Raw genomic sequence first — 144179 nt, 5'->3', positions numbered from 1 at the left:
AGCTGTAAAACTAGATCTGCAGAGATGGGAAAACATGAATTTCCCACTATTATCTAAAATTGTAATAGTTAAAATGAATATTCTTCTGAAACTTCTATACCAGCTCAATGCCACTAATATTACAATCTGTAAATTGTTTTTCAAAAAAGTAAATAACGACCTATCCAAATTTATTTGGTATCTAAAAACAACCAGAATTAGTTATACAAAATTAATACTACCAACCGATAAAGGAGGCATGGGGTTGCCGGATTTTAAACTGTACTATAAAATAATATGTTCCAACAGAATTATCCAGATTGCTGAATATAACCCACTGAGCAATGATTGGTTCCCACTGTGGATTAAATTATGGCATAATCACATTAAAGAATACAGACTTAACTCCAAAGCCATCCCCTTCATGGACATTTCAAACTTAAAAAAAAAAATTAATGTACATAATGTACTTAATCATAGAATTCTCATGTTCCAAGAACTTTTTGAATTTCTAAGCCTTTCACATATTCGAAAGCTATTACAACCAATTAATTTAAACCCTAACTTAACAATAGAGACTAAGATGTTAACTCTAGCCCAGTATCCATTAATCAAAAACTTCATCATTTGCGACTTCTACAAACTTAAAAATAAAACCACTGATAACATTAGTGAAAGCTTCAACTTAAGCAAAAGATATATTATTATCATGAGACAGATCATGGAACTCATTGCAACTTTCAAAAACATACCAAAAGATGTGCAACAGATGTTAATACTTCATTAACAATTCTGAGATGTTTATTGTATAAAAAGAAAATGCTTTATACTGTGTACAAATTAATTACAATAATAAAATATCAAGCCTGTACCCTATTCTCTAAATATTGGAATGGAATAGACAGTAAAATTACCATGGGACAAGTTTCACATGCTATAGAAACTACTGTTAAATTATCTCCTTTTAGAAATCTACTATATACACAATTAATGATCAATAGTAACGCTTATTTCACACCAAATAGACTGAACGCTTCCCCTTTCTGTCCTTTCTGCCCGAAGATGCATGCAGACCTACTTTACATACTTTGGTATTGCAAATTTGCTCAAAATCTATGGGGTTCATTAAGAGTCAGGCTAGAAAAGATGGGATATGGGAAAACTACTATTTCATGGGAATTTGCAATCCTTCATATTGCCACAGACAGAATACCCACACAGAAATTGCACATTCTTATCACTATTTTCAAGTTAATGAAACCTTATAACACTCAAAACTGGTTAGAAAGATCCAAATTAAAATGAGAGGGATACAGAAACATGGCACTCAAATACATCACCTCCCATAAAATGATAACAAGAAATAATAAAAAACATTCCTACTACCAGAAGTGTTGCGGTTTTCTCATTGACCACATTCTTAAGGAATAATACCCTTTGTAGATATTAGACATTAGCTTATAATAATCACTACCTTCTGTCCTCTGAATACTTAATAATATAATAAGGGTAAATTCCACAGTTTTGCATTAACTGTATAGAACATACTCTTTGCTCTATGAGATTTCTGATCATAGCAGTTGTAAATATTGTATATAGTTGTGGGTTAACTAAAGGTAAAAAATCTTTATATCAAGTCATACTACTATTTTTTTTAATGCAAACTTATCAACAGTACTGTTGCTTATGTGCCATTTCCTTGTTTATTGTAACCTTGTTGGTAAATTACCTATATGGTCTTACACTCAATACGGTTGTATTCTTTGTTTGTATGTACCCACTTTGTACATTGAACTGTTGTAACTTTGTTAGAGAATTATCTCTGAAATAAATAAAACAGATTTCTGAGATAAGAAGAAGATGAGAAGTGTTTATACTTGGATGTTTTCTGGGAGACAAATTATAACAAAGACCTAATCTAATAAGTCAACCATTGGGTTAAGGGCAATACAAAACAGTGGCTGTGGCAAAGGATCACTCTGGAATATTCCCCTTTAAATGTTTTTCCCTGGGATAATAATTTTCCCTTTGTCATGACTTAATTGCAAAGTGGTTTGCCACTGTTTCATAGTCATTGTAATGTAATTGATCAGTAGAGGATGTATATTATACATCTGTAACCACTCCTTTATCAGTGAACGTGAAATGCTGTCAAATGCTTTTTTGTACTCTTACAATGTAAGTCAGATGGTTTAACTGGCATTTGAGCATCATAAACTATGTGTATGAAAATCCACTTCTGCCATTCCAAAAGGAAACCCTGTCCTAATAATCAGAGAAAATATCACCTCTACCCTTATCTGAAACCACTGTTTGTTATTGTCAGGAAAGTATACCTCCTTTTGTCTTACAACATCTAATAACAAGGGAGTTCCCCCTCCACCACCAAATCAAACAAACATGAGTGGATTTACAGACCATACAGTTATATCTGTAAGAATTACACTTTCATCACAGCCAGGCTGAATTTCTAACATCTTCAACTACTCCTAGATTTGTAGCAAGGTCTGTCGGTGCCTACATTTGACACCCTGTGCACTAATTCATAAACTTAGTACAAAAAAAAAAATCTTGTCAAAGCTGAGGATCAAAAACAAAATAAGTCAGTGACTTTTTCAAATAAATTAATGAAGTTAAAAAGGCAGGGCCTACTCTAGACAAAGCCAAACTAATAAGGGTGAAGGTCCAGAGATTTTCATGAGGTCTGAGATTCTGTTTCATAGCTTTGCATATGAGACTATTAAGACTAATGGGTTTACAGTTACCAGGCTCCACTGGGGCTGGACCACTACTGTGTAATTGCATTGTGATAACATTGTGGGGGCTTCAGGAATTTAACTAATGGGGTTAAGTAGAGGTTCATATAGGCCACATTTTGTACTGATAAGCAGGTAACTTGGTAGGATATTGGGCCACATGAGTGGAGAGTTATTAGCTTTTGAGAAAGCTGAGAAGACACACTCAGGGGAGACATTTGGTTGAAAATGTACAGACAACAGTCAGTCACTCAAAAATGCATTATCAGCTGAAAAGGAAGACAGCTAAAAAAAGCTCTTAAATGACTGGCATTTTACTTATTGTCCATGACCCATTTTGATTTAAAATTATTGTATTAAACTTGAAAGCATGAATCCCTAAGCTGGTACATACAGAACCCAGTCAGCAAAGGTCTGTGCAAGCAACTGAGTCCCAGGTGTTGAAACAGCACTATCTCACAGCCAGGGACTCATGATTTCTGTAACATGCACAGCTGGCCATTCGTGCTTGGACTTCGCACAGCTGGCCATTCGTGCTTAGACTTCTCACAGCTGGTCATTCATGTTTGGACTCATATACATGCTTGAGTGAGTGGCTGCAGCTGCACAGATAGAGTAGAGCTGCCACATTTTACCTGTGGGAGGGTTAATCTGGCAGATGGGGATGGGGGTTTTGAGGAGGCTTAGAACATAGATGAGGGTTTCAGGTAGATATCAAGGGTGAGTTTTAGGATTAGGGTGGGGGACTTAAGGTTTATGAAGTGGGATATGAGTTTAGGGTTAGAGAGCAATTGGGAACTTTAAGTTTAGGGGAGAGGAAATGAGTTTTGCATTTAGGGAGTGGGACTGGAAGTTTAGGGTTAGGGAGAGATCAGTGAATTTAGAGTTAGAGTTAGGGACAAGGTGCGGCATTTAGGGTTAGAGTTAGGTTTCTGGTAGGGCTATGTACTGCAGTAGGGTTGGGTGGTAGGAGGGGTGGGTAATTAGTTATCATCAAGCTAGTGGCAGTTAGGGAACATGCAAATGTGTCATGGGCTACTAGCATATGAGGACTTGTAACAGATACAGTCAGCACTATTCTGGTAAAATTCAGATGTGTGCACAAAATTTGTAAGCAGATATTTTCAGTGTAACATAAGATATAAGTATTCCCTCCGCAACGCATAGTAGTACACATTGTTTCCAGATTTTAGTGGATTAGAAAGCACAGTCTGGTGTTGTTATAGCTCATTAGCATCTTTTACATGATCTTAAGATGTAACCTGAAACAAGCCTCTTATAAGAGCTAATGTTTTTGTTATCTTAGTGGTACACTAAGTTAAAATGGAAACTAGAAAATAAATATAGATCCCAGCAAATCAAAGAAATGTCTGCATGAATCTACTTACAAATATTCCTTTTAAAGGCATCATTTACAATTTGCAAGCAACCTTGAAAAATTAAAGTATTTCAGCACCATAGAGTAATAGGTCTACTTCATTAACCTGAACAAATGCTTGAGATAGTTCAACTCATTTCCATTCACTTGAGCCGTAGTGAACTCACAACTGGAAGGGAGTGTACAAAAGTGATTTTTGTGGAGTGGTAAGCCCTGTTGCCCTGTCAACATCATGGCTCTGCTGCTATATCCCTTAAACTAGAACTATACTACCTCCTTGCTTGCAAAATCTTGGAGAAAGTATATTTTCAGACCCAGTGTGTGCGCGTTCAAATGTCCCACACTGAGTACACAGAAACATGTTCAGCTGTGGGCAAATGAACCATGAGAAGCTAAAGAGCAAGTGCATAAATGATTATCCCGAGTAACATCACACAGTGACATATATGTCAATTTTCCGTGTATTCAAACCAAAAACAAAATTCATTGAATGTGCTCCGCTGTCATGAAAGTTTATTCTGACAGTTTATTGCTATCTTTTTCTTCTTTCAGCTTTTCTGAGTTAGGGGTCACCACAGTGAATCACCTGTCTGCTCATTACTGACAGTGGAGTTTTACAGTGTCGAGTTGCCAGCCCGGTACCCAACCTTCCACAGAAGGCACACACAAGCACGCACTCACGCCTATACAGTATGTAAAAGCTAGATGTATATTGAGACAGATTAAAAAAGCTTCTTTATATTGCAGGATGAATATCCTAAATAACAATCAGAAAAAGAAAAAAAAGAGGCCATGAGTGGGCATGAAAAAGGACTCATGCCAAAAAGTCCTGTAAGCAGAGAAATATTTGCAAACACCCATATAAAGTATCATGTATGTGAGAAGTTCTAAAATAAATTAACATACTTCAGCCGATAGCCTAGTACCTACCTATGAACCTATGAACCTATAATAATCTGCAATGTGAATAAAGTATATTATAATCCAATCAAGCAAACAAGCTAAATGTCTTTAGATAGTGAATGTTTTTGCTACTAATACCATTCATGAACTTATTTCAGTTACTCCTCATTTCAGTAACTGCCATCCAGAGAAGGTACTCAGTAACAAATAAGCACTGTATGTCAACACGAGGGAATTAACTTCATTTTACAAGCTCTTCAAGAGCTGCTCATAACACATACTTCTCCAATTATGTAGAACAGCACCCTAATGATGGGAATTCATCAGGCGTACTAGAAATAGATGCAATCAGTATGGCATACCTATCATATGGAGCCAGCATTTCTGGTAAACCAAAAAGAAAAAAAAATATTTAATGATACTATGCAGTAATCAACAGAGATTTTATAACTGTTAAACCTTTTTGATATATCATTGCATATGATACTGCAGTATTTGTTTCATGACATTCCTAGAAATAACACTGATCCAATATCAGCAAAAAAATGAACCTTCCTGAAAAATTTAAGAATCTGTCAAAACAACATCAAGGAACAAATAATTAATATCTGTTGCCAAAGACTCATGCATTATAAAAATAGCCTTCACCTTAGAGAGGTAAACAAAATACCAGAATAAGTGTTTGTATACATCTGGCAGAATGTATCTTGTCTTGTATATTAAGGGTGAAATGCACCTTCCATGAAAATATCATGGATGTTCATTACAGTTATAATTTTAGTCTAGATTATTGTGTATAAAGTCTATTTTGTCAGCCCAGTAAACTGTCATTAGGAGTCTGATATAAAACGGGTCATTCATAAATAATTAAAATTAGACTGCTAAGCAATTACCTTATTCCACTTATTATGTTGGACACTGAGTGAAAGATTCTGCTTAGCGATAAAAACTGCTTTTCTTCCGTGTCTCAGTAAGCAGTTTATATAAAATATCATTTCATCACTGCACAGTAAAATCAATTAAAAAATAAATGAATAGATCATCTTAATCCCAAGATAGACACCCCAGGGGTTAAACATTCTAGAAAGGCAGTTGAATTACAGAAAACTGCATGATAAAGAGGCTTTCATTTTCACTGGACAACAACCACCTGATTAATGTCTCAGATGGTTCAAGGCATTCATAACATGTTCTGCCAATTAACTGATTATCATTAATGAACATAACAATAAATTAAAACAGCCACTGAGGCCTCTCAATGGTCCTAAAAAAAGAACTGGATAATTAAACTGAAGGAATGAACATTTAGAAAGAGCCTTTATACACAAGTTTGAAAAAATGGTGTATTTCTGAATCAAGAATAATCTACTAAAAGATATAAAAAGTATTCAGTGATTTACATACATGATAAAGCTTGGTGAATGAATGTAGCACTAATCTTTGGGCACTTGAATTTCTAAAGGAAACAGTGTTCAAGTGTAAGAATCCCAACAAGCTTGTTTAATTGTTGGTTCCCAGATTCTGCTTAATTAATATGTCCTCTTACTACATTTTTAAGGACTTCTAAATGTGCCTTAAAATTTGCATTTATAAAATTCACAACAGTATTATTCAAATGGTCTATATTAGAACATCGATGTTTCAGAACATCGAATGTTCTAATATCAAACACTATTCAGTGAATTCTGAAAATAGCGAAGCTGCAGAAAATCAAATTTTTTCTCAGGGAAAGAATTTGGTTGTCCGTTGCTGTCGCTTCGCTATTTTCAGCGCTGTGGTGGAATGTTACGGGTCGGGTTCAGGTAAGTGTGCGATTGTGTGGACATGAGGGTTAGGGCGGGTTATGTGAGCTAGGGTTAAGACGCGGGTCAGATAAGTGTGCAATTGTGTGGACGTGAAGGTTAGGGTGGGGTAGGTGAGTTAGGGTTAGGGCGTGGGTGAGGTGAGTGTGCGATAGTGACGGACCTTAGGGTTAGGGTTTGGGTTAAGGTAAGTGGATAGTTAGTGGTGTATGTACAGTTTAGTGTAGGGTTAGATGTAAGATTTTAGGTGTATGTGTGTGGATTGCTGTTTGTTTGGTGTGCTTGTGTTGTGTGTATGTGTTTCGGAACACCAAATTTTTTCCCTAGGAAAAAATTCGCTGTTCTGAATGTTCGATGTTGTCAGCGTTCGCTGAATTGGGTTTGACATTAGAACATTTGAAGTTCTGACACTTTGATGTTCTAATATAGACTCTTATTCAAACAGTGAGTATTTACAACTATATCAAGCAGTTATGTGTTAAGAGATAGAGACAGTAAGCACTGTTTAGCACTTCCTATATTTGTGCCATGTTACAAGATTTTGTTAGACTGCTTTCTGCACTTTGTCCTTTTACTCAGTGTAACACTGTTAGCTTCCCAAAGTCCTCTTCCCGCCAGGCTGAACATGCTCAGATATAATGATGCGACATTGAATTTTTTACCTGGAATTAGCTACCTTGTGCTTGCATGGCAGATGACAAACAAGTGCATAGAAATGTTGCTCCTGACAGAGTTTGTCTTTGCATATAAGCCAGATTATCTAGTACCTACTTTATACTACACAATATGTGTATACTATATGTTTATCCGTGCTATAGTACTTTGAAATTTATATACCATGTCTTCATTTACCTGGTGTGTTTCTGTACAACAGAAAATGTTTATAACCAGAATTGTAACTGCAATATTAACAGAACTTTTCTCCCTATACATCTGCTGATAATGTCCTCTGCCCAGACCAGTTTTTTTGACCTTATGTGATCAATGTTTTCAGTGTTGATGTTTCTGGCCTTCAGGATTCTAAATGTATTCCATAACAGTAGATCCATCAGAAAGTATAGATGGAAGATGCTTTATCTGGGAAGGAAGAAAAGAAAGAAAAATGTGGAAGAATTGCAATGCCTGTGGATGTATGTAGATAGCCGAGGCTCTATAAAAGATTTCTGCAGTGTGGGAAGAGGTGAGTTTAATTTCATGTTGTAACCAGAAAAAAGACAGGAAGGATGGGGGAAGACAAATTCATAACAGGAACAAAGAATCTTATTGAAAAAAGGACAGTGATTGGGTATTTTTGTTTGGTGCAGAATACTTTACAACTGTTGAATTTTGCAAAATGCACAGATTTTTAGTGATAAATGTATTTGTCTGTTCATGACAAAATTTGTGGATTTAGGGTTGACCTTACTAACTAATGATAGACATTTGAGTTTCAGAATTCATATCTTTTAGAAAAGGCATACTAATAATCTTTAAAAAAACACACTCTTGTCATCCACTGCTTTAACTTAAAGCACATTTTATTAAAATGAATAAAGAAAATGGTGGTTTTGTCCACTGAATAAAAAGGACTTCTTTAGACCTGTTCTTAAACAGTTGTACTAAATTAATTTATAGATACCTCCCTAAGTCAAAGACTCCACTTAAAATCATGATTTGATAACAATAAACACCTGTTAGTAATGTAATAAATATACAAAAATAAAATCACACTTCTAATAAATGATTTATATTTATATTATTGCTTAGTTTAAAATGATTTATATTGTTTCTTACTTAACGTTTTTATTTTAGAAAAGTATGTTTTGACGTAAATCGGTAGAAAAAAACAGTGTGCTTTTCAATGATTACTAGTTCTGTTTAATCCACTAGTAGGCGAATGTGACTTTCCTTTGGAAAAGATGCACATTAATAAAAATAAAACATTATTCTATTAACTTTCTAAGTTTGTGAGCGCAAGTTTTAAAATCTGTCCCTCGTTTTGAGTTTTTGACTTCCTGTAATTTTTTTCTTTACCCAGAATGTTTGTGATAAGACATTGAGAGGTATGCAAGGGAAAGAAATAAGAAAGAACATGCATTTTGTCATGAAATGAAGGGTGACATACTAACAGATTTGACAGAGTTTCACCTAGCAGATAGCCCAGGATTACAGTACCTGCATCAGGATGTCTTGGAAACATGAACTCACCAAGAAGTGCGTACACCCCACAGCAGGAATAACTGATGTGTAAATGTGAGAATTTATACTGGATCAAATGTAGGGGTGGGAATGTTAGGAGCATACAAAATATCCATCAAATGACCTCCATGAATGTCACTTCCTGCCTTCCTCTTCCTTTCCTGTGTCGTATGGTGGCAAGGGTTGGGAGAATAAATGGTCCAATAGAGAATAGGGCTTTAGTGGTTACAGGCAGGAAGTAGGACACAAAAAAATGCTTGCTAAAAAGGACGAAGGGGTAAGAGGATTGGAGGAACCAGGGAAATGAGAAAGAAGAATTGAGAAGGAAATATATTAGGCAATGGAGCAGAAACGTGTTTATATTGTGAGGTTTGTGATGAAAGTGAAGCTGGCTGAAAGTGGGTTCTGAATAAGTGGTGGAGAAAAATCAAGGAAAGTGGTTACTAGGATTATTAAACAAATCACTGGGAGCAACGATAATGATAAGACAGACGTCAGCCTAGGACGACAGGACGGACTAAGAGCAACAATAAGAGTTAAACTCGAAGAAAGCTCAGGAGATAGTCAAAGGTCAAGGCCAGGGCAGCTGGGAAAATGAAACAGGCACTGAAGTACATTCAGCTGTAGATACTGAGGGGAGCTGGAGATCTGAACAAAAACAAGACTGAGAGGTGCCACAGAAGATCATGGCAATACTGGGGCTGAAGTCAAAATGCTGGGCAGGTAAAGATGGACAGAGGTTGATACTGCAGGTAGAAAGAAGGAATAAAAATATACGGCATTAAAGTTTGCTTTTTGGCTTAATTCTTAAGTCTGCTTGTGCATATGTTAATTCTTACACCCGTTCTGTCTCAGCCTAAGTGCATATGTGTTGGCTGTTTCTTGAGTGGAAACATGATGTATACTTCTGCTATAGAATGTACTGTATTGGTAACGGTCTTCTACAATTCATGCTCTTTTTGTATTCCGTTGTTGCTTTCTGATCATACAGAATTTATATGTATAAACTACAGCATTTCATTAACATATTTATGTAAGTTCTGGCATCTTTCTTTCATAGTGGGTCTATCAAACAAAGATGCCAGAACTTACATATTTATGTAAATTCTGGCATTTTTGTTTGCTAGACCCACTATAAAAGAAACAGCATGAACGGATTGCATATTTATGTAGCTCCATTTCTTTTCCTGTGATTGGGCTTGCTGCTGATTCATTCAGAAAAGGATTGAATTTAAAGGAATGTATCATACTATGGTGTAAAACCATGTATGCTAATACTTCTCCTACCTGTTTGTGATTCAGACTTAAATTAATCACTATTTGCCCATGAAATATCAAAAATATGGAACAACCTTACCCCTCAGCTCAGAATACAAAACTCCACACCCTCCTTCAGAAGTCTACCTAAAATATACCTCTTCACCAACCATCTTTGCAACTGTAATTGACCCCCTGAAGCCTCATCCATGCACTATTTCTACACCCCATCTGTTCTGGACAACAAGTGTAGCCCCCCACTTAATTTGGTTTTCTGTTGTCTGGTTTTGTTTTACGTTATTTTACATTATTTGATAAAACTCAGCTAGGTGGGGGGCAATGTCCCCCACACCCCCAATGTGGGGGGATGTGCCCCCCACACCCCCAACTATATATACTAACACCAGGATCGTACTACAGTGGGGAAAATGACATATACCTTTGACTTGCCTTAGAGTACTACTTGTCAGTGAAATGAGTTTTAGGTGAAATGAACTTAAGGTGATTTGGTCTCAGTGAAATGGGTGCCAGTGAAATGGTCTTTCATTGGGTCTACACTGAATGATTGAAATTACAAAACTTTCAGCTCATATGGTTGGGACCATATGACTGAAGTTTTGTAATCTCGAACATTAAAAAAAAAATACAAAAACAAATTAAAACACATATATGCAGGGGGGGGCAAGCCCCCCTGCAACCCCTGCTATTGAAATATATCAACTCCGAGATCGCACTACAGTGAGGAAAAGGGAATATTTCCATTCCGCACTGTATGTAGATCTCCGTTTAAGTTTTAGAACTTCGATCATATGGTTTCGGCCATATGAAGTTCGAAGTTCTGAACTTTGATCACTTATCTAGGACCCATATATATATATATATATATATATATATATATATATATATATATATATATATATATATGTGTGTATATGTATGTGCTCTTAAATGTATATTTTCTTGAATGTATATATGGAAACCTAAACATTTATATACTCTTATTCAATTGTGAAATATCTTGCAATGCTCTACCAGGTCCTTATCTACTCTCATTATATATTTTGTACACTTGTATTTTCAACCAAAAGGGGTAATATCCTCTTATTGTATACTAACTGCTGTAAAGGCTGCAGTCTGTATGCTACTGTTCTGTAATGTAATTTTTTCTTCTGTCTGTAAACTTATGGAGCTTTTCTCCCCAGGACTCCACTGAAAACGGACACGTTGTCCATTCAGACTATCCTGGCAAACAAATGTTAAATAAATAAATTGATGCATTTCTTCTCTGTCCACAGAATCATTATAAAAGGTGGAACAGTGTCTTTCCTATCTACTTTGCAATCTGCAATGCTATTAACTTGCTGCTGTAGGTATTTACTGAAACATTTTTGCCAGTATGCCTGGAGTATGCTGTTCTGAACACTCAGTTCCATTCGTACCTCATATATATACTGCTTCTCTAAGTATTGGAACAGGCTGTTCCTTTTAAATACATTAGCCACTGTGGTTTCCTTCTGTGACCAAAATTGGCCTGGTAAAACATCAAGGTATGGCCTTCAGGCTAAAGATGGTATTCATAGTCATTACATGAACACTTAAAGGCAATCGGCACACTTCACAAAGAAGAGCAGCAAAGGTACAATTTGTAGAAGTTGCTTACTCCAATGCATGATGGTTATGAATAGGTATAAGCAAATGAAGTTATGATGAGATGTAAATGAGAAATGATTTAAAACCATGTATGCTAATAAGTCCGTCTCCCTTCTGTTTTCGATTCAGAGTCATAAACCGATGCATTTCTGCTCTGTCTGCAGATTCATTTTAAAGGGTAAAAATAGTTCTTTTTCTGTCTACTTTGTATTCTGTGATAATGCTGTCCACTGCTACTGGCTTTGCTCTTTCTTGGTGTGAGATGCTTGTCTTGGCCAAGCCAAAACTGCTTGCTTCAAGTGCCGTTTGCCAGCCTGGAAGGCAGAGATATATGTAGAGAATAATACATTACAGTTTTGAGAATCTGGAAATCCTTGATAGATTCAGAGTGGACAGGGATACTATAAGGGCTTTAGTAAACGTGTATGATCCTCATAGGGGCACTGCTGGGATGTGTAGCCTTCCTTTTCTTGTGCATACTAAGGTATGTGCGGCCCTCACTACACTTGTCACAGGGACCTTCCACAGAACAACTGGGGACATGTTGGTCATCTCAGAGGCTTCTGGCTTGAGGATACTTCAGCATTTCCTGGATGGACTCTTGACATGTGTGGAGAAGTACACCTATTTCCTGATGTCATCTCATGACCAAGCCCAGACAATGGGTGTATTTTATATGGTGACATATTTGTTTAGGTACTTGATCTGTTAGATTGCACACCGTGTTGCAATTAGGGTCATATCTTGTCCATGGGGGGAGTAGTACTGGAATAGGAAGGTCTACCACTCTGTCAACTCCCAGGCAGTTTGTGATGAATCACAGTGCATCACCAATGTTTCTGCCCAGCATCTTGGCAGTTCACATAATTCCCATATCTGGCACAATAGCTCACTCTACCACTCTTATTACATGGTAGGATGCCCAGTGGTCAGCTTGTTAGTTATTGGAAAACATATTTTTTTATCATTCAAGTAAGTATTTGTGGTAAAATGTAATGTTAATACAAAACTACTTTTTCTTTATTTTGTCTCACCCTCCCCTTTTTTCTTTTTTTCTTTTTCAGGTGATGTGGAATATCCACACACCATTGGGAAATCCAAGTGAGGCTGCAGAAGACAATTTTAATATTGCCCTGTCACAGATAAGTATTGTCATTGAATGTGTATTTGAAATGTTGAAGCATAGATGCGCATGCCTGGATGAGTGTGGGGGTGCTAATCAGTATGAGCCAGCTACTGCATGCAAGATATTTACTGCATGTTACATTTTGCATAAGATGTCCATGTACCAGTCTGGTGGAGAAATGACTCATACTGTCACTGCAGCTCCCCGTTCCAGTCCAACTATGACTCATGATGACTAGCCAGCTGCAGTAGTAAGGGAAACCATGTGGCAGGCTTATGCACGGCATGCAGCTACACAGGTAAAGAGGCAGTATCTAATCCAGAACTGTGAACCATGACATTCAGCCAGGTTAGTGTTTCATTTCTTGTAAAAAAACACATAAAATATAAATGATGCATACAGTGATATGGATGGACGATATTTTGTGGTGCATGATCTACTGACACTATTTATCAGACATTCCCTTTCATTTTAAATAATTTTTTTCAGAGCAGATATTTTTGGTAAAAGTCATGCCTGAGTGCTCACTGACACCTATTGAGTGCTGGCATAATTTATGATGTAAGGAATAATTATACCTCAAAAATGATGGTCAACTTGTCGCATCCGTATTCCTCGATATGTCCAAAACTTTTGATGCAGTATCCCACCAAATACTGATTAACAAAGTGGCAACTTATAGTCTCAGTGTAACATCCCTTACTTGGTTTCACAGATATCTTTCTAACAGGCAGCAGTCCACTAGATGGGAAAACAAACTGTCCTCCCCATCTCTGTGGGAGTGTCCCAATGTTCTGTCCTTGGACCCCTACTCTTTATCATATTTACTAATGAATTAGTTCCTCAACCCAACTAGCCACTATTGTTCAATATGCCGATGATGCCGCTCTTATCTGCTCATCCCCCTTACTCCAAGAACTACAAGTAAAAACACAAGAATCTCTCCAAGACGTAGAAAAATACCTAACCAACCATCAGCTCATTTTCATATGGTCTTCAGCAACAATAGAAATAAAAATAACCAAACCTCTCTCTCCATCTACTCCTCCATGGTACAAGAATCAAACCATTCAGTCAAACTAAACTACTTGGTGTAACAATAGACGAATGTCTAAAATTCAACAAACATGTAACAATCATAATTAAAAACGTTCAAATTAAACATGGCTCACTCTATAGAGCCAAACTTTTCTTAACTAGATATGCCAAACTTTCTACAGCCAAATACCACCTGCTTTCCACCCTTCTTTATTGCTTACAAATCTTCACCAACTTGTGTAAGACTGACTTAAACAACCTTGAGAGTTGCTATAACAAAATAGCCAAGTTTGCCGTCAACCGGCCCCACAAATCACACTACTGTACTGCACTCTACCAACTCAACTGGCTTAAACTTCCCACCCTTATAACTCTCAACCAACTCACCATTGCACATAATATCATCCACAAATCTGATCACTGCCCTGCTCTCTCCAGCTTAGTTGAACCTAATACCAACCCCAGGTCCCTGAGATCATCAGACAAACTGCTCCTAAAAGTAAAAAAGTCCAACATCTATTATGGTGACAGTGTCTATTCAAATAAAATATACAAATCCTGGAACCTGCTCCCCCAGCAAATACTTAATAACCCTGGCAATTGCACATTCAAATTACTCCAAATGCAGAACCTTACTAACCACTGGTTATGCCCCTGCAATCTCCTAGGCTAACCCCTCTAACCTGACTGAGCACCATACTAACATTGCATAAGTCCCATTCTTATACTTTACCGCTGTTGCCCAAACTCTCATGTGATATCTTACTTTATGTTATACTCCTACCTGTACTTCCTAAAAAAAAAGAAGAAAGAACATTATTATCTTGTAATAATATTTTCTATGCTCATTGGCAATGTATTTTTCCACTATCATGTATGCAATTACTTATCTTTTTACCATCACTATGTTATTGTCTAATACTTGTCTTGGAGCTTTTCTCCCTGAGTCTCCACTGAAAACAGGTCCCTGACCCAGTGGGACACTACCCGGTAAATAAACATAAATAAATCTAAATAAATAAATATGCATTTTTATATGATTTTCACAAGACTTTCTGCTTAGGAGGTATACTTCAGTATGCACAAAGTGATTGTCATGAGGTTATAAATTGAATACAAAGTGTTATTTTATTATTTAACGTTAAGTTCATACTTTTCACTTTAATGGAAAATGCTTCACAGGCTTTTTAGTATTATGCAGTTCTTCCTCAGTTTTACTGTTACATAATCAAATGACTTATTAGTTCTTTCTTAAGTTACTGCACATCTTAGTTCTTTCTTAAGTTACTGCACATCAGATTATTTCATATCCTCATGCACAAGACGTTGTGTCCTCAGAAATTCATCTGTACAGTGCTGAGGGTGAAGTGCCAACAGTGCTAGTTAACATGCAGGATAATCATGCACCCTTTTTTACTTTATTTAACTTGTATGTTATGGGTATTTGTCAGCTGCAACATTCATGAATTGAAAGTCATAACTATGGTAGATCCTTACAAGTGTAAATGAACACAACATAAATGTTATGACATATAGCTTTCTTCCCAGATATTTCCTTTACTTCTAAACAATATCATTGCTGAAATAAAATGTATGCAGATGCTTGTTTTAGTACTTGGTTACAGTCTAGAGTCCTGTTTTCTTTCTTTCTTTTAATAATATATAATTTCCTTTACAATAACACATTGACCTCTCTGTGTAGAAGTATAAATGTAAATGCATGAATCCTAGCAGGCCAAGGTCAAATGTGTCAAACACAACATCATTTAAAGACAGGGTAAGTGCTGCTGCATAAGGGCTGCTATGTGAGCTGGATAATGACTTATTGTGATGTAGTGACTTACTTGAGAAAGTCGATCCTACAGACACTGATCTCATAGTGCTGTGTGAATGGGACCTTAAATTAGAGGTCATGTAATGTGTAGATAAATGCTGACTTGCCCTGCATGAATGTTGTTGTGTTGGTTCCCCTGAGTTGTAGCATCAACTTCTTTAAAAGCACTTGCAGTGCAAGATGATATGCTCCCACATGTCTGGACAGTATCCTGTCCTCTTCACCATCCAACATTGACTCCTATTTGAGTCTGGCACGTTTTCACCAGTGGACAAATGGAGGCAGCCATGGACGGTTGGTGTGCAACAAATGTATGGATCAATGTCATCATGGCTTTACCCCTACTCTCTACCATTTCCATGTTGTGCTGGAAATCATCATGCAAATCCTGGAGGACTCTAAACATTTGTAGCTGAGTCTATGTGGCAGCGCACTGAACCTTAACAATATCATGGCACATTTGTTGCTGGGCAGCCATTGCTTTGTGTGTTTCCTGGGGTAGCTGTGACAAATGCCTACTTCTGGTACCCTTTTGTAAAGGTGTCACTGGGGATACTGCTGCATCTGAGTTTCTGTCATCATCTATAAGATACTTCTGTGGGTTTGGAGATACTGGTCTAGAGAAGCAAGTGTTTTCTCTCTGTATAGCCTGTATTATAAAGTCCACATATGTTTAACTTTGTGCTGAAAAAAAGGACATTTGTCATATCTCCTAAGGGCTGCTTTGAGGATGTGGTTTCCTCATGGCTAAAGTTGTCCTTCCTCTGTCTGGATCCCTGCAGCTGCACCATTTATTTACCTAATACAGGCATGCCACAGTCATGTCCTAAAATTTTTGATCAACTTGTCAGTCAAAAATCCCAGCAATGAAAGCATGCCTACTTTAATCACAAATAAGTCAATGATCTGAGTATAAAAACATATATGTTGACCCAATACCCATATTCATATACACATAATGTAAGTCCAAATTCAACCAGTTAGCCATGACCATTACAGTATCATCAACAGATGCATAGTACTGTTGGTAAGTACTTAACATTACATTGTCATGTATGCATTGCTAACAAACTGTTGTCTTTCCCCCCACAACTTTTCTGTATTTATACTGACATTTTTTCATTTATGACTTAACTAAATGCCCCAGTAAAGCAGCATGTATCCTGACACAAAAAGTACACTGGAGAAAATGCAGTGCATTAGATTTCAATTACTTCACAGAGTGTACTTATATCATGTATGTTATAATCATTAAATGTCTCCAAAAATAATTTCCAAACTACCTTTCACATTGCAATTATTCCCCACACAATTTACATGCTGCTTTCATGAATTTGTATCTACATAAGTGTCACTAATGTCATGAATAAATACATGAAGCAGTTGCATCTCTGTCATATCTATAAAATACACAATATTCCTAGCAAATACTCTTATTTAAATTCAGTATCCCATCAGCTTGCAAGTTAACATGTTGATCTTACAGTTATTCATGTAAGTTCATGGTTATTCATGGTCCTGTGCAAATTAGACTTATTTTTATGCTTATCTTTATGAATCATAATAATGTGTGACTGAGTAAATCACCAATCCACATAAAAGTAGATCTCATGTATGCACCCGTGAACATGGTAGAATCTGTAGCAGTCCCCAGCACATCTTAGTTGTGTTTGTGAATGTGTAAACAATTCTAGTAAATCTCAGAAGTCCATATGATTAGTAAAAGGAAAATGGAGTCAGAGCTCATCTAGTCTGCATATTCATGAAGTGTAATCAATGGCCATCCTGCATGCTTTGATACACCTTAATACACCTTATTACTTTAGACCACGTTTACTATAATTCATAATTTCATACACAGAGGCATATCTTTATGTAGTAAAACAAAAAAAACATGTAAATGGAAATGAGTTACAGTGATGCTGTACTGAAACGGGCATACTTAAACAAAGGAATCATGCATCACCACCAGGTTTACTATCCATACAAAAAAGTTAACCATATAAGCAGAACTATATGTAAACAACTTAAAAAGTAATATTTTCATGACTTAATTTTACTCAGCATGAAAAAGAAATGTAAAAGAATACATTTAAGAAAAAATGTATGTGACAAAACTATTTGGTTAAAAAAAAAACTTGCCAGTGATATCAGTTTCAATAATAATGCCCCTACAGGGTAATTTTTTATGGCACTGTCACATCCCAGAGGGTATGGTTCTAAACCTCTGCACCAAAGTTCTGAACTTACGTTACCTCATTCTGATGCTTGCACTTTGAGTAATGGCAGCACCAGTGAAGGTATGAGGCCAAACTCTAAGCTGGTCTGACAAGGAGACCAAGATAAAGCTCTTACTTTATAGGGATTTGTATATGGAGAAGACTGAGTTCTGTTTTTGTGGGTTGGACTGAAAGAAAATTGACATAGGACAAGAGTTGAGTGAGCACCTGTCAACCCTGACAGGGATTATCCACTGTGATCCCTAGTGATGACCAACAGAAGCATAAGTCTGATCAGCTGGCTGAATGAGTACATCAGGTGACAGTGAGAAGGCCAGAGTTCAATACTTTTATTTTTTTAAATCATATCATAGATGAAAAAAATATATACACACACACACACACACACACACACACACACACACACACACACACACATTATATATATATATATATATATATATATATATATATATATATATATATATATATATATATTGCATAACTGAAGGCATACACTAAAATAAATGTATGTGTAACTGCAAATATGTATCTATATGTAATTATAATTCATGAGAAAGCATAAACATATCTGTATACAGAAACACATCTGTATACAAATATTGAATGTTTATTTGTTGATATGTTTTATGCATAAATTCAAGTTTATATGTATAAATAAAAAAACATATGTAAGTATGCAGATATATGTCTGTAAAATACAGCTATACATCTGCATGACTATAATTACAATTTTTTTCTCACGTATATAAATACATGTCTTTATACACATAAAACAGATTTGCATTGCCCCATAATTTAATGTGCAGTAAGTATTAGCTTAGCAATTACTTACAAAGCATGCAGTCAATTTTTGTAAGGAAAGGATTTTGTTTGTGTAGGCCAGAAAACATATGTTACTATAGTAATTGTATAAGACAGTCATTTCTTCCACAATATTGACTGCACATACATGATGGCTGAACTCACTTAGGTGCCACACCATAGCCAGAGTGGAGGTTAGAGGAAGGGGATGAGGCTAAAGTGTCAAGTGAATGACCAGCATATAGTTTAGTGAGAAATGACCAGTGGAATTACTTCTGTATACCTTTCTAAACAATTCTCATGTATGCTAACACATATTAATCAGCAAATTATCAATACACACATTATTGTAATGAGCAACCTGTGCTATATCCATCTATTACAGTAAATATGTTTTGCTTAATGAAAAATGATTCAGAAAGATGTTAAAACTTTATTTCATTTTACATTTTATGTGTATACAACAGGCTGTGGTGGTGCAGCAGTTAGTGTTGTCACCTCACAGCAAGAGGTTCTCCAGTTCAATTCTTGGCAGAAGTGCCTTCTGTGTGGAGACTGCATGTCCTCCCTGTGGGCAAGTAAGTTTTACAGACATGCAGGTAGGGGTGTGTGTGTGTGTGTGTGTGTGTGTGTGTGTGTGTGTGTGTGTGTGTGTGTGTGTATGTTTGTGTGTGTGTGTGTGTTTCTGCACCTTCTGTGAAGGTTGGGTGCAAGGCTGGCAACTCAACACCATAAAAACTCCATTGCCAATTAATCTGCAGAATAGGGATCTGCTGTGGCAACTCCTAATGGGAGAAGCTGAAAGACATTGCTTTATTTTTTATGTGTATACAGTATCTGCCTGTATGAGTAAGCTAAAACTGTCTTGCCTTAAGAAAATTCACAAGATATTAATAAGTAGAACCTACACTAAAAGTGTATGGTAAGATTCCAGTAAAACACCTCTTTACCAAACAGGCAAGCTGTGCACACCTATAATACTGTAAAACTTTGAAGTAAGATGTACCCCTGCTATTTGAATTTGCATTAAAAGAAATATAAGGATGTATGAGCTAGGTAGAATGTCGGTATGCCAATCTGTGCTTTACTGTTTTCTTGCTTAATGAATTAAAGCATATTTCAAAAATGAAAACAATTGTTTAAAGAAATAAACACATATAATAAGCACGTGCAACAGTAACTTCAAAGCATTGCTGAACAGTGCTAGTAATAGTACTAATATCAGAAACATTAAGGAATAAAAATTTGAGACAGGTAAACAACCACATTGTTATATGTTCTCTAAGCAGCTGATGAGGAGATACAGTGCAATTCAGCCCAACAAAACAGGAGATTGGCAAAACTTACTGAGGGGGCTTGTAAGTATGAATAAAATACTTACTTCCATTTAATAAGGAAATGTTAAGCAATAAATGCTATTTTCTGTCTTTAACTCATTTCATTACTAAGACTGTAAGATTAATTTATGCACATAGAAAATGAAAGGAGTAAAGTGCTTTCAGTACAGTACTGCAGCCAAATCCATATCAGGCAGAAATTTCTAATGTATTAACATTTGTTATGTTATACCAGCAGATCTCATTAGTATCAGTAAACTTCAATTGTAGAAATCACCGCCATTTGAAAGCAATATACTGATTGCTCCCATGTAACCATAAGCATTTTACAGATTTTTTTTATCTAAATAAAGATTTAATAAAAATAATAATTCAGTGCTAACAAAGACTGGAATGATGAATAACCTTATTCGTGAATTTGTCTGCTTTCATCTTTGCCCCCCCCCCCTTTTTTGTGAATGTTAGTTATGCATTTCTTTGTCCTTTATTTTATTTCTTTCACATTTCTGTTCATTTTTCTACAGGCCTAGAATCCTTAGGAGCAGCTCAGATATATGCCTCCCAGGTCATGGAACATTCACCCCCTACCTGGGACATCCTTACAGGTCAAGGTGGTGGCACCGGTCCTGCAGGCAACTTGGCATATGGCAATTTGACATGCCTCACTGACCGAGGGCTTAGGGACTTAGTCAAAGACATGGTGGTGCAGGTAAATGAGTGATGCTTGCAGCCACTCCAGTTTTATCTTCAACTGACTGAAGGCTCACTGTCCCAGTTGGCACCTACTGCTGTGCCACCACAGGACCCTGCCCCGCAGCATCAGGGTCTTCCACTGCAACAAAAATCAGACAGTGGAAATGTGTCCTGTAGACTAGGTGTTATTTGTGGGCTGAACTCATCTCCCCCTCCTCCCCTTATCCTATTTCCTGTACCTTCTTACCTATTTCACACCCAAACTGCCCTCGATATTAAAAAAAATTTCCCTTTCCATTCTTTAAAGCAAACAGCAGGGTATCCACATAAGGATAGCCGTATATGAAATATAATAAATATCTTTATTTTTTAAATATTAATAGTGAAAGCTGAGCTGTCTACCACTTGCCTTAACTCATTGAAGCCTGCTTGTGCATAGCCGCATTCATTCTCAATATCTGAGTAATGACAAAACCATATGAAGACTAAGGTTTTAATGTAGCATTTTGCATAGACTTAAAGGACTAGCTGCAGCTACTTTATGCTTCCTCTGAAAGTGGGTGCGTGTTTTTTAAAATGCCTTCAGATTTACTTAGCATGAATAAACTGCTCTTAGTGTATTTGCATATAGATGTAGCGGTACTTTTTGCAGATAACCACTACACAAGTGCAAACCTCAGGACTATGAGTACCACAATGAATTATTTCTTCAGTGGATAATCTCTACAGCTGATTTGAATGAAATTTTCCTTTTGGCCATTTTATAGTGATATGAGCTAAAGATTTGATTCATGGTTCTCATTTCCGACAGCCAGTGCTTGTTGCCTTATTTTATGCATATTTGGTATAGTTGTTAAAAAAATTTGACATTCTTTTTCTTGCACATACCTACTTACTAATTGTTTGAAATCAAAGTATCTGTCCAGCTAGTTTTACAGACAGAAGCCTCTAAATTTTATTAGATACATTCATTATTATAATTCATTGCTCTTGAATTGTGTGTGTGTGTGTGTGTGTGTGTGTGTGTGTGTGTGTGTGTGTGTGTGTGTGTGTGTGTAAACTGAAACATGCAGAAACATGGATTTTTATGACTTTTATTTGATAGAAGTATTGTTTTATTGTCAGTGAAGTTTTTCTCTATATCCCTCACTCTCTAGCTGGAGATATATCATTCTGTTAGATATTTTGCTGCAAAACCTTTTGAGTACCGTTAACTGCTGTTCCAGTATGTTTGTTCTCTGTATGTCCATTACATTTGTTGTTGTTTCTTTCCTGACTTTGGTTTGTTAAAACACTCATTACTGTCTTTTTGTTTGGAATGGAGATGAATTCTAAAATTATATTCTACTCACATTGTTTTTCACTGATGAGGGTTGTGGCAGTAATAAGCTGATCAGATTTATTTATTTTGAACAACATTCTGTAGCACATCTTAGAAGATCCCCAGGCATTCCCAGGCAGTCTTAGAAATATAATCCTATATAATCCTGCTCTGCTCCAACAAGTTCCCCTTGTAGGTCATGCCAGAAATATTGATTTATATCTGATAGCTGGTATCCGCAGTGCCAACAACAAGCTGTTTTTATTGGATTCCTTACTGGATGAAGATGTTAGTCACAAGATAGATTCTTGCTTCCTGGTTTGCACTGCAGTTAGTGAATCTATATGTATATATTTATATATGTACATATGTACACATGTATCTATATACCTACCAGTCTGTCAGTCTCCCTCTCTGTATCTTTATAATTACATATTTAATTATTTGTTTATTAGTTGCTAAGCCAGTAAACTGATTGACCCAAAGATTATTACTATTAATATTACTATTATTATGATGATGATTATTATTATTATTATTATTATTAGGGAGGTCAAAACAACCTGCATATGCAGTATATACAGTTATGAATTTGAGTGTATAAATGGTGGCTCACAATTCTCAAAGTATTATAACTGCTACAAGCAAAATAACTTTATACCTGCAGTATATTATATTGGCACATGCTTAATTATATACCTACTTTACCTGTATTTATACGCATGTATGTTTCTGCTAAATTCAAGGCTGATGAAGATATTAATGTACTAAACTGAGTGTTTAGACTAGTTTTATGTTCAAATAAGTGAATTTCAGCATCTGACTGGGTGAAATAGAGTGGGATTAAAATGGCGATAACTAAATTGACATATGCAGACTGTACATACAAAATTTTCATAACTTTAACCATAAGTAGCAAAGTCCCTTACGTGGAAAAGAATGAGTATTTTGAATAAAACAAAAATAAATTATAGCTAAATAAGATGTTACTTAAAAAATGGTCATCAGATTTTCAAATTTTAGTCTGTCAGTTATCATTCCAAAGATATGCATCTGAAGGATTTTTCCGTGAACCTCCATTGAAAATAGGCTCTGTCCCAGTCGGACTTTCCCGGTAAACCAATGTTAAATAAATAAATTGGAGGAATAAAGCTCTTAATTATTTAGATCTTTCCTTTTGTAAGGGTGCAGGGTTTGAATCTTTCCACTGTCATTTGTTTATTGTGTGACCTTGAGCAAGTCATTTAACCAGACAGTGCTTTTTGGAGAAACTGGGAATTTGGGCTAGGCTCGTTAATGGTCTTTTGGACTGCATGCAAGGCAATTGCCTATTAACTTAAAAGATAAAAAAATAAATTAAACATTTAATAGTTAATTTATAGGCATGTGGACAGGTATCTGTGGTTGTAAAAATTTTTGAGATATGTAATAAGTAAAGTCAAATAATCGCTGTATAGCATGGAGGAGGTTATTACTCATAGGATCATAGGATCATAGGAGGTTACTAGGCTATTGGCCCTGATGCCTCTACAAGCCTAGCCAAGTTATACTCTTGTTCCCTTATGGACCAAGATTATAGTCTATGTTTGTGAGCATATCTAAGATCAGCACCAACTGCCCCTGTCTAAGAGGGACATAGGTAAAACCCCAGTGTAAATTTACAGTTTCTCATCCAATTATCCAGGTTAAACTTAAATAGAGTCATTGAGGAGCTCTGTTTTACATGAACTGGGAGTTTTGTCCAGAGGACTGGCACCCTCTGGGAGACATATCTATCTGTCCAGCAGTTCCTATTAATATCACAGGCATGGTTAAGATACCTAGAGTGAGTGAATCTTGTCCCAGTTGATTTGCAAATCTGCAGCAGCTTCATCAAGGTAGGGCTGAGACTGCTCTGTAGGCCAGGCATGAGTCACTTCTAAGCAGTCTATATAATACCGAGTAAAGTGATAGGGCCTTCAGTCTGTTCGTGTAGGTCATGTGTTGTAGGTCCTGAATTTTCTTGGTGAGAAACCTGTGAGGTATCTCAAGTTGCTGCAGATATCTGGTGAGGTATATACAGAAGAGAGCATTGTACTCTATTATTGGTCTGATGAGAGTCGAATACAGAAGAGTTATAACCTCCTTAGGGATGCTATACCCTTGCTTATGAGGTGTGCAACATAGAAGGCCTTCCTTACTATTGTGGACACCTGATGATCAAAATTAAGGCTGCTATCAGCTTGTGTTCCTAAATCTCTCACCACTGGGTTTGAGCTTAAGGGGATATTATTAATGCTGTAATTAGCAGGGGAATGATAATGCATTTTTTTGTGTTTAGTTTAGTTTGTGGCTTTGACACCAATCATTTGTCTGTGTAAGCCCATTTTGTAGTATGCTGACATCTTTGGGGGATTCCATGATTGCACCCAGTTTGCAGTCATCTGCAAACTTGGTAAGCCATAGGCCTGGAGTTCTGAAAAATAGATACCAAACAGTAGGGGGCCTAGCACAGATCCCTGTGGAATATGACTGGTAACAGGTCTGCTAGTAGAGCTGGCATCCCCTATTTTGACTGCATGTGTTCTGTTTGTGAGACAGTTGGCAACCCATCTAGTGACATAAGGGTTGATCCCTAGTCAGGTGAGTTTCTCAATGATGCCTGAGTGATGGATTGTGTCAAAAGCCTTAGATAGGTTGAAGTAGGCAGTGTGAACTGCTTTGCTTTCATCCAAGGCCATGGTAACATTCTTGAAGAAGTCCACCAAATTTAGCAGGCAAGATCTGCCTTTAACGAAGCCAAACTGGGTAAGGTTAGAAGTTTGAAGGTTACCTATATCCTTGTTGATATGGTCCATGATGATTCTCTCCATGGCCTTGCAGATAAGGCTGGTTAGGCTTATGGGTCTATAGTTCCTGGGGTAGGTTGAGGGACCCACTTTGTGCACGGGGATTATGGTTGCTGTTTTCCATTCAGATGGGACAAAGCCAGTGCTTAGAATGAGTTTGAAGCGTGTGCTCAGTGGTTCTGCTAACTCCTGTTTTAGAGTATTTAATCAGCAGCCTGGGATGCTGCCTGGTCCCATAGAGGTGGAGTATTTGGCCTTGGATGTGGCTATGACCTGGTCTCTGGAGATACTAGGCAGAGGATTGGTGACAAGTATGTTATAGGGTATGACTGGTGGGGACAGGGGGGTGACGTTTTTGCCTAACTTGTCTGATAGCAGGTCGGAGATGTCATTAGGTTCAGTATAAGTGTACCATCCACAGCTAGTTCAGCACAAAGCTGGGCCTTCCCTTTTAGATTTTGGGCATAGCTAAAGAATGCTTTGTTACTTACCTTAGCTAGAGATGCTAGTTTAGATTCATAATTAGCTTCAGAGGACTTTACAAGATGTCTAATCTGCTTGTTTATGCTTTGGAGGGAGTGTTTCTTTGCTAGGACCATTCCATCTGTTTTTCTGGCAGCAGTTTCTTTCTGTTATTGTATAAACTATTTGTGCTGGATGTCCACCAGGGTGGCTTATTCAGTAAGGATGAGTCTATACATTTATATAGGTATTTATACAGGACATTTGTGTACACCACAGTATAGGGTTAATCGCTGTCATTGTTGGCAGGGGGTCTGAAACTATTGATGCCATCACTCAGTAGGCTATAGTTTGCTTTGGAGAAATTTTTTAACCCTTTTGCTACTGAGGGTGCATCAGGTATGATCATTACTTTGAATGAGACTGGTTTATGATCAGACTTTACAAGGGAAGGCCCCACACATGGGGTGGTGCAACGATCTCCTATGTTAGTGACCACTATGTCAAGGATGTTAGAGACCCTTGTGAGGGTGCTGACTTTCTGCTCCAGAGCATTTGTATTAACAGAGTTCAGGAACCTCTGGGTTAGCACATTTGTGCTCATGTATGTTACTCACTTGATGGAAGGATAGGTAATGTCACCCATGACCAGGGTATTTGGTTGTACTGAGAGTGACTCTAATAGGTCCAGGTAGGATGTGTGTTTTTTGTGGTTCTTGGTGGGGAGCCTATAGCTAACAATGATGTGGAGGGAGGTCTTTCCTACAGTTAGTTGGACTTGAAGTAACTCTAGGGAGTCGTACTGTTTAATCAGTCTAGAGGTGTATATATCTTTAATGAAGATACATTCTCCTCCTTTATTTTCTTTCACGTTCGTGGTGTGGTCTGAATATGTAGAAGGCACTGTAACCCTGCATGGCCAGGGTGCTCTCTGAGGCCTTGTACCATGTCTCTGTGACTGCACAGACATCAGCATCTTCCAGAGTGCAAAGTGTTTCAAGTGAGTGCAGTTTCAGATTTAGACTCCTGGCATTAAGCAGCATAACCCTGAGTTTGTTTGTGTAGGATATTTTTATGTTGGGAATTTTGTTCTTATGACCTTGCCTAAAAATAGGCAGTAAGGGGGAGGCAAGTATCTTCACCAGCAACCTAAAGCCTAGAGGCGACAGGTGAAGACCATCTCTGGTAAAGCAGTGTGGTCTGTTGACCATATCATCCCAGGCTGTCAGATACTGGATCCCCCTGGATTGACACCAGAAGCTAAGCCAATTGTTGAAGTCAATCATTTTTTGTTTGTACTGTGGCATCATCCTGGGTGAGGGAAGAATGCTGCTTAGGGCTAGGGACATACCTGCTTGGGACACATAATCTGAAAGTTCCACCATGTCTCTTCATATCGTCCAGTGAGTTACATCTTAAGTCATTCACTCCGTCATGAATTATGGCAGAGTCATAACATTGCTTGTTGTTGAGAGACTTAGTCTATCCATGATTTGGTGGATCCAGACACCAGACAGGGAGCTGACCATGAATTTCTCCTTGTCCAGCCTAGTGAGGGGGTATATCTGTGTGTCTCACTATGGAGTTGACTAAGACATTTGATTTAGATATGTTTTGTCTTAGGGTCCTTTGGGTGAAAAACTGATGTATTTGTTATTATGTGAATTGGGTGCTTTTGGGACCATATTATGTGCAGAAGGTTTGTTCTCGGGGGGGTCTTTGGTCTTTTGGTATACTTCTAGTGAGTACCTCCAAGTATATGAGTTTACGTGTTGTGTGCATGGTATGTGTGGGAAGTGGAGTGTGGGTGCTGACAACCTGCTTAGTATTTGGTTTATTGTTACATGAGAGAGACAGTATTGACTACTGATTTATAGTATAGCTACATCTCTCACATATTGTATTTGCATGTTTTAAGAGTAGTAGTTTGTCTGTATACACGAGGTAATTGCTACATTGCCGCAGGATGGCCATGTCAATCAGACTGGCTGGAGAAATGGTGGGAAAATGACCTTCCATTATGCCAGTGTATTCTGTAATAAGTGGTGGAGGGTGGGCTAGATGGATTATGTTCTGTTGTATAACTAGTAAAATCAGCTAATCTATGGGAGGTTTAGGGGTAGAAACCTGTACCAGCACCTCAAAAAGTGCAGCTGGGTTGCTCCATGGGTAGCACTTTGCAACTGCGTTGTGCACTAAGAAGCAGGGTGCTTAGGAGGGTTTCCTAGCAGTTATTGTGGGAAAATTTGACTTTTTAAGCATTTGCATCTATACACAGCAGTGCTAACTCCTGTTGCACTGTGCACAGCTACGAGCAAATGCTGTGTTATATTCTCAGCTAAGTAAAATAGTTTTCAAACAGTCTAGTCAATAGGAAATCCCAAGACTGAGCCATGTTCCAACAATCCCCAACTTAGAAGGGTCATTGACTGCGCTCTTCTGCCACAAGGGTGCAGAAGGGCCCTCTTAATGTAAGATGGCTGAATTTAGTGCTCAGAAAAATGTCAAATACTCTGGATTCAGCAAGTCTGAATCTAGTCTATGCTACAAATTGTTCAAGTACTGTAAATAGCCAGTACAGAAAATACAGTTCCAAAAATTAAAAACAGTTTAAAGTAGGTGGGAACACAGCAGCAAACAGTTTAAAGTGCAAAGAAGGTTATAAACATATTTATTTTTCAGTAGAATTCACAGGGTGCCTTAGATTTCATTCAGATTGACTTAAGATCTCTGGCTAAGGAGCAGTTCTGGTAAACTGAGCGCAAACCCCAGCGAATGCTGTATTTAAATATCAGCTAAGCAAAACAGTTTCCAAACAATCCAACCAATGGAAAATACAAGTCTGAGCCTTGTTCCAATAATCCTCAACTCAGATGTGTCCTTGACTACAGTCTTCTGCCACAAGGGTACTGGATGGCTCTCTTAATGCAAGATGGCTGGCTTTAGTCCTCAGAAAATACCAAACAGTCTAGATTCAGCAAGTCTGAAACTAGCCTATGCTATAAATTGTTCAAGTACTGTAAACAGGCAATACAGAAAACACAGTCATAAACAATAAAAACAGTTTAAAGTAGGTGGCAAAACAGTTGCAAACAGTTTAAAAGTGCAAAGAATGTTATAAAAATACTTATTTTTCAGTAGAATTCACAGGATGCCTTGGATTTCATTCAGATTGACTGCAGATCTTGGGCTAGGGAGGCCAAACTCTGAGCAGTTCTGGTAAACTGAGCACAAACCCCACCAAATGCTGTGTTTAAATATCAGCTAGGCAAAACCATTTTCAAACAATCCAACCAGTAGGAAAGCCCAAGAATGAGCCTTGTTCCAGCTTGTTCACATCTCTGACTCATTCGTGTGGGATACAATGAGAGATGTATTACTAAAAGTCTTGTTTAAAGATTGGTAGGATATGTCGACTTATATGTCATACTGAATACAATTCCAAACTAATGGTCCTAACTTCTAAAATGATTATTTATTTAGGACAGGTAAAGAAGTTGTTACAAAAGGTAATGGTAGCTGACTGATGGAATCACAAGAGAAATGATTGTAGGAAATCATTAATGAGTCAGGGGATGGCAGAAGTAAAATTAAGTACTTTAGCATGACTGAAAATAAAGACTTAGATCCTTCTATAAAATGAAGTGTATCGATAGAATTCTGAAGAAAGGCCCAATACATTCTGATGACTCAGAGACTAACATCAATAGAATTTGTTGCTCTGTCCAGCAAAATCATTAATTAATATGTGGTGCATCCTTTGAACATTTTAATAGCTGAATCCTTCTAATAAGCTTGCAATTTTGCTGTTTCCGTATTCTATAATTAATTCATCATTATTATGTTGTACTATGAATTACTAAGAAGTTCATTAAGAAGGCATTAACAACACATCTGTTATTAAGATCCTTAAATCCAACCAGCCTGCATATTTCAGAAGGGGAAGGATACTTATATTTGTTTCATAATGATGTACTTGCATGTACCATTTCTTATTTCTTATTTACTTATCTGCATCAGTTCCCTGGAAGCCATTTGCTCAAAAAGCAGGTTAACTGCCTTTTTTCAGGAGGGACATTACACCCCAGTCCAGGTGGCAACAGCTCCTGTACTGTAATAATATAATTGACAAAGAAATTACTATACCTTTAGGGATGGGCAAATCCCACATCCAACACTGTCCTTCTATGAATATTGTTTTCGCCCAATTGTATTATTGGGAATACTTGGTCATCATACAGTTGAAAACTGTGGTGTGTGCATCTGTATTTGTGTGTGTGTGTGTGTGTGTGTGTGTGTGTGTGTGTGTGTGTGTGTGTGTGTGTGTGTGTGTGTGTGTACGTGTATGTGCGTAATTGTGTGTATGTGAGAGAGAATGCATAAGCGAAAGAGAGAGTTTAGTATAACTTAGTCATCTGCATTGGGGGGCGGCCACGGTGGTGCAGTGGTTAGCATTGCCGCCTCACAGCAAGAGGTTCTCCGGTTCGATCCTCGGCTGGGTGCCTTCTGTGCGGAGTCTGCACGTCCTCCCTGTGGTCGCGTGGGTTTCCTCCGGGTGCTCCGGTTTCCTCCCACATCCCAAAGACATGCTGCAGGTGGATTGGACACTCTAAATTGGCCCTAGGTGTGCGTGTGAGTGTGCCTTCTGTGGAAGGTTGGGCGCCGGGCTGGCAACTTGGCACCGTAAAACTCCACTGCCATTCAATGTGCAGACAGGTGATCCACTGTGGCAACCCCTAACCGGGATAAAGCCGAAAGAAGAAGAAGAAGTCATCTGCATTGGATTTGAAGTAACGTATGCATTTCCACAGTAACTTTGGTGAAAAGTGGTCACTCGACTATTCACCAAAGAGTTTCCATAGACTGAAGAGCATCTGATCCCTGTGTATCAACAGCTGATTCCATCCGTCCAGTTTTGATCAAAATAAGCTTTTGAGCAGTGAAAATGATATCTTCTCAGGGAGAAAAAAACTGTCAGTGGTAGTATCAGTTTTAAGTCTCAGATAATTTTAAAAGCTAAAACTGATTAAAAAAAAGGCATGGAACCATTCTACTGAGACATAACAGTTCTTACAAAGTAAGTGAAATGTTATTCAGGCATAAATTATTTATTTATTTATATATTAATGTTAACTAATTTAGTGGGCTGGGTCAGATACTATTTTCAGCTACAATCCAAGCACTTACAGAGCACATATAAAAATTAATTTGGTTGTACACAAGTACAAATGTAAATAGCTATTAGAAATGATAGAAGCCAGTTAAACGTTTTATAGACAAGAAAAAGAAGTGATAGTAATGTACAAAGCAGATTTACTAATAACTTTCAAACACAAGAAACTACTAAATGTCATCAGCTCAAATGTCATTCTACATAAAAATATCCGTATTTTGAGTAGTGTTTCACTTATGTACATAGTTTCCTTTTTTAATGGGTAAAACATAATGGAAATTTTCACCACATTTATTTACAAACAATGAAAATGACTGAAATGAAAAAGACAGAAAACGACTGTTATCAATGAATGCTGTTCATCATATTGTATTAAAAAAAAAATGAGTGGTGGCAGCATGCAGATGCCTGATGGATATTTGGTGTGACAGTGAATTAGGAGAAAACATCTCACCACTAGTAAAATATATTTGTGTATACACAACTCTAAAAAGAGACTGGTATTTTATATGCAGATGCCTTTTTAGTTAGCTTTACTAACCAAAGTATCAAAAAGTGACAGATTTTGGATGTCCTTTTCCCCATTTCTACATAGTAGTTATATGAATGGTATATATAAATGTGGAACATAAAAATAAAACATTATCCCTAATGCAGTTTTGCCTTTGAAACTCCTATTTTCGATACATTGCACTCTAGGAGGTTATTTGTAACTCTCCCCAGTTCTCAGTGTTTTGTCCACCTGCGCTTACCTCTACTATTCTAAAGCTCACTTAATTTCTCAATTCTCCAGAAGCAGTATGAAAAAATTAATCCAGACAGCAAGTTAAAAGGAATATCATAAAATACTTCATTTTAGTTATTCTAAGAGCTAAAATAAATATCTTAAGCTTGAATCAAAAGCTAAAAAACTCCCCTCAATATTTCTTTTTAAATCAGTTAGTCGCATACATCTCATTACATCTTAATTCCCACGTAGATAGCTTTGTTTTACATTGTCTATTTTTATCCCTTTTTAGTTTAACTTCAGCAGCTCACACTACTGACATTGTGCATTTATGAAACTTAATAAGAAATCAATGCCACAGTTGTATTACAGAAATATATTTTTGTTATTTTGATGATGATGGTGATATGGACAGAGCAGATATTTGTTCAGGTTGTATGAAAATATATTGGACCATATTACATTGGTTATTAATGGTTCCTATGTACCTATGTACATAATTACTTATCAGCACAGAACAAGCGTACATCACACTTTTTATAGACCGTGAGTGTTTAGCTGTGGAAAATCAATACCCAAATAACATACTGATTTGAATTTCATTTCCAGAAATGTCTCTGTTGCACAGGGAAATTACATGGCTTCCTTATACTGAAGTAGCCTTCATAGTGTGGCTTTGGATTTCAGACCATACTTTGTTTGGTCTTCACATAATTAATTGTTTCAGTCATACAGGTTATACTGGCCTTTTATGAAATAAATAGCTTAATTAAAATAGTGTCACTTTTTGAAAAGCAATGCAGACAACACACACAACTGCAATACTCCATAGAGCACTGGAAGCAACATACTTGACAGGATTACAAAAAAAGGCTCCTCATCTATTAACTTTGCCAAGTTCCCAGCCTGCACTCATGTCAATGAAGAAGAGTGTTTATAGTTGTATGTTAATGCTAAAATTCTTTAACAGCTGTTGTCTGCTTACATGCCTGCAGCCCATATGCTACAAATGTTTAATTCTTAGGTATTTAAGAGTTTTTAGTGCATGCAAGAATAGTGATAAATAAAACCCACCATAATTGCACTATTCTCCACTGCTTATTTACATAAAAGAAGAATGCTTCGATAATAAACCATGCTCGTCAGTCAGGAAAAAAAAAAAGAAAAAAAAAACTCCCATTGTATCTTCTTCAAGCATCAGTGCATTATGAGCTTTTTTAGCTACCATGCACTATTTATGTAATTCAGTCAACCATGCCAGAAACTGGTTCATTCACTTTTCCTGTAATAAAACAAAGATGGCCGCATAATCTGTCTAAGCAGAGCTTTGTTACAAAGCAGCCTCAAATCAATTAACCTTAATTTTGATCTGTATCACAGAGAAATGGACATGAACATGATTTATGCTTTTAGTAATATTTACTTCTCTTTTACACTTTCACAGCAGTATATCATTAAAATCTTCTGCCTGATACCCATTAATAAACAACAAAAATTCTCAGGAGTGACCTGTTAAATTTCAAGCGCTTAACATTTAAACCCTTGTGATTCCTCACACTTCATATTCTCATTTTCATATATAGTACTTTTCTAATTTGATGTCTGTTGTAGCATCGACAGAAATATAATAAGAAAATGTATAGAATCAGTCGGGTAATTATCATTTTTCACAGTTTACTTCTCTGTAAGTAACCAATCTTTCATATAGCCTTTTAAAATGTTTGACCATTTGCAGCAGTACCAACAAATGCTAATTGCTAGCCACATATATCAGAAGGCTGGCTAGGTGAATATTCTGTAGAAACACGGAGGAGGCAGTTTATAATGTGGGGAAGGAAGAGTCGGTAGTCTTTTAAATAAACTGGGAACGGCTGATTACAGACAGTAGTATGGAGAGATATTACAAGACGTTATGACTTGATGAATGTGACTCTGCAGTTATTTTACTGATATTTCAGTAATGGCTACTGAACTTGAAATTTTGCTATACTGGGAATGCATGTAGTCCATTTGACAGGCTACTGTTTGTGACTGGCCAGTTCAATGACGCGCTGTCATAGCTAGATATGATCTTGAGAGTGCTTCTGCTTTGACTAAGGATCATCCAATGTTTTTAATGTTTTAGGTTTGAATAAATGTATATTGATAAAAAAAGATGTGATTATTGATAGTGGACTCATTCCTCTTAGCTCCTTTGTTCAGTATGTGTAGGAGATACTATTAGTTACAAATAATAAACATGGAAAAGAAAAGTAACCCTGCTAGAATCTGACATGCCTGAAAGGTAAAAAAGCAAAGAAATTGAACTAGAAGTATAACGGGATTGTGCTTAATTTGTACATTTTGATTTGTTTAAAAAAATGTATTTCCAGCTTTTTTTTTCATAACTGTTTTAAATGCTTTAGAAACTGAGTTGTTGCCTTTATTAAAGTTTTACAACCTCTGTGATATCAACTTTGGCACAATTTAATGTGAGTATTGCTCCCTAAGTCTTAATAATTCCGTCTGCCACATTTTTGCAATATCAATGAAAGAATTATGTTTCTGTCTGGAGTAAACATAAAATGTGATTGTGGTGATGGCTATAGTTTAATGACTGCTGGAGTGAACAAGGTTTTTGCTTATCAAAAAGCTACCAAATAGAATAAACATACTTACATCAATAAATTATCTGTGTGCAAACCTACTGAGTCAGAGGCTTATTTACAAGTATTGTACAATTGTTACAGTTAGTTACAAATAGCCATGTAGTGACAAGTTTAGTAGAACACAATGATAATATTGCTATACCAACTTCCACCTGTATATGGGACAAGCACATTGTTGTTGTGTCTTTAGGCTTTTCCCGGTTAGGGGTCGCCACAGCGGAACTCCGGTCCGCTAATGATTGGCAGATTTTTACGTACTGAGTTGCAAGTCCTGATGCCCATTCATGCATGTCTCCGCACAGAAGACATTCTAGCTGAGAATCGAACAGGACATCTTTCTGTGAGGCAACAATGCTACCGCAGCACCACCACCGCAGTACATAGGGGACAAGCACATTAAACAAATTAATTTGCTTTCTGAAAGAAAACTACTACTTTTGAACAGCAGCCACATATAAATGTTGTAAAGGAATGTCTTCTGAGGACAATAATTTAATCCTCACTCAGTCAGTGTTGACTCAGACTATTAGATGGGGGTGCAACAGGCTTTATACAGTTAGTTTTGGAAACTAACTGTGATAGGCCATTTTTTTGGACTTAGTCTCCCAAACACATATTAGCAAATGGTTTGGATAGGAAATGAGTATCCATTAAAAATTAAGTAATTAAAGAAAGTATGGTTTAGTGATGTGTTAGTGCCACAAAAAAGTTATATGACAGTAGCATGGATGTATACTGGAGATGCATAAAAACTGCCATTAAAGAAGGTGCAAACCTCTGTCTGAAAGAAATACACAACTGAAAACAAACATAAAAGTTATTGCTGTTTATCTCTGGTAAGGTGAGGTCAAACATTATAGAAAGCATGTAGCAGATAGTAAATATAAAGAAGTATAAAGAAACAGAAAAGAAGGGAGACAGAAGAAGACAATACCAATTAAGGCTGCAAAAAAGCAGTAATCCACTGTGGAACAAAGGGTCTGTGGAAGTAATAAGAACACCAGAAAAACAAAATAAAATAAAATCCACAGAGCCACCATGTCAGAGTAGAATAAAATGCATAGTTTAATATAAGGTTAGCACTTTCATGCTCTCCTGAGCACTTCTTCAGGCCAATGCAAACAAAACTAGAACACACTTCATTTAAATACTAAAAATTCATTATCACATGACCAATAATGCAATACTTAAGCAAATTATTTCAATTAATTAATTATTTAAATACGATTCATGGCTTTAAATGGGCTTTAAAAGAACATGCCCATTCAACCCTGGATGTACATCTGCCTGTAATCTTACTGTCCACCTTGTCTCTCTCTGTTCCACTGCATTATTAACATCTCCCAGTCTGATGCTTTGTTCTACCATATCCAATACCTTAAAACTAAAGGCATGGGTATCACTTTTCTTGTAAATGTGCTTAGCTAAAGCATTCCTCAAATCTTGACTCCTGATAGCCTGTAGGTGTTCCCTTATTCTCTCCCTTAACATCCTCACCATTTTTCCTATGTAAAAACATGAGCATAGCTGACAGCTAGCCAAATGAATCACAGTGGTGCTAGTACAAGTAGCTCCAACATTCAGCCTATGCTGTTGATTTGTTACAGGATTCACAAAAACACTATTGGTATCTATAAGATGACAAAAATTACAATTTCCACAGGGTGTGGTTCCCCTTCCAATCTGCGGATTTATTCTCCTTCTTTTTCCATAGCAAAGAAGTCACTTTAGCAAATGTTTGTTCCTAAACACAAAGTGTGGATATGATCCTACAGCATTACCTATCTTAGCATCTGATAACAAAACTGGCCAATTCTTTTTTATTATATCACAAAAAATACTCTTGTCGTTGGTATAATGCATCAAAAAACTAACGCAGCCCCTCTGACTAACATTGGCCAGTTGTCCCTCATTTAGCTCTGTCTGTCTGCTAGAGGAATATGGTTGGGCTGCGCTATTTCTTAAACATCAGACTTCTCTTGCCATACCACTTACTTCACCTTCCCTGTAACCTCTATCTCTAACCTCTTGTGTCAATATAGTCAAATTTAATTCAAAAAGTGGTTGCAGGCTATTCAATCTCAAAGTCCGCATCCCCTGACCTTTCAATACATTCTTAAATACTCTTGCTGGATAAATACTATCCCTTCTTAACGTGGTGTTTACTCAACAAGGTTTTCTATATAGTTTAGAAGCTATGCTCCCATTCTGTAACTTAAAAACCTCCACATCTAAAAAATCCATTCTTGTATATGAATATTTATACGTAAACCTGAGGAAGCTTGTCGTAGTATGCAAATAATCTACAAATTCAGAGATCAACTCCTCCGGTCCTTGCCATAATAAAAAAAGGTCATCCACAAACCTTTTAAACAAACAATACATCGGGAGAACCTATTATTATCCAGAACAAATGCCCATTCCTATTGGGACATAACCAAATTTGCATAACTGTTTGCGCAGGGTGTGCCCATGGCTACACTCTGCTTTTGCCAATAATATACACCATCAAAAAGAAATACATTATATTTCAGAATAATACTAACAAGGGAGCGAATCAGGGCTATCTTAGCATCACTAAAGTCACTACATTCTTGGAGACATTCACAGAGCATCTTAAGGCCTTCTGTATTAGGTATTTAAGTGAAAAGAGATTGTACATCCAGGGTTAGAAAAAAGAGTGTATCTACATTATTAATCATCTCTAAACATAAAAACAAATCCTCTAAAAACTGTTTAGTATCACGTAAAATGGTACAAGAGACATTTACAATTGGTGTCAATTCCTTCTCCTCATGAATGGACATAGAGTCTGTAACCCACCCCTTCCCCGACACTATAGGTCACATAGATGGTTGATCCATCAGCTTATGGATTTTTGGTAAGCCATTCAAAGTGGGTACTAATGGAAGCAGAATTCTAAAATAATTAAATAGATCTAAAGTAATCATGCTTCCTGCTAAATAACCATTCAAAATCCTATGTATCTCATTAATAATGTAGTACACATTCTATAACCCTATCACCACATAAACATCTCTCTCACTTAGCATTTCCTTCATTTGTGTTACATAAAAAACTTCATCTAAAATTACCAACAAACCACCCTTATCTACTGGCCGAAACACAACAGACTCTTCCATCTGCAGATTCAACAAAGCTTGCCGCTCATGCTTGCTCAGGTTACAAAACTTTTTGTGTGGTGGTCTGTGCAAAAATATTCCCTCACATCCTTTCCACACATACGACAAAAAGCCTCTATCGCAGGATCTAAACCAGGCACAAAACTACTAGGCTTTTTATATATAGACTGATTTTCACTAGAACTAAACATGGTTTTTAACATCACATTTCTAGCAAATAATTTAATATCAATCAAAATGTCAGTAATTATCATTTGAGATGCTGGAATGAAGGACAAACCTCCTCAGTACATGCAGTTCAACCTCAGAAAAAGTCCTCAATGACAAATTGTATTGTTCTGAGGCATGTGCCACATTTTCTTCAATGACTGATTCTGATTCCTTTCTGTATCCGATAGCTGTAGGGAGCGCATCTTTACTAATAAAGGTCTTAGCCATGCTTGGAGCATACACATAGTGTGCCCTTTCAATTAAAAAATCCTGGTATGGAATACAAACCCAGTTTCTTATTTGTGCCTTCATAAAAATGAATGGTGTGTTCCTTGTAGTTTCACTAGTATGACAGAAGATCTCAGACGTTCCCTATGTGCTGTTTTTCTAGCATTTCTGAAGCATCTCCTTGTGCGCAGACTCATACTCTTCTTTTCTTCATTTTATCATTTGCCTCTTGCAGTTTTATCATCTCATCTGAATATCTAAAGCTATTTCTATTTTTCAGTCTTCTGTTATTTGAGTCGATATACTATTTCGACATTTCATTTATTTTAATCCACTCTGAACACATTTGACTTATTTTGTCTCTAGATTACTGAAGTCATGTCTTGCACCAAAGCTGGAACTTGACCTGCTTTTTGCTGAACAGCTGCAAGATTCTTCCCAGTCAGCATTTTCTCTTCATTTTTTCTATCTGATTTGCTTTCAGGCTTAGTTTCTTCTTTGCAGGCATGCAGACAGTGTATTTACTGGCCAGTAAATTAATTTTACACAGTTTCTCAGTCTCTGATTTTAGACTGGGAGAGCTGAAGTCAAGTTATTGATCAGTGTGCAGCCATCTTGGAAGTCCTATACTGAGTATTTATAATACCATTTGACTTGCTGATATGTAGTAAATATATCAGTATTGCATCAGATGGTGCCTTGTATACCAGACACAGGTTATCTTAGCAGTCTGTAGAATATCACTTCCAGTTCTTGCATGTGTCTGGGCAGATGCATGCCAAATAGAGCATTATATTCAATGACTGAACTTATGAGGTCTGAGTAAAGGAGACAATACCATTCTTCTAAGTTGTGTAATATGGAAGGACATGTTGGTTGAATGTTAGGTCACTGTTCATATTGTTTGTGTCTTTCGGCTTTTCCCGGTTAGGGGTCGCCACAGCGGAACTCCGGTCCGCTAATGATTGGTAGTTGACCTTTACGTGCTGAATTACCAGCCCTGATGCACAACCTTCAATGAAGGTCACTGTCCATATATGCTTCCCAAATCCTGAACCCTTAGGTCAACTCTTGGGGGCATATTATCAATGTGGTAGTTCCCCAGGGGGAGGGTAGATGACTTTCCAAAGGATACAATGATGCATTTTTTTAGTATTTAGTTTTAGTCCATGATTTTGGCACCAGTTATGTATTTGGGACAACTGCTTCTAGCTTGCAGTCATCTGCAAACCTAGTCATCAAGACCACTTTGGTATTGACATTTACTTCAGAGAAGTAGATGCCCAACAAGAGAGGTCCCAGCACAGAATCCTGGGGGACTCCACCAGTGACTGGTCTCTTTCTGGAGGTGGTGTTCACTCTGTCAGTTTCCTCCATACTATTTGTGACCCAGTTGACAATTCAGTAGGTGACATAGGGGTTAATTCCCAGCTTATTTGGCTTTTCTACTATACCTGAGTATGGGGTTGTGTCAAAACAGGCTGATGAATGTTTTCTGCACTGTTTTAATTTGCTTTGGTGACCTTTTCAAAAAAGTCCACCAGGTTAAATAAGCATGATTTGCACTTGGCAAATCTAAACTGAGACAGACTCATGAAGGTTCTCTATGTACTTAGCGATCAGTTCTATGATAAGTCTTTCCTTGGCTTTGCATATAAGGCTGGTCAGACTTAAGAGTCTGTAATTGCCATGGTCTGTGGAAGGTCCTGTCTTATACAGGGGAATGACTGCAGCTGTTCTCAATTTATTTGGTACAAAAACTGTGTAGAGGATAAGGTTGAACAGTGTGTGTGTGTGTGTGTGTGTGTGTGTGTGTGTGTGTGTGTGTGTGTGTGTGGGGTGGGTTGCTAAACTGTGCTCCATGCAATTTTAGAAGCATCCACCAATATTGTTAGGACTGATCAATGTAGTACTTTTAGCTTTTGATAACACTTTTTGGACTTGGTCTTGGGTGACTGCTGGAGGTGAGAAAGTGTCAAGTTCATCTTGAGGAACAGACAGACACACAGATGGGGGAGAAAAGGGTAAAGTTAAAGCTGAATTTATCAGCTAGTAAGATTGCTATATCTTCAGTGTAAGTAACATTATTCACAAGCAGCTCAGCGCATTTTTGAATTTTGCTTCTGAGATTCTGAACTTAACTTAAAATGGCCTTACGACTGTCTTTGGCTTAGGTAGATATTTGTTTCCTCAGACTTGGCTGTTGTGGATTTTATTTAGTTTCTGAGCTGTTTGTTTATTTTGGTGATGAGGACTCTGCGATTCTGGAAATTACACTTCTTACTTCTCGTCAAAATGTTCTTTCTTTTATTGCATAACTTGTTAATATTACAGTTCCACCATGTGGGTTTGCTTCTTGTGATTTGCCAGTTGCTTGTTTCTACAGGGTACAGCTACATCTATGCAGCTATTTGTATGCTGATATAGTCTGGTGGTGTACATTTCTGCATATTCTGTGAAGTTAACTTTGGGTTTGTTGGGGATTTAAAGCTTGCCAATGTATCACTTAGGAATTGATAGTTTGTCTTACAGAAATGTCTAAAGATACCTTGAGTGGAAAGGAGCTCTGGCTTGGATTTTATTTTGAAGGTGACAGCTTCAAATGATGAAGAAAATATCAACTTATGCTTTGCAGTAATTCTGATAATATGTTTGGTTCTTCTGACTTTTTGAATAAAGCTTCTTAGCCAATATATGTTTTTTGGCCATGTTTTTTGTATTCTGATCAGGTTAGTTTTGATCAGTCTATCCAGTTTTTTGCTATGCAAATTTTTAATAGGGTGCTTAGTGTTATTATAATGTGTTTAGAGAAACTATTATTCTTGGTTTTGAATATATGCAGTATTGCTGTTTCCCATGACAAAGTGAATTTTGAATAGCCTGATTTCTCTAAGAGGAATCTTAGTGAGCACCACCGTTTATAAACTGTTTTACAGCTCCAGAAGTTGTGGATGATATCTGCCTCTTTATTAGGACTAAAGGAACAATACAGTGACTTAGATGGATTGAATTCATTAAGGTGTATAGGTGTATGGTATGTATTGTTGAAGATCATGATATGGGTGTATATTAACTTTTTATATGGCTTCAGTTTCATAGTATTTTTAATAGCTAATTACTTCTGATTGTCTGTTAAGGTACTACTTTTTCCTTCACAAAACTTTGAGAAAAGAATTGTATTTTAAAATTTAATGTTTGCTATTAATTTATATGTATTTGAGAGCATTTTCTTTTTATTTAAAAGCAATTTTTGAATTTATAAAAACAATAGTTGCTGCTCAGAAATGGGCTCCCCCTTCAATTCAGACCATAAACTGAAATGTATATAAAACTCGGGAGAGACAGTTGGCAGAATATATTCCTTTTTCTTAACAAAATATTTTATGTCAGTCAAAAAACAGCTCTCACCATGGATTAGCAAAGGTGCATAAACACCCACATAAACTCGCTCTTCAGCGTTGTGGAACCATAAAATATGAATAGGCAGTATTCACTTCACCGAAGGTAGCCCTGTTCTTTAATATTCAAGCAGAGCACACAGGCATTCCTTGTAAAACATTAGTCCTCACAGCTAGGTATAATCCGCAAAGCTAGGTATAAATCACTTCTCCAATACAATCCAGAAGTAGATTAAAACAAATTTTTAATATAACAATAACATGGCAAGCGCTTATGTTCAAAGTGTCAGATCTTCGATAACGCTAAAAAAAAAAATAAAAACAAAAAACAATGACTAAAGTCTTACAAGCAGGTGGGCAAGCCCCCTGCACCCCCCACGTTGGGGGCTGCACCCCCACACCCCCTACTCTTTAAATATACCAACTCTGAGATCGCACTACAGTGCGGTAAAGGGAAATCTTGCAACAGTTAGGTAGGTTTTAGGTTTTTTATTTATTTATTTTTTTTACGTTCTAAGGCTTGAAACTTCAAACATCTGAGTCCAATGTTCTCAGGTTTGAAGTTTCAAGGATTTGACAACATAATAGTAACCTGATTTGTTCTTGGCACATAAGTGGGATAGGGCATAAGTTGTTAATGTGTTGACCCATACTTGTCTCTGCCTCATAAAGCCTAACTGTTCAGGTGCAATTATAACTGGAGTTACTTTCTGTATCCTGTGCACTAAAATTGTTGAAAATATCTTTAAATCTATATTTATCAGAGCTATGGGTCTGTAGTTTTTGGATTTGTGGAATCTGTACTTGGTTTTGGGATAAGTATGGTTTTGGAATTGTTCAAATAAAGGTCTGATATCCCAACTTTTATTATATGGTTGTGTAATTTTAAAAGTACTGGTGTTAATTGTTGCTTAAAATGTCTAGAGAATTCTGCCACGTACCCATCAGGACCAAGAGCTTTCCCAGGTTTTAACTTCTCAAAAGCTTTATTTACTTCCTCTTCTGTTAATAGACTTTTGAGACTATTAGATTGAGAGGCACTGATCTGAGGGAATTCTAAGGTTGTCATTAATATGATCTTGTGGACTGTAGATGGTTTTGAATATTTCTTCAAAAACCCCTATTATTTCATTATCTGTGTTATAAATTTTGTCTTTATATTTTATTTTTTGTATTTTACATGTGGGGTTCTTTACATTGATAAGTCTCACTAGCATTTTGGAGGGGGTCTGACCCCACTCCACATATTTGTATAGCATTCTTAGTTCTGTAAATGTATATTGTTGCGTTATGACCTCGTTTAATTGTTTTTGTAGACTTGACATTTGTTTCTCAAGAGTAGGAGTGTGATTTCGTTGTAGTTCTAGTTTGAGTTGTCTTAGTTTACCTTCTATGTTACTTATATTTCCCTTTTTTGCTTTTTGTAAAATTATGCTTTTTGGATGAGGGTACACCTAGCTGTGGCTTTAAAGGCTGCCCATTGAATATTCAGAGGAGTATCATTGTTTGCTAGGTTTTCGTTTAATTGAATGAGAGTTTATAATCTCTTGTTCCACTTCTTTCATTTTCAGCAGGGTTGAGTTTAAAGTTCAGTTTGATGTATTGTGGGTAGTAAATCTAGTTTTATTTTGTGTTATTGTTAAATTTATTTTTGAGTGATCTGATATTGATCTAGGTTCTGAGTTATACTGTACTTCATAAACAGCAAAGCTTTGACAGATTAGAAATATGTCAGTTCTAGACCAGGTCTTGTGGTATGAGGAGAAATATGTGTATCTGCTACTTAGACTGTCTGTGTTGTTAAGTTCAAAGGGATCTATTAGGTTGAAATCATCAATTAGTTCTGATAGAAAGGATGTGACTTGAGGCAGTTGAGTATAATTTTTATTTGATCTGTTCTTGGATGGATTTATTGTTATGTTCCAACCTCCACCAATTATAATCAGATGGTATGGGTGCTTTAGTAATAAGTTATATGTTTCAATTAAAAAATCAAGTTGATGGTTGCAAGGACCATAGACATTACAAAGTAATAAAGGTTTTTTTGTATGCTGGCTGCAAACATGTGAAATAGCACCATCTACCTTTTTTATCAATGCTATGTTTAATGATGTTCCCTTTAAACGATTTCTTAACTATTATAGCTGTCCCTCTTGATGAGGTGCTGTCCCCAGCTAATATTATTTGATGAATCCACTTAGTGTTTTTTCTGTACCCTTGTCTCATTGTTCCATAGTCATATGAGTTTCCTACAAAAAGGTTATATCTGACTTTGATTTGTACATAAGGTGCATAGCTAGACTTTTTAAATGTCTTGTAAGCCATTTATATTCCATCAGGCTATGTTAATCATCTTAGTTGATTATTAATTTGAATAGTCTTATAGTTGAGTTAACTATGAGTGCTATGAGGGAAGTATTTGGCAAAGCATTGTGAGTGGTGGTTGATGTATGTTGAGAAATAATAGGATGGGAGGAGGAAGCGACATAACATTCTTTTAGAAATTCCCTAGTGCCTAACCACTTACCACTATCCTCTGAAAGAGAAGGGTTAATCCAGTAAACAAGTTATATATACATCATCCTTGAATTGAAACAACTAAAAATATATACAATTTTAACTATCATACAGTAATTATGCATTCCAAAGAACATCACAACACTGCTAGGATAAACACCACCCAGCCAGTAACTAAGTTATAAATAATATAGATGTTGTTAATCCAAGCAGGCATTATGGGTACCTTGTGTGGCTTGTAATGATCATATTTCACTATAATATATAACCTTGTAAACGGTTTCATGTGGCTATCTATGTTTTTTATCTCAAACCTTCTTCTGAGTGCTATATAGTTCATGAATTAAAACATGCCTTAGTAGAACAATAGACTCTGCTACTATAAAGTGTATTATACAATATGGTATGAGCATGTGTTATATACTACCATTCTAGTAATCTGCCTATACAAGCAGAAAAAATATAACTCCACTATATGCTTCATATTAAATTGCATCTAGTACACATATTATTATTTGACCTTCTCTAGTACTCTGACTGTTAATAGTCCAAGAGGAGAAAAAAAACTGTTGAATGAGCATAAAGTCAATTTTATTCACAAGACTATGACAGCAAAGTCTGATGTTGTAATGGTTATTCTCTTCATGAATAATCTTATTCTGCAAAGATCACTTTAACCTTAGCTTTTTCCTTTCTATTCTTCTTTAAATCTTGCTTTCTTCCTTTCCATCATCTAGACTGTCGATTATTACATAAAGATTCTTCTTCTATACCTGCTTTTAAATTCCTACTGCTAGTGATTTAAGGAAAGTTTGCAGTACCTGTGAAATTTTGGAGCCAGAAATTGTTCCATATCATTAAGTGTAGTTATCCCTCAGTTATCAGCCTTGCAATACAGCAACTTACTTCCTGGATGCCATTCTGGTTGAACTATTGGCTCTCAGTGTATTAACATAGTTTTTTGCTTCTTTTTGGGACTTCTTGGCTGCCATACACTTGATTTGGCTCTGACATCACTGCATAAGTTAATTAACATGTGCGACACAAGGTTAAAGGTCACAGGACATCTGACGTGGCTCATCTTCCTGGAAGAATGACTTTAGAATGTTGCAACAGAAAGGAAGGCCTATGGAGACTTTTTCTTGGAATATAGAGGTAAAAAACCTTCAGAAACTTCAAACTAATGAATAAAAATATGAAGGGTTTTATTTTTTCTGTGTAGCTTCCTGTAGTTTATCGATGAGGCCTGAACTGCTTGCAGAAATTCCCCAATCAGTACATGTTGATCTTGCAGATAAGTATATAAAATTTTGTATGTTTTTAGAAATTTGCTGAAAATATGCTTTAGTATCTAGTATATTACAGCATTATTTGTTTTTTTTTTTGATGGATTAGCAGAAGTGCTGGAGCCCAGATTGGGTTAGATTGTAGATTTTTGTCAGGAGCTGACTGAGAAGTGTATTTCCTAGCTGGTGGCCATCTTGGAATCCAGGGAGTGTAGTTTCTTGTCTAGACTCCTAGCATTTATCAGTAACACCTTCATATTTTCTTTGCTTGTTTCATTATGTTAGTGTGTTTATTAGGCTGGGATTACCTAAACATTATAATGTGGATGGACAACATCTTTGCCAATAATCAAAACCCTAGAGGATACAGATGCATGTTATCCCTGGCAAAGTAGCGTGGTCTATCGATCATATCTTCCAAGGCTGACAAATGTTGAACCCCCTTAAAATGACACAAAAACTAAGAAAATTATTCAAGTCAATTTTTTTTCTCATATTGCAGCATCATCCTTGGGGAAGAAAGAATGTTGCTCAATGCTAAGGTCATTCCTGATTTAGACACACAGTCTGAGATCTCCATCATGTCTCTCTTCATATATTCAGGGAGATACACCTCAAGTCATTGACACCAGCATGAACTATGACAGAATCGGACTGGTACTTGTTGTTGAAGGACTTGAGTGGCTCCATGATTTGATGGATCCTGGCACCAGTAAACAAGTAACCATTACTATTTCCTTGCCCAGTCTGGTAAGATGTACATCTGTGTGTCTTACGCTGGAGTCACCAATAACAAGAATGCTTGGTTGGGTTGATGCCAGCCTTACGGGCTCAGCATGCATGACTTGGAACACCCTATGATGCTATGTGGGAAGGTAGACTTGACTTGTTGAGTGTGCTTTGTGCCTCTGCTGTGTTTTGGAGGTCTTTGAGGTTTAGCCAAGTTAATCTTTAGAATCTCAGCATATGATGGATTATGTGTACTGGGATGGCCCTGGAGAGGTTTGATGTGGGGTGTACTGCTGACATTTTGGTGTCTGAGTAATGCATATCTTTTTTGTGATTTTTGCCTCCAGGGACTTTATGTATGTACCCCTCTCACACACTGTGCTATGCTGTTTGAATAGATGATCATTAGACACCATGATACAGTTCTTACTCTGTCTCAAGACAGCCATCTCTCTCAAGCTGGCTACAGAACGTGCGGGAAAGTGCTGGCCCATGGTTTTGATAGTAATGACTGTGGGGCAGAGGTGATATAATTGCTTGGAGTTTGATTTGTTAAGGATAATATTTAGGTGGACTTACTAGTGAGTATTTCAAGTTCAATCCTAAACAACTAGCCTGGAAAACGTATTTTGCCACCAAAAGGAAACAATAAACTAATTATAGTAAAAATTCACTAATTAAACACTAAAATCAGTGCAAGCAGTATCATACACTCAATATTAAATTATTTTATCAAAGGTAGTCTAGCCTAGTGAATACTTTAATGGGAGAGACATTGCAAAATGATACTTATGTACTTATCATTAATAGCCAATAAACTGGAAGAGCGGGGAAATTATGTTGTCAAATTATCATAAGCAGGTAGGCAACATCAGTTACACTGGGTTTAAGAACAAAACTACAACAAAGTGGACAGGAACAAAAGTATTAGACCCTTAGCTCTCAGATGGCTGGCTTGTAACTGCCTTAATGCAAACTCTAGTCCTGATGTAGCCTGATATACACATAATAATGAAACTAGGGTTTTATATCAACGAGTTATTCCACTAAATGCTGTGCAACTATACACTGGAATTACTAATATAGCCTTTAAGACCTTAGCTAAAGCAGATATAGGCTGTTAAAATTAATTTAAAAACAGATCAAGAGATGAAAAATCTTCACTTATCTTTCTTCCTGTATGTAATGGAACTATTAGAAATAAATAGTAGTTTTACATGTTAATTCCTTTTTCAAACTCTTATTGTAGGCATTCTCATAAGAAAAAGGAGAAATATGCCTAATAATTCCAATTCTAAATATTAAGGAGGAAGGGTGGTAGAGTGGACAGGAAAGAAAGAGGTGGACAATCTTCATGTATGGTGGTTTGTGGTGTGGTATGTGTAATACTGAAGCATATGCTCATAGTACGGTTGGAAGTGTACTGGAAAAGAGTGGCGCATATATAATTAGTTTGCCTGTTTGAGTGAGAAACTAAGGTGAGAGCTGGGAAAGGGATGGTAGTATGGAATTACATTTCATGTCCAGCTATACAAAGAGGTTGATATCATAAGTGTGGAAGGATTTGGGAATTAATATAAGTGAAATTTTAGAGGTTAGGATTTGTACAAGCAAGATGGTTCTTATATGACTAATGCATTAAGAGGCTGGACCACAGCTGGAGGTAACAAAGCCAGATTATGGCCAAATCAGGCCATATATAAAATAATGGACCAGGACCCCAACCATATTAATGTCCTCTAATGTATTGTTTCAACACAGTTATCATAAAACATTATTCATATAAATCAGTCTGCATATAATTTTCTTTTTTACGTTTGCAGTGATCACAAAGAGTTGAATTTAATTTAAAAATGTATGTTCAAATTTTACAGCAAAAACTTTCAGAGTCATTTGCTGAACAAAACAACAACAAAAAAATCCTCTTACATTAAAAACAGATTTAGCATGAGCAGCTCTTACTCTGTTGAAAATCTCATTTATTGAAAGTACACTTGAAAAACAATTAAACTACAACAGATGTGGAAGGAGAAGGGCTTCATAGTCAAATAGGCTATATTACAGTATGAATTAATGGCTATGTAGAGGGTGCAAGGTTAAAAAGAAAATGCACAATGGCCAGTCTTCTTTCCACAAGCCACCCTGCAAAGTAAGCTCTAATATGTTACTGCTGACAATCTGTACAGTACTTGTCTATGAAGGCCAACCATTGTTAGATTTTCATTTGATTTCCTGCCTGCCTCACTCAGACATGGAAAGGAAAATGTTCTTGACCTCCATGTTTTTATGTTTGTGCTCATGTCACAATAATAAACATGGCTTACTGACAGAACCCACACTGTAAAAGTAGCCGACTCCAAATCCAGCTCCCGACAAGTGACAAGTGGAGTGCATCTGGTTTCAGTCCTGGGACCGCTCTTGTTTGGCATTTACTTCTCTGAAGTACAGGCCAACACTAAGGGACTCTAGCTAACAATGTTCGCAGATGATTGCAAACTGGGAGCCATCATTGAATCCCCAAATGATGTGGATACTCTGCAAAAGGGCCTTACAGAAACAGATGCTTGGTGCCAGAGTCATGGGCTCAAGCTCAATGCCAAGAAATGTATAGTAATCCCCTTTGGGAAAAAAACATATACCCTTAAATTACCACATAGGTGTCAGTACACTAAACACTAAAAGTGTGATAAGACTTAGGGCCACAGGTGGACAGTGGTCTCACCTTCGATAACCACATCACCAAAACAGTCAGGAAATCCTTCTATGTGACACACCTCATCATTAAGGGTTTTTCATCCAGAAAAAAGGAGGTCATTGTCCCACTGTACTCATCCCTCATTAGATCCATTATAGAATACAATGCCCCATTTGGTATGTACCTCTCAAGATATCTGCAACAGCTAGAAAGGCCACAGAAATACCTTACTAAAAGAATCACAGGCCTAAAGCAGATGCTCTATGCTGACCGCCTTAAAAAAACACCAGCTATACTCTGTTGCATATCATCTACTCAGAGGCGATCTCTGCTTAACATACAAGGCCATGTCAAACCCAGAGCTGTTGGACATGCTACACTTAAAAAAAATCAGAATCTCTCACATGCTCCAGGGATCTAAACCTTGTCATCAAAATAAACAAAACATGCTGGAGGGATGGGTTCCAGACCCAGAGACTCCCCAGACTTTGGAATAGACTGCTCATACATGTCAAGCAGAGTGCCTCTTTGGCCCTCTGCAAAAGGAACCATGCCGATTGCATGGGAGAAAGGAAATTCACCCTGGGAATCACATCAGTCACCCTGATAAACAGGGGTCCAGGGAAGTAAATAGTGTGGGAAGAAGTAGACAGGGAATTGTTATGGCTAGGCTTGTATATGCCCTAGGGCCGATAGCCTAGTACCTACCTATGAACCTATGAACCTATGGAGGGCATTACAGAATATACATGTACATCTATATTTGTGCATATTTCTGCTGGTCCACAGCAGTTTTTACCAGCTCTAGCAACTTTATAAACCTGGCCACTAAACAATAAAAGGAAACAATCATCCTGAAAGAAAAAGGACTGCAAAAGCATTATATCCACAGCCCCTGCAAACGGGTTGCTCAGCCATTCCCCTTCTACTGGTCCACGGCACTTTGTACCTGCTCTAGCAACTTCATGAACCTGGCCACTAAACAATAAAAGAAAACAATCATCCTGAAAGAAAAAGGACCACAAAAGCATTATATCCACAGTCCCTGCGAATGGGTTGCTCAGCTGTTCCCCATCTACTGGTCCACGGGAGTTTTTACCTGCTCTAGCAACTTCATGAACCTGGTCACTAAACAATAAAAGGAAACAATCATCCTTTTAGAAAAAGGACTACAAAAGCATTTTAAATCCACAGAAATTCATCTATAAGCCCACAGACACCCAGAATTGTATTATCACCTGGACTGCTTCACCCTGCACTAACGTACAGTGCTGTTAAGCCAGAACCTAAATTAGCCCAGCTAGGACAAATACATCACCTGTCTAGCTACAGAACAGCTGCAGTGTAGGTTATTCTCCTAAATTTTGTTCTCTGGTTTAAAAGGTATTGACTGTAAGGCAATAGGCTAGCACACTATGGGATCCCCCCTAATCATAAGTCACATCCAACTCAACAATTATCCAGCTTCCCTGCAGTCTATCAGACTCTATAGAAACTGTGCTTACTCCAGTGTACAGGGTATCTAACATACTGAGCCGGACAAGCTGCAATCTACTGATTGTTTTTGTGCTTGCAGTCAACCCCAGTTCATCCCGCTCCATTCGCCCTGCGGGCTCAGTCCACTCCCCTACCCTACCCTAACCCCATTCCTACCCACCTCTGCTTTCACTATATTTATACCTATCAAGGCCTGCCCACATTTGCCATAACCAATCTGAATCCGCACTTTCACTAATTAGGCCAGGTTACCACACCCACTCAGGCAACACCCACTTGCCTTTATCTACATTCACACACCTCCCTCCCCTTTCTAAGACATCATATCCTAATAAAATGTCCCCCCTTATTAACAAACACCTAACCCAGACAGCCATGTATATCATCTCTGCATCATTGGTAGTAGTTTTCTACTCCCTCACATCATACTACACACCATTACCAGGCAATCATTCATCTTCATCCCAAACCTCCTCTGTGGCCCATCACAATAGTCCACTTTACACTACCATATCTCCAAACCTCTTCAATACCAGACACACAGATTACCACACTACTACATCATCCCACACCTATAAAAAACACACCAAACTACTTTACAAAGTTACCAAATTGATCTCACACTTTGTCAATCAGTTAAACCTCTCCAGTAACATACACCCAAATCCTGGCCCCAATACCCCCCAAAATCAAGTAAACAACTCCACCACCATTGACCCAGGCCTATTACACCAGAAACATAACAATTACCTTTTCCTCTTTAACATAAATGCAAGAAGTATTGGAAACAAAGTCCATGACCTGCATGCCCTGCTTTCCCACCATTCCCCAGATATAGTAATTCTTACAGAAACTTGGTTCAAATCCAGCACTAACAATGAATAAATTGTAGCTCCTGGATTCAACATTCTATGAAAAGACATGGTATCCGAAAGGGGTGGAGGGGTAGCTATCCTATTCAAAGATCACCTATTGGTTGACTACATCCCCAACTTTGGCAATATAGAACTTATCTGTACCAAAAAAAAAAATTAAAAATTAACATCATAGGTTATTATATCCCACCTGGGAACAACATTCCCAAACTAAAGAATATTCTATACTGGGCCTGTAATTCCCTCCCACAGGAAACTATCCTAATGGGAGACTTCAATATTGACTGGCTCAACTGTTCCTCTCAAACCCCAACATCACATATAAACCTACATGGGTTCACCCAACTTATCACATCTTCTACCAGGATTGACAAATCCTCCAACCAACACTCTTATCCTAGACTGGATCTTAGTGAACAACCCATCCCTGTCAACCCAATCAGGCTGCCTCCCTGATGGTCTGAGTGACCATCTGCCAACCTTTCTACTACAATCCCATACTCCCCACACCAGCCATTCAACCTACCAGCTAATTTGAAGTAAAAATATCTTCAACTCAAACAAGTTCATCTCTGCACTACATAGCTGCAACTGGGAATCACTCAGACAGCTACCCCTTGAAGACACAGTCAACTCCTTCAGCACGACCTTCCTTGACATACTAAACTGCCACACACCCTCTTGAACAATCAGAGTCAAATCTAACTATGCACCCTGGCTTAGTAAGAAATGCAGATCCTTACTCAAGGCTAGAGATAAGGCAAGGGAACAGTTTAGCAAACACAAAACCCCATCAATAAGACAAAGATTCCTAGAACTGTGAAATAAAGCCAAGAAATAGGAAGATCAGACAAAACCAACTACTACCATAATATCCAGAAAAAATACTATAATAACCCTCAAAAGTTTTGGGCCGCAATTAATAATATACTTATACCAGGCAAATCAGCTACTCCTACCCCATCAGCCATCAATCCTGACAGCATAACAACCCAGTTCAATAAATACTTAACTGAAACTATCCAAACTCTTGATAATTCTCACACTGTCTCCACCACCCCAGCCCCACCCACAGCCCAACAAAGCACCAATTCCCAAAATAGCTGCACCCTCTTTACATTCTACCCAGTGTCTGTTGATACCACAAGAAAACTACTAAGAAAACAAAAATCTACCATATTAGCTGCCGACAACCTTCCAGCAGAATTTCTGCAAATCACGGCAGATGCTTTAGCATACCCAGTGGCCATACTCATAAACAGATCATTATCAGAAAACATGGTCCCAGATATTTGGAAAATCTCACGCATAATACCCTCACATAAAGGAGGTAACTCAACTGAACTTACTAATTATAGGCCAATTGCCATCCTGTCCCCCTTATCTAAAATCCTAGAGAGGACTATACACACTCAATTAATGACTTACCTTAACACAAATAAACTGTTGTCAAACACTCAGCATGGCTTTCACCCCTATCACAGCACTACCACAGCCCTCATGTCCTTCACAAATGCAGTAAACTGCTATAGAAACAGAGGACTGTTTGTATCTGCTACATTTTTAGACTTGTCAAAGGCCTTTGATATGGTCAGTCATGACAAACTCATCAGCATTCTTTCCACCCTAAATCTCAGTAACTCCACTATCACGTGGTTCAGAAGTTACCTATCAGTACAACAGCATGCCATCCAATAGCAATAACAACATTCCCCTCTTCTCCCTGTAACCTTAGGGGTTCCACAAGGCTCCATCCTTGGACCTCTACTCTTCACCCTCTTCACCAACCAGCTCCACACTGCCACACTACAAGCCACTGTCATACAATATGTCATACAATATGCAGATGACTCTATACTAATCTGCACAGCTTCCTCCCTTCATGACCTCAACACCACAACCCAAGACTTTTTCCTATCCATAGAAACATGGCTCAGCAACTCCCAACTCATACTAAACCCCAACAAAACAAAGCTCCTTCTCTTCTCCCTGACAAAAGTGACCCCTTCCTCCCAAACTTTCACCATCCTATCCAAAAATAAAACCACCATCACCCCTACAACTCATACCATACTGCTAAGTATAGAAATTGACAATAACTTGAAGTTTGATATACACATGGCACAAACCATTAAGAAGGTCCACAACAAACTAGGTTTACTTTACAGAAACAAACAATTCCTAACTAGACACTCAAAAGCTACTATTACTCACACGCATCTCCTATCTTCACTCCTATATGCCTCCTCAATCCTAACCAACCTCCGCAAATCTGAACTAACCAAACGCGAAGCTTGTTATAATAAAATTGCCAAGTTTGCCACCAATGCTCCATACAGAACACATCACTGTACAGCTCTTAAACAACTAGAATGGCTAGAACTTCCTCAGCTACTATGTTTTAATCAGTTAACCTTTGCCCACAAAATATTGCATCAACAAGACAAAACCCCTGCCCTCCAAAAGCTATTACAACCATACATCACTTCCAGACCCCTCCACTCTAATAATAAATTCCTACTAGATACCACCAAAGCAAATAACACCGCTGGAGAATCACTCTTCTCAAACTACATCCCTAACATATGGAACAAACTGCCCACCCAACTTACTACCTGCTGCTCTTTAACACAGTTTAAAAAACTCCTAAACTACACCTGAAAGACTCCTGGCTCTGTGCTTGTAACTGCTCTGGATAGATCTCTAACTCAACTCTACATCTCTAACTAACTTTGTATCTTATTGCCCTCCCAATAAATCCTAACTGAGGCATCTTCTCTTATGAGTCTCTTTTTCTTCCCAAGCATGACAAATGAGTTATATACACACTCATACTGCGATGTTTATTGTACATGTTTATCTAAGACATTTATATTTATCTTTTTGTAACTTTTATGTTTGACAATTTGAGCTTGCTTGCAGACCAGCCTTTTTCTTTTGCAGTGTATATAAACTTTATGTTTTTGTGCAAGTCTTATATTACCTGTAACTATAATTCAAACTTGTAATTTTGCTTAACTGGAGCTTTTTTCCCCAAGACTTCACTGAAAAAGGACTTGTCCAGTCGGACTTTTCCAGTAAACAAATGTTAAATAAATAAATAAATAAACAAATAAATAAATCAATATCATTGCATGTAGAAAACAAATGATATTGCATACATGTGCAGACTGCACTTAATTCACATTATAACTGGCATTACTGAAGTAAAAGAATGTACAAAAATGCAGTATAAGGAATAATTGCCAAGATGTGTAGGTATGCAAGCTGCAATAAGATTGTAATTTATATTATAATAGGCAATTGTGCACACTCTGTGCAAATATTTGCTATCCCAAAGACACTATGAAAAAAAAGAGTATAGACAAAGTGACCTAAGTTCTCTGAGAACTTTTGTCGAATGTAAATTTTGTTTAGTTACACACAATGACTTGCAATCATTAACTGGCTATACAAGAGACAAGAGACAATAACCATAGTTAATTACATTGTTTTATATCTTACCCAACTGCTATAAATTCACTTTATACATGGACTTACAGATGATTCCTGATAATGTTCAGTGTCTGATCAGCAGCCATGATCGGGTGCCAAATGGTAGTGGATGGTAGAGTTTGTTTTTGTTACCAGCTTTATCTGCCCACAGTCTGTATCTCCATCAGCTACTCAAATAATTAGACTAAGTTTAAGTAATCTGAGAACATATTCATTGTTTTTGTAAAATTTCTTCACATGCTTTCTGTTTTGTCATAAATGAAATGAAGAAAGAAATGGAATTCTTACACATTTCAGATCAGCAGTACTACAAAATACCATAAAGGTGATAACTATATCATTGAGGGGAAGGTAGTTTGTCAGGGAGTTAGATTCTTTCACATTTGGAATTAATTTGATATAAACTAAACCTGGCATATCAGGTACCTAGAAAGGCTCCACAGGTTTCTAAAAAAAAAAAGATTACTGGGCTAAAGACCCTTGGTTACCAAAACAGGCTTTATACCCTTGGTTACCAAAACAGGCTTTATACCCTTGGTTACCAAAACAGGCTTTATACCAAGTTTCCGTTCTCAGTCTGTTATTCACTCCTGCATTAAGATCTATTCCTTGTGTTCTCTGCCAACAAAGATCCTATCCTGCTTAAGCTCTTCTACCTCTATTAGTCAATGAACTCCATAAACAGTTGAACCCTGAATCTGAACTTTCTACTGCACATAAATAAAACATGCCAGATGCAAAGTCATATTACCTAACTTTTAACCCAGTTTAGGGACAAATTGTCCCTGTATGTACAACACAGTGACATTCCCACATCCTTCAAGACCAGCTTGGATGATTATTACCCTGTACCCACAAATTCATCCCTATCCTAACATGTTTTATCCTCTGAGTAGTGGGTAGTATATCATAGTGGTGGTATTTAACACAGCACATATGGTCTCTAGACTTACTTGTAAATTCTCATAATCTTATAATCCTAAGGTAGCAGTGCAATCTGGTTATGTGCATATATTTGATATAGTCACATTAGTGAATCTAGTTGGTTAATATGGCAATCTCCTTGCATGGTGCCTTTTGCCAATGTGCCAGCTCACCAACATCTGTTTTAGTGTGCCACTACCCAGAACAATGCAATTGTTTGTTCTTTTCAGAATTTTCTCCTGACAACTTTCAGACTTCAGTCACCTTACAAAGTGGCCAATAGTCATGAAGCCACTGATCATAATTTTCATTTCTTCTTATACATGTATTTGCCACAACTATATATGATAAATATGACAAACAAAATCAAATTCATGCTCTTCCATAGGTTACCAAATTTGAACAAAAGTTTGAGGAATCTTTTGGAAACATTAATTGCTTAATTTCTGATCAGCAAAAATCATCCTGTCATGCTATGAGCTTTACAGTAACTGTTTGAAATATCAGGACCCACTAGGCCGAGTCCAATGGAGACTGAATGGCTGAAAAATGGATTTAAATTATACTAAGTCCAAGATGGCCATTTTTTTGGAAATTCCCTTTTTCTAAGGTATGGGAATCTTGGAGTTGGTGTATTTATATATCTATATCTATCCGTATATCTTTTTTTTATCAAATATTTTTATTGAAGTAAGAAAATTATATTTTAACAATAATATAAACATCATGGATACAATTTTTGAACATAAAGGAACAATGAAAAGAATATACTACAATTATATAGGGTCTATATCATATATTCGAAATTCCAAAATGTTGAACACCATATGTTTGATCTTGGAATTTCGAATATTTAAAACATTAAAAAGCTGGAACTAGTCAACTGAATAAATAATGTCACCAAAAGCACAAAAATATGCACCAGCACGAATCCACTCCAATATTAATGTAAAACAGGTTTATTTACTAGAACTGTTGAGCGCTTTCATCACACAATAGACTTCATCAGAACAATGATACTTAATTCAGACTCACTTATATATACAAAAAGCAGTCACCTGATTCTAACCATTAAAATATTAAAGTGCTAGTGCTACTAATTCTTTACCTCCTAATAATTACATACACTCCCTATACATATCAGTCCTATTAAATGTAGACATATTCACCTATTTAAAAACAATGTACAGAATGAACTTATTGCTAATAACCACAAGTTTAAAACTCATACTAAAAAATCATACTTAAAACATCATACTCTAAAATGCTCAGAATGTCTTATAAACAATAAATGAATGTCAAATGAAATAACAATTGAATATACAGATAGTGTTACTGAGTCCTAATATGGAATTTTGATCTGTTTATTAGTACACATCATAAAACCTACCCTAATCCTTGTATATATTCACCTTAAGTTATCCAATATAGGTTTAATGGATATATGCTCATTTATTCCAGGGTACTCAGATGCATTGAGTTTAATTTGCCATCTCACTTCTTTGTCACTGACCATCTTTCTAATGTCCCCTCCCCTCACATTACACTTTATCAGTTCTAATATACCAAATTTAAAATTGGTACATTCCTTGTTCTCATTCAAATGTTTCCACAAAGCATTGTTGTCATCATGCTTCTTTATACTATACTGATGGTCATAAATTCTATTACGTAGACATCTTATGGTCTTTCCTAAGTAAAAACAAGGACAATGAGAACAGGTAGCTAAATATACTAAATTCTTAGATCTACAATTCCCTTTGCAAAACCTAATCCTTGACTGATTGTAATTTTGCAGCACTATCTCCTGCGTCTCCATAATAAACTGACATTGTGAGCACGTACCACACCGAGTGGTGCCTGGTCCTCCATTTCTGTCCTTGTTCCTAGTTAATTTTCTCTCAAAAAGAGATTTCATATTGAACCCATTTTTGTGTACAAAAAACAAACTGTTGCAACCACAAAAACCAGTAAAACAAGTTGAACCAAGGTAGTCGGAAAGCACAAATCCACTTTGCGGTATTATTGTATTCTTCTTAACGCAACTTTTATTGACAATCCAAGAAACGTTTTCGCTACACCCACTGTTGTAGCTTCCTCAGAGTACATTTAAGACAGTGAGAGGTTTTATTTTTAAACATAAAAGAGCACCAAATTGTGAAGCGCTTTTAATTAACTAAAAGGTATAGTACCATTTAATTAAAAAATAACACAGTGTATACTCCCGTTTAAAACATGTGTTTAGTTCCATACATGATATCCAGAATTTTAAAAAATATTCACAAGTACAAACATTAATGATATGCATCAACTATTCTTTTAAAATATAATTAAAAATATCGATGTGCTATCAAAACAGATTCTATACTAAAATCGTACTAATGGGAATAGCAGAACAATAAATAGTTCCATTCTTACAGAAGGAAGTTAGGCTGTACTTTTTAATTTATTCTATACCGTAGTGTTTACCTGAAAGTCCATTCTTCAAGGGATGACAAATGTATGAATTTAGATTTAATATTTTATGTATAACAACATGCCTAGACTTTCTTGTCATAAGTCAGTAAGCGGCTCCGGGAGTTTCAGACTTCTGATAGATTAATCCACTTGTCACCCGTGTTAGGCATTGAACACTAGTGTTTATTGTGGACAGCCTTATCAAGGCAAGTTATAGTAAACTCCTTATGTAAGGAGATAAGCACATTGTTTAAGAAAAAAAATTCTTTAAGAATGAAAAGTTTAAGTATATAAAACCTCGCCTGAAAAGGACGAGACCCTACTAAGCCAAATACAAGTAGGGTAATATGCTGCTACAGTGTAGAGAGACCGAAAAGGGTCTGCAAAGTGAATATAAAAAAATGTGGTGCCAATCAGTGTGCCTCAAAACATTCTTACCTAATGATGGAGCTGTGGGCTATGCTAAAGCATCAAGTAGTGTACCATGACAGGTGTAAACTGCAGAATGTCCCTTCTGAATTGCCATTGTGAACCTAAAATTTTCCTATTAGAAGGGTGCTATTGTGTGGTATATATGTGCCAAGGAAATGCCTAATCATTGTTAGAGAAGGCTAAGTACAGATCAAGGGGAGAGGTGTGAATTAATGTCAAGCCCTAGTGTAAATGTAAATGTGTGTTGTGTAGTGAGATGAAAACTCCAGTAGATGTTGTTGTTATCTTAAATAGCTCTTGAGTTTAAGTAAACAAGAGATGTTGCAGTTATCATTCAAGCCCGGTGGTTGGAATGCATTCAATTTTAATTGCCATTCTAATTCTTTGGTTTCCAACAGGATGGATACAGGGCCACCTCTGATGTTATGAGGGATGTGGTCAATGGCAAAGAATAAGAAGCTATGGTCTTTGTTTTGTAAAATGTGCTTAGAGAGTGCATTATCTTCCTTACCTTTTTTAATGGCATACATGTGCTGATAGATTCTCTCTTTGAATTTTCGCTCAGTTTTACCAATATAATAAGCTGAGCAGCAAACACAGGTTGCCAAATAAATTATAGATTTTGTATTGCAGTTGACTTTATGTTGGCTGATGAGTTTTCTGCCATTCAGTTGAACTGAGTTCCCTGTTCTAAGACATCTACACCAGTTACAATTCCCACAGGTAAAAGTACCTTTCTGGCGGGAAAAGAGATCAAAGTGTTTTTTAGTTTCTAATAGGTTTTTTAAGTTCTTGCCTCTCCTATAGACTATGAGAGGCTTATCACCCAGTTTTTCAAGGAGTAGACTGTTACTGGTGATGAAATGCCAATTTTTAAACAAAATGGAACTGATATACTTTGAGTCCATATTAAAGACTGTTATGAAGCTAGAAGAGTGGTGGTTTTGTTTATTAGTTGTGTCTCTTACTGACCCTAGAGTAGATGTAAAGTCTGATGTTACCGACAATTCTCTGACTACAGATACCCTGCTGCAATGTATATTAGTGTTAGAAAGTAAAGGTTTATAGAATCCATTAAGTCTCTTGTTCGTAACCTCTATTGTAAGCTCTTCAATTAATGGGCCTGGGTATGACCCTCCTCCCTCAATGAGATGAACACAACATTTGCAAGAAATAGAGGCTATTTTAGGGACCTTTTTCTAGCAGGGAAAATCAACAACGAAGTTTACCACTACATAGATATTATCACACCAAAAACACCCATTATTTTCGGAATTCCGAAAATCCACAAAAACTTACATGATCCACCAATCAGAGCACTCATAGATGGCAGGTCCTCTATGACTCATCCTTGTGCCCGTTTAGTGGACAACATCCTTGCAAAATACCTTAAACTAATTCCCTGTATTTGCAAGGATTCATGGACATTTCTTTCAAACATCAATCAATTACACTTGAATTCTGACTTCAATTTTTTGACAATAGACATAGTGGATTTATACACTTCCATCCCACACCAGGAGGCTTCAGAATGGATTGGTATCTTGCTCACGGAGTTGGGAGCACCACAAATGGAAATTGACACAGTCACTGAATTAATTGACATCATATTAACATCCAACTTCTTTATTTTTGAAAACAAGTTTTTTCTACAAACCCAAGGTATAGCAATGGGCTCACCCTGTGGCACTACTGTTGCCAATATGGTGGTAGCCTTTTGGGAGAAAAAAATTCATCCTACAAAACCCTCAAGTAGCTAATCATTTTATGTACTACACAAGATACCTGGGTGACATCTTCATCCTTTTTAGAGACTCCGAACAAGATGTTATATCTACTATTGATTATATGAATAACACTACGACATTTTTCAAATTCACTTACCATTTTTCAACTGACTCTATTGATTACTTAGATGTTAAACTTGAAAAAAACAATGTTACAGGTACATTATCTTCTACTATTTATAGAAAACCTACCTATTGTAATTCACTCCTTCACTTTTCAAGTCAACATCCATACAAACAAAAAAGATCGATAGTTAAGGGTCAGCTGATTCGAGCAGCTAGAATGTGTAGCACTGACCTTCACTTCAATAGAGAGTGTTCCCTCCTCTTTGAAATGTTTTCCAGTCGTGACTACCCAGGCCCATTAATTGAAGAGCTTACAATAGAGGTTACGAACAAGAGACTTAATGGACTCTATAAACCTTTACTTTCTAACACTAATATACATTGCAGCAGGGTATCTGTAGTCAGAGAATTGTCGGTAACATCAGACTTTACATCTACTCTAGGGTCAGTAAGAGACACAACTAATAAACAAAACCACCACTCTTCTAGCTTCATAACAGTCTTTAATATGGACTCAAAGTATATCAGTTCCATTTTGTTTAAAAATTGGCATTTCATCACCAGTAACAGTCTACTCCTTGAAAAACTGGGTGATAAGCCTCTCATAGTCTATAGGAGAGGCAAGAACTTAAAAAACCTATTAGAAACTAAAAAACACTTTGATCTCTTTTCCGCCAGAAAGGTACTTTTACCTGTGGGAATTGTAACTGGTGTAGATGTCTTAGAACAGGGAACTCAGTTCAACTGAATGGCAGAAAACTCATCAGCCAACATAAAGTCAACTGCAATACAAAATCTATAATTTATTTGGCAACCTGTGTTTGCTGCTCAGCTTATTATATTGGTAAAACTGAGCGAAAATTCAAAGAGAGAATCTATCAGCACATGTATGCCATTAAAAAAGGTAAGGAAGATAATGCACTCTCTAAGCACATTTTACAAAACAAAGACCATAGCTTCTTATTCTTTGCCATTGACCACGTCCCTCATAACATCAGAGGTGGCCCTGTATCCATCCTGTTGGAAACCAAAGAATTAGAATGGCAATTAAAATTGAATGCATTCCAACCACCGGGCTTGAATGATAACTGCAACATCTCTTGTTTACTTAAACTCAAGAGCTATTTAAGATAACAACAACATCTACTGGAGTTTTCATCTCACTACACAACACACATTTACATTTACACTAGGGCTTGACATTAATTCACACCTCTCCCCTTGATCTGTACTTAGCCTTCTCTAACAATGATTAGGCATTTCCTTGGCACATATATACCACACAATAGCACCCTTCTAATAGGAAAATTTTAGGTTCACAATGGCAATTCAGAAGGGACATTCTGCAGTTTACACCTGTCATGGTACACTACTTGATGCTTTAGCATAGCCCACAGCTCCATCATTAGGTAAGAATGTTTTGAGGCACACTGATTGGCACCACATTTTTTTATATTCACTTTGCAGACCCTTTTCGGTCTCTCTACACTGTAGCAGCATATTACCCTACTTGTATTTGGCTTAGTAGGGTCTCGTCCTTTTCAGGCGAGGTTTTATATTCTTAAACTTTTCATTCTTAAAGAATTTTTTTTCTTAAACAATGTGCTTATCTCCTTACATAAGGAGTTTACTATAACTTGCCTTGATAAGGCTGTCCACAATAAACACTAGTGTTCAATGCCTAACACGGGTGACAAGTGGATTAATCTATCAGAAGTCTGAAACTCCCGGAGCCGCTTACTGACTTATGACGAGAAAGTCTAGGCATGTTGTTATACATAAAATATTAAATCTAAATTCATACACTTGTCATCCCTTGAAGAATGGACTTTCAGGTAAACACTACGGTACAGAATAAATTAAAAAGTACAGCCTAACTTCCTTCTGTAAGAATGGAACTATTTATTGTTCTGCTATTCCCATTAGTACGATTTTAGTATAGAATCTGTTTTGATAGCACATCGATATTTTTAATTATATTTTAAAAGAATAGTTGATGCATATCATTAATGTTTGTACTTGTGAATATTTTTTAAAATTCTGGACATCATGTATGGAACTAAACACATGTTTTAAACGGGAGTATACACTGTGTTATTTTTTAATTAAACGGTACTATACCTTTTAGTTAATTAAAAGCGCTTCACAATTTGGCGCTCTTTTATGTTTAAAAATAAAACCTCTCACTGTCTTAAATGTACTCTGAGGAAGCTACAACAGTGGGTGTAGCGAAAACGTTTCTTGGATTGTCAATAAAAGTTGCGTTAAGAAGAATACAATAATACCGCAAAGTGGATTTGTGCTTTCCGACTACCTTGGTTCAACTTGTTTTACTCATTTTTGTGTACAAAAAATGGCTCCTTCCCCACAATATTAATAATCCTCCTATCTGCTTTTAAAACATTCCAATTCCGCTGGATGATACGTTTAATATCTCCACTGTATGAATCATGTTTCAATACACAAGCTTTCCCAAATCTATTGGTGGCTGTTTCATCCTTTGACTTCCTTTTATCTTGTTGGTATCTATTACCATTTACACCCCCCAACAAGGGTTTGTATTTAATTCCCCATTGACTCATGATGTACTCCATAACATCCTTAACCATACATGGGGGGTACCTCCTTTCCACAAAGAACTGACCTATTTTGCTAAGTTCACTTTCCAAATCTTTCACATCTGATGTCATCCGTGCTGCACGGATACATTGTCCTTTGACAATGTTCCTTTTCTGGGCCCAAGGGTGGCTGCTTGAAAAATGCAAATAGGAATTGCTAAACGTATTTTTCCTATATATATTGGATTTGAACTGCCCATTATGTAAGGTAATTAATACGTCTAAATATGAGATGACACTCTTATCCTTGTTGATGGTAAATTTCAAATTCTCACTACAGGAATTAAGATATAAAAAAAACTTTTCCAATTCCTGTTGGTTTCCCTTCCAAACCAAAAAAATGTCATCTAAAAAACGAAAATAACAGGAAATGTGCTTAAACCAATGAGTCTTAAAAATAAACTCCTTTTCCCAGTTAAATACCACCATATTAGCAAATATGGGGGCGCACGCTGCCCCCATAGCTACACCCTTGGACTGTTTGAAATACTCCCCTTCGTAAAAAATGTAGTTGTGAGCCAATACCATCTCCATAAATTCCACCACTAGAAGAGTCTTGTCCCATTCCAGTAGTCCTAGGTCACTAATACTTTCTTGGAATCTATACAGCCCCTCCTCCAACGGAATGTTGGAAAATAAATCTATTACATCTATTGTAACTAACCACTCAGCCCCTTCCGCTAATTCAGGCTTCAATCTTTCTAAAAAGTCCCAGGAGTCCACTACTAGATGCGGTATCTCTTTGAGAAGAGGTTTTAACCATTTGTCTATAACCTTCCCAAAAGGGAAGGTTTTAGAGTGACTCCCTGAAATAATAGGCCTGAAAGGGGGGTCTTTGTAGTCCTTATGGACCTTCGGTATACCTACTATTGTCCCTATAATAGGTTTCTCAACCTTCAAAAATCTATACAGGTCTAGATCTATTCTGCTTTCCATCAGTAGGTCTTCCAAAAAAAGGTCCACCTTGTGGTATCCAATATTGACTTCATTAACAATGTCAGTTTATTATGGAGACTCAGGAGATAGTGCTGCAAAATTACAATCAGTCAAGGATTAGGTTTTGCAAAGGGAATTGTAGATCTAAGAATTTAATATATTTAGCTACCTGTTCTCATTGTCCTTGTTTTTACGTAGGAAAGACCATAAGATGTCTACGTAATAGAATTTATGACCATCAGTATAGTATAAAGAAGCATGATGACAACAATGCTTTGTGGAAACATTTGAATGAGAACAAGGAATGTACCAATTTTAAATTTGGTATATTAGAACTGATAAAGTGTAATGTGAGGGGAGGGGACATTAGAAAGATGGTCAGTGACAAAGAAGTGAGATGGCAAATTAAACTCAATGCATCTGAGTACCCTGGAATAAATGAGCATATATCCATTAAACCTATATTGGATAACTTAAGGTGAATATATACAAGGATTAGGGTAGGTTTTATGATGTGTACTAATAAACAGATCAAAATTCCATATTAGGACTCAGTAACACTATCTGTATATTCAATTGTTATTTCATTTGACATTCATTTATTGTTTATAAGACATTCTGAGCATTTTAGAGTATGATGTTTTAAGTATGATTTTTTAGTATGAGTTTTAAACTTGTGGTTATTAGCAATAAGTTCATTCTGTACATTGTTTTTAAATAGGTGAATATGTCTACATTTAATAGGACTGATATGTATAGGGAGTGTATGTAATTATTAGGAGGTAAAGAATTAGTAGCACTAGCACTTTAATATTTTAATGGTTAGAATCAGGTGACTGCTTTTTGTATATATAAGTGAGTCTGAATTAAGTATCATTGTTCTGATGAAGTCTATTGTATGATGAAAGCGCTCAACAGTTCTAGTGAATAAACCTGTTTTACATTAATATTGGAGTGGATTCGTGCTGGTGCATATTTTTGTGCTTTTGGAACTGCTTTTGGTGACATTATTTATTTAAAACATTGAACGCTCAGAATAGCAAATTTTTCCCAGGGGAAAAAATTAGCTGTTCCGAAAAATATACACCCAACACAAGCACACCAAAATAAATAAACCACACACATACATTTAACAAAACCCAACCCCACACTAAACCACACATACATTACTAACTATCCACTTACCTTAACCCGCACCATAACCCTAAGGTCCTTAACTATTGCACACATACCCTACAAATCTATACACAAACAAACTAATTAATACACACACATACAGTTAACAAAACACAACCCTACATTACACCATACATACATTACTAACTATCCACTTACCTTAACCCGCACCCTAACCCTAAGGTCCATAACTCTCTCACCACAGTGGAGGAAATAGTGAAGCCACAGAATGGCCCACCGAAATCTTGCCCTAGGTAAGATTTCGATGTTCCAGGGCTTCGCTATTTTCACCATTTGATATTTTGGGTTCAATGTTTTCACATTTGGCATTGTACCTCTTTGGAATTTTGATATAGACCCACTATATATGTTATTTACAGAGGCACAAAATTGATAACATTACAAAACAACAGCAAAAAGTTTGCATAATAAACATCAGATAATTCGGAAAGAGTTAGAATCTTTACGAAAAGTTATTATTATTAACAACATTTCTCGGATTTATTCTTGTTTCTTTCATTTTAGTTTATCTGGAAATCACTGCTTCAAGGAAGTCAGAAAATCTTCTGTAGTTGGAGAGGTGGTGGACTTCAATTTTCTGGTTATACACTTTCTAGCAATGGCTAGTATTGTCCATTAGAGTTGTATGTCGGCATTGCTCATTAAAACTTTCATTACATTAAAGAATATTATTGATTTAGTTAGCAAAAAATTATCTGTAAATAATGCTTTAAAAAAACTTCAATATTATTCCAAAACTGTTTCAAACAGGCACATTCATAAAAAATGTGGATCCAATCTGCTTTATATGGGGAACAACATCTCCAACAAATAATGTTGTGAGTTTTATTAAATTTTGCAACACTCTCAGGAGTTAAAAAGGCTCTATGCAGGAATTTCTACATAAAAATATTCCAATACTGTCCCCAGGATGTTAATTGTATAGAAGATAATAATTTGGATTTCTCGAGTGAAGTATAATTGAGAGATAAACCCTTAATTCCAATGTTTATTTGTTAGTATAGTTTTATATCCTATTAGTATACAATACAGTTAGGAAATTATATTGTTAAAGTTAAAATTATTGTACAGTAATTCAAATATATAACAAATTAAAGGTGGTCGGTCTTTATAGGTAGAGTTACTAATAATTCTACCTAGATCCTTTAAATAATTCACTGTACTTTGCAATACTAACCCGTCTTGTGTCTGTAGACTGAATTCCTTAATAATGTGTTGCACAGTTAAAACATCTAAGTCTCTTATGCAATGGTTCCAGCAGACAAATTTATTGGTCTCCCATTCATTGAAAGGTTTAAAGTATAACTTATCCAGAAAGTTTTTTTGTAATTTTGAATGGAACAAGTAAATCAAACCAAATTTTAATGGCTGCATTAGAGTTTATCTTTCTGAAGTTATTAAAGGTGTTGTTTATGATATTAGACTTTGTAGGTTTTGCAACATTGTATTGTATGGAGTGGAAAATAAAATACCAAAGTTTATTACAAGATTCACTAACAAAAACTTTTGATAATAGTGTATTTTCATTTAAAAATATAGATAATTGTAAAAATTTCCAATTACAAGTATAATTTGGGTGTACCCAGCTTATAGCAGCGAGCATTAAATTTCAGGCAGATGTGGGGCTTTGCCCCCTGCAAAAAAGAAGTTTACAAGGAAAAGTGAGCTTCGAAATTCACTGTTCTCCTAGGTTTTCTGTCCTTTTTTTCTGCCTGTTGACATTTGGTATTTTGAGTGATGACATTTTAATAGGGAGCCAAGATTTCATTTTTTGATCTATTTTTTGTAAGAATTTAATCAGAGAAGAAATTACCTGGATCTGTATTAGATGGCCTGGGGGTATTCTATAATGTAGAGGAATTTTGAGAATACAATAATGCCCAGAAATATGACACAGTTATATTAAGTGAATTAGCTGAAGTTTATTAGAGCACTTCAACCAGATTCTCAAATCATGGCACATCCACAAATATTAGCGCACTGAAAATGGTGCTAATATTTAGAAATGAAACTGCAAAGTATAGATATGTATACTGTTGCCATGACTCATTCACATTGTAGCACTTGTTTTAATATCCATAGCTTCTTAAGGCATCATGGGATTTCTATTTGATTTGTTTCCTGTACCTTTTCACTTTTGGCTAACTAAAGTGTGTTTTTACATTTAAATGATGGGAACTGCAGTTCAAGTGGCAAGAGAAATGTAGCTTGGTCTGTCTGAGTTGGGAAATGCACAAGAAGGCTTAAAGTGATGTCATTTTTTTGTGTGGCTCTTGGCTCAGCTCCCCAGGGCTCAAATGCTTGGTATCCTCGCCTGTGTTCTTAGAGTGTTTGGCTTGCATCTGGTACCATCCACGCTAAGATAAGTACTTTAAACTGAAATGCTGCATGTTTATATGCTATATCTGAAGACTGCTGCTGTATTTTCAAATCATTTATTGGACTTTCCTGCATTTCATCACTGTAAAGCATATTTGCTTTTCCATGTTCATGCTGCTGCTAGGGCACTTTGAAAGCACTTTAAAGTGTGTTCCTCATTACTGGCTTGTCTTCCTTTGAATCACTTTGTAATTATTTGTTTAGCTAGTTGTTTGATTTGCTTCTGGTACTTTTTCACTTTTGTCTAATAAAAGTATGTTTTTATATTAAGAAGACAGGGACTGCGATTCTAGGGGCAGTAGAAAGGTAGCCTGATCTGTTCAAATTGGAAAACGCACAGGGATGCTTAAAGTGAGATTGTTTCATTAGCCAGACAGCTTTTTAGTTGATCTGTTCACTTTTCTTTGAGTCTTTAAATTCTGATGCCCATCGCACAGTGGAATTTAGCAGTGCCTTGTAAAGCTACTTAGAAACTAAATTTTCCCTATAAAACCTCCCCTGTAACTTTATCCAATACTCAGTTGCACAAAGAGCAAATTGTTTGCACACTGAGGAGCACTGCCACACATAGTCATACATAGCCTATATGTAGTTTTTACCCTTTCCACCCAAGTTAGCCTGTAGTAAACCCCTACTGTGCCACCCCTTTGTAAGTCACCTAAAAAGACTTGACACCATGAATGGGCACTTTTCCAATTTCTCAACTGCCAGCTTAGATATGGGTATCCTGAGACAATGTAGGGATTGTCTCATGTTGACTGACAGCCAGTTAATCCTTAGACAAATGGATACAATATGTGAAAGATGTAATTGCACAATATCATTAGAGTCAAGACTCTCACACAAAAGCAGTCAAAATAGCAAACAAGTTGTCAGTAATGTAGGCATTACACCCACCGCACATATTATTGACTCAACACATAGATCAGCATATGCTTAGGCATGTAAAAGCAACCTTCCTAAAATGCAAAGATCTCTTAGATATTCTTTCCACAAAAAGAGTCCTTGGTAACCACAAATATACTCCACCAAAACAATACCCAACACAACAAATACAGTCACACCTTTTGGTGCCTCAAGAGCAAAGCCCTAAAGGCAAGCCAACACATGACCTAATAGTTTAGTCATAGGAGACTCCATTGTAAGACATACAGATATCCCCCTCACCAGGCTGAATAAGGGAAAAAAATCGCAGTCAGTTATTTATCAGAGGCCAGGATCCACCAAATCATCCAAACACGCAAGTGATTATATCACAAGTATCAGTATAACACAGACTGCGGTGGTGGTGCTGCGGTACCATTGTCACCTCACAGTAAGACGTTGCCCTGTTTGATTCTCAGCTAAAGCGTTTTCTGTGTGGAGACATGCGTGAATGGGCTTACCTTCATTGAAGGTTGTGCATCAGAGCTGGCAATTTGGCACGTAAAAATCTACTGCCAATCATTAGCGGACCGGAGTTCTGCTGTGGCGACCCCTAACTGGGAAAAGCCGAAAGATGCAACATCAGTATAACACAGTTATAGTCCATGTAGGTGTAAATGACCTTAGACATACCTCCCTGGTCTATATGAAGACAGAGACTTTATGGAGCTCTCAGACTGTATGTACCAGGCTGCTTCATGCATAGCATTGCACTGCATTCTGTCTTCACAAAGGATGATGCTACAGTATGAACAAAAGATGATTTACATCAACAATTGGCTTAGTTTTTGTTATTCCAAGGGGATACACTATTTGCCAGAGATTGAGAATATTGTCTAAAAAACAAGTTACCTTGCCAAGGATGGTCCACAACTATCCTTTTAGGCTTTCAAATGTTGGCTAAAGTATTGTAATTCCCATAGTGCCTTTTTTAAGCAAAGCCAAACTGACAAACTTTCTGACATAGCAAAACCAGTCCAAGGGAATTTAAAGGTGTTACTGCTCAGTGCCAGTAGCCTAAACAAGAAATTCCACTCTCTCCAGACTCAAATTACTCTGAAGAATGTGGACATTTGTGCAATTATTGAGACAAGTTTTAAAGCCATGGAGAGAACCCAGGCAATATAGGGCTACAGTGCCTTCTACTCATGTAGGCTCAACTACTGCACAGGCAGGGACCAAATGTGGAGGTGTCTCAGTCTATATCAACAACAAACTCCCCTCAAGACTAGTCAAACAGGATGATGATCTTAAGATTCTCCATGTCCAAACTTCCAGAAACAAAGCCCCATATCATCTTTGCAAACTATGGATCACTCTCTGAAAGCTATAACTTGTACTTGGACTTACTGGAGGCTCTGAACATTCAACCCAATGTGATATTCATGGGGGAAATCAACTACCCCACTATAAAATGAGATAGTTACTTGACCCCAAATGTAAACTTGGACCAGATAGTCCATACACCAACTACGACTGCAAACATACTTTATCCAGTACTCGCAAACATGGGAGAATGTCATACTCCCATTCACCCATTGTAGTGTAATCTCTGGTAAGACTAGACCACGAAGCTGTCTCCTTCATAATAAAAATCAGTTCTGTGACTTAGGTTTACCATGTAATATTTCGGAACTATTCTAAGGTAAACTTCCTACTACTAAGTGAAAAATTCCTAACCTCTCCCCAAACCTTGAGAAAACAGACGCAGAACTTTTCATAGAAACCCTGTACAATCATGACAATAAATGCATATACACAGCTGTGCCTACCAGAAATAAGCCTGGAATTATTTCAAAAAATAAACCACCCTGGTGGAATGCAGACATTAACTGATTGTATTACAAAAGAAAAAAAGTAATAGTCAAGATTAGGAAGTGCTAAGCCCAACATTATAAAAGCACTCTCACTCTGGCAAAGGAATTCACAAGTTTTTCTTTAGCTATGTTTGAAAACTCAAAAGTAGTACACAGCAGTGTGTAGAACTGATTTTAAAATGCAGCTACCTACATGTATCCCAAATATATAGCAAATCTGAAAGCTGACATATTCAGCTCCAATTTTACCTCTCACCCACCTCAGCTGCCCCCAGGAAATATCACCCAACAACCCACCCCAACTATCACTGAGGAGCAGGTCTTAGATGTGTTATCGAAGACTAAAAACACTCCATCAGTAGGCCTGGACAACATCCCAGGATGCATTAAAATAGCCTGAAATGTGAATTATAGGGACCACTAGAGTCATTGTTTAACCATAGCCTTCAGACAGGCTTTGTGCCACTTGAATGGAGAACTGCAATGTTAATCCCTCTGCACAAGGTGGGGAGCATCAACAGACCCTGATGACTACAACTCATAACTCTGACTAGTCTCATATGCAAAGCATGGAAAGAATTATCATGGAAATAATTAATAAGAATATAGAAAACCTTCAAATACCAGATCCAACCCGTTTTTTTTTTTTTTTCAAGGGCAGATCTTGCCTACTCAGTCTGTTGGACTTCTTTGAGAATGTCACCAAGGTAATAGATGAGGGGAAAACAGTGCATACTGTCTGCCTTGATCTGGCTAAGGCCTTTAATACACTACATCACTCAGATTTGTAAATAAACCCATGGATATAGGCATAGACTCCTATGAAATATTGCTTAGTAACATAGACTAGGTTGTATTTTCTGTTACCCATCCAGTCATCCCGGTTGTGTTTTAAAAAGGGTTAATGTGGTACTCTGCTTGATGTGGAGAGGGAGTCTATTCCATAGAAGGGGAAGTCCTTGGGACACAAATCTGTCCTGCCAATAAGTGCTATTGATGTCATAGACCAGGTTGAGGTCGAGCATGCAGGTTACTTGAGTGGAGCTTGACTTGCGGATATGCAAACGTCTCATCAAGGCGGGGTCTGAGATTGCTTTGTACGCCATACAGAGGTCACCTCTAAGAAGTCTGTATGAGATGGAGCAGAAGGACAGGGCTTTTCGTCTGTCTGTGTAGGTTAGATGTTTGAGGCCCTGGATTCTCCTGGTGTTGAACCTCTATGGCCTTTCCAGCTGCTGCATGTGCTTTGTGAGGTATATGTCAAAAGGGGCATTCTACTCAATAATGGGTCTTATAAGGGAAGAATACAGGGATGTTATGACCTCCTTGTCCCTGGATGAGATACCCTTACTAATGAGGTGGGCCATGTAGAAAGCTTTCCATACAATGGAGGCAACGTGGTGGTCAAAGTCAGTTTGCTATCAATCTGAGTGCCTCACGACTGATTGCATGCTTAGGACCTTGTTATTAATGTGATAATTTGTGGGGATGTCACTCTCTCCAAAGGGGATGATGCAGTGGTTACTCATGTTGGTTAATACCAAGTCCAAGATATTATCACCTCTTGCTGGGGTGTTGCCAGCTGGTCCAAGGCATTTGCATTGACAAAATCAAGGAATCTCTGGGCATTTATGTTTTGGAATGATTAGTTCTTCCAATCTATGGTTAGAGAGTTAAAGTCACCCAGAATCAGGGTAAAGGGTTGAATTTAGATAGATTCTAAGAAGTCCAGATAGGTGGACTGGGCATCTTGAGTCAAAGTTGGGGACCTGTATAGGGGTCCCCTTGTTAATCCTCGAATAAAAGCTGATCTAATCTGTACATCTCACAAATTAGTACTTATGGATTAACCTACTACTACTATGGACAGTCACTTTCCCAACATTTCTTTAGCCAGTCTGATTGACATGGACATCCTGAGGCAATGTAGCACTTGTCTCATTTATATTGTCAACCACTTGCTCTTAAAGTAAACAAATACAGTATGTGAGAAATATAACTATAACATGAAACTAGGATCAGTACTCTCACCTAACAATAAACAAGAAATCAAACCAGTTGTCAGCACACATGTCTCTCCTCTCGAACAAGATAAGGTCAAGAAACATAAACCCACATACGGAGAGGTACTTACTAAGAGCCTACCAAAAAAGAGAGACGTCCAAAGTGCAAACAACCCACATATACTTGTACATTATCAAAATCTACCACTACAAAAAACAAAACACATATCAGTGTCTCAACAATTGAGCCCCTAAAGCAAAACACCTTAAAACCAAATGTCATGGTCATAGGCGACTCAATAGTGAAACACACAGATGTCCCCCTTACCAGGCTGAACAAGGAAAAGGTCACAGACAGCTGCCTGTCAGGTGCCAGGATTTGTCAGATTACGCATGCACTCAAGTCACTCAGCAGCAATTACTGTTATGACTCCATCATAGTACATGTTGGAGTGAATGACTTGAGATGTACCTCTCTTGACTATATGAAGAAAGACATGACTGAACTCTCAGATTATGAGTCCCAGGCAGGTATGTCCCCAGCCCTAAGCAACATTCTACCTTCACTTAGGATGATGCCACAATATAGACAAAAAATTATTGATTTCAACAATATGCTTAGCTTCTGGTGTCACTCCAGGGGGATCCAGTATCTGTCAACCTGGGAAGACATGGTTGACAGGCCAAGCTGCTTTGCCAGAGATGGCCTTCACCTGTCTCCTCAAGGCTTTTGGATACTGGCAAAGATTCTTGGCTTCCCCATAGTGCCTTTTTTAGGCTATGTCAAAACAACAATACTTCTGATGTAAAGAAATCCACTAGAGACAAACTCAAGGCCATGCTGCTTAATGCTAGGAGCCTAAACAGTAAACTGCACCCCCTGGAAGCACTCCTTTCCTTGGAAGATGCTGATGTCTGTGCAGTCACTGACACTTGATTCAAGGCTGCAGAGAGCACCCCAGCCATACAAGGCTAAAATTTTTTTCACAAGTTTAGACGCCAAAATGAGCAGGAAAGAACCAAAGGTGGAGATGTAGCCATCTTTATGAAATTCAAATACACCTAGTGACTGGTGGAACAGTATGACCCTCTTGAGCTACTATATAATAGCTAGCTACAGGTCCCGCACCATGAACCAGGAGAAGCACATCACCTTCCTGTCTTGCTAGAATCGCTCAATATCCAGCCAAACACCTTGACCATGGCAGATTTCAACTATCCTTTAATCCATTGGGAAACCTACATGAGCACAAACATAATTACTCTGAGGTTCCTGGACTTTGTCAATTCAAATGGCCTGGAACAATTTGTCTGCAATCCTGCAAGGGGCTCAAATGTCTCAGACCTAGTGCTCATCAATATGGGGGGGCACTGTACTATCCCCATTGTGTTGCCCTCCCTGGTAAAGTCAGATTATAAATCTGTCTCGTTTGAAGTAAAGATGAAACCTAACTCCCCCAGAGGAGCAAAAAAAAAAAAAACTGAAACATTTTTCCAAAGTAAACCATAGCATACTTAGTAATGGTCTAAAAGTTTCAAAGCCCCTGCTAACACAGCCAACAATGACTCCTTTGCAGAAGAGTATACAAACACCCTGTATAGCCACTTAAGCAAATGTATTCACTCAGCTGTACCTGACAGGACGAAAACCAGGTCCTCTCAAAAAGCAAGCCACCCTGGTGGACTGCAAGTATAAATAAGTTAAACAACAAAGGAAAGAAACGTATATCTAAGAACAAGAGGGAACTTACTCAGCAGAGGAAGAATATCCTTCATAGCCTAAACAAGCAAATAACATATGTTGTAAAGTCCTCTAAAGCTAGTTACAAGATTAATTATCATCCCTAGCTAAAGACAGTAAAAAAGGCATTATTTAACTATGTCTGAAACCTAAAAGGGAATGCCCAGCTGTCTGCTGAACTATGGTACTACTCACACTGAACCTGCAGAAATTGCCAACCTCCTAGTTGACAGATTTGGTGATAGCATCACTCCTCTGTCCCCACCAACCATACGCCAAAGCCTTCCTTACACCAGTCCTCTTCTGAGTATCTCCAAAGAACAGGTCATACAGGTGCTCTCCAAGGCCAAAAACACAGCCTCTGTGGGACCAGATAACATCCCAGGCTGCTTACTAAACAATCCTAAACAAAATGTAGTGGAACCACTTGGCACACTCTTTAACCACAACCTGAGCACTGGCTTCACTCCAGCAGAGTGGAGAACAGCAACAATAATCCCCCTGCACAAAGTGGGTCCATCAACTGACCCTGGGAACCATAGACCCATTAGCCTAAGCAGTCTTATGTGCAAGGCCATGGAAAGAATCATCATGGAACTTATCAACAAGGACATAGGAAACCTTCAGACTCTTGACCCAACCCAGTTTGGTTTTATCAAGGGTAGATCTTGCTTATTAAACCTGGTGGACTTCTTTGAGAATGTCACCAAAGCCTGGATGAGGGCAAAGCAGTACATACCATCTATCTTGATTTACTCAAGGCTTTTGACACAATTCTCCACTCAGGGATCATTGAGAAACTCTCCCATCTGGAGATTAACCCATACATCACTAGATGAACAGCCAAATGGCTCACCAGCAGAATGCACACTATCAAAGTTGGGAAGTCCACCTCCACCAGTAGACCAGTTACCAGTGGGGTACCACAAGGATCTATACTGGGTCCTCTACTGTTTGGAAATTATTTCTCTGAAGTCCAGGTGAAAGCAGTTGGCATAGCTTGCCATGTTTGCAGATTACTGTAAACTGGGTGCAATCATGGAGTCTCCCAGTGATGTTAACATATTACAGAAAGGACTGACACAGACAAATGATTGGTGCCAAATCCACGGACTAAAACTAAATGCAAAAAAATGCCTCATTATCCTCTTTGTCAAAGAAGTAGCTCCTGCTAAATATGACATAGATAACACCCCTCTAAGATGAAATCCAGTGGTGTGAGACTTGGGAACACAGGTTGATAGCAATCTAAAATTCAATCACCATGTGTCCATAGTGTTAAGGAAAGCCTTCTACATTGCGCATCTCATACGTTAGGGCATTGCATCCAAGACTAAGAAGGTTATAACTCCACTCATACTTCCCAACCATACAGAATTACTCAGTTTTTACAGAGTTTTGGGGTCCAAATAATGGGGTCCCACGATTCCCGATTTCTGATTTCATTTCTGATTTTTTTCCCAGCTTTTTAAAAAAAAAAAAAAAAAATTCTTTCATTTTTTGAGCTGACTTCATCACATATGCAATGATGTCAGCTCTGTCAGCCTGTCAGAATTCAGCTCATGGGCTCACATGCTGTCTGTTTGAATGGATCTACTGCTGCAAGTGTGACTTCTTGGGAAGGAACTGCTGCTGCAAGCATGGGAAGGATTGCTTCTGAACAAAGTTAGAGCTATGGAATTAGTGCTTAAAGTTTTCTGCTTCTGTCTAGTAAACTGAGTTATTTTAAGTATTTTCTGCTTGGGTCTAGTGAACACTTGTTAGAGCTTGCTTGGCTCTAGTGAATGTGAGCTTAAGGTATTCTGCAACTTTGCTTATTGGCCAAGTGAATGCTCATTTGGCTTAGTGAATGCTTGTTCTTTGCTTATTTTCTGCAACAGAGTTAGTGAAGTTGCTTTGCTTAATGGAGAGTGTGTGTGTGTGTGTGTGTGTGTGTGTGTATGTGTGTGTGTGTGTGTGTGTGTGTGTGTGTGTGTGTGTGTGTGTGTGTGTGTGTGTGTGTGTGTGTGTGTAAATGCCCTCAGGTGAATACACCTGGTAGCTAGAGGTACTCAGGCTCAAACCCTGTACCTTGGATACAGGTAAAAAGAGCCTATCCCTAGCCACCACCACCTGTGAATTTGTGCCTCATATTTTTGTTTTGTTCCTCATTAAATCTGTGTTTTTCAGGATTTTTGTGACAAATCACTGAAGGATTGAATTCACTAAATAATGACAGGCATTTGAATTTCAGACTTCATAGTCTTCAGAAAATAAATGGTAACACAAAACCTTTTATTCTAGCAATTTTCTAAGTTTATAAGATCTGTATTTGAAAATTGCCTGTATTTTGGGGCTGTATTCCTCCATTATTGACTTTGTCCAGGTTTTTTGTGCTAAAATGTTGAGAGCTATGATGAGAAGTGAGAATTGAATTCTGCATTCCTCCATTATTGGCTTTGTCCAATTTTTTTGTGCTAAGAGGGTGAGAGCTATGGTGAGAAGTGAGAACTGAATTCACTAAATGATAACCATTTAAGTTTCAGTCTTCCTATCTTTCAGGAAACTGTTGATTTGGCATAGTGGTATGTTGCTTTGATTGTAGGGCACAGGGTCCTGGGGCCAAGACTTGGCAGTGAAATGCATGGTGGTAACACAACATTTTATTCTAGCAACTTTGCAAAATTCTACAAGCAATGTTTAAAATGTGTCCCTGGTTTTTGTCCTTTTACCCCCCCCCCCAAAAAAAAAACAAAAAAAACTGAAATTGAAAATAAGTGTGAGAAGCTGTGTAGGATGCCTATGGCTTACACTACTATCATTCTATATAAGTGTGGGAAGCTATGCAAGATACCTATGGCTTGCACTACTATATATATATATATATATATATATATATATATATATATATGGGTCTAGGACACATGCTCGACTAGCATACGTCCGAATCACAAAACATCGAACACACATAGACAAAAATGCTTAACATTGAAAAGTGCTTCCGTGTATGTGTAGTTCAAAAAAAAAAATCTACATTTCTGCAGGGGGGCTTTTCCCCCATACACCCCCCCCACCCCCTACTTTATTATTCTCACTCCAAGATCACACTACAGTGGGGAAAAGGGAATTTTCCCTTACCCGCACTGTAGTCCGAGCTACGAAATAGGCACACATACACAGAAGTGCTTGTTGATGTTAAGCATGTTCGTGTATGTGTGTTCGATGTTTTGTGATTCGGACATATGCTAGTCGAGTATGTGTCTGGATCCTATATATATATATATATTGTGTGTGTGTATGTGTGTGTAAGTAGACTTTTATGATGGAAATGTTCTGAATTGGGCAGTTTTGTCATTGTTGGTTCATGCATTTTGTTTCATTGCCTTCTGAATTGGGCAGTTTTGTCATTATTGGTTCATGCATTTTGTTTCATTGCCTACTGGAAAAATGTTCGAACAATAAATTTAAAATGCGCTTTAACTTAAGTCTAACAAGTGTGCTGTATTATACAAGGAATATAATTTAATAAAGTCAGGAAGGTGTATCAAAGAACGCATGTTTCTTATTTTGTGTGCAAGGGGCCTAAGATTTGAAAACAGCCCAAAGGTAATCTTTATCCACCACTGGCCAGATACATTTTCTTTGGATGTGGTGTAGGTTTCAATGCTGTTTCAATGAATGTGAGTTTCAAGGGCAGATAAGTTTTAATGCCAAGTCTATTTTCATTGTGAGACAGTATTGCTTTGCTTAGCAGATATCTATTAGTGTTTGTGCACTGCATTGTGCTATAACATGTAAAAAATAAAATTCAAATAATCATTGTAGAAGTAAAGCAGCATGCACACATTAGTGTTTATGGTAAACTGGGTGAAAAAGCCAGGTAATGGGACATTGAATGGCTGCAGGGGGACTCTGGTGCCATATTTTGATTGTCTGTTCTTCAGTTTGTGTTTGAAAGTCGGTATCCCACAATTTCAGTGTGGTGGGTGAGGTTACATAATTATGTATGCAAATTTTATGTTAATCAGCGTAGAGATTTGTACTTATTTTTCATGGGTCTTCTGTAGGTACTGCACCAGACATTTGCACCAACTGGAAAGACCACAAAGGTTTCTAACTAAGATAATCCAGAGCATCCAAAGCATGTCCTACATGGAAAGACTGAAACTCCTATCACTCTGTATCATACAGGCTACTGAGAGGCAACTTGTGCCTGGCCTACACAGCAGTCTCTGACCCTGCGCTAATGGAAATGCTGCACATCTGCGAATCAAATAGGATAAGAGTCACTAGCTCTAGGGATCTCAATCTAGCCTGTGACATTAATAGAACATGCTTGAGAGAGATATATATCTCCCAGAGATCATCTATCCTCTGGAATAAGCTCCCACTTCATGTGAAACAGAGCTCCTCAATGACCCTATTTAAGTGCAACCTTGACAATTGGATGAATGACCTTAAATTCACCCCGGGGGTAGCACTTATGCCTCTCATGGAGAGGGGCAGTCAGTGCTGATCATAGAATTGCTCTGCTAACAATGACCATCTAACTGTGGTCAGTTAGGGTACATGGGTGTTTTACGTGGCTAGTCTTGCAAAGGCCATAGGGTCATTAGCCTAGTAACCTCCTATGAACCTATGTTACATCTTGAATGACCAGCTGGCTCAAAGCTAGGACCTTGGAAGTTAGGATAAGGGAAACCACCTCCACAAAGAGGCCAATCACTATTGGTGTCCCTCAGGACTCTGTGCTTCTCAGACATCAAGGCCAATATCTAGGGTCTCTGAATGTGCAAGTCTGCTGATGATTGCAAACTAGGAACAGTCATGGAATCCCCAGGATGCTACCATTCTAGAGGAAGGATTAACACAGACAATTGACTAGTGCCAACCCTGTGGCTTAAAACTCAATGCCAAGAAATGCATAATAGCACCCTTTGGGAAGTCATCCACCCTAGGAAATTACCTCATTGGTAACACACTACTAAGAGTAGAACCAGAAGTCAAGGATTTGTGTATGTATAGAGATAGTAACCTGGCTTTTGACTGATATGTGTCTAAGGTAATAAGGATATCATTATATGCTGCTCCATTTATAAGACTTTTTCTGAAAAGATTTGAAGCCTGCATAAACTAAAGCACTGGTGATTCCCTGCTGGATGAGGAAAGTAAACCTGTATTTGTTTGTCTCTGAGTGACAGAGCTGATTTCTATTTTACCTGCTCCATTTTTGTTTTCTGTTTTAAGAAATCTGCTTGGCCTGGTGTTTTTGTTCTATATGAGAGATAGACACTTCAATTATCTAGGCTGCACATTTCACATGCTTTTTATTGGTTAAATTGTTTTTTTGAGTGAAAGTCGTTGTCTTCTTCTGAAAATATTTCAAGCCTGCATAAACTAAAAGCACTGCTGGTGATTCCCTTGCTGGGTGATGAAAGTAAACCGATGTATTTTTTGTCTGAGTGATAGAGCTGCTTTCTGTTTTACCTGCTCTATTTTGTTTTCTCTTTTAAGAAACCTGCTTGGCCTGATATTGTTAAGCTGCCTACCCCTACTATAAATTGAGCACAATAAGTTCTTTCCTTTCTACACTGCTGTTGATATCTTGAATTATTTATTGCATTTCCTTGTGCTTATATTGAAAAAGTGCATTCTGCCTCTCATTGTCTGTTCTACTGATTCACTTGCACTGAACTCCTGGTTTGAACAGTACGGTTAGTTTGAAACCTGTACTAGTGAAGTTACGTAATAGTAGAATAGGTTGACTTTTTACTTTTGTATTTTACAGATTTTTACAGTTTTATTTATAAATTGTATGTGTAGATATCAGTATTATGTTACTTCTTGTGTGTTGTCGTCACATGATTTCATTTGGCTGCTGGTCATGTGGTTTTAGACCTGTATTTAAGCTTTCAGTTTTTAGATTTGAATGTATTAGTATTGAAGAAGGGTTCTGCCCGAAAGCTTTGCTCTGTATTAAACTGGTTTTTCCTACCAAGTTTTCTTTTTCGTTCAACCTCTGCAGTCAGTTTGTTATCCACTGAATTCATTATCTAGCTAGCTGTTGGATAAAGTTGTGTATTTTTAGACTCTAGCAAGTACTCGTTTTTCTATCAAGAGGTCAGTGGACTTTCCATCCAATGCACTGGGAGGTAGCCTATTCTGTTTAGGCTGGGGAAACACTTGAGATTTCTGCATGTAGCTCTATTGGCTGGAGGACTTATTAATCAACTTATCTTGATTTTAGTGCCCTTATAAATTCTATACAATTGAGTGGCTCTCGGCTCATTTATACAAAGCAAAGGACTTTTATTGAATAATCTTACACTTTTATAAGCTGCTTATAGTACACAGCTGTATCCATTTCTTTAAGGTTGTTTGTGGTAGCATTTCACTCTGGACATTAATTTGCTGTGTTTTTACATTAGGCGGACTGGGATTATTCATCTAGTGTCAGCAGATGTTTTCCTTGTCTATCTGAGCTGGGAAGCACACAAAAAGACTCAAGTATTTTTTTGCATTTCTCTTACATACTGTGAGTGTACTTTAGCAGTTTCAAAAAAACTGTACTGTCTGCTGCTGCTTTAAGTAGTTAATTGCACTGTATTACATTGTATCTGCTAGTTGTAGGGATGTTGTAGATAGTTGGTGCAGTCTTCATAGAACTGGGCTCCAAACCAGCTATTCTACATTAAGAAAGTGTTTTTCTGCACCCTTGTGTCAGAATTGTGCTGATCTAACCTGTCTGAGTTTATGTTTGCTTGCGGAATGCTTATTGTGTCTTTCCTGGTTGGCAGTTAGCTTAAAACTTGTTTCTCTTTGCTTGCATTTAAGCTTCACATTCATAGTGTACTGCTCTTCATGCAGCGGGGGGTAGCAGTGCCCTGTTTAGACACAAAATCCCGAAACCTCATTTTTTTCCTAAACAGCTATTAGTGAAACCATTCCAAGATTTTCTTCTCCTCTAGGAGCAACTCAGTTGTGCACTGAGCAGCACTGCCTTATTGATCAGCATTGGCCTATAAAATATATAGGTCCCTCTTGTAGTCTCGGTGCTACCAGCGCAGGGCTGCCAAATTAACTCATTCCCTTTCCTAATAAAACATACAGTAAGAGCCTGCTATAATGGACAGACAGTTTTCCATCATTTCTCAGGCCAGCCTGATAGACATGGGCATCATGAGGCAATGTAGCAATTTCTCATGTATGCTGATAACCACTTACTCCTAAAACAAACAAATACTTTATGTGAGAGGTGTAGTTACACTATGAAATTGGAGGCAAGACTCTCACATAAGGACAACTCAAATGGCAAACAGATTGTCAGCACACAGACTTCCCACACTAAATAAGGACAGACACATAAACCCACGTATGCGGAGGTACTCACTAGTAAGATCAGAGGCCTCCTAAATGGAAACCACTTACACACACAACAATGCAAAAAAAACACATAATAACACACACCAATGTCTCAACAAATAAGCCCACAAGGTGTAACACCACATAATCTAATTAATTCATCATAGGTGACTCCACTGTGCATCACATGGATGTTCCCATCACCTGGCTGGATAAGGAGCGGGTTACGGTTAGCTACCTGTCAGGTGCCAGAATCCGTCAAGTCACTCAAGTTACTCAACCACAAGTATCGGTATGACTCTGTCATAGTCCATGTGAAGGGTGAATGACTTGAGACGTACCTCACTGGACTATATGAAGAGAGACGTGACTGAGCTCTCAGATTATGTGTCACAGGCAGCATTCTACCTTCTGCAAGGATGATGCCACAATACAAACAAAAAATGATTGATTTTAACAATTGGCTTAGCTTCTGATGTTAGTCCAAGGGGATCCAATATCTGTCAGCCTGGGAAGACATGGTCAGCAGGCCACACTGCTTTGCCTGAGATGGTCTGCAGCTGTCTCCTCTAGGCTTTTAGATACTGGCAAAGGCAGTAGCCATCCCTATTGTGCCTTTTTTAGGCAATGTCAAAATAACCAACCTCCCAACATAACAAAATCCTCTCTAGATAAACTCAATGCACTGCTACTTAATGCTAGGAGTCAAAACAAGTAACTGCACTTCCTGGAAGCACTCCTCACTTTGAAAGATGCTGATGTCTGTGCAGTCACCAAGACATGGTTCAAAGGCATAGAAAGCAGCATGGTTGTGCAGAGCTACAATGCCTTCCATATGTTCAGACCACAAATTGAACATGAAAGAACCAAAGGAAAAGGAGTATCCATCTTCATTAAGGATAGGTACACCTCGAGACTGGTTAAACAGTATGACTTTCTTGAGCTACTCCATGTCCAATTAGCTAGAGACAAAGCCACCTACCACGTCATAGCTAGCTATAAGTCCCCCACCATGAAACAGGAAAAACATACCACATATCTGAACATACTGGAGTTACTTGCCATACATCCCAACACCTTACTAATGGGTGATTTTAATTATCCTATCATCGACTGGGAAACATACATGACCGCAAACATGCTGGCGCAAAGGTTCTTGGACTTTGTCAATGCAAATGCTCTGGAAAAGCTAGTCAGCACACCCACAAGAGGTTCAAATGTCCTGGACATAGTACTCTCTAACATGGGAGAGCATCACCCCCCCCCCCCCAGTGATGTCCTCCCTGGCAAGATCGGACCATAAATCAGTCTAGTTTGATGTAATTATAATATCAGATACCCCATCAAGCTTAAATATGTTTAAGAATTTTGCAAAGACAAATTATCTCCTACTAAGTGATGCTATAAGAAGTTTCAAAGCCTCTTGAATGAAGATAACATGGAATCCCATGCAGAGGTGTACACCAGCACCCTGTATAACCACTCAAACACTTGTATAGAATTGGCTGTACCTGACCAGATTAGAACCAGATCTTGCTGAAAAAACAAGTCACTCTGGTGGATCACTACTATAAACAGCCTGTACAGCAAGAAGAAGAAATTAATGTCCAAAAAACAAGAGGGAACTGGTTCAGCAGAGGAAGTTAGAGATTTTGTCAAGTCCTTCATAGCTAGCTATGAAGCAAAAATAGCCTCCCCAGCTAAGGATAATCACTAAGCATTCTTTATCTACATCCTAAATCTAAAAGGGGAATGCCCAGCTATGCACTGAACTGGTTGTGGATGGCACAACCTATACTCAACCGGAGGTAATAGCCAAACTGATAACTGACAGATTTGGAGCAAACTTTACCCCCATGTCCCCTCCAGTCATCCTCCAAAGTATACCTGTCACCATTCCTCAGCCTATTATCTCAAGAGAGCAGGTCATCTTGGTGCTCTCCAAGGCCAAAAACATAGCATAAGTGGGACCAGGCAACATCCCAGGTTGCCTTTTAAACAGCTTAAATCATGACCTAGCAAATCCACTTGGATCCCTGTTTAACCACAGCCTGCAAACTGGTTATGTTCCCGGCAGAATGGAGGACAGCAACAGTAATTCCTCTGCAAAAAGGGGGGGGGGGCATCAACTGACCAGGGGAATTATAAGCCTATAAGATCAACTAGCCTCACTTGCAAGGCCATGGAAAGAATTATTATGGACCTTATTAACAAGGAAATGGGTAATCTCCAAACTCTGAATACAACCCAGTTTGGACTCTTTAAAGATAGATCCTGCCTGTTAATCATGGTTGACTTCTTCAAGAAAGTCACCAAGGCCCTGGACAAGGGGAAGACAGTGCATACCACCTATCTTGACATAGCCAAAGCATTTGATACAATCCCCTCCTCAGGTATTATAGAGAAACTCTCTCAGTTGGGAAATAACCCCTACATTACCAGATGGCTAGCTAACTGGCTCACCAACAGGACACATACTGTCAAAGTGGGTGACTTCACCTCTAGCAAAAGACCAGTCACCAGTGGCAAAACACAAGGTTCTGTGCTGGGCCCCTTACTATTTGGAATTTATTTCTTATAAGTCCAGGCAAGCTTGGATGACCTGGCTGACCAAGTTCACTGAAAGTGCAAATTGGGAGCAGATACTGAGTCCCCCAACAATGTCAATATAGTGCAGAAAAGTTAATGCAGACAAATGATTGGTACCAAAGCCATGGATTAAAGCTAAATGCAAAAAATATGCTTTATTATCTCCTATGTGAAAGCTGACATCCCTGCTAATTACACTATATATAGCAAACCCCCCAATTATAGACCCAATGGTACGGGATCTGGGTACTCAGGTTGACAACAATCTGAACTTTGACCACCACATATCTGCAGTGGTAAGGAAATCCTTCTATGTGGCACATCTTATAAGTAAATGCATCACTTCTAGATCTAAGGATGTTACAATTCCATTATACTTGGTCCTCAACAAACCAATTAGTACAATGCTCACTTTTGCAGGCACCTCATTGGAGACCTGCAACAACTGGTAAGACCACAGAGGTTTCTCACCATGAAATTACAGGTTACACAAAACAAGTCCTACATGGAAAAACTGAAAGACCTGCCATTGTATTCTGACTCCTACAGGTTGCTAAAGGGTGATCTGTGCCTGGCTTACAGGCCAGTCTCTGACCCGACCCTGATGGAAATGCTATGCATTCATAAATCAAACTGCATGAGGGTCACACGCTCCAGGGATCTTAACCTAGCCTCTGACAAGAACAAGTCATGCTGGAGAGATAGATACATCTCCCAGAAACTGACATGTCTCTGGAACAAGCTTCTAATTCATGTGAAACAGAGCCCCTCCCTGAGCCTCTTGGGTAATGCCCATATCCCTCTTGGACAGAGGACATCTGTATTAATTACCACAGACTCCTACTTCTGCAAAATTCACTCACCTAACCACTGACAATAGGGGAAACTCAGAATAAATATGAATAGGCTTGTAAGGGCTCTAGGGCTGTTAGCCTAGTGACCTCCTATGAGCCTATGATCTTATGAATATCATTGAGTACAGCACCTGTGCAACAACTGGAACATCCACAGAAGTTCCTTAAAAAAAGAATAAAAGGTGTAAACAGCATGTCCTATTCAGATCACTTCAAAGCCCTATCTTTATCCTCTTGTTTGCAAAAGACTGTTGAGAGGTGATGTATGCCTGGCATACAAGGCATCCTTGTATCCCCCTCTGATGGACCTTTTGCATAGCTGAAATTGAATACCATCAGAATTGCTCAATCTAGGGATTTAAACTTTGCTGCGACATAAATGGGACATGTTGAAGGGACAGGTATATGTCCCAGAGAATTCTCCTCCTTTGGAAAAGGCTTCCCATCCATGTTAAGCAGAGCTCTTTGCCAACCCTGTTACAAAGAAACATGGACCAGTGGATGAAAAATCAGAAACATACCTTGGATCTAACACCTTTGTCTCAAAAGGACAGAGACAGCCAATAAATCTTGCCTAGCTTACATATACCCCTTAAAATTACCTGTAAGACAAATAAACTTGCAGGATACATTTGGGATGCTTTATTAGGTTTATAAAGGCCCTAGTGGTCATTAGCCTAGTATACATCTATGAACCTATGACCTTGTTATTCTTATTTTATGTTCATATTTTCATAAAAAAATGAGCTACATGTTAATGAGGGCCATTGAATGAAATGTCATGGTGAGAGACAGAAAAATACACTGTCACTGTCAATCTTATGTTAGAGATATATGGCTAGTTATTTGATAGTAATTACGAAGCTGTGAAATATTTCCACTTCTGCATTACATATTTATTGAACTGCTTTAGAAACTAATGCAGAACATTTGATGAAACCTTGAAATGTCATCGATAATTGAACTTTCTGTAATCTGTACTGTTGAGAAATACAGAGTGATATTTATATTGTTAATTATGTAAATATGTTTATGTTTCATATTTCTGTAAACATTTCAATACACAAACACTCAGAATATAAATTCCTACAATTCTGTAAAACTTCAAGTTTCTTGAACAAAAATTCTGCTAACATTATATATCTAGACAGTACATTTTCTATGATATACAAAATTATTATTTGTGAGAATTTAGAGACAATATCATTCTGGATTTGTTTAAATTAACTTGGTCTATATTACATTCTCGAAATCCATCATCATTGAATAAGAATTCAGTGACACCAAACCACTAAAACACACTTCCGTGAACTGCAAAATCTTTCCCAGGGTAAGGAAGGACACTTGCCCGTAGTACACTGCAACACACACTGTACTAAATTAAAGCCACACAACTTGGGGGCTTTGCCCACCACATCCTCCTATGTGGGGGGGCTGTGCTCCACCCACCCCCCTTAACTATATATACAAACTCCAACATTGCACTACAGTGGGGAAAAGGGCAAAGTTGTAGTGTTGGCCAAGTGTTTCCTTACCCTGGGAAAGATTTGAGGTTCGCGGATGTAAATTTCATTGTTTAGTGTCACTGAATTTGTATGCGATGAAGATGGATTTTGAGGATGTAATATAGACCCAATTAAATATGTAGTTCTGAAGTAAAGATCTTGAACATGTAGATGTTTGCAACTTTTAATAGCATTTACTATTCACAAGATATTTACATTTGCTTGGCTTATGTTCTTTGACTTGATTTTTTTTTCAGAAAACGCTCAGGAATTTATGAGTGAATGTCGACTACTGGAGATATGACATTCCCTGTCTACTACTAGCTGTGAATAATATAAACTGGAAACACACTAGAGAGTTGAGAGGAACACGTACATATGAAAATTGAAGGCAAAAAAGGATTGCTGCATGCATTAAGGAAGTTAGGAACTGTAATTTCAATTACTGTCACAGAGTCACACTTTGAATCTAGCTAAATGTGGTAGCTTAGAATGGAACAGCTCCATTTTTAATTAAGTAAAAAAAGTATAATTTGTAACTTCTGAGTGAGTATGTCAGTTAGCCTTTTGCACCATAGGAAGGGACCTAGGGCAGAGGCTAGGGTACAAGTTGTCTGCTGCATTACTTGCTGCTAGCTTGTCTGCGGGAAAGATAGTGATTAGTTATTTGTGTTTATTCATGGAGGGGGTAAGTGTTTGCCTCAAATGACTGAATGATGATTGAGTGAAAGTAATGGGATTTTCTGGGTAAACCAATGGATGAGCTCTCTGTTTTTATATGATTATATAAAAGTAGTAATTACCTGTCAGTGGATTTGGAATCTGATGTTTCAGTTATTTAATTATGCATTATTTGAATTGACATTTTGAGTTCTAATTCAATGAAAATGAAGCCGGATAAAAAAGATTAAGCATATTATCAATTTTAAACAGGTGCAGCCTGTTACGCAAATTTCAGAAGTGAAAAACATATGGAAGGAGAACCTCTTATTTTTGGACTACTTGTCTGAGACCATCTTCAAAGTATAAAAGGAAAACACTTGGGATTATACCAAGACAAGTAATATAACAGCTTGTGTCAGGTCAGTCACATTGTTTGCAGTTCTACTCTTTAATACATGCAGGCTGGGTAACGTGGATTTCTAGAAAGTGCATTCCTATGTACATTAAATAATGCACTGGCAAAGAGATCACATTGTGTCTTCATTTTTATATAGTAGAATAAAAATTCTGAAGATTAAATGCAGGAAAGAAACAGAGGTCATGGAACGGCATTAAATAAATTCTTGCTCAGAAGAGTTTAAAAATCTTCAATGAAGACCATTAAATGAATTCTGATTTTGCCAGTACATCACCGAAGAACCATAACAATGAGTCATTTACTATTAATATGAGCTAACCCCACTGGCCATTTTAAAAGATAAGGATTTTTCATTCTGTGGAAGTGTATGCTGAAGAAATATTCCTTTGAAAACTTGATTATTTTTGCAGGTTGAAATGACTCACTTCAGCAGCTATTAAATCAATTACCGTTCTGTAATACTAATAATATGGAATAAAGCATGGGGACTGAATCAGTACAGCAATTTCTAACATTGAAACTTTTCAATTTTGAAACTGTTTTCGTAAGATTTCTTGATTAGTTTGTTGTACAGCAAAGGATTACACTGTGCACATGGAAATACATAATAGTTATAGGTGAAATTAAGTATGTTTCAGCAAACAAAGTCAGGCAAAAGCAATTGTAAATGGGAAGAAATTCTTTTTTATTCTTAACAATGAAAAGCAGTTGCCTGTGAACAGAAGTCTATGACGTTTTTTTCTGCTGGCCACAGTGGCCAATAGACGGTAAATATACAAAGTGACAGTTCATAAAGAAATCAGTTCACACCAAACTCAAAAGAACAGGAGAATTTGCTCATCTCCCTAGACACATGCATGCATACATATGAGTACATAAACATACATGTATAAATAAATATCTAACACCTTTAGTCAAATACTTATAGTACTGATAGCTCTGAAAGACATAACATCAAGCATTACTTCTTGAAACTCAACACACTGAGAAAAAACTGAAAACATAAAATACTTTTCTTGCAAGTGGCATGCCTCACTGCAGTCACATTCTCCCCTACTAATTACACATACCAGCTCTGAGATTTGTCCACAGTCTTGCACAGAAAAAAGGTGGTATTTGTGATAATCTGATTTTTGATTAGCTGTACCAGCTTTTTCTGAGCATCCAAATGAATTTTCAGTCATAAATATGTTTTACACACTCACACACACACACACACACACACACACACACACACACACACACACACACACACACACACACACATGTTTTTAAAATAGAAGAAACTGAAGAAGAAATATTATTTTCCACCATGCGTCTCAATAGAATTATACTAATTCTTGTACTTACGTATTATTGCAACCAGATTCCAGACGTGTCATTATTCATGTTATGGAGAAAGGGGTCATTGTGTTTGTGCAGGAGTTGTTACGTTAAGTAAGTTCCTGTCTGTGAAATTGGGGGTCGACTGTATCGCGATTTTAAACAGACTGAAAAAACTGAGTTTTACAAAGTCCGCACTATTTCATATTGCTGGCCGTTAATAAATGCTGCGTTTGTGTCAGTTTTCAGCAAGTTCGAAGGTATGTGACATAAGCATGCATTTTATCTAGCTTTTTTCTAATTTAATATAACTGCTGGACTTGTTTTAAATAGTTCAGGGAACAACATTCCTGTGTAATTCACAAAGGGGCAGTCAGCTTCATCAGGGTGAGGCCTTTTAACAGTCCTCATTTTCCCATTTAACTCAGTCCCCATTGTTATCGTGACCACTACTTATTTTCACCTATTCTGCTTTGAAGTACAACAGTCTTGCAATGTGTAAACCCTTAAGTCCACAAGCACCAGAGGAGAAAGGCTACACAAACCTTGCTGAAAAAATAGATTTATTGCCACTGTTCTGGCTGGAACACAATAAAATAGATCCAAAAGCTGTTCAGAGCACAAAATCCAAAACTGTTCAAAGCACAAACGCTATGTCTCCACACCTGCATTTTCGTTTAGGACACTTCTTCAGATGCAATACAACTCATCCAATACATCATTCCATTTAAATACACATACAATTAATTTAATTAAGCAATTAATTCATCACACCTGAGTTGTATTGCATCTGAAGAAGTGTCCTAAACGAAAACGCAGGTGTGGAGACATAGCGTTTGTGCTTTGAACAGTTTTGGATTTTGTGCTCTGAACAGCTTTTGGATCTATTTTATTGTGTTCTAGCCGGAACAGTGGCAATAAATCTATTTTTTCAGCAAGGTTTGTGTAGCCTTTCTCCTCTGGTGCTTGTGGACTTAGTGAGTTATTGTTTGGTGCTAGCCTCCTTTTAACTGTTAATGTGTAAACCCTTCCTACAGGGACAGAAATAATGCTCTCAGCCCATATTCAAAGTTACAAGTGGCCAAGATCACCTCCCTTCTGCAAAGCCTCTCCAAGGTCTGAGTTTCCCTTCAGAGCCAGTAACGGCTTTCAGAATGCTGCCCCAGCACTGTGAAAATTAAGTCATGACCCCTTCTCTTCTTTTTCTCTCTCTCTGTGAGGAGCCCCAAATTTTCAGTTCTTCAACTCTTTTGGAAACTGCTATAAAGTGCACAACCAAAAAGCTAGAAACATAGCCCAGTTTGGAATCTGGTTGCGATAATATGTAAGTACCCAAATTATTTAATAAAAATATTTAGGAGCGACTTTTATCAAATTAACCATCAATACATAGGGACTAACAGAGAAATGATACATTGCTTAGGTTGTTTTCCACATGGCTGAAGAAAGCTGCCTTTTAATAGGGTCATTGTTGAAAGGTAGGAGGAGGACTTTGATGAACTCCTGAATGCAGTGTATATGCCCTTCTCTGATGAGGTAGTAACAGAAGCAGATTGTAGAACTGGATCCATTTGGTAGATGGGGTCATTATACAATTTCAAAATAATTCCGCTGTGACAAGGTTGTTTAAGTGGATGTTGTGCAGAAACTGAGTCAGTAAATATGGACAGGCAGAATAAGGCATTGATTCCCAACTCTGAAAAAGGAACCAGAGGGTCCAGTTCAGATGCAGAGGGATCCCACTGCACAAGCTCCCCAGGAAAGCTAATATCAAGGTTCTGAAAAGAAGCCTGAACCAAACAGATCAGCCTCTGATTCAGAAGGAGCAGTGCAGATTATGTTGTGGTCATGGAACAGTGAATCAAAGCTCTGTCTTTGCACAGATAATGGGGGATGTGTTGCAGTTTGTGAATACTTTATATATGTGTTTTATGGATTTGTAGAAAACATATCACCAAGACACTGGAAGGTCTTGAGGGAAGTGCTCAAAAATATAAGGACCTGGTGCAGTTGCTGGTGGCATTCATTCATTCTTAGCATGAAGGGGAATACATTCAAACTAGTCATAAGCCACCAGAAAGGGTGAATTGTTGTCAATTTCTTTGTGATTTTCGTTGAAAGGACAGCATGCTCAACCACAAAATATCAAGCTTGGGGACATGCAGGTTAGCTTTTTCTTGCTTGAAGATTATGCTGCCCTCTTAGGCTAAAGTGACCATGACTTTTAGTATGTTCTGGAGTAATTTATTGCTGGGTGTGAAGCGTGTTGCATGAATATCAGCACATCCAATTCCGAGTCATAGCTTCCTCCTGTAATAGACTATATTATTCTGTAAAGGTAAGGATGGAATAGACAGCTCAGGTGAAAGACTTTAAGAATCTTGGAGTTTTGTTTATCTGTGAAAGTAGAAAGGATTAGTAGATAGACAAGGGATAGGCACACTGGTGGAATTAATAGAGATTGTAGTTTTGGTGAAACAAGAACGCATTCATAAGACAATTGCCAGTCTGTCTCTAAGTTGCAGTTGTATGCTCTGGGAAGTGACCAAAACGATGAGATCACAGACAAAAGTGGCAGAAATGTGGTTCCTTCATAGGGTAGCTGGGGTATCTCTCACTGAAGAAAGAGCGAAGAACCCAACAACTGAGGAGGATCTCAGAGTACAGGCACTGCTTTTGCATTTTGACAGCACTCAGTTGATATGACATGAACATGTCCTGAAGATGCTTCCTGGGATCCTCATACTGAAAGTGTCACTGGCATATCCACTGGAAGGAGACCTCACTGCAGATCCACAAATACATTAGAAGGATATTTGTTAGATTTCCATGGAATACATATGGATCCCACTAGATGAGTTGGAAAGCATCACTAGGGACAGGATTTACTTCATGATCTGCCCGAGTTGAAAGAACAAGAACATATCAGAGAACTATGATAAGTGCAAGGAGAGAAGTTACAGTAGATACAGACCCCATAAATATTCTCTGTTAACTGCTGACAGGCAATAGGCAAGTGTGTGTGTCTCCTGCACTTGTTAAGAATGTATAAAATTAATATGTCTGTCACTGCGATATGGTGAAGTATGGCTACAGCCCAGAACAGGACTATGCAGAACCCCCATAAAACATGGTAGGCATATCACCTGCAGTACTACCACTATCACATTCACCTGACATGGAAGATCCAGGGCGAAACGGATTTATTTCTCAAAATGAGCTTGATAATTACTTGCCAGGAACAACAATAGTCCCTAACTTAACACATGATGAAAGGAAAACAAAACATAAGAATATTAAAAAAAAGAAAAAAAAAAAGAAATTAAGAACAGGAACTTACTATGTTGTACTATTTACATCATTCTTGCCTAACCTCCATTTTCTATTTATGGTTCTCATCAAGGTGCCTACATTGCAAGTCATAAAAATAATGAATCCACTTTCTTAGACGCACCATGATAAAGGCATAGTTGGAGCTCTTTGAATTGGCCATGAAAGGGATAAAGTTCTGTCTTGTTCTCCTTCATGCTTCATGTGTATAATATCCAGTAGGCACCAGCAGAAGGTGTATTCTCCTTAAACTCAGCTGAACAGGGTACAACGTTCATGAGGAGCAAGGTGGTAGCCTATGAATTGCACAGATATTACCAAGTCCCCATCAAAGTTTGTGGCCAGTAAATGTCAGATCCAAGCATATACAGTAGGATGGACCTCATGCCGCAAGTACATTGCAGTAAAATATAGCAATTCATTTATATTTATGCCTCTTGACCTAATTTGCCTACACGCTGCTTAAAAAGTTATAAACATGTGCAGTCTTAGAGACACGCTGCCATGTTATAGGCCAGGTATTGAATATTTGGGTAGCATTATTATGGGGAATAGCATCATTATTTAGATCTATAGGCAGTATGAGGAAGCACACAGTTCATGATTGTAAGTGTGTGATGAGCTGTGTTTTGTCTACCTTGCTAAATATGTGCATCTTACACTGCAACGTCTCATTTTAAATAGCTAGTAACTGGAATATGTGTACCTCTATGGACTGCATGTTAGTGGAAAGTACTGGCAATGGGTATTCCTATGGGCTGCTTAATTTATGTCTTGGCCTGTTGTGGTCAGCACTTTAGCCTTATGCCCACACATGTTGCTCACCCCCCCCCCCCCAACATGTACTCCATTCCTAAGCTGTTGTATGGCAAACCAGCAAAAGCAAACCTTTTGATTATTTTATGTCCTTTGCTGTAGCTGTCATTCTGCCAGTCCCAGCTGTATACATTCTATACCTCTGTGTTATATCCTTGTAGGCATCTTCATGGCTGAAGGATAATGTGGACTGCAGAGGCAAGTTTAGCCTTTATCCTTTATGTGGCCAGGTATGTCACACAATATTCCTTGATATAAATGCCACGAGGGGAATATAAATATCATAGCAGTGTCATAGGCTTTTTACTGCAATTTTATGCTATGCAAAGGCACATTCCATAGCAACTGAGAAGCCAGCTATGGAGAAGAGCACCTGAAAGGCAAAAACTTGATAGAGGAAGAAGGATTTTCTGGGTCTCTGTTAAAGACACTGATTCTGAAATTCTGTCCAGAGCAGTAAGACTGACATCAAGATAGACTCACCCCCATGACTCCCAGTGGAAATTGCACTACGTTTACACGGCTTAAACCAGAGTTATGTATAGTTGCTCTGCACATAGACATTAAAGGCTGACCACATGAATTATTGACTATGGGTTGTTTTAGGTATATCAGATATCTAGTCTAGTCAGGATGGCAGTAAAGGTAGATCAGGTTTGTATTGTAAACTTTCCATGAACAGCTTTGTATGTATGCCAGAAGGATATGATTTTGGCTCAGGTGTCCACGTTCACTCCAGTGTCTGTCACCTGTGTGTGCTGAGGCACCACTGCAGGCTGATGCTGGTACCTGTATTGGAGCTAATGATGGCAAGGTGGCATGGATACCTGTGTTACAGTCTGGTGGGATAGTATTGCCATCTGTTTGTATTCTGGTAGTGAAGCCACACTCAATATAGGCCAAAGGTGTGGCCTCATGCACACATGAACATAAGGCTGTACAACAGTAATGTTCACCATCCTCAGTGTGTGAGTCATCCCACTCATTTCTCACTGTAACTTACTTGTTCATGTGCTATACAATGGATTAACTATGGTTAAGGAAGCCTCCATCTACTTCATTGGGGTTGCTCACAAAAGGAACTATTGGCAGTTTGTACAGCATTGTCAGATTGCAGAAGGGGAAGGGTATGTTAATTGTGGATGGCTGCCTTGGTCATATACCACATGACTCTAAGGAAAATTGTATTAGGTTTACAAAGGAAAAGTTAGCATTACATGTCAGGGATGTGCAGTGACCAGTGGTGATATTTTCCTCCACAGTACAGACCTCCATTACCTTTCAGATGATGCTAAGGTTCAAAAGTATGCTGCCTTGGGAGAGGTGCAGAAAAAAAGCCAGCAACACGTGACTTTTCACATGAAGTGGTGAGCAACATCCTTTCTAAGAGATCAGGGGGCAAGCTGTGATACCTTCCCAGAGGATCTTATGTCAAGACTGGAAACTGGATCTGGTGCAAGAAAATTAGAAAGAGTCAGCCTATGCCTCTACAGCTGGAGGATGTAAACCCCCAAAGACTATCCACTATGAGTTGGCACTTTGTTTGTCATCATATTGTGGAGGAATGCCCTGATATCTATGTGAATCCCAACTACATAGAAGAGCATCAGGAACCTCTCGGTGAGTGGCTTGCAGCTCGTAGATGGCACATATTTGCTGAATAGATGTTTAATTTGATAGTTGTACTCAGTGTTTGGCTGACCTTTTGTGGAAGCGAGGTCTAGGAGGTTTTTATTTGTGGTAACCAAGTTGAGTTCTATGTCCTATTATTCTTACAGCCTGATACTTGATGATTTTTTTCAGTTGTTTGCTGAGGTGAATTCTGCTGCAAAATCATAATTTCAAATTTGCAAAGTTGAACCTGCAAAACCATAATTTCAGTTTTGCAGATTTGAACCTGTCACCATCATGATCTTCTGGCTGAACTTCCTTCCAACTAACTTGGCAATATTATTTATCGTTTTCACTCAGAACATTTGGCAACAATAGTCACTGGACCTTGGGGCATTGTATGGCAGTGAAAAAATGATACACTGCATATCTCAACCTGGCCAAAGACTTTGACACAATTTCCCAGTCAAGCATAGGCAAACAGTTAAATAAACTGGGAATAACTCCTTATGTCACCTGCTGGATTGCCAACTCACTCAGAGATAAGGGAAGTTACCTCCTCAAAGAGACCAGTTACCAATGGAGTCCCCCAGGAGTCTGTTCTGTGACCTCTGCTGTTTTGCATCTACTTTGCTGAAGTAAAAAACAATACCAAAGGGTTTTGGCTAACTAAGATTACAGATGGCTGTAAGCCAGGAGCATTCCTTGAATCCCCAAATGACTTAACCATCCTACAGGAAGGCTTGTCCCATATAAATAGCTGGTGCAAAGTTATGTCATGGACTGAAACGAAATGCTAAAAAATCCATTAGTCTATTCTTTGGGCAGTCATCTACACAGAGAACTACCACATTGACAACATGCCCCAAAGAGTTGAACCAGTTGTTTTGGATTTGGGAACATATATGGATAGTGACATAACTTTTGACCAATATATGTCCATTGTTGTAAGAAAGCCATAGTATATTGTACAGTTTAAATAATGGGGGGGGGGTGTCTACATCTACTGATTCCATTGTCCCTCTTTACTTAGCCCTCATTAGGCCAGTCATTGAATATAATGTCATCTTTGCATGCACCTGTCCAGATAAATGCAACAACTGGAATACCCAAAGAGATACCTTACTAAAAGGATACAAAGTCTAAAAAACATGTTGAACCAACCAGAAGATACACAGTGCCAAAAATAACAAGCTCCAAAACACTAGCACCCCCCCCACGTAGTTTGGTTTTACATTATATTTCACCGAAAGCCTCAAAACAATACATTTTAAACCATAGACAGGCATACTTAATATACTAATGACTAACTCTTTCCAGAATACAATATATACCCTAACTAAATGGGGGCTATGCCCCCCACACCCCCAATGTGGGGGGTTGTGCCCCTACCCACCCCTACCTATATATACTAACTCCAGGATTGTCCTATAGTGGGGAAAAGGGCATATACCTTTTACTTGCCTTACAGTACTCTACACAGTGCCAGTACTTCACTTCAGTGAAATGAGATTCGGTGAAACAAGTTTTCATTAATTTGAGCTGTAAGCAATTTGGTCAGGGTGAATTCAAATTCAATGAAATGAGCTTTCAATGAAACAAAGTAGACCCATATATATATATATATATAGAGAGAGAGAGAGGGAGGGAGAGAAATGCATACATATAGATGTCTAACCTACCTTTATTCCCTTTTTTTTGTCTCCTATTAAACTGTTGTAGTTTTTTTATTTTACTTGAAGTACAACCCCAATCCTTTATGTTACTCATTCTCACCAGCTCTCTGCATACAATACTAATAAATATTTCTTGCTCAATCAGTCAAAACAATAAGAAATTCTATGCCATATTGAATCTCATGTGCCCCATAACTAAAGCATACAATTGGTGATGCCCTTAATTTCCCAGCCTTATCCAGTACCACGCAGCCATTCCTTTCTACAATATGGGCTTTCTATACCTAAGTCCTATCACTGTTGCTTGTTGAACTAGACCATGCATACATAATGCTATCCCTTTCCACAGAATATTTCAGTCATTTTATGATAGATAACAAACAGTGTGACAGACATGGGCAGTGACCAGCAATATTAAGTGGAGATGTTATTTGCTGGAACACTGCACTTCATAATCATAGTTCCAGAACGATCTTTGCAGGTGATCATCCTCACTCCATCTCCAGCCCCATGTGGGAGTAGATCCCAGCCAAGAGGTAGGGACAGTACTTTCCTTCTTAGTAGACAGGGTGCGTTGTACTGTCTCATTCATTTAGAATATGATCGCAAGTTAAAGTATATTTAAATATTCATTAGTTAAATAGACAGTTCTACTCCTCATGTTGTAAAAACAACGAAGTCAGATTCTGGAATCTTTGAAATCATGGCAAAACAGTTTTCTAAAGTAAAATGTGCAAAGTCTGGAAAATACTTAGTTGCATATTAAGAGTGGGTTTACTACAAATGCTGTCCTGCTAGTAGTTTTTGACACACTTGGTCAGTGCCACTTGCTGTAAATGACATGCATCCTAACTTCCTCTAGCCCAGTTCTAGTTATTTACCTATCCCTCCCACCACCCAATCTTACTAAACTGCATATTCCTACCAGAGCTCTAACTCTAGCCATACAACTCCCATCCCATCTCTAATCTTACTCATAGCATTCCCCCCATGCTCTCTAACCCTTACGTCCCAGATCACTTCTTAAACCTAAATCTCTACTTCCCCCACCTTAAACTTAAAGTCCCGGAGTTCTCCGTAACCCTAAAGCTCCAGTCCCACTCCCTAACCTTAAATTCCCCTTCCATGCCCTAAACCTGAATCTCTTCCCATAAATGTAAAACCCCCCTGCCACTCCCAAAATTAAATTATTGCTCCCTAAATCAAAACTCTCCTCCCACTCCCTAACCCTACAGCTCTTCCTTCTCCATTAACCTAAATCCCACTCTGAATCAATGCCTGAAACCCTAGCATGCACTCTTACCCTCTCTTAGTCCCTCCCTGTGACTGCCACACTTGCTTGAACATGGCTACTGTGTACAGGTGAGATGCAGCTGTCATCTACTCTCTCTGCATGGCTGCCACACCTTGTCCAAACATGTATTCCAGTTCAAGTGTGAGCAGTTAACTGTGGGAGCTACAGGATACCCAAGTCCCTGGCTACAACACAGTGTTCTTTGAGCACCTGGGACTCCGATGCTTCTATTAGACCAATTCAGAGTACCAGTCATGAAGTATATTGTTAGAAGAAATCACTGTTAAAATGTTTCACATTCAGTCATCTTCATGAGTATAAAAAACAAAACATGCTTTTCTTCCTGCCTTCTAACAGTAACATTAAAAATTCAGACAGGATAATTATATTTTTCTGATCCGCTACAACTTATCTGTTCACTGCCTGCTTTTCATTTTGTCTTTCTGCCTGCATATAAGTTTGTCTTTTTGTTTTTATCTAATCTTGCAAATAACTTTTGAATTAGAAAAATGTAAAATGCAATTAACAGGCTAGCAAGCAATAAGGAAACTGCAATGATCTCTCATCAATGACACATATTACTGTCTTCAAGAAGGTATTCATATAAAATACAAATCTGAAATAATCAAACACTACTATTAAAAAAAAAGACATTCTTAAGTGTCCATTACTTGTAAAATATGACATTTCTGAATCAGATCTTTTAGAGTGCAAGTTATTAATTGTAAAGATATAATTTGCTGATAGGATTGTGATAAATAAGGCAGAACAAACAAGTTGTCTCATTGTGTTTCCTGATATCATAGGGCAGATTAGTTTTAAGTTTGCTAAAGCATATGTTAAATTACAACGGAAAATTAATTCAAATAGATTTCTTAACAGGTCAACATATAATATCCGAGAACAACTGCTTTATGGAGTGCAGGGCTGTTGAATTACAGAATTACAGAATTTCCATCCTTATTTTAATAGGTGGAAATATTTGAGAAATCTTTATAAATGCCTTGACTGGATGTGACATGGAGTTTATAAACAAAAGCAACATTTGTCAATAAACTGAATTTAAATTGGATGGTGTAGTTTCAAAGTACACACAGCAGTGTTTTTATTTGTATTCCTCTTATCCTCAGTGACATAAATATGAATTTCAATTTCCATCTATTAAATTTCTGTTTTTCAAACAGAGGTTATGCCTATTTGCTTAATAGTGATAATGGCAACTGTATCTAGTATTTTTAGAAGAAAAGTGTATTGAAACTAAACAAAAACTGTTTAACCTTATGTTGCACGTAGTTGAAACATTACAATTTACACCAGACCTTGATTTACAAAAATGCACATCTCTAGATATGTAGAATAAAATCTCGGCTGTTGATACTTATGCAAATCTTCTTGAGAAATCATTAACTGCTACTTGAAAGGTACATTGGTGCCTCCTTTAATAAGCCACAGTTCAGGAAACCACTGTCCATATCATAGATCACCCCTCCAATGGAATCAGACAGCCCATCTCAAATACTAGATACAGTCAAAAAGATTGGTTAAGATCCTGTTGAGAATTACCAAAGAATTTATTTTCAGATGTTGCTGTTTTTCATATAAATATGCTGCCTGCTTGTGGGCAACACTTTCTGAGCCACAGATGCTTTTCATATTTAATCCACTAGATGATGACAAGGTGTGAAAGGAATACACTTCTTTAGGTTAACATGAGAGATAAAGGCTCCACACAGAAAACAGAACAGCAAGAATAAGACACCTTTCCAGCCCAGAAAGTAATAATGTTTATTCATTTCCTTACTGCTCCTTTGGTTCCCATTTGGTGCCAAAAAAAATGATTCTGTACTGAAACATTTGTTCTTTTCCCAAAGCTATGAGATGTCCAATGTGAAGGGTATAAGATTGTGCGTTTCCATTGCTGAGAAGAAAAAGTTCCAGAAGCACATTTCTAAACTGGAAGAGAGACATTATATAGGATGCCATTTACATGTGGCAGCTTCACTACAATACTTAAAATATCCACACAATATTTCCTTCTGCTTTACTATTTGATAGTTACAATAGGAAAAGTGTAAGGATGCTTTTTTGGACTTTGGAAAGGTAATCTTATTTCCCAAAAGCATATGTACATCTTAAAAAAGTGCTGCAGGCAAAAAGCAGCTAGTGAATGACTTGTGGCAAGTTGCCCAATTATATATTAATTTGTCAGCAAGAGTTATCATTAGACTCAAAGTCTGTTTAGTTTGTGGCAATAAAGTGCAATTGCAATGTCGTGCAGACAGCACTAATGATGTAAATCCATTTAAAATAAAATGTTTGGAGCACAATATGCTAAAAGCTTTCACTTAAGTCAAACGAGGATTAATGGGCTGTCGAACTGGAGTACCGCAAAGTGCTAAAATCCATTATTTTCCAATACTAAATGAATAATACTTGGACACCAAGAAATCCAATCTAAGAAGAGTTTCTACCATAAAATGATAAATATACTTCATATATGCTTCCATCACTCCTTTCACCTATTTATCACTAAACTGTTCTAGATGTCTACACACAAGCACACATACAGATATAGACATAGACACACACATATACAATACATACACATATATCTATATCTATATCTATATCTACATCTATATTAGAGAAATATATATATGGAAGAACTGAAAATATCAATATCTGTTTAGCTGACAATATTTAGCCATCTGCACAGATGGTTGACAGGTGTGTGAGATCGCACAATTATCGGGGTTGTGAAATATGCCTGTTCCCCAACATTGTGTGATCTCAGAGTTAGTATACATAATTAGCAAGGGTTGTGGGGGGAAGCAGGGGGTATGCCTCTGTAAAAAAAGGGTTCATATTACGTTATCGAAACTTTAAAAGTTTGAACGCTATATGGTTGAAGTACTGACATAATAACTACAAAGTTCAACAAAATAAAAAATAAAACAAGAGGCCCATATATTGTGACCACCAACTTTTACTGATGTTACCTCCTGGTACCTCGGTTTACACCTTCAAGGGATCATATAGCGTTCAAACATTTAAAAGTTAAACAACGTAATAGGGAACCTAAAAAAACAATGGTTGATATATTTTCTAAATTTTGGTTTGCATGCACCAAGTTTTTTACTCAGAGCATACATAGTAGTGTGTTGACAAAGCTGACCTTTTGTAGTCGATCTGGTGAACATTGATATATGGGTCATTTGCTGTTTTTCAGTAGACCGCTCTCTCTCTGTATGTGTGTGTGTGTGTGTGTGTGTGTATAGATATATATATATATATATATATATATATATATATATATATATATATATATATATATATTCACATGTGTATTATGCACAAGGTACAATTGTTTTGCTTACAAAACAATAATAAGAACACCAAACCCATGGAACCTACAGAATTACTGCTAAAGTGGATCCAGCATGGCTGACAAGTCCATTCATGTTTGTTTCTGAGGAGTAGACTCCATTGTTAATAGATGTATTCAAACCTGATTCAAATGTCTACACTTTATAGATTTTCTTCAAGGCTGTTAATGAAGTTACTGGATGTGACTCAATCTAGTAGTGACATGTCGGGGGGTTAGAGGATAGAGCACCCGCTACCCTCCCCAAAAAATGCTGCTTAAAATAGTGGAATTTCTCCTTCAGTAGAAAACAAGTGATAATATTATATATAAATATATAACGAAACCATTAAATCAGACACACAGGAAATAATGAACTTCTAGAAACAAATGCAATATTACAGTTTAAGAAACTCTAGGTGAGTGAATGAGCATTAGGAAAAATTCTGTCAGTACACAATTTCACAGCTTTCGTTTGGCAATTCTTGCTTGTCAATTTAAATAAAATTCATGAAAGTGATACCTAGTCAATGTAAGAATACAGCATTTGATTGTAGCTCCTTACTAACATTCAGGACATTTTCCAGAGCACTAAGTGAACCATTTGCAGAGATGTTCATAAGTAATGAAATAAAAATGGGAATTATGCCTAAGTTCCTGAACTGATAGAAGTCAAAGGCAAGTCAGCTGGTTGGCATTATTAATCAGTAAAATTAGGAAGGCATACATTTTGCCTGGAAGATAAATAGGACATGCTGAACAGATGTTTATGTTTCTCAGAGTTCCTATCTATAACAGCTATCTCATCAAATAATAAAGCCCTCAGACTGCTTTAGATGAAAACAATGAACTTTTTTGCTATGCTAAAGGTGGAGGAGTGTTCATATTCACCAAGCATATTCACAACACCAGGCTAGTTGCCCAACACAATGCATCTGAAATTCTCCAGGTGCAACTAACACTAGGTAAAACTGCAATTCAAATTGTAGCTTGTTACAGATCCCCTACCATACCCTAAGATTCTCACTACACCTTTCTAAACATACTGGAAAATATTAAGATACAACCAAACACCCTAATACTGGGTTATTTCAACTACCCTGCCATTAACTACTCATGTAGCAACACCTTTACCCAACGGTTCTTGAAATTCATAAATTCCAATGCCCTGGATCAATTAATCCTTAGTCCCACCAGGGGCTCCAGTATCCTAGACCTGGTCATTACCAACATGGGAAATCGATGCTCCACACCTATGGTCACCTCCTCGTTGGTCAGGTCTGACCAAAGCAAATCACCCTTGACATCCACATCCCACCCACACCCCCCAGTAAGGAATCCTCCATAAAAAAACTTCTCCATGCTACTGAAGTCAGAAGTGACAAACTTCATGACACCCATGCAGACAGGAACTGAAAGTTCGACTGCTGAATCCTACACTAGGCACTGTCCGAGCAAATCCACTCGTGCATGAATCGTGCGAACCCCTAATAGAACCAAGATGCTCTCCTCCAAAAAAAGGAAGCTAATCTGGTGGTGCCCTGCCATAAACAAACTTTACAACAAAAGGAAGAAACTGTTGTGGAAAAGAGGAAAATCTCAGGATGCAAAAAACTCCCTTACCAGCCTCAGTAAGAAGCTGAGATCCCTCATAAAATCCTCCAAAGCTAGTTACGAAAATAAAATTGCCAAAGATTCCAAAGACAACCACAAGGCATTCTATAGCTATGTCAAGAATCTAAATGGCAATGCTCAGATCTGCCCTGAGCTACAACAGAATGGCATTAAATATACTGATCTCAAGGATATTGCCAATATCTTGGCAGATCAATTCAGTCCAAACTTCACCTCCCTCTCACCCCCTAAAGGGCCCATCTCAAAACCGAAAGATTGCCAAATTCCAGTAATAACAACCACACAGGTAAAAAACACACTCTCCAAAGCTAAGAATACAGTATCCATGGGACCAAATGACATCCCAGGCTGTGTACTACTTGAACTACAAAATGAACCGGCACCTCACCTAAGTGTCATGTTTAATCATAAGCTTACCTCAGGCTTCGTGCCCACTGAATGGTGCACAGCTACAGTTATCCCACTCCACAAGGGGGGATCCACCTTGGATCCTTGGAACTACCACCCCATCAGTCTGATGAGCCTGATCTGCAAGGCCATGGAATGTATTATCATGGAACTTATAAACAAAGACATTGGCAACCTTCAAACACTGGACCCCATGCACTTTGGGTTCGTGAAGGGACCATCTTGTTGCCTCAACCTGATTGACTTCTTTGAATCAGTCTCCAGAGCCGTGTACAAGGGTAAGGTGGTCCACACAGCCTATCTGGACCTCGCCAAGGCCTTCAACACCATTCCCCACTCTGGAATTATAGATAAATATACTAAGCTGGACGTTAATCCTTATGTCACTCGATGGGCTGCCAACTGGCTTACTGACAGAACCCAGACTGTAAAAGTAGCCGACTCCAAATCCAGCTCCAGACAAATGACAAGTGGAGTACCTCATTGTTCAGTTCTGGGACCACTTTTATTTGGTATCTACTTCTCTGAATTACAGGCCAACACTAAGGGACTAACAAAGTTCGCAGATGACTGCAAACTGGGAGCCATTATTGAATCCCTAAATGATGTGGATATTCTACAAGAGGGCCTTATAGAAACAGATGCTTGGTGCCAGAGCCATGGGCTCAAGCTCAATGCCAAGAAATGTATAGTTATCCCCTTTGGGAAAAAACATGTACCCGTGAATTACCACATAGGTGGCAGTACACTAAACACCGAAAGTGTGATAAGAGATTTAGGGACACAGGTGGACAGTGATCTCACCTTCGATAATCACATCGCCACAACAGTCAGGAAATCCTTCTATGTGGCACACCTCATCATTAAGGGCTTTTCATCCAGAGAAAAAGGAGGTCATTGTCCCACTGTACTCATCCCTCATTAGACCCATTATAGAATACAGTACCCTGTTTGGTATGTACCTCTCAGGACATCTACAACAACTGGAAAGGCCGCAAAAATACCTCACTAAAAGAATCACAGGCCTAAAGCAAATAACCTATGCTGACCATCTAAAAGGACTCCACTTATACTCTGTCGCATATCGTCTACTCAGAGGCGATCTCTGCTTAACATACAAGGCCATGTCAAACCCAGAGCTGTTGGACATGCTCCACTTAAAGAAATCCCAATCCCTCAGAGACACACGCTCCAGGCATCTAAACCTTGTCATCACAATGAACAAAACATGCTGGAGGGATAGGTTCCTGACCCAGACACTTCCCAGACTCTGGAATAGACTGCCCATACATGTCAAGCAGAGTGCCTCTTTGTCCCTCTTCAAAAGGAATCTTGATGATTGGATGCGAGATAGGAAATTCACCCCGGGGATCATGTCAGTCGCCCTGCTAGACAGGGGTCCAGGGAAGTAAATACTGTGGGAAGAAATAGCCAGGGAATTGTTATGACTAGGTTTGTATAGGCCCTAGGGTCAATAGCCTAGTACCTATGAACCTATGTTGTAACCTATGCTTATGCTAAGAAACATGAACTCAAAGGACACAAGCATTGATCCCCTCAAAAAATATTTGTTATTGAATGGGTTAGTTATTTTAGGCATAACCTACTTTCAGGAAACTCCCAGGGAGAGTTAAGTTACTCTGCATCCCCAATGCACCAATTACTAAAATATACCAGATCCATGGTTGCACAAATATGGACAAAGTGCAAACACACATAAATTAGGTAATGTGTTTACTCACACAGTCATTGAACACTACAACTGAACTGAAACTACACCTGCAGTTAACAAATGTAAAACACAGCTGTGCAAAGCAAAGGTCATATTATCATCCAACAGGAAAAAGAACCAGCAGCCACCACATCCTCACAAAAGACAAAAATGTCAAAGTTACATTACAGCCAAAGAATGTGGGGTATAAATCAGGTTCAGAGGCATTTACAAATATATATATATATATATATATATATATATATATATATATACATATATACACACACACACACACACACACACACACACACACACACACACACACACACACACACACACACACACACACACAGCAGATATAAAAAGTTTACACACCCCTGTTAAAATGCCAGGTTTTTGTGTTATAAAAAAATGAGACCACAATAAATTATGTCAAAACTGTTCCCGCCTTTAATGTGACCTATAACCTGTACAATTCAATTGAAAAACAAACAAATCTGTTAGGGGAAAAAATATAAAAAATGTACAATAAGCTGGTTGCATACGTGTGCACACCCTTAAACTAATACTTTGTTGAACCACCTTTTGATTTAATTACAGCATTCAGTCTTCTTGGGTAGGAGTCTATGGCACATCTTGACTTAGTAATATTTGCCCACTCTTCCTTGCAAAAGCACTCGAAATCTGTCAGATTGCGAGGGCATCTCTTGTGCACAGCCCTCTTCAGGTCACCCCACTGATTTTCTATTGGATTTAGGTCTGGGCTCTAGTTGGGCCATTCCAAAACTTTAATTTTTTTCTGCTAAAGCCATTCTTTTGTTAATTTGGATGTATGCTTAAGGTCATTGTCGTGTTGAAAGGTGAAATTCCTCTTCATCTTCAGTTTTCTAGCAGACGCTTGAAGGTTTTGGGACAAAAGTGACTGGTATTTGGAACTGCTCATAATTTCCTCCACCTTGACTAAAGCCCCAGCTCCAGCTGAGGAGAAGCAACCCCAAAGCATGACACTGCCACCACCATGCTTCACCATGGGGATGGTGTTCTTTTGGTGATGCGAAGTGTTGTTTTTGCGCCAAACGTACCTTTTGGAATTGTGGCCAAAAAGTTCAACCTTGGTCTCATCAGACCATAACACGTTTTCCCACATGTTTTTGGGAGACGATGTAATGTTTTGTAAATTTTAGCTGGGCCTGGATATTTTTCTGTGTAAGAAAAGGCTTTTGTCTTGCAGCCTTATCCCATAGTCCAGACATATGGAGAATACGGGAGATTGTTGTCGTATGTAGTACACAACCAGTACTTGCCAGAAATTCCTGCAGCTTCTTCAGTGTTGCTATAGGTCTCTTGGCAGCCTCCTTGAACAGTTTTCGTCTTGTTTTTTCATCAATTTTGGAGGGATGTCCAGTTCTTTGCAACGTCACTGCTGTCCCATATTTTCTCCACTTTTTGATTTCTGTCTTCCCTGGTATATCCAATGCTGTGGACATTTTTTTGTAACCTTCTCCTGACTGATACCTTTCAACAATGAGATCCCATTGATGCTTTGTAAGCTCTCTGCAAGCCATGGCATTTGCTGTAGCAGACAACTGAGTAAATGTCAAGAAAATCCTACTAGGGTAGCTGAACTTTATTTGGGGTTAATCAGAGTCTCTTTAGTTGACGACAGGTGTATACCCAAGAAGACTGAATGCTATAATTAAACGAAAAGATGCTTCAACAAATTATTAGTTTAAGGGGGTGCATACATATGCAACTGGCTTATTGTACATTTTTTATTTTTTATATTTATCCCCTAACAGATTTGTTTTTCAATTGAATTGTACAGGTTATAGGTCACATTAAAGGTGGGAAAAGTTTTGAAATGATTTATTGTGGTCTCATTTTTTAATATCACAAAAACCTGGCATTTTAACAAGGGTGTATATATATATATATATATATATATGTATATATATATATATATATATATATATATATATATATATACATACATATATATATATATATATATATATATATGTATACATATATATATATGTGTGTGTGTGTGTGTTTATATTAGAAGTATAGAGGTAGGGGGCTAACTGTGTCACAAAACAATGTACATAGCTGGGAAATGTTAGTAGCACTATTTGGTTATTGATTAAGGCTTGTTGTGGGACATAAGATTCTGAATGAAGATAAATTGTTTGACAGTATGGCAAGCTAAGGTTAACAGTGGGATTTATTCTGAAGATGTATGCGAGCAGATCTATTGTTCTGGTTGATAAATATTTAGTTGTGTTTTAAATTAATTTGTATTCTGAATGGATTTTAGTGGCATATGGTTCCATAGTTTAGCTATACTATTTGAATATAGCGAGTCACCTGCAGTATCATAAGATTTGGTTATAATGATTAGTGATTTATCACTAGAACATAAATTTATATTGGCATAGTAGTGTTGTATTAAGTTGTTAATGGCTGGAAAATTTTCTGGCTTACAGAGAAGTCTGTGCATTGTAGTTGCTGAAAAAAGCTAGGTGATGTGGTAGTTCTAACCAGTTTAACTCTCTAACTGCTAGGCACTAGTGTGTTCCATTGTTATAAGTTACTGCAAATTTGGCTACTTTATTGTAACACTGCAAGTTTGGACAGTTGTGAGACTTGAAGGTTAGTGAGGAGTGGGGCAGCACAGATAAGAGATGGAGGTAAGAAATAAAAACTATGTCAGTAAGTTAAGTTTTTACACTCTATAATGCACTTATTTTTGATGATTTTTTTAACTGCAGGTGATGCGTGGTTGTTGAATTTCAACTGGTTGTGTGATTTACTTAAATTATGATTTTTGGCAGAGATGATAGTGAATAGTATTGTTTTGATAGAGATGTGTTTTGGTTTGAAAAGCAGTAATTTAGTTTTTTAGGATTTACAAGTAGTTGTAAATTATTTAGCCATGGGTCTATCAATAAGAAGGATTGTTGTGTAAGGTCTTGGAGTGTAGAGACAGATTTGGCAGAGAAAATTAAGGTAGAATCATCAGTGTATTGAACTATGGTAGCATTTTTTGCAACAGTGTAGAGGCCATTGATGACTGTGTTGAAAAGTATGAGGCCTAGTATTCACGTGGGATATCAATACTTTATTGGCAAGAAGGCAGAAAAATCAATTTTCCATTTCACTGCTTGTGTTCTGTTTAAGAGATAGCCATGGAACCATTTCAGTGAAGAGTTGGTGAGCCATATGGATGAGAGTTTATCTAAAAGTTTCTGATGGGAGATAGTATCAAAAGCTTTTGATAAATCTAGGAAGATGGTACAGACGAGGTTTCTGGTGTTTTTGTGCATATTGACAACATCCATCATACTAGGTGACTTCAACTACCCTAATATAGACTGGGAACACTACTCAAGCCCGAACACTCTAACCCAAAGATTCCTGGAGTTCATAAACTCAAATGCCATGGAACAACTAGTCACCATCCCCACAAGAGGTGAAAACATACTTGATCTCATCATCACGAACATGGGATCAAAATGTTCAACACCGGAAGTATACCCCTCACTGGTGAGATCAGATCATAAACTAATCTCGCTGGAGGTCCTCATCCCGCCCCCACCTGAAACAAAAAAGACCACAGTGAAAAACTTCTCAAAAGCCGATTTCACACTTCTAAAAACTAGTGTGGTCTCCTTTAAGGCCCCTGAGCCAGTGGTAAACATTACTCAAACCGCTGAATCACTTACAAATGCCTTCTACCAGCACCTACAGGACTGCATGGATCAGGCAATCCCAAACAAAACTAAAACTCTCTGTACCAAAGGCAAGCGTCCAGTCTGGTGGACCCCAGCCATAAACAAGCTCTACAACAAAAGGAGGAAGCTACTACAAGATAGAGCAAAATCCTTGAAAGGTAAGACACCTTTGATCATTATAAGTAAAAACTAAGAGCTCTCATAAAATCATCCAAGGCAAATTTTGAGAGAAAAATCGCCAAGGACTCTAAAGACAATCATAAGGCCTTCTTTAGCTATGTTAGAAACCTAGGAGGAAACTCCCAGATATGCTCAGAATTAGTTCAAAATGATGTGAAAATTACTGAACCTACACACATTGCTAACATACTGGCTGACAGGTTCAGTGCAAACTCTTCCCCTCCCCAAAAGGAGAGATATCTATTCCAGAGGATTGTAGCCCCCAAACATATCCAACGCCCAGGTGAGAACTGCTCTCACTAAGGCAACAAACACAGCATCCATGGGACCGGATGGTGTCCCCGGCTGTGTGCTTCATGAACTCAACGAGGAATTAAACCCACAGTTAGGACAGCTGTTTAATCTTAGCCTCACCTCAGGATACGCACTCCAAGGAGTGGCGACGGCGACTGTGGTCCCACTTCATAAGGGCGGTGCCTCCACAGACCCTGGAAATTACCGCCCCATTAGCTTGACAAGCCTTATCTGCAAAGCCATGGAGAGGATCATAATGGAACTCATAAATAAAGAGATAGGGAACTTGCAGACTTTGGATCCAACCCAGTTTGGCTTTGTCAAAGGCAGATCCTGCCTCTTAAACTTGGTTGACTTTTTCGAGACAGTCACCAAGGCCATTGATGAGGGAAAGGCAGTCCATACAGCCTACCTCGACCTGGCAAAGGCCTTCACACAATACCCCACTCAGGTATCATCGAAAAACTCATCAGCTTGAATGTAAACCCATACATCACAAGATGGGTTGCAAACTGGCTAGCGACAGAACCCACAGGGTCAGAGTTGCTGGACCCATGTCAGACTCAAAGCCTGTCACAAGTGGTGTCCCACAGGGCTCAGTCCTGGGTCCACTCTTGTTCGGCATCTACTTTTCTGAAGTACAAGCAAACACAGGAGGGTTATGGCTGACAAAGTTTGCAGATGACTGCAAACTGGGCCATAGTCGAAAACACATCTGACACAGATATCCTCCAGAAGGGCCTCACAGAAACGGATAACTGGTGCCAGAGCCATGGCCTGAAGTTAAACGCCAAAAATGCATAGTCATACCCTTCGGGAAAAACAAGGTTACCCCTAGCTACCATATAGGTGACAATCCACTGAGCACAGAAAAGTCATCAGGGATCTGGGGACCCAAGTTGACAGTAGTCTTCGCTTGACACTCATGTTGCTAAAGTAGTTAGGAAAACCTTCTATATCGCCCACCTGATCATGAAGGGATTCACATCTAGATCAAGGGAGGTCATCGTCCCTCTGTACTCATCACTCATTAGACCTATGATTGAGTACAATGCCCCGTTCGAATGTATCTGACCAGACACCTGATGCAGCTTGAATGGCCCCAAAAGTTCCTCACCAAAAGGATAAAGGGTCTCAAAAATATGTCTTATGCTGCCCGACTGAAAGAACTCCAGCTTTATTCAGTCTCATACCGCTTGCTCAGAGGTGACCTGTGCCTAACATATAAGGCCATGTCAAACCCAGATTTGATGAATATGCTTCACCTCAAAAAATCTAGATCCCTCAGAACCACAAGACTTAAACCTTGACACGGTTATAAATAGAACGTGCTGGAGGGACAGATTCATCACCCAGAGACTCCTATGCTGTGGAACAAAATCCCGGTACATGTGAGGCAGAGCACCTCGCTGGCCTTGTTCAAGAGGAATCTTGACCAATGGATGGGAGATCGCAGATATACCCCAGGGATTACTTCAGTGTCACTGCTTGACAGAGGCACAGAAAAATGATAGGCATAGTTTTTATTCAAACTAAAGGGGTGGCGAAAGCCACATAACTATGGGCTAGGCTTATAAATGCCCTTGGGCAGATAGCCTAGTATGAACCTATGAACCTATTAACAAAATTCAACAAAGCAGTAGTTGAACTCTTATGAGGATGGAAGCCATGTTGGGTTGAAGACAGAAACTGGCTATCTATTACATAGTTGACAATATGAATACATTTTTCTAATATTTTTTTATATGGGAGATAAAATGTCAATTGGCCTATAGTTTCAAAGATCTGTATTGATTCCACCCTTGTGCAGTGGAATAATGTAAAAGCAATGGTGTAGCAAGGGCAAGTTAAAGGGGCAATTGCCCTGGGTGCAAAATGTTAGAGGGCGCAATTGAGAGTTTCTGTTGCAGTACCAAAATGCTTGCACAGAAGTAAACTTTTTTTTTCACTCAAAGATCTGACAGCTGAGGGGGTCATGGATAGACTACTTTGGAAGATGATACACCAATCAATTTCCTGCAGTCAACCAATGGACCGATTGGCTTCTTACACTCAGCTGTTAATGTCTATTTTTTTTTTTTTTGCTCTTCATTTGAAGTGTCAAGGGGGTGGGGCGAGACCAGCATTGGGCACTAGATGAGCCAGCTATGACTCCCATGATTTTTCTGCAGTGAGGGGATTTAATTTTCAGATATAAATTGATTTATCAAAATCAAAACTGGATATGCAATAGCCTCAGTTGCTTTTCTACAATTGTGAGGGGCAGTTGCAGTAGGCTTTCATTTCTTGAGTTATTTTTGATGGCATCTGTGGGGACTGGTTGGAAGGAGAAATGCTGAAGGAGGTTATTTGATTGAGTAGGGTCCTCAAGAGTTTACTTAGTCACCTGGTTGGTTATTGGCAGTGCTGTCTGTATTAAGTGGGTATTAAACTAGCTGGCCATTGTATCATTTTGTTTCTATGTGTTTGCTGTTAGCTGTTTATCTTATCCTGGATTTGACTGAGACCGAGAAGAGTTTGGATTATTTGTATATATGTTTTGATTGGTTGAGTAGCAGATTTTCCTATCTTTAGTTATAAGTGTTGTTGTTAGGTTTCTTTATTGTCTATATGCTAGTAAAATAGGATCTGTTTTATTTTTTATCCAGATCTTTCATGATTTGTCTGTGCTCCATAAGTTGTTTAGTTGCTAAAGATAGCCATGTGAAAGATATGTCTTTGAACATTTTTACTCTGAAGGGACTAGTGTGCTTATAATTTAGGAAGATTTTGCTGAACTCAGAGGCAGCATCATCTTTGAGATGTTTTAGTGACAGAGGTCAGATCTAGAATCAATGATTGCAGACATGTGGTAGCCAAAACTGAAATTATTACATTAATAAAATTCCCGTTTTCCAAAAGACAGAAAAAGAGAAAAAAAATGCTTTTGTGACTTTTTCAGTTTGTCAAATTGCTGTTCTAGCTGACTGGGACTTGCCATATACTGGGTCATTTTTCAGTGCTCTAATATTTTAAAATGTACACTTTTGAGATATGAATTCAGGCTTTACTCCAATAACCAGAGAGGGGGATGCCAATGCTAGTAACTATGAATTCCTTCTTGTGTCACACATTGAAACATTTCCTCATGTCAGTGGTATCCCTAAACTGGTATCAGTCACACAAGGAAACTTCTGTTCTATGGACAAATCTGTTTGCTGGCAGCTCTTGACTAGGCACAAGAAAGTGGAGTGATTTTCACATTCTTAACAATTTTACTTAATTAGTAGCTAATTTTCTTTTCACTTCAATACTGATTTGTTCTTGCTGAGTATCCAAATTCACCGTGCCTCAGATCATAGGCCAGCTGGAATCTTTAAAAATGTTAGTACAGCTATCAGCTCAGCATGAAGGGTGAATGAACAGTTTAAATGAGCGTTGCTTTGTTTCGTTCTCATGTTTTCATTTTCCTTGAATGACTTTTCTGTGTACTACAGTTGTTGCAGATTTGGTTTAAGTGTAGTTGCACCGTCTAGTTATCAGAGAAGGTCTTGGTCTTGTTTAATGTCCAAAGTTGTTTTCTTCCTCTTGGGACTGAATGGGTGGGGCAAGATAATTTCAAATAACTTTAAAACCTGCAACATAGTTTGGAATTATTTTAATTTTATGTTGTCATGCTATTACATGCACTGCTGCAAAACACACATATTGTACCAGTTAGTCCATCTCAATTCACAAGACCAAACTCTACACTTCTGAATATCTTCCGAAACTGTACATAGTACTGCATAATAAAAAAATGCTGTACTCTGTTTTTTAATAATTTGTATTTCCTTTTGCATTTCTACATCCATTTTTGTGTACTAACCTTATCTTTGTGTTTACTCTAAATATTTATTCATTTGATCTTTCCTTGTGACTAGTTTTCAGGTACTGAACAGATTATTATCACTTTTTTATTCTACCAAACACATCTATTAAGAGCATGTGTGACTGTTACATGTCAATAATTGTGATACCAAATACATCAATATTTTATTTTATGCGTTGCAAATATCATAGGACTTCCCATATGGTACTGATGGACCACTGTATTTTATTTTTAGGTTTTTCTGTTTTTGGTGTAACTTCAGGGGATCCCCAAGAGAAGGTGACTGATGTTGATTATGAAATAAAGGACTTTTACTGTTGTATACATCAGATAGTTTTAAGTCAGGTTGGTTATAAATATTAGCATTTTTACCAGTACTAATTTGGTTACTCTGTGGGGTTTTTTTGCACTTATTAGTTGAGTATTTCCAGAGTCTAGCTTGAAAGAGGATAAGAGCTCAGGACATACAAGTTAGAACTATTTTAGTTGGGGTTTCATGCCAAGAAAATGAGAAACTACACATATATAATTGTGTTGCAATTAATCTTGCACACTTTTCTCTTTTTTCCCCCTCATCTTCTCTACTAGGATAACAGTCTTCTTAGTTCACACTCTAGACTTTTAATATGAATGAATGAAAATAAATAAATAAATAAATAAAAATACATATAATGTACAGTTTTAAGATTATGGCTTTGAATGATAACTGTATCCAAAACTTTAAGAAACATGAAAATACTCTGACACTTACTTTAGAATTTTCCACTGACATTTTACTGCCTTTAGAAAACTCATCTAACCCCAGATCAACACATTTCTGGCAGAGAAATCCAGGTATTCTGCTATAACAAAATTGTATTTTTAAATTGTGCAAGGCATGTGGTATATTTGGGATTGCTTTATACAATACGAATATGGTATTAAATTAGCTCATCAGTTGAACAAAATCATTTTCCTTAACAATGACTTCACGCTTAGGTGTCCTACTAAATTTTATCTGGATATCAAGTCTATCAAATACTTCATGAATAATATTCCTGCTTCTGATCTTGTCATAAATCTTTGTGAAGTATTGTTTTATAGTTTAAATATAGTGATTGCATTAATTAACATGGCAGCATCTGCTTCAGTACAATTTTCAGACAGTGTCTATACGTACTTCAATTTTTAATTTCCAGCAAAGTATAATAACGCCAGATTTTTATTTTAAAACTTGGTTTAGATGTGTTCAACATTCCTGAACTGAATAGCTTCTTTTCCATTTACAGGATCCCTAGCTAGATAATCTACAAAATTTTACAATACCACAAATAAAACTTATAATAAGTAAACACCTATATCACTAGGTGGGTTGCAAACTGGCTCACAGATAGAACCCACAGTGTGAATGTATCGGACTCCAAGTCAGACTGCTAACCAGTCATGAGTGGAGTCTCACAGGGATCGGTCCTAGGTCCTCTTCTGTTTGGTATCTACTTCTCCGAAGTCCAGGCCAACACAGAGTGACTCTGGCTGACCAGGTTCATAGACGACTGCAAGCTGGGAGCCATTATTAACTCCCCAAGTGATGTAGATATCCTATAGAAAGGCCTTACTGAGACCAGTGATTGGTGTCGAAACCAGAGGCTTAAGCTTAATGCCAAAAATATGTGTCATCATCCCCTTTGGGAAAAACTCAGTTCCCACCAATTACCACATCAATGGGAGCCCACTGAACACTGAAGGCATTATAAGAGATCTGGGGACACAGGTTGACAGCAACCTCTCCGACCACCACATTGCCACTGTGGTCAGAAAGTCCTTCAATGTGGCATATCTCATTACCAAGCGTTTTGCATCCAGGAAGAAAGAGGAAAAGAAAGAAAGAGGTCATCATCTCTCTCTCTCTACTCTTCCCTCATTAGGCCGATCATCAAGTATAATGCCCTATTTGGCATGTACCTCACTAGACACCTGCAACAGCTGGAGAGGCCACAAAAATACCTCACAAAGAGGATCTTAGGCCTTAAACACATGTCCTACATGGACAGACTCAAAAAACTCCAGCTATTCTCTGTCTCATATTGTCTACTAAGAGGCGATCTCTGCTTGACTTACAAAGCCATGTCTGACCCAGTTCTGTTAGAAATGTTATATCTAAAGAAATCCCAATCCCTCCGCACCACATGCTCCAGAGACCTCAAACTCATTACCATAATCAAAAGAACATGCTGGAGGGACAGGTTCTTCACCCAGATACTGCCCATGCTCTGGAATAGACTTTCCATACATGTCAAGCAGAGCACCTCACTGGCCCTCTTCAAGAGAAATCTTGAAGAGTGGATGGGAAATAGAAAGTTTATCCCCATGATCACTCCAGTGGCTCTACTTGATAGAGACACTGGGATCTGACATCAGGTGGCACGATGCCAGGGCACTTCTATAGACTAGGCTTGTAAAGGCCCTAGAGTCATTAGCCTAGTACACACCTATGAACCTATGAACATATGAACCTATGAATAACACAGATGGAGAAAACAGCTTTGCCATTATAGACCAATATTTTCAAATCCAGGGCTTTGGTTTTAATGAATCAAATAATTCTATTAGTGGGGTTCTTTAGTACAGCATAAAACTCTAAAACTAATTTCAGAACAAATGATCCTGAAATTGGACATCTGATCTATTATTCATTTCTGTCAAGCAGGTTCTTCTGCAAACTCAGAAAACTCCACAATTATATCATTAAAATGCCTGTATGAATGTGCACTTAACTTATATATGACATTATTTATCCTCATGTTTAACTCTGATTCTAAGTTAGTGAGGAGCAGTCATCTACCTCCCACATAAATCTAAGGATTAAAATTTATGGAGACCATTCTGTATGTAAGTTTCAGGATGTCTGACTTTACATTCCACTAACAAACTCAAATTAGTAGACTTAGCTCTGAGCAGATCCTTCATTTAATATAAGGATTTACTAGTGATACCTTCAGTGCCTCAAAAGCATCTCACCAAGTATACTTTCCATTTATGCATGAAATCCTAGTTAGGTCTAGCTCTCCTACTTTGTTCTGAAAAGTATAACATAGCCTGTATTCTAACCCTTCTACAAAACCATGTATTAATGGTACCCTGTCTAACTTAACTTCTGTGCAAATAGGTATGCACCAGGTATGCCCAGCAGCTGCATCTATACTCAGTGTCTATCTGGAATTTCTGTTGTGATCCCTTTACCATAGCTACAGTATCGATATAAAAGCATAAACAATTATTATTTGTTGTATTCTGCTCTGATGGGTCACTTTCTCATGCACCTAGCTTTTTCTCTGCTCATCAGTCCATACCTTTCTATAATAAATCAGATCATTAAATCTTTTTTTTTTTTCTAACTAAATTTTGATCTTTAACATGTCTATCATTTCTTTGCATCATTAGTGTAGCACTTACAATCTTGGGACATGCAATTAATGACTTATAGTTTTATGCACTTAACAACTAATTACTGGCAAAATCCTCAAACTTCCCATAACCATAACTTAATTAGGCTGTTAGTTTATATTAGATGGGTTAAGTTGAAATTCAGTATGCCAGGTGGGCACTCTTTTGCTAAGGTTAACATTTATTTCCTGAATAACTCATGTTTTGATAACACACAGATCCATTCCAGATGAATTCCTTAATTTATACAGAATAACAAGAATCCTAGAGTTGTTCAAAATAAAATAGCAAAACGATAATTTCTATAAGTTTTAAAAATTCCTGTCATTAGAAAATATTTTCATTGTGGCCAGATTACAAAGTTTCTTGTAAGTACTAAATACTCAACGGTATACTGACTCTGTGCTCTTTTATAAGTTCAGATACTTTTCTCCTTATTTTAAAACCCAGAATAAATCCTGAGACACTTTTTAATATGATCACTCAAAACTAGTCCTCTATCTTACTTCCTATTAAAATTAAATTCACATTTTAGAAAATAGTTATTAGAACCAGGATAAATGATTTCAATGAAATCTTCGATATCCTTCCCATCTCTCTGAGTCTATTCATATTGTACTATTTTCCACTTTAGAAGTCTTTATGATACTCTCTATGAACTTACTAATGGCTGACCCCTGGGCCCCAATATAGGTACATTGGAGATACATTTCCCTTTAAATTTTATTACTTGGAAAACTGCTTAAAATTTTAAGTGTTAGAATTGTCATTATTTTTCTTCAAGATTAGTAACAAAATTAGCAAACTTATGAAAATACTGGTGGTAGACCTGAAATCATGCCATCTTTTCCAGATGCAGAAACAATTCTTTATTCTTAGATTACCTAACCATCCTGAGAAGTTCAAATTATTTCAAGGATATTTTTTCAGTAGGATATATTATCACTGACTGTGTTTTATGGGGTCTCTTTCATCAAATATTCACATATTAATTGTGATCAACCACAGTGCATATTTAACATTTGGTCTTGCTCATTTTGCCATAATACATTTTCCTACATGTGTTTTTGTAAAACAGACATAATTGACCTGAAATGATGACTTGCAGGACTGTTACTTTCTTATATTTAGGCCTAACTAGCCTTCCCTGATGCTTTTTACTTAACAGCTGTTAGCCCAAATCACAAGACTACAGTTCTACACAGTTCTTATTCTGGCTCTACTGCAGAAATGTGTCTGAAGCCACTGGGCCTCTGAGATAAAACTACTTGTAAAATTAACTCATTCTGTTGTTGACCTGTTAAAAGCAGCCAAAAAGTTACACCTAAATTAAACACACACACACACACACACACACACACACACACACACACACACACACACACACACACACACACACACACACACACACACACACACACACACACACACACACAGAGCATAGAAAGGATCGGAGGACAGTTTGATGACATGCACCTAATAATGAAGGTTGACTTCTCCCCTTTGTGTTGTTTACTAATCTAATCATCCAAATAGCGAATATATTCAAAAATTGTATGGTTTTGGACAATTGCTGATGTAGAATGTTGGTCAATGAAAAAGTTAAGGGGCATTTACACATAAGAGAGGGAAAAATATTAGGATATGGATAGGGTGGAATCATTACATGGTTCAATGTCAGGCTTGCTCAGTGGACAAGAAATCCAGGTATCAATCACTTGTCTGTCTAATATTATTGTTCAGTCATTTGTTCATTGTCCAGTGCATGGTGTCTGCCAGTTATAGAACTCCAAAAGCAGAGACAGAAAGATCTGCATATTGCCAAGGTAGACATCCAGTTACTTGCACACCTTAGTAAAACTCAACCTCTGCAACTGAATCAGGGAGACTGAGGTGACCCCTCTTGTCCACATTCAGAAGTGGACCCTTCACCACTCCTTTTGATAAGTGGGCAAAGAGGGAGCAGTGATCATGCCTGCTCGCCTACAGCACATAGTCCCCTGCTGAGAGGCAGACTTAGTAACCACCAGAAACCTACTGCCTGAAACACCGGCCAACACAGTCCAAGGTGAATGTGGGCACTGCTCTTCTTCCATAACTGGACCTGCATAAGGACAACTCAGTAGATAAAATGATTATACACATGGTACAAATTCAATTCAGATTTACAGTAGGTTTGCTATGGCTTACTATCAAAATGTTGAGCGTCCCAACATCAAACCACTTCAGCGAATGCTAAACTCTGACTACTGCAAAACACGAACACCGACATTTCAAACTGCCTAATCATGCTCAGTTTTTGACCCATGCTAGCACTTGTTTTCTGGTGTGGAGCAGACAGAAATGTCACTGTTCAGTTTTATTTCGGCAGTCTGAGCTTTCGGCAGTTTGGATTTCACGGACATGGTTCGACGAAGTGCACACGTGACTATGTCCATTCAACATTTTGATAGTTAACGGGTTTGCATACATACACAGTCTGATATCAGGAGAGGTGATCCTGCCATCTGTGACATTCACTTGTTGCTTCTCTGCTTTTGGAAAACAAAAAAGTATACATTCCTAAGTAAACAAGTACAACACTTAAGATAATAGAAGACAATAGTACATATCAAAAATACTTATGGTACATTTTAGGCACCCTCCACTGATCCTCTTCAGATCTCTGAACTGATGCTGGCACTGCTCACCAGAATGGGCAATGGCAGTGGCATCTCTCAGCATCCCAGTAATCTTGCCCCTGGCATACATATTCTCCAGTGAGCCATCATACTCACCCATCAGGTGCTCCTTAAAGTTTGCGTACAGAAACAACAAGAAAATTATATCATCCCAAGCATACCACACTGGAGTCCTGTATTCCACAATGCCTGAAGTAGCCATGGCCAGTCACTCATTTACACTCAAGAATTAAAATGGCAGCACTATGAGCACCAATGCATATTTGTGATTTGCATATCATGCAAAGTAGCACTGTACAGCAGTGCTGCTGCAACTCTGAAGTACTACACTGTCACACTAAGACATTAATCTAATGCTGCACTGTGACACTATAGGCACATACATGTCATATGCATGAGCATAGTGGTCACACTTCATGGTCACTGTGTCATGCACAGCTAAAACTCTCATGTTTGGGTAGTGGATTGCACAAATGTAGAAATTCACAGAGAGTGCTACTAACTAGCTTCCTTACTGTAGCCACCACATTAATTATGTCTCATTAATATGATATAAAGTATCAGTACTATTTTGTACAACACCATTCAATACTGTATAATTGTGGACTAGAGGAATTTCAATAATGATTCAGTCTGCTGGGAATATTCCAGAGTTGAGACAGCAGTCCTAACTGCTAAAGTACTTCAACAAGAACAGCAAACCCTGTGGTAGATAGTGGTAAGTAGATGTTGTGGTGAATGCGTCACTGAGAACCCATTGCAATGACGTGGTACTGCACTGCCCTCTTCTGGCTGTTGTGTACGCAACCGTATACATTTGAAGCCTTGTGAAGTACACGGGACAAGGAGTGTGGGGTTCTAAGGCCATACACTGAGGCATGGCTGCAGTATTTAAATGGGGGGATAGGTTGTAGCACTAACTGCACTTGATAGCCATCTACATAAAGAAGGGAAAGCTGTGGCCCTAGTCAGACACACGCTCCAACTCTATTTCATCTTTTTGTATGAGCTGCATTAGACCACTCTCAGCACTGTCTGGAAGATGTGAATGGAAGTTATTAACCAGGGTTGCAGGGAATATTCAGAACCACCTATAACACATGGCAAACAGTATGTTATATGTAGCCTGCTCCCTGTCTGCATGGAATCTAATTATATAGGCCTGTCTATGTAGCAGGTGCACATGTTTACTAACCAAATGATCTGTGGGAAATCCTCTCACAGAATCCTTTGGTGTGTGTCATATGATTGTCTCATCATTAAGCAAAATGTCAAATGATAATATAAAAAGAGCAATCTTTTTATATCAAAACTTAAAAATAGAAAAATGGACATTTTTTTTCAGAAGGCCAGCCATCCTGCATTCCCCATACGCCTGCATGTTATACACACCAACAATGTGATGGCACAATACTAGGACTGGAGAAAATTCACAGATGTTGATGCACCCGTATCTCACATGTAAAGCAACCAAAAGGTCAAACAATAAGTCTGTAAGAGTGTTCACTCTTACAGACTGCAATCATACATAGCTATAACTAACTATATATCTATAGCTATATGTCTAGATAAAATAACCACCTTTCTCGCTTTTCTACATAGAGTTGTAGTGTTATGTCAAATGGCGGCATCTAGCTGGAGTCAATGTTTCTTCAACAGTCTTCTTTCACACAATCCATAGATCTCTTTGATGGACATCCTTGTTTCCTCTTGCCTTCTTCCTGTCTCTCACAAATCACAGTTCACCTATCATCTTCTACTTTCCAGCACATGTGCCTGAAATACCATAATCTGTTCTCTTTGACCTTTTAACAGTTGGAGCTATTTTGATTTCTGCTCTGACGTCATCATTTCTTCACTTGTCCCACAGTGTGCATCCTACCAGCTGTCTCAGGCACATCTCCATCACCTCTAGTTTCATGAAGTGATGTACCTTTATTACCTATGTTTCTGTACCTTACAGAAGTACTTGTCACACACTGTTTTGTGCACTTTGCTTTTCAACTTCTTTGGCATTTACAGAGGAACAGAAATCCTAGAGTTATCCAAAATAAAATAGCAAAACAATAATTTCTAGAAGGTTCAAAAATTCTTATTTTTAGAAAATATTTACACAGTGCCCAAATTAGAAAGTTTCTTGTAAGTGCTAAATATGCAAAGGTATACTGACTTTGTGTTCTCTTATAGACTGAAGTACTTTTCTCCTTATTTTGAAACCCAGAATAAATCCTGAGGCACTTTTTAGTATGACCACTTAAAACTGTTCCTTTACCTTATTTCCTATTAAAATTAAATACACATTTTAGAGAATAGTTATTAAAAGCAGGATAGTGAATTCAGTGAATCTTCAATATCCTTCACATCTCTTTTAGTCTGTGCATATTTTAATATTTTCTTCTTTAGAAGTCTTTATGATACTCTATGAACTTACTAATGGTCGATAATTGAAGCTGTTAACCTGTTCCACTATTTTCCCTTCTGTCTCAACGTTCATCTTCTTCTGATTTCCCCCCATTTGTTGCCATGACAAATGTCTTGTCTGTACTGTTTCTTGCCATGTACCTACAGGCTTGCATTCCATCCCCCTATCATTTGCTGACATTCCTATTCAGAGTCTGTTTGTAATGCCACATTGTATGCATACAGCAGCTTTGGGGATCTGTCCCTTCCAACCTGTTTGCTAATGTAGCCCATCACAAGTATGACCAAGAGTAAACTCAGAGCTAAACCCTGAAGCAAAATCTGGGAACTCCTCTGTGAGCCAGAACACTTTTCATACTTGTGTTAGTGGGTCCTTCCACACAGCTTTTAAGCATTCTACCAATGTTTCTTTGACTAAGAACTCTCATGAGACTGCCCAAATCTTCTTCCTTGGGACACTGTCATATGCTTTCTCCAAGTCTAGGAATGCCCAGTTGGACACTTCCCTCAGCTCTAGCTTCTTCTCCACTATTTGTCTCACTGTAAATATGGGATTAATTGTGCTGTGTCCTGATCTGAAACTGAACTGCAAATATCCCATCTTACATTCTACTACTCTTTGTATTCATTTAATAGTCACCCTCTCCAGCACTTTCATGCTGTTTGACTAGAGTTTGATACCTCCAACAGTTGTAAATGTCTCTTTTGCTACTGTACATTAGCACTAGAATACTTATTTTCCAGTTACGTTGGATATGTCTTTCTCTCCATACTGCTATGAGTACCCTCAGGAGCCATTTCTCTCCTATCTCACCTAACATCTTGATCATGTCTGTAGTGACTTTATCTGAGCCTGCCACTTAGGGTAGAATTCAATAAAGCCTACATGGAGTGATTCTTCATGTAGGCATAGTGTTACGGCCCGAAAATGGAACATGGCCGCCGAGCAATCCAGGAAACAGGGTGGAGGGGTTTGCATGAGTGTGCGGACATGGAGGTGCCCGTGGAATGCAAATCACCTCATAAGCTGGTGAAAACCATGCAAATGAGGTTGATTTGTGATACAATAAGCAGAAAGGCACCCGTGTAGGTGCCATGTTGGTGTAGGGAATGTACGTGGACAGAAATCATGTACCAGACTATAAATTTTAAACAGGGGCTGTAAAAGCCTGAAAAAAGGGTGGATATGGTACCATAGGCATGCACATGTCCAAAACTATGGCCAGTGAGTCTAGAAAGCAATGCAAATCATTAAAAAAATATATTTTTTTAATACATATATTACTTTTGCATGGCACTGGGTGCTGCGCAAACATGCTGTTATGGAAAAAAAAATAAAAAGTGTAAAAAAGTGAAAAGTAAACATTTACAAATATATTGCATTATAGTGCCCAACATGCAGAGTATTATAATGGCAGTTGTCAGTGGCTGCTATGGAGGCAGGCCCTGGATTAGTGTAGTATCCAGGGTATACTCGATTAGCTGTATGTAAATGAGCAGGGGTTACTGAATAGCAAAAATGGCTGCAGTATTCATAGATACAACCTGTGTTAGAGCTAGAACCATGTAGGTAGTGGTAGAACAGGTAGCTGATATCAAAAGAGGATGTGTCACACTATGTTAAAGCAGATTGGAGCTCAGCGGCACCTGTTTGTCCTCAGCTAAGCACAGCTAAGCAGGGAGGTGTATCTGATGCTGACAAGCATGTTTTAGCTAGTTTAAGAAAAGCTGAGCATGCCCATGGTTGGGGGAGTGTCAGAACTGCTGGGCATTGTTTACACTAGTGCCATGGGTTTGCACGGTGTGCCGCACTCCTTAGAAGTGAAAGAATTAGAAAAAAAATTGGCCTGGGAAAGCCAATCAGGTAGAAATGACTGATAAGCCCTGTTCAACAGACACTGGCCCATTCAAACCCCCAATGATATACCTATCAGGTGGAATGTAGCATAATGAGCCAATCGCACAGGCTGCAAATGCACACCACTATAAAGTATGCATACACCCTACAATCTGATTTTCCCACAAACTCTGCACCATTGGAGTATACACTTGGGAATTTTGACTGACAAAATGCTAGGGGCTGCTGCTACTCTGCTACACCTGTACATGAGTGAGGCTGAGGTCAGTGAAGATGATGATGCTGACAATAGACCCAGTCTGAGAAGGAGAAGAGCATTCAGTCCCAGGGTGAACTTTCAGGGGCTACATGAGTTGGAGGATATAGAGTGCTACAGGTTGGACAGGGACATACTCCAAGAACTCACTGAGCTCTGCCGCCCTCAACTCAGATGCAGAGCCAACAGAGGGAAACCATACCAGTGGAAACAAAGGTATGTGTAGCCCTTAGAATATTAGCTACAGGTACTTTTCAAAGACCAGCTGGGGAAATAATGAAGATATCACAAGCATCTGCATCCAGGCTACTCCACAAGTTCTTGGATGCCATGCAAGCACATGCCAGAGAGCACATTTATCTACCCTGCACCCTTGAAGACAGGGGCAACAATATTCATCTCTTCCACCATGTAGCACACCACCTTGAGGTACTGGGTGTCATAAACTGCACTCATGTGCACATCGAAGCACCACCTGGTGAAGATGGTAGGTTCTACTTCAACTCCAAGGAGTATCACTCCATCAACTGCCAGGTCATGTGCAATGCAGATGCCCTACGCTGACTGCCTTAAAAAACTCCAACTATACTCTGTCGCATATTGTCTACTCAGGGGTGATCTCTGCTTAACATACAAGGCCATGTCAAACCCAGAGTTGTTGGACATGCTACACTTAAAGAAATCTCAATCCCTCAGAGCCACACACTCCAGGGATCTAAACCTTGTCATCACAATAAACAAAACATGCTGGAGGGATAGGTTCCTGACCCAGAGACTCCCCAGACTCTGGAATAGATTGCCCATACATGTCAAGCAGAGTGCCTCTTTAGCCCTCTTCAAAAGGAACCTTGATGACTGGATGGGAGAAAGGAAATTCACCCCAGGGATCACATCAATTGCCCTGCTAGACAGGGGTCCAGGGAAGTAAATAGTGTGGGAAGAAATAGCCAGGGAATTGTTATGGCTAGGCTTGTATAGGCCCTAGGGCTGATAGCCTAGTACCAACCTATGAACCTTTGAACCAATGCCCAGGGCACTATCATGAATGTGTGTGCTGGCAGCCCTGGCAGCTATCATGACTCCCACATCTGGCACACCTCACAGCTGTACGAGACATTTGCTAGGGGGACATCCCATATGATCATCTACTGGGGGGTGCTATGCACTGGAACCATGGATGATGACACCCATCAGAAATGCACACACACGTGCTGAGGAATGCCATAATGAGGCACACACACAAACTAAGAACATCATAGAATGTGTGTTTGGGCTGCTCAAGTTATGGTTCCGCTGCCTCGATATATCTGGTGGAGCCTTGCAGTACTCTCCTGCCACATGTTCACAGTATGTGCTATGCTGCACAGTATGATCCTGTAGAAACAGCTGTGGCAGGAACATCATAGGGCAGGGAAACACAGCCCCTACCAGTGTCAAGGTCCTCATCACAGTCACAGGGGACTCAGAGGAGGAACCCCCTGGAGCCTATTCCTGTTGGCAGATGCAGGCATGCCCAGTATGCCCTGGCCTTGTCAAAGAGGCAATGCATAGCACATACACTGACAACCTAGGGTCCCAGGGATTGACACCTCATTCTGACCCACATACATAGTAAAAAGATGCCAGCCACAACACACAACCTGTACCTTACCATGTATTGGCTGTGTACTGCATGCATCAGATGGAGACAGCCTTGAAGCACTATTATCTCAACTGCTGCAGGCACAAGGTAAGTCACACTTCTTTACAACAAATAAATGGGGTAGTAGACTGTGGAAGCATATGTATGGACCTGCTGCATGTATACAAGGGAATAGAGTGGGCTACCGGGATAGCTGCAGACAACCGACAGCTTGTGGGACAACAGGAACTCTTTGTCCTATATTAGCCAACCCATAATATGCAGTAGGTCCCAAGCCAACAAAACCTACTGCACTATGCGAGGAATGACATACAGTGGTGTCACAGGGCAGATGCTTGACTGTCAATGCTAGAGCCCCCTACCCCAACATACCCATGTCCCCATACAGCTGCAGTCACTGTATGTATGCAAAGTAATAACAGCAAACCACACAATCCCTGGGCTGTCCCAATCAACCTGGTGACATATACCATGTACTCAATATGCAGGGGTCAAAGGCTATGTTTGTCTGTGGCTGATAGTGTCAGGAAGTAAACTGCACTGTCTGTTGGCTGTCGTGGCTTAGTGGGTAAGTACATTGCCACGATTGATGGGGACATGGTTCGAGACTGGCTGCACTTACTGTTTTGCATGTGAGCTACACCTATGGTAGGAGTTCTACAGACTGTCCATATGTCAGTCTTTGTTACTGCAAGAAAGCTGGACAAAGACTAAGACAATGGAGGGACAAGGGGCCACAGATATGGACATTACACAGCCCTGAGTAACCTAGACAGTGACTAATAGAACAGCAGGTTGTAACAAGTCAGTGTAGCACCAGGATATGAAGGCTGTCACGTAACTGTGTAAGTACTTGCAACAAGTAAGTGGGCACCATCCATATGTCACAAATGTACAGAGTTTAGCAGAATGTCCACATTTATGGCTCATATATCTGTTCTGTGTGCCATAACATTGCAGTTTTCTGGCAAACTATTGGCAAATCAATAAAGGTTGCTGTGAGAAAATAATGACAGGCAGCTAAGATGCAGACTTCATACCCATCAGAAAATGCATGCTAATACAAAACCATTCTACCAACTGCCTAGATTTGTATGAGCAATATTAAAATATTACCCCCATGTTTGGGCCTATATCCCACTGTTATATATTGTCCTGTCCAGATTAATGGCTGTAAGATTTTGAGAGGTATGGGCAACATGTAGCCTTATAAAAAACAGTACAACACAAACTGTCTGAGGACCAGAGTAGCCATATGGGGCACAATGCTGGACAACCTGCAAAACAGGTACAGTCAGAGGTGTAAAGTCTGTAACCCTGTGTATGGTGTTACATCTCTTACCCCAGTCACAGCATACCTACAACTACATAGAGCAGCAACTGTGGACAAAGCCGGTAACTAGAGTAGGGCAGGACAAAGGCCCCATATAAGGGGAAGGAGGAACTACTGGCCAGACAAATGTAAAAAGTGCAGAATAGAACAGTTCATGTAGTGGCATGGGTCCTCTGCAGTGTATGGAGTCAGTAACCCAAATGTCTGTCAGTGGTTCCTTACATCAGTCTATACTGATCTGCTACTGATGTACCAAAAAATCACAGTGCTATGTAAAATGCACCAAACATATTATGCAAGACTCTGTTCAGTCCAATACACTCTGTACACCCCCTTAGTTATGGGTCAGATATTACGGACAGCACATAGCTAGGAAATCTCTCAGGCATTATATCAGGAAGGTGCTGGCCTGTTTCATCAGATCAGCAGAAAATTGGTTATAGCACAAAAAATCCTGGACTGGAGTACAGGTAGGTCTGGCCTGGAGTCCCATTGCAATCAATAATGGTCATACTGGGCATGCTCCTACACTTAGCTAATTTCATCCGATATCTGAAACCACATCTGACTCTAGAACTGTGATGTCCATATATCTCTGTGTATACAGATAGCTATGTATACCTTAACTGTCTCTCCCTAGCCCCATCAGCCATAATTACCCTTATCTATCTGTATGTGGCACATATCAGATATATCTGGATCTGTTGAGTTTAATATAGACACATATATATATAGGTAACATATCTATACATGGTCCCCCTTTATAATCTCGAAATACTGCAATCTCGAATTTCAGTATCCCGAGACCATAAAGACAATTTTTTACAATAGCAAAAGTGCATAATCACAAATTCTAATATCTCAAATTCGGGGTTATGGCTTTACGCTTCTTTATGTCTTCTTCCAATCAGTCTCCAGAGCCATAGATAAGGGTAAGGTGGTCCACACAGCCTATCTGGACCTTGCCAAGGCCTTCAACACCATCCCCCACTCTGGAATCATAGATAAACTTACTAAGCTGGGCATTAATCCCTACATCACTCAATGGGTCACTAACTGGTTTACTGACAGTACCCAAACTGTAAAAGTAGCCGACTCCAAATCCAGCTCCAGACAAGTGACAAGTGGAGTACCTCAGGGTTCAGTCCTGGGACCACTCTTGTTTGATATCTACTTCTCTGAAGTACAGACCAACACTAAGGGACTCTGGCTAACAAAGTTCGTAGATGACTGCAAACTGGGAGCCATTATAGAATCTCCAAATTATGTAGATATTCTACAAAAGGGCCTTACAGAAACAGATGATTGGTGCCAGAGCCATGGGCTCAAGCTCAATGCCAAGAAATGTATAGTTATCCCCTTTGGGAAGAAACATGTAGCAGTGAATTACCACATAGGTGGCAGTACACTAAACACTGAAAGTGTGATAAGAGACTTAGGGACACAGGTGGACAGTGGTCTCACCTTTGATAACCACATCACCACAACAGTCAAGAAATCCTTCTATGTGGCACACCTCATCATTAAGGGCTTTTCATCCAGAAAAAAGGAGGTCATTGTCCCACTGTACTCATCCTTCATTAGAGCCATTATAGAATACGATGCCCCATTTGGTATGTACCTCTCAAGACATCTGCAAAAACTGGAAATGCCGCAGAAATACGTCACTAAAAGAATCACAGGCCTAAAGCAGATTCCCTATGCTGACCGTCTAAAAAAACTCCACCTATACTCTGTCACATATTGTCTGTTCAGAGGTGATCTATGCTTAACATACAAGGCCATGTCAAACCCGGAGCTCTTGGACATGCTACACTTAAAGAAATCCTAATCCATCAGAGACACATGCTCCAGGGATCTAAACACTGTCATCACAATGAACAAAACATGCTGGAGGGATAGGTTCCTGACCCAGAGACTCCCAAGACTCTGGAATAGACTGCCCATACATGTCAAGCAGCGTGCCTCTTTGTCCCCCTTCAAAAGGAACCTTGATGATTGGATGGGAGATAGGAAATTCACCCAGGCATCATGTCAGTCACCCTGCTAGACAGGGGTCCAGGGAAGTAAATACTGTGGGAAGAAATAGCCAGGGAATTGTTATGGCTAGGCTTGTATAGGCCCTATGAACCTATGTGTAGTGTTTTGTGTGGATGGTGTGCAGTGTCATGTGTGGATTTAGGTGTGATTTAATGTAAGTGAGTGTTTTGTAAGGGTTTTGGGTGGGAGTTTGAATGTACGTGAGTGTGTTTGTAAGTTGTACGTGTGGGTTAGGGTAGGCAGGTGAATGTATGAGTGTGTAAACGTTGAATGTGTTGGTGTTTGTATATGTGTGATGTGTGTGTGTGTGTGTGTGTGTGTGTGTGTGTGTGTGTGTGTGTGTGTGTGTGTGTGCGCTCACACATGTGAGAGACTGTACAATGTTTGGGTGTGAGTTTGCTGTCTTTTCCTGTTTGTGCGATCTCGGGGTTAGTATATATAAGTAGGGGTGTGGGGGGGGCACAACTCCCCCACATGGGGATGCAGGGGGGCTTGCCCCTCTGCTTATATGTAGGGTAGGTGTGTTGGTTTGTGTTGCTGTGTTTGTGAATGTTTTGCTGTTTGACTTGTTGTAGTGTGGGTAGGATAGTGTAGTGTATGTGCTGTGTGGTGTATGGTGTGTTTATGTTCGCGGTTTTGTATTTTGCAGTTTTGGGGTTTCGAGATTTTAAATGTTCACCTTTATGGTTTTGAGATCCTGAAATTTGAGATTTCAGTATTTTGAGACTATAAAGGGGAAATATATATATATATACATATATATATATATATATATATATATATATATATATATATATATATATATATATATATATACACACACATATACACATATATATATATATATATATATATATATATATATAGATATAGATATAGATATAGATATACATCACATCTAGAGAGGCAGACATTGGGGAAAAGAGACAGAGACAGACACAGAAACAGACAGAAACCCAGAAAGGCATAGTGTGATATAGTGCTGCAGCCACTCATAGACCAATTGTAACCAGTGGCAGGTGCAAATAATATGGTGAGCTCTACTGTATAATAGTAGTTAGGTAGGGATTCTAAGCTCACACCAGCCACTTTCTGTGTGTGTGTGTGTGTGTGTGTGTGTGTGTGTGTGTGTGTGTGTGTGTGTGTGTGTGTGTGTGTGTGTGTGTGTGTGTGTGTGTGTGTGCCTGTGCATATATTCATTATACAGCAGAATACACATGCCCAGCAGGCTTATGTCTGTGCAATGGTCAATCATTTTATGAGCCTGTAACTGGTGTCCTCCACAGCAGTGGCCTCCCTGGCAGCAGCTACTGATGTCATCCACCCCAACAGCAGTGGAAGGCACTATCCACATGAATAAAATCTGTGGTGCATGTGATAATTACATAGCATTATAGTGTATACAGATAGATAGATAGTGGTTCTAATCCCAGAAATGGCAACTTAGTGAGTATGTGTGTGTGTGTGTGTAAACATATCCCCTTGCAGCTGTGTATATTTTTTGCCTTTGTGTGTGTAATGCCAATACATTTTAAAACTTGTGCCTACCTGTGAACCCCCTCCCATTGACCTACTTTACAGGGCCTGCTGATATCATCCACCTTAGATGCATAGTTGCACACTGTCTAGACACACAAGCTCTGTGGTGCATACAATAATTAGATAGCACCATAGTACATACAACTAGATAGGTAGGGATTCTAATCTCAAAACTGACAGGGCCTCTTCCACCCTGTGAATCCCTAGGTGTACCAGATATGGCCTTGTGTGCTATGACAGACTGTGCTGTTATGTGCCCACTCCCATTACTGCCATCTACTGTGGTGTGTCCCCTATGGGTGACATCCCAGTACCATGTCATACATCCACCATCTGACAAATAGGTGAGTGGTAGACAGGTGTATGGGGACAGTCCAGCAGCATCTGTGCGACACAATTACAGACAACACTGCAAACATGTAGGGTATCCTCCTTGTGGGTGTTCAACATCAGCAGTACACAGATGTTTGCAGAATGTGTACATGTGCCTGATATATGTGGACCCTCTGCCAGACAAATGTGGATGTCTGGAAAACAGTTGGACAATATGTAATGGTTGTTTCCAGACTGTGGGGAATCTGGCTGTCACAAGGCAGACACCTCAGAAAACAGTTATGGTACTTTAATATCTGGTGGTGTATTCATTCCCTCACATTGCATGCTCAATATGTACACTTAGTTTCTGAGGCTGAGCCTGCCCCCGCCCCACTACTACTGGCTATAACCTGCTGTCCTGCTGTAGGGAGTCAATAGGTATGCTGTGCATAGCTCTCAGATGATGATATACAGATGCTGAGTACACCGTGATCTAGTCAGAATATGTCAGGAACAGTCAGGGACACCTGGACAATTTTTGAACTTTGCCTGTGTGACATTCACAGAGTGAGAGGAGTAGACTAACACAATATCATGTGATATAGCAGCTGTCCCCACCACTACTGACTGTCACTATTGTCTAATACACAATCTAGTCACATTCGTATATGAGCTGACCACTTCTGGGGGGACTCAGGGGCCAGAGCTGTGATCTATGTCACAGCAGACAGAGGCAAAAGGGAAGCCTGTAGCTGCTGGACAGCTGACTAGCAGCAACATGTAATTCCAGGATACTGGGGATTGCAAACACATTGTGGGACAGCAAGCTGTATATGTGAGCGTGGGAGCAGTGTCAGCTCTGTTGTCACAGCATAGCCAGGGTGAGAGTACAGTAACAGTCCAGATGCTGCATGTACCTCTAGTACATATATTATGTAGTACTGCCATCCAGATAGAGGTAGGTGACATTTAGGACACCTATACATATTTGTGACGTGTCCCAATCTACAGACCTTTGAGGTGCTAATATGGGTGGCAATGAATGCAGTAGCAGAGAGAAGTTCTGCTTAAAATTGCATGGCTCAGTCATTTAATTGTTCTGACAACCATGTACTTGACATGCAACACACTGAAATGGAAGCTAGGACTGTGGGTGAAAAATGTTAAGCATGCTAGGAATGTAACAGATTGAGCAATGGAGTCAATACTATAGCAGGTGTATTTGCAAGACATATGTGCATGCATACAGTCTGTTACACAGGATTGGCATGAACATGTGTGATTGGATGTGTATATCATGTGACACTGAACTGTCTGTCATGATTTCATAATCTCAGTGTGTACTGACTTGCCAGTATTTCAGCACACAGCATAGGCTGTGTGACAAGTGTGACAGATGTAGGTGGCACAACTATGGACATTCTGCAAAAGTTTGCAGTTGTCATCTCTACATGATATCCTAGGCATCGCATACATACATACATTAACATTTATTTGTCTGTGTACTGCATCACATTCTCACATATGTTGTCATTTGTCCCATTATATGTGCAAGCAGTGTGTCGCTGGCAATAAGAATATGCTCATGGAAACACCTACTGTTCTTCAGAGCTAAGTGGCTGAATGGGCTAATGGGCTAATAACTGTGCTGTAGTTGAAAGGGTCTTGGGTTTCAAACTTGCCAAGGGTGTATATTTTTCAGCTATGAATCGCTTATAATCAGGATAAGTTTATGGAAACACCTGCTAGCCCTCAAAGCTGGGTGGCTTAGTGGGCTAATACACTGGGCTGTAATTAACAAGGTCCTTGGTTTGAAACTTAGCAGTGGCTGATTGTTTTACTGCTGTGCATCACTGATAAACAGGATACATTTATGGAAACAGCTGTCAGCCTTTAAAGCTGAGTGGCATAGTGGGCTGATACACTATGACATTGCTGGCAGAGTCCCTGGTTTGAGACTTACTAAGGAGGTCATTTTGCTGATGTGCCGAACAATGTCAGATAGAGAAAAGGTCATTAAAGCAGTTTTAAGTAGGTTTGCATGCCACGCCGAGATGCGAAGCAGCACTTAGCCCCAGTTAAATCTGTGCTATTTCCAAAAAAAAGAAAAGAAAAAAGGGGTGATAGAAAAGTGGTGAAATGGTGGCAAGCAAGGGGAAAAACAATATGAAAGGCAGGTAGGGATGTGCAGGATGGGTGTAGGGAAGGACTATAGGCCTCCATTTCTTGTACAGCATCAGGTGTGCATGTTGTGGACAATTTGTAATTTGGATCCTCACATCCCAGAGGAAGGGGTGTGGGCAACAATATTTTGTTTATTAATTGTTGTGATGATTGATTGATGGCAGTGTAGGTGTGGGGGTAATGGAGAGTTATGTATGGGGCGATATTTTTTTTGAGATGCAGATGCCCATTTTTTTTAAGTAGAGAGTGGGATGTTAGGGAAGGGATATAGGTACATGTGGGGAGGTAAGCTGGGTAGGAAACATAGCATTTGCAAACAGAAAAGACAAGACAAGACAGCAGACAGGGGTGGTGTATGACACATGAGGGGGGTAAACACCTTGGATGGGGAGGGTGTTGTGGAACCAGAGGACCATGCAACCCCAGAAGGCAGTAGTGGGACTGAGCTCCCCACCCATTGGCAGTAACCACTGCTCCTTCATGGCCTGGAAGGTGGCTGTGCAGGGGGATGGGCACCAGGGCCATCCTGCCCCTCCAGGTGCACCAGTCTACCCTCGATCTGCCACAGTTGGTTGTCCATATTACACTGGAGAATCCTGCACACAGTCCCTGGGAGCTGTTGCTGGGTGACCACTCCTTATCCATGCCTGTGCTCAGGGGAGAACAGGCCCCATCCCCTGAGGTGGCTCGACCCATGGGTGGTAGGAACAATGGAGGGGCAGCTCCAGGCTGGGACCCAGATGTGTTGGCACCCGGTGCCACATCCAGATGAGTTGGGGTAGGTGGGTCCGCACGTACCGGCCTACCCACTCGTGCTATGGTGTTGAGGTTTTTTCAAAGTGTATAAGTTAGTCATGCACAGAACATTTAAATGTTAGTTATGACAGCATGCATGGGTGTTCCAATTAACCCAGAGCAATAAAATTGCATAGCATACAGAACACAACAATAAATGGGATAACAGTCAGTATTGTAACAGCAGTATTGTAACAGCATGCCAGTAACAGTTATGGCAAAAGGCCAACAGCATTGGTATTTAAACAAGGTTTGCTAGTATGCAACCACTGTAATATGTAAAAATAATAAAACACAAGGCCCAACATAAGGTTTTGAGAACAACATATATGAAATGGAAACCATATCCGTAGTATAACAATAAAAATATTTGTGATGCAGATAAGGGTTGGGGAGAGAGAGAGAGACATTCCATTAATAAGGGTTGGGGGAAGAGAGAGAGAGAGACATTCCATTAACAACAGTATAGGCTTATATTTATTGCAACAGCACTGTTCTATACTGTACAGGTCTGCCCTCACTTTTATGTCTACAAGAGCCATATATCATCTACAGAATGTACGTACCTCTCAAGCTATCCACATGGGACAGTATGGGCCAAGCTGTAACACCTAGAGGTACACAACTACAGGGGACTATTACATGTCAGTGGAACATGGTGTTGAGTTTTTTTCAATGTGTATAGGTTAGTTATGCGCAGACCATTTAAACGTTAGTTATAACAGCATGCATGAGTGTTCCAATTAACCCAGAACAATAAAATTGCATAGCATACAGAACACAACAATAAATGGGATAACAGTCAGTATTGTAACAGCAGTATTGCAACAGCATGCCAGTAACAGTTATGGCAAAAGGCCAACAACATTGGTATTTCAACAAAGTATGCTAGTATGCAACCATTGTAATATGTAACAATAATAAAACACAAGACCCAACATAAGGTTTTGAGAACAACATAACATGTCAGTGGGAACATATATGACTACCAAGGTGTACTGCGCACTGATGTTGTGTGAGTGTGCTACTGACATACTTTGCCTGGATGTTAAATCTGTGTTCAAGGGTTTTGGCAACAGTGATCACTATCCATGACAGTGTGACACTTGAGAGACCTGTATCATGCATAGTACAGAGAGTTTACATGTATCCTGCCATCCTTGGCAAGCATGGGTTAGATTATCAGCAGATATTCACAGATGCACCAGGCATACAGCCATAACAACAATAAACAGTTTTATTTGTCTTATTAACCTGGAATAGTAGTGTACTTGTGGACGTTTAATTTAATAAAGTCTTATCACCTTGCTGAGCAATGCTGTTTACACATTAGTACATCTGGACACACAAATTAGTATACCATTGGAACAGCTACTACAGGCAATTTATTTACCTGTAATTCCTGTGGGAAGAGCATCTGTTAACAATACATAATTGTTTCTATACATATTCAGTAGTACTTGTCTGTTTCTATAAATATATATTAGTATTTGTCCCTGGATTTGAACCCGGTCTTAGTGTGGAAAGATGAACACCATACATATAATTTATCAAAATAAGGTTCTGAGCCACTGCTTTGTGTTGATTGACTGATATGTGTATTGAGCTCACCTGGTAACAAATTGTTACGTGGTAATATAGGTAGAGTGTCACACAAGACTGCAGTGACACTTGAACACACGTGCATAAGATGCATGCATGGCAGAGATAGAAGGTGAGCTGTGTATTACTACTTGGAATGCAGGTGTACACATTTAACCCCTAGTGGATGGAAATATGTGTGATGTGTACAGATCATATCTGGGTGCTGGGTTGGCTACCTGATCCATATACAGTTGCAGATGGTATGTTTGCAGTCTACAGCAATTACAGTTTCATACTTGCCTGCATCAACATAACTACATTCAGGAATGCATATAGCTGAAATGCAAAGGTTAACACAAGACATTCCTGAGGGAAATACTATAATACCCTACACATTACTATTCAAGGTTCAGATCTTATAGTGCAGAACAAATTTCATAATGTAATATATCTTGTAGTACAGCTCCACATCTGCACTTTAGCAAAACGTTCTTTATCACCCAACCTTCAGTCACTTCACTGTATTATACCCATGTTTACTTCACAGCAGTTGTAATACTCAATTTCTTGACCAACAGTCAAAAATACACACAACATTTGGCACAACAAACCTTTATTGAGGGTGGCATGAAACAATTAACAGTCCTTTTATTATTGAACACTTTACATAATGCAGGCATTGAAAGACAACTGTTATTCCACAATGTATACATTACTAACTTTATTTCCTTAACAATTCTGACTGCAGGTGAACTTTATTTCCTGAATGTTATGAATACAGATGATTTATTCCCTTCACATTATGAATCTAGTTGTACTTTATTACCAGATCTTCATTATTAATACAGTACACACTTGTTATTCCTTAACATTATTAATGCAGTAGTAAATTGCTTTCCTTAACATTATCAGGTCTCTTGCTTTCATGTATATTGAACTGTACCTGGCATTACTTACTTATATCAGTCCAGGTCTATGAACACATTCAATACAGTACACTCAAAACTGAATATACCTACTGGCAGTTATTACTGTACTCTTTCTCAGTTATATTCCTGTATATTGCAAGATATATCTGTACTCGTGGCGCAACCTGGCCAGATGCCTTGCATGGGCCTACAGGTTGTGGGCTCCATCCTCTGCAGCTGTGGGGGGAGAAACACAACATTATGAGTACTTGTCTAACAGATATTCATACCAGACTTTGATAAATCAATGCTTCCTATACATACAAACTTGTGAGGCATTGTCATCCCAAACATCTTGGATCCACTGGGCCAAGAGTTCCCCCTTTCTTTGCTTCAGGTCATCATAGTAGTGACGTACCTGCTCACCCATGTGGGTGATGCCAGTTGCAGTGATAAGGTCATGTGCCAGCCAGTCCCAGGCCTCAGATTTGTATTCAGACCCCTGTTACTGGCCCTGCAGCAGCCAGATGTCATGGTCTTTTATGAGGAGCCCAATCATGACCCTAGACTTCAACATGTCCCACTGCTGTGCCTGGAAGCATGCACAGTCACCAATTTGTGCCATAGCTCTTGCAGAGATCAAACTCCAACAGGTTCTGGCTGTATTCTCACTTATTCAGCTTAAATAAGGCTGTTTTCCCACTCTTTGCCACCATTGGATCATTTTTAAAAATGTTAAATGAAGCTTAGCACTGTGCATACCAGCTAAGCTTAGCTGAGCAGTGCTTAAACTGGCAAATGCTTAGCAATGCCCAAACCAGCTAAGCGGAGCTGCACATTGATATGTAATGCTAAAACGGGTTCTGTTTAAGTATTGCTTGGCTTGGCTTAGCAATGCTTAGCAGAGTTTAGCTACAGGCAAACCAGATTTATTTTAAAAATTAAAGAAATATTGAAAGTAATTGTTCAATAATCATACTTTATTGTTATGTGTATCTATTTTACTTTATATCTCCTAGCCTGATACATTTTAATTACGTTATCTTGGAGTGTAACTTTAATGTATTGGGCACTTGTGTGTAATTGAAGCTTTTATCCTCAGTCTCCACTGAAAATGGGCTTCTGGTCCAGCTGGACTAACTCGGTTAACAGATGTCAATGTATACATAATAAAAAAATATATATTTTTATAACATTTTCGCACACAAGGCCGTGACTCTAATCATTTAGCTACCAAGGATATGGTTATTATAGCTATAGATTTCTATATAGCTCTCAGTTACATTTAAGCACTGCTGAGCACCATGTCGTGCCATGCAAACCCGCTTAGCAATGCTTAAATTTGACCTTTCCTAAATAATTAAATGCATCTGGGTTCTATTTTTAGATGTCTGGCACATGCCTCTTGCTAAGTGCCACACTGCCAGACAAAGACAGAAAAAAAATTATTTAAACGTATTTGACTTTATTATTAAAGTGCCATCTGGTACTTTAACAGTGCAGATGGTGTGTTACTCATCTGTGGGCACTGTAAAACACCCCCTACACCGATTATGTAACTGTGTTACACATCTCTGTCTCAGCAGCACACTTTCATTAATATGCAGATTGCTCTGCCGGGGGGAGCTGCAAACACAGCCACAGTACACTCTGTGTAGGACTTGCAATATTCCTACATGGAGTTTATTAAATCTGAGGGTTAGTCCGACTTCATTTTCTTAAGTGCTGTTCTTACTTGTTCTGGGGTGGGCTCTTCTTCATTTTCAATTGTATGCTGTATATGGGACACTGCAGCTTCTGTGTTTTTCCTTAATCAGAATCTGCTAGAAGCACTCCTTCCATCTGCCTTTGAAATCCTGTGCACTGTAAAGCAGGTTGTTGGTGTTTTGATGGGGTTGGGTGATCTTGCAACAGATAAAAGTCCCAAAAATATTGGTGGAAGTTGTGCATGATGAGCAAGTTGATGTTGCATCCCTTATGAAGGGTATCTAATGACTATATTTTTATCTTTCTGTCTCAGACTTGTTCTCTGCTGTTGTGACTCTTCACTTAGCCTCATTGTTAGCCATCCTGCATTCCTTCTTAGTATGGTTCATCTTTTCTGTTTCCAACTTTTTCTTGCACTCAAACTTTCCTTGATAACTTCATGGACTTCTGCATTCTACCACCAACTTCCTTATGTGTCCTATTTCCATACCTGACTTGGAAGCATATCTGTTTGACATTCTTAACACATGCTGTTTTGAGGTGCTACCATTTTTCTTTGACTCCACATATTTCCTCTTCTTCCTTAGGTGCTAGAACCCTGAATAATTCCATGAAATCTCTCCAACCAACATCAAGATCTTCAGCCTGGTCTGTGTTGACTTTAGAGCCTTCTTTGACCAGTGCTTGCAGCTGATTGTGGCAACCAATGGTTTAAAACAAAAAAGAGAGGCAGAATCAACAAGTCCTACAAACAAACTGTTTAATGGTAAACTCTTTTGTCTGCCACTAATAAGCAAACTTCATCAAACCAGGAAAATAGGAAATTAAATATTTTAAATAGTAAAAAATACATGACATCACTTCCCATCTCTGTTAAAAAGGCATAACACTTTTAAATATATGTATAATATATATATATATATATATATATATATATATATATATATATATATCTATGAGAAAAAAGTTTAAATATTTATATGCATAAATAGCTATGTAAACCTATAGTTAAAAATCATCTTTCTAAAATTTAAGTTTTAAAAGACATTTCACATTACAGTTGTCATTTAATCCTGGGTAGTTGAAAACATTTAAAACCAGCTGCCAGTTAAGTTACTTTTCTTCCAACACTAATGACCAAGGGCCACCTCGAATGTCTGTGAGAAGTTGTTCTATAACCACAAATGAAAAAGTGTGCCCTGGGTTGCTACTGACATGTCTGGCTAAGGCGTTAGTAGGATTTTGTTTCCCTATGTTGTATATGTGCTCATAAATGCGTTGTTTTAGCTGTCTCTCCATCTTACCAACATAAAAACATTTGCATTTATCACACAAAGCTAAGTATATCAGTAATTTTGTTTCATAGCTGAGCCTACTTGTTATGTTCAATTGATATTTATTGGCAGTTATTCTTTTACCAACATTTATGTACTTGCAAAAATGGCATCTGACACATTTATACATCCTGGGACTGTTATATTTTTTATTAGGTCTTTCAAGTAAGGCTATCAAGTTACAGCCTCTTTTAAAAGTTACCCATGGTCTCTCACCCAGCTTTAAACAAACAGTAGTATCAGCCAGAATCAAGTCCCAGTTTTTCACAATAATCTCTTTTAAAGTGAGTGCACAGAAAAAGGGGTAATAAAAGTTGTATTGAAGTCAACAGATGCATTTACAGTGACTTCTTCAGCTGCTGGGAGAGAATTATTAGTTGAAACTTCTGACCTCGAACTACTACCCAAAACTGGTTTAAAGACTCCTTCCCTTCTTTTATGTGCAACTTCCATCATTAAATTATCTACTAGAGAGACAAGGTAAGATATTTTCAAAAACATTTCTTTTAGTAAATTGCATTCCAAAACAAAGGTGGTTTCTAGAGAAGACATCCTGGCTGCTCTAACTAACTGGCCTTTTACAATGCCTTTTTTCTGGTGGTGAGGGTGGGAGCTTTCATAATGCAAAAAACTGTTTGAGTATGTAGGTTTCCTATATACACTTGTCAGATATCTCTTATTGATGATGTCTTTTTCAGTAAGGACGTCCAAAAATGAAATGGTGTCAGTACTAAATTGAAAAGTGAATTTCAAAAAATCTGTTAAAGTGGAAATATAATTCATAAATATTTCTGCACCTGACTGATCACCTTCAAATAAAATAAATATACTGTTGAAATAAGGGGTATACCATTTTACTTGTTGAAACAGATCACATTTAAATAAATGGTTTCTTTCCCAAAAAGCAAGTACACAGTTTGCCAAGCTCCCACCGCATGAGGACCCCATCGCCACCCCTGACTTCTGTAAATAAAGGTTGTTGTTAAACAAGAAAAAGTTGTTAGATAGTACTATATCTAGAAGAAACTCTATTAAGTACATTTCTTCCATACTGGCATTTTTACTAACAAGAAATTCCCTCACCCAATCAAGACCCATTTTCTGGGGGATCACCGTATACAGGTCTTTGATGTCAAACATGAGGGAATTCAAGGTCTCATTAAACACAAATGAATCCAGATGCTCTAAAAAGTGCCAAGAATCTTGGCAAATCTGAGATTCAATTTCCAAAAACTTTCTTAACTTTGTATCAACAAATTTAGCAGAAGCATAAATTATTGAATTTCGGCCATTGGCAGTTGAGAGGAGGGGTAGGTTGTAAATATCCTTATGAATCTTAGGAAGAGCAAAAATACAAGGTATCTTAGCTGCTGGCATACATAAATATTTATGTGTCAATGTTAACTGTGCCTCAATGAACAGATAGTTAAGTAAAGATCTTATTCATTGATGGGCCCCATTAACTTCATTTAAAGATACTTTGATGTAAGAGTCAGCTTCTAATAAGCATGTCACTCTCCTATTATAATCTTGCTCATCCATAAATACCAACTCATCCCCTTTGTTAGGTTTCATTACCCGAATGTTGTGTGTTCTCAAAGAATCCAACATTTGACGTTCATGCATATTTAAGTTAGAAATACCTCCTTTTACAGAGCTGTTAAAATTATTTAAGGCATGTCAAAAATCGATTTCTTACATTGCTTGATCCTTTAGAATATTATTAAATATATGACCAGGGTGCATCAAAACTACGAGAACTGACTGAGTATATAAATCATAGTAGTGAATTTTTAAGGTTCACAGGAAAATATTCTGCATATGCTATTGAATTTCTGGCTAGTCAAATGAGTATTGACAATAAAGGCTGTGTTCAAACTGATAGATATACCAAAGACTGCTTTCATGCATCATACTTCCATAGAACTAGCATGCACCCTGGTCATATATTTAATAATATTCTGAAGGGTCAAGCAATGCGTTGTTCTGGATTGACTGATAGGGATACTAGATGGGATGAAGAATTCAATAAAATGAGTAATGATTTTATCACTAGGGGGTATCATGAACATGAGATCCATAAAACAGCAGTTGAGGTTAAAGCTATGAGGAATGATAGAGCCAAACCATATTTTTCCAAACCCCAGAAATATGATAAGGCACATAAGAAGCCAGATAATAAGACTTCATTTTTTTTTGTATACTAGGGATAGTGGGGCAATAAGAGATATTCTGCATAAGAATTGGAAAATTCTTCAAATTGACACTCATATAGCTCAGATTGTGGGGAAGAAACCACAGCTGATGTATAAGAACAAGAAAAACTTGAAATGCAGGCTATGCTATCCAAAGACAGGGCCATATTATGAATTATTTTCTCAGGGCAAGGGACCATCAAATGTGGCTACTGTAACTTCTGTGATTACATATATGAAGGGACTGACTTTAAACACCCTGATACAGGAAATATATTTAACTTTTTTATTAATGCCAACTCTAACAGTAGGAATCTAATTTATTTAGCTCACTGCATGCATTGTTATTCATTTTATGTTGGAAAAACCAACAGACATCTGCATGACTGTATTAGAGATCATGTATACTGTCACAAGAAAGGACACACTTATAGTGCCATAGCAAGACATATGCTGAAATCAGGAGACATGCATTTATTTAAATTCAGTGCATTAGAATTGGTACCTGAAGACAATAGACTAGGTGATATTTCTAATACTACTGAGAATAAGAAACTCAGGTGGATTATTAAACTTATAACCCAGTTGGGCAAAGGGATCAATGATCATCTAGCCATCACTGCTAGACTGAGGGATAGGAAACTTAAGAAACGATGATGTTTCATACATTTTATATATGCCATTTAAGAATGTATCTCTTTAAATAATTTATATTTTGTGATTGGTTCATTTGAATGTGTGATGTTATAAAAGGAAGTGATGTATGCCTCTAGTAAGGTCTGATGAAGCAATTTTTAATTGTGAAAGCGCTTACCTTTTACTGTTTATTAAAAGTGGATTGACTTTTTACTACGTCTCCCTGCTTTTCTGCTGTGCTTTGCCAATTTTATCGTTTTTGGACTTATTGGATTGTTGGCAAATTGCCCTTGTGGTAATTTTTGTAGTTTTACTATATATATATATCTATATATATATATATATATATATATATATATATGTATATATATATATATATATATATATAGACACACACACACACACACACACACACACACACATGCATCTATCTCTCTCTCTCTCTGTCTATATATATATATATATATATATATATATATATATATATATATGTATTTATATAGATAGATAGATATAGATATATCTTAGCTAGATTGGCTGCAGCCTCACTGATAGATTTTCTTTTTTCTGAGTACTTACCTGCTTGTTCTTGTTCTCTGGGGTGTCATCCCACTTTGTTCACCCTACAGGCTCACTTCACTCCTCTACCCTGGCCCCTAATTCCTCCCACCCCCTCTACTTCTACATTTAAAGTTGTCCACACCACACCCCTTCCTCTACCAACTCCACCACATCATCCCCTTCCTCTATTAGCTCCACCATCCTCACCCATACACTCCATCTCTCAGGATATTCCTATTATCACACTAGCACCCTATCTGCATGCTACTCCCCTTCCTTCATTTATACAAACTTTTTACTCACCTCAAATCATCCACTTTAGTTTGTCATATTAACTCTCTAATAATCCCGAATCTAAAATGATTCTGCTTAATCTCCTATCACTAATGCTCTACTGCTTCTCTTCACTGTCATCATATGTGGTCCCTATCCAACCTGTTCTAACCTCTCCAACAGACGCTACCTCTTACATCAACAACACAAATCACTACTCCCTACCCAACAAGTATATCTCTTTCACACAGACAATATACTGTTATTTAAACCAAACTTTTTCAGACACAGCTGTACCTGATTAACATTACACCTACTGACAGTTTAACCAAAATTAAATCCCGTCTTTATTGCATAATCTTGAAATTCATCCTGCTCTGTGGTGACATCCACCCTAACCTTGGTCCCAATACCTTACAATCCACATCTTCAACCCATATTCAAAGTATACAAAATATGCTTAAATTTACCTCAGTAAATGCACATAGCATGTGCAACAAAATTTCTGAGTTGTATGCTTGGATGACTGCACAATCTCCTGATATTCCAGTAATCACTGAAACCTAGCTTAAACTACACATAAAGGATACCAAAGTGCTTCCCCCAGGGTTTAATATCTTCAGAGTTGACCGACTTAAAAGAAAAGGAGGTGGTGTTGCAGTAATATATCCTGCTTATATTTCCCAAACCGCCTCACAACCAATCAATACCCTCCTTTGACAAAGCCTAACTATTGATCACCTCCCTTAAGTTAAACAATAATAAAAGTCTCTGCATTATAGCTTCATACATACCCTCTGGCAATAACTTATCTACTCCTATAGTATCTTATCATGGGTATCACAAAATATCTCTCCAGGAACAGGAATATTAGGTTATGTCCACATTGACTGGCAGTAATGTAACTTACAATTTTCCACAGATGGCACAAACCTATTTGGATTTTCTCAACTAATTACTCACCCAACGTTTACCAGTGCCACTAACTAAAATGGCTCAATAATTGATTGGATTTTGGTCTTCCATCCTAACAATTTCTCTCAGTCCAAAACACTTCCAATCTCTTTTAGTGGTCACCTGTACAACTAGACTTGTTTCGCATTCATGTAGAAAACACACCTACGAAACCTATCCAGCTTTGACCAGCCGGCCTTTACAAATTTACTAAACTTGATCAATTGGTCCTTCCTTAAATACTTACTATTAGATCATGCAGTTGAACAATTTAATTATACATTCCTAAACATTTTAGACAGGTTATCTCCTACCAGAAGGAAACAAGTCAAAACCAGCTATACTCCTTGGCTTTCTGTCTATACCAGATCACTCATGCAAAAAAGAGACAAGGCTTGGATAACTTACCTAAAACATAAGACTCACAGTAATTTACAGCATTTCAAAGCACTGCTTAACCTTGTAAAGAAACAGGTTAATTTAGATGAAAACAGTTCTATGTAAAGTCACAAGATCAGCACAAAGCCAGTCCAAAAACATTTCTGGCACAGTATAAAAAATGCTAAACCCATGAAGTCAGTCCACCCCCCAACCATCCTGTGTTAGTACCTCCCCTGACATAGCAACTCAGTTTAACTCTTACTTCATTGATAACATAGCTTCCATCACTAACAAATTCCCTCCATCTCCCTCTACCCTCTCTCAGATCTCCTATTACATGTATCTTCACATTTTCCCTTCAACCAGTTTCTACTTCCTTTATCAAATACCTGCTGTGCAAGCTCAGGCCATGTTCTCCCTCTGCAGACAGTCTTCCTAATGAATTTCTAAAAATGTCTGCTGACTCGATTGCCTACCCTGTCTCAATAATTATTAATAGATCCATGAAGGAATCTTATGTCCCTTCACTGTGGAAAAAATCCTTCATCCTTCCTCTCCATAAAGGTGGCACCTCCACAGAAATCTCTAACTATAGGCCAATTGCTATTCTTTCACCACTCTCAAAAATTTTTGAAAAATGTATCCATAAGCAACGTCTTCAATGCCTCCTTGACAATAATCTTCTATCTCCCACCCAACATGGATTTAGACCAGCACATAGCACTATCACTGGTCTACTATCCTTTACTGACACTGTCAACAAAGTTCTTGACTCAGGAAACTTTGTCTCTTCTCTGTTCTTAGAATTATCCAAAGTCTTTGATACTGTCTCCCACCCCCCAATGCTTATCCCAGCTATCTCTTCTGGGCTTAACCAAAACATCCTTACAATGATTCACTAGCTATCTCTCTAACAGATATAAATCTGGCAAATGGAACTCTAACTTCTCTCCTTACTTACCAGTCAGCAATGAGGTACCCCATTGCTCAATACTAGGTCCACTTCTCTTCAACATTTTTATTAACCATCTTAATACTGCCACCAAACAAGTCACCCTAATTCAATATACTA

Source organism: Protopterus annectens, chromosome 3.part1, assembly GCF_019279795.1.
Source record: "Protopterus annectens isolate FY-2018-M chromosome 3.part1, PAN1.0, whole genome shotgun sequence".
Lineage (NCBI taxonomy): Eukaryota > Metazoa > Chordata > Ceratodontiformes > Protopteridae > Protopterus > Protopterus annectens.
The sequence above is the reverse complement of the archived record's forward strand: the minus strand, read 5'-3'. Positions refer to the sequence as shown.